At 44.3% G+C, this 144,179-nt stretch overlaps 5 protein-coding genes across 7 annotated transcripts; 2 read left to right on the forward strand and 3 right to left on the reverse strand.

Moving 5' to 3' along the window:
- Nucleotides 1-4,365: 4,365 nt before the first annotated feature.
- LOC310798956 (uncharacterized protein) lies at nt 4,366-23,645 on the forward strand. Of its 3 annotated transcripts, none has more exons than XM_083661512.1 (9): nt 4,366-4,666; nt 7,096-7,322; nt 8,012-8,145; nt 11,172-11,289; nt 14,718-14,788; nt 15,339-15,414; nt 19,539-19,601; nt 20,605-20,674; nt 21,850-23,645. In XM_083661512.1, exons 2-9 carry the CDS (start codon nt 7,191-7,193, stop codon nt 21,930-21,932), a joined length of 747 nt encoding a protein of 248 aa, XP_083517638.1. In that variant the 5' UTR covers nt 4,366-4,666; nt 7,096-7,190; the 3' UTR covers nt 21,933-23,645. The 3 variants fall into 3 exon arrangements, with proteins under 3 accessions (XP_083517638.1, XP_083517640.1, XP_083517639.1); XM_083661514.1 differs by lacking the exon at nt 15,339-15,414 and adding an exon at nt 16,646-16,721; XM_083661513.1 differs by having other exon boundaries at nt 7,146-7,322.
- Nucleotides 23,646-28,909: 5,264 nt separating this feature from the next.
- LOC310798958 (phosphomevalonate kinase-like) lies at nt 28,910-36,260 on the reverse strand (the record flags this gene model as incomplete). Its single annotated transcript, XM_083661516.1, has 6 exons — nt 28,910-29,047; nt 29,632-29,771; nt 29,957-30,086; nt 31,040-31,192; nt 33,284-33,347; nt 36,169-36,260. 5 exons carry the CDS (start codon nt 36,258-36,260, stop codon nt 29,632-29,634), a joined length of 579 nt encoding a protein of 192 aa, XP_083517642.1. The 3' UTR covers nt 28,910-29,047.
- A 947-nt stretch (nt 36,261-37,207) lies between these two features.
- On the forward strand, nt 37,208-59,246 carry decr1 (2,4-dienoyl CoA reductase 1, mitochondrial). Its single transcript, XM_083661508.1, has 10 exons — nt 37,208-37,283; nt 40,706-40,914; nt 41,866-41,923; nt 42,353-42,439; nt 47,964-48,111; nt 48,402-48,501; nt 50,501-50,573; nt 50,939-51,085; nt 54,821-54,883; nt 56,193-59,246. The coding sequence occupies exons 1-10, from the start codon at nt 37,218-37,220 to the stop codon at nt 56,250-56,252; spliced, it is 1,011 nt and encodes a 336-aa protein (XP_083517634.1). The 5' UTR covers nt 37,208-37,217; the 3' UTR covers nt 56,253-59,246.
- Nucleotides 59,247-68,252: 9,006 nt separating this feature from the next.
- calb1 (calbindin 1) lies at nt 68,253-90,041 on the reverse strand (the record flags this gene model as incomplete). Its single annotated transcript, XM_083661496.1, has 13 exons — nt 68,253-68,363; nt 68,979-69,050; nt 70,141-70,194; nt 70,294-70,333; nt 71,251-71,306; nt 72,925-73,002; nt 73,962-74,018; nt 74,167-74,247; nt 77,022-77,096; nt 81,709-81,785; nt 84,161-84,406; nt 86,830-86,875; nt 89,997-90,041. The coding sequence occupies 13 exons, from the start codon at nt 90,039-90,041 to the stop codon at nt 68,253-68,255; spliced, it is 1,038 nt and encodes a 345-aa protein (XP_083517622.1).
- A 6,717-nt stretch (nt 90,042-96,758) lies between these two features.
- On the reverse strand, nt 96,759-113,350 carry pnp4b (purine nucleoside phosphorylase 4b; the record flags this gene model as incomplete). Its single annotated transcript, XM_083661497.1, has 7 exons — nt 96,759-96,899; nt 97,172-97,251; nt 98,639-98,829; nt 99,323-99,498; nt 103,107-103,210; nt 105,635-105,807; nt 113,328-113,350. The coding sequence occupies 7 exons, from the start codon at nt 113,348-113,350 to the stop codon at nt 96,759-96,761; spliced, it is 888 nt and encodes a 295-aa protein (XP_083517623.1).
- Nucleotides 113,351-144,179: the final 30,829 nt, after the last annotated feature.

The raw sequence follows: 144,179 nt of genomic DNA on the forward strand, positions 1-144,179 counted from the left end.
GTAAGGCAAGTACTGTTTTAATGTGATTGTTACATGTATGAACAAGTATGGCCTTTGAGAATGGAGCCTGCAGTGCATATACGGCATGTGGACCTGAGACTCAGAATCAGAACTGAGTCTGGCGTTGAGGCTACCCAAAGGTTAGAGTGTGGAGGGTGGGGTGTTATTAGGGTAGGTATGATGGTTAGGGGGTGTAAACATGGGGGTTGGGGGGTATTACCTTGTCTTCAGTAATTGACCTCTAGAGGCCATGTGGACCAATCACAGCCAAAGTTGTTGAGGTGTGAAAGGTTGAGCAGTGCTGGGATCCTGTTAGTCTCGCAGTAGCCAGCCGTACGTCTGGGGCAAGTGTTTAAGGACCGCCCCCTGAGACCAAAACAAAATGCGTGACAGACATGATGATTCCGTTACAGCCCAGCCAATCAGGCGGGCCACAGGAATTCCTATGGCAAAACCAGGAAATGCTGACTAGTGATTCAGACCTTCTGCTACGGATGGTCTGACCATGTGACGGCTCCTGTTAGCATGCTAGCCCTTTAGCTTATTAGCGCAGACCACAGTAAACCAGATTTTCTTCCAAGGAACCCAGCATGTTTCTACCCAGCACATCCTGCTGATGACATTATAATGTATTCACTGTCCAGTGTTTGTTAGTTTGACGCTAGATGATGTTAGTTGGACGTAGAGGTCTGCACGGGGCTGCAAATGAAGCCCAGCCCGAGCCCGTGACTTTCAGGCCCAAATGTAACGCAAAACACTTAAAGCCCAAAACCGACCCCAACCCCAAAATCAAATCCTTCCTATTTAAAAGTATTTGCCTCGTGGTCCGTGTATTTTTGTTCACTCTATTTTCTTTTCAGAAACACAAGTTCCAGTTCTCAAAATTGAGGCCGATGCACGGGTAGTACCAAAAACTGTAGTTCCTTGAATGGCCACTTGAGAGAAAGACAGCTTCAGGAGCAAGCAAGGAGCTTACGAGCCCGACTCGGCCAATACCCAACATAGCCTACATTCTGGGGTTCTGTTGGGTTTGGCTTAGGCTGTAGACCTCTACGTTACCCAGACTGAACTCAGTGCCAGAACCAGGGTGGTTTTAAGCTGAACTAAAGCTGCATTCAAGACAACTCGGAACTCTGAAAACTTGTAAAATATTAATTGAATGGTTGTCCATGTAGAACAGGAGTATCGGGTATCATTCCAGAGCTCCAGTTTCTCCGACTTGACAACGCGGAGACTTTCGTCGTTAATCGAGAATTAAATTATTATAAGCGTGTTTGTTGACATTTTAACACATCATCCATCCATCCATCCATCCATTTTCAACCGCTTATCCGGGGTCGGGTCACGGAGGTAACAGTTCCAGCAGGGGACCCCAAACTTCCCTTTCCCTGGTCACATTAGCCAGCTCTGACTGGGGGGATCCCGAGGCGTTCCCAGGCCAGCGTGGAGATGTAAACTCTCCTCCTAGCCCTCGTTCTACCCCATGGTCTCCTCCCAGCTGAACGTGCCTGGAACATCTCCCTAGGGAGGCGACCAGGTGGCATGGCATCCTTACCAGATGCCTCAACTAGCTCTTTCCTACGCAAAGGAGCAGCGACTCTACTCTGAGTCCCTCACAGATGACTGAGCTTCTCACCTTGTCCCTAAGGGAGATGCCAGCCACCCTCCTGAGAAAACCCATTTCAGCTGCTTGTATCCACAATCTTGTTCTTTCAGTCATGAGTCATGACCCATCCTTCATGACCATCGGTGAGAGTAGGAACGAAGATCGACTGGTAGATCGAGAGCTTTGCCTTCTGGCTCAGCTCAGTTTTCATCACAACGGTGTGGTAAAACTCCTTCACTTGGGGTAAGGAAACTCATTCCCTACCTGGAGTAGACAATCCACCAGTTTCCTGCTGAGAACCATGGCCTCAGATTTAGAGGTGCTGTTAAATTGAAGAACATTTACTTTCCGAAACAGAATGGACAGAAATATATCCGCCAAGAATTCTGTCCGTTTTGGGACGGATCGGTGTGGCCTTACAGCGGGAACGCAACGATGTGGGAAGTCCCCGGGTTGTTTTGAACGCAGCATAAACCTGAAGTGACTGAAGATGACCAGGCTGGACCCAGAACATTGGTGGCTTCTCTTCTGCTGAATAGAGTACTGCACGGATGACATATTTTTGTAGACTTAACCAGAAGTCCCTGCACTTCCTGGTTCCTATGTGTAAAGTCAATGGGATTTTCGTATGGGAATTTAGGTTAAATGCCTGCAATAAGGTATGTGGTTAACAAAAGTTTATGAAACAGCGAACTTTGTGTTCAGCAAGATAATCTTCACAAATGAGGATGACTTTTATTATTTTTTAAGCATAAATATGATTTTTTTTAAATCAAGATTTTCAGAAAATGATTCAAAATTCATAAAGTGGTCCTCATTTCTGAAGATTATCTTCACAGGTTCCTAAACTTGTGTTGTAAGAAGTGCATGACTTGTGGGTTGGTCTATAAAAAGACATCATCCCTGTGGTACTCTGACCTGAAGTCATGCTCTGTATCAATATGTGATCAGCTGTGGAAAAAGAATGAATCTTTGTCAATGATTTATGTTGTGATTTGATTGTTTTTATTCTTTGACTTACTGTAGCCTACATGTGTGCTCTTTATAAAGCGAAAGAAATATACCGTATGGGTCTGGTGTAGTTCTTGTGTGTGTGTGTGTGTGTGTGCATAGGTAGCGGAACGCATCTGAACTTGGGGGGGCCGGGGGTGTGTGTGTGTGTGTGCGTGCATGCGTGATGCCCATAAGCCAGGCATCACAGTGTTTTTCACCAATGAGGCAGCAGCAGCACCCCCTTCAGGCCAAACAGGCTCACAACACACTGGAAAGCATACGTTTAACCAGAATCCAAATGTATTTTCAATATTCAAAATTATGGATTTCTTGAATGATTTTTTATTTTTTATATCTGAAATTAAAATGATGACTAGTAACAATAGGATTGTAGATTTTTTCCTAGTATACGAGGGATCAGCCGTAAACAAACCGCGTCACTGGGTGGCAACGGCAATGGAGCCCGAGTGCTGCGAGGCTTGAGTGTCAGACTCTAGCCGGCCAACTGTTTACATTTTAAAAACTGCGGCAGTTCACACAACTTTAACACGACATGCATATATTGTAAAATATAATTGATAAGGAATGAGGAGGATGGGTTTGGGTGAGGCAGGAAGCTAAAGACTGCGGCCTAGTTCCAGGTGGGGCCCAACACTGTCGGCCAGGACAGAATACAGCAGAGGCTTGAATCCAACACCAGTTTATTTATTAACCATATGTTGTTGCTGGTTTGCTGGTAATAGAGAAAGAGAAGAACATAAGTCAATCCATAGTGATTCAACAAAAGTAACAATTAAATCCAAACATCCAAACAACTTTCCTGAAAGCTTCAACCAGCCACAGACCAAACTCTAAATTGTCGCCACCTGCTGGTCAAATGCTGTAAAAGCAACTCAACGACAAGTTTGTACACTGCACACTGCACTAGAATATTTTAATAATCGTGGTATCATTGTGTAAGTATCCTATGTATGACAGTATATATTAGTTTACACAATATGTTCTATTTGTAGAATTTATACATACCTTAAAGTCAAGCTGAACCCAAAAATGACTTATTTTATTTTAGTTCAAATACCTAGGTATTCAGTGCACCTATTTAATAATGTATGACAAAAATCTAATTTCTTTAGTTTTTCACACATTTTCACATCAAAAGTTCATTTTTCAAGATTTAATTCATACAGTTTGCTGATGTCACCTAGTAGGCTACTATCAAATTTCTACCCCATTTCAACCAATCGACATGGCAGCTGTCAGCCTGTCAATCAAAGCGTTCTCTTCCAAGGGGGAAATGGCGCCTAGTGCCTGTCATCTGGCAGAATTTCTAGTCCATAAACTAACTATTAACTTGACCAATTATGCAAACTAATGCTAAATCAAACGGTAATGTCTAAGCATGCAAAGAAATGTAACTGGCTTAAAACTCGCATTCCAGGAATATTATTTGCGGCACGCCACAACACGCTGAAACCCACTCGATTTGGAGGCGGAACACGCCAGGATTGGCAAAAGCCCAATCCAGTCCCCAGAATTGTCAAATAAAATCATCGACATGCTACTATGACCCGCCTCTCAACCTGTCATCTCAGACAAGTTATGATTTCAGTCTGAAACGGACTGCGACGCAGGCGACGAACGGGTTAAGTTCGACTTTAATGTTTGTAAGAAATAAACATTTAATCAAATAGAATGGCCCACACCCATCACTCGGGTGCAATGCGTCACTTCCTGTGGAGGGAACGTAGAGCGGAAGAGGGTGGAGTCACCCGGAAGTTGGATGAAATCAGGAAGAAGACGAGCAGTACATAAGATCTGAACTGAACTGAAGAATAAACAAAACAACAACAGCAACAACAACAACACGAACAACAACACTACATAGTAAAGTAGAGCCGCGAGGAGTGTGTGAGATACGCCAAACCTTTAGCCTGCACAGACTGAAGGAAGTTAGCTAGCTAGTTGGCCTGCTAGTTAGCCTATTAGCCTGCTAACGTTAGCCATCGGGAGCTGTCAGCTGTGTTTGGAGCGCAGATCTCCCGTGACTTTCACCTGAAGAAACATCAGGTAGGTAACACGATCTGTCACCCGTTTACTGTCTATTAACCTGTGTGTCCGCCTAACCTGTCTGTCTCTCTCTCTGTCTGCCTGTCCGACACACAGAGAGAGAGAGAGACGGCAGGGCGACAGACAGGCAGCAGGGCGTTGTTCCTCTGAGTTAGCATGTGTTAGCATGCTGCAGGTGTTCTGACCGTGTGTGCTACCCTCTTGAAAAATGCTACTCTACGAGTCTATTATGGTAGAGTAGCATTTTTCAGGGTAGACTACCCTACCTTCTTTACCATACCTTACCACATTAATGCTACGTTATATGTGAAGGCCAGGGGAGACTTTTACCCAGAGAACCCATCTTAATTCACATAATCTAGACGAGAGCTCAAGGGACGCATTTGAAAATGTGCCTAAATTTGGAGCGTTATTGAAATGTTGCCTAACTTTGCACCGTTATTTCAGAACTGGCCCAGTTGCACAAAGCACCTTAGGTTAAGGTTTCCCTTAGGGTCAGAGTTAAGGTGTCCATAAAATAGAATCCGCTGCACAAAACACCCTTAAATCTTCTCCATAAGGTTAAACAATTTAAGGAAAACATAAGCACAAGATTTAAGGGTGTTTTGTGCAGCCGATTCTATTTTATGGACACCTTAACTCTGACTCTAAGGGAAATCTTAACCTAAGGTGCATTGTGCAACTAGGAAATACTTTGGGGAAATTGAGTAGTGCTGCAGTTGCTCACATTCAGGTGGGGGGTGGGGTTATGGAAAAGTTAAATTAGCATGATACCTTAGGTCAGAGGTGTAACATTCAAACTTACTGAGGGCCATGCTGAGGGTTGTGAATACAATCAGGGGCTGGACATGTATTATTATTATTATTATTATTATTATTATTATTATTCAAGATGTAAGTAATGGAGCCGCAGGGATGACGTATTTGTGTAGGCCTACCCCAAAAGTCCCTGCACTTCCGACTTACATGTAAAAGTCAATGGGATTTTTCTATGGGGAAATAATGAAATAAGGTCTGTGGTTAATAACAAAAGTTTATGAAACAGCAAACTTTGTGTTCAGCAAAATAATATTCACAAATGAGACTTTTGAAGCGTAAATGTGTTTTTTTACACGATTTCCAGAAAGCGCTTCAAAAGTCATTTGCATACTAACCGTGATTGAATATTTACTCACGGGGAGGGGTTTTATCCTCCAAACGGGAGCCAACTAGAGCAGGGAGAAAGAGAGAGAGACACCGATGTAAAGTAGGCATGGGCCACATTAAATTGATTGTCAGAATGTATTGGTGGACCTGATTCAAAGTTGTGTAGGGCATGTCTGGGCCTTGATATTGACACATGTGCCTTAGGTTATCTAGCCTCATATGATGCCAGAAACGTACGGTGAAGTACCCTGGTTTCTAAACTGAGATGTGGTACTGCCTTTCCGACACAAAATGGCCCCCATGAAAAAGGTCTATTCGACTAATCGCGACACATGTAAATAAAACCGATGCAGGACAGGTGTCAGATGATTGGAGAAATACTGTCACCTGCCTTTATTTTCCACGAGTTTCCCTTTCTGTTTTGACCAACTTTCCCCAGCTTGAAGTACAGGCAGGTAGGCGGAATTTGAAATTTGATTTTTTAAAGAGAATAGAGTACCTCACAGCCAGCTTAGCTTCCTCCTTACATTGGCCTCCATCAAGTTTAGAGTTCAGTTTAAGGTTGTCGTCAGGCGCGGACTGCATAATCGGGCACGTCGAGCAAATGCCCGGTGGCCTGGCCTGGCCTGCAAAAAAAAAAATATATATATATATATAGCCGCCTACTGGTTTACTAGTGGTTTTATTACTTTATTCAGGGTTAAAGTGGGTGCATCTCATTGTAAAACTGGACTCGGCCCAAGTTGGGCTTCAAACGGCCCAAATCTGGCTTCAAACGGCCCAAATTGGGCTTCAAACGGCCCAAATTGGGCTTCAAACGGCCCAAATCTGGCTTCAAACGGCCCAAATTGGGCTTCAAACGGCCCAAATTTTTCGCCGCCGCCCTTCGGACGCCGGCACGCGCGTCGGCCCGTATCGGCCTGGCCTGCTTGGTATCTAATGCCCGGCCTGAATTATGATCCCAGTCCGCCCCTGGTTGTCGTAATCACATAGAGAGCCCTGCATGGTCATGGAGCCTTTGAGACTGTGGCTCCTAAACTGTGGAGCGGACTTCCACTGGACTGTAGATCTGTGACTCTGTTGACACTTTGGAAAGCTAGACTAGTTTTTCACACTGGTCTTTGTCTAACCTCTGTCTGGATTTCTGTCTGTTTATCTCCTTATTATGTTTACTTTCTTACTGTTTGATGGTCTGATGTTAAATGTCTTACTCCTCCCGGCACCTCCACCACCTCTCTCTGCCTCTCTCCCTCTCTCGCTCTCTCTCTGCCTCTCTCCCTCAGTCTCTCTCTCTCTCCCTCTCTCTCTCTCTCTCTCTGCCTCTCTCCCTCAGTCTCTCTCTCTCTCTCTGCCCCCTCTCTCAGCAGGAAGTGACATCATGTCTGGAGCTAACAGCATTGAGGCAGTGAAGAAGAAGATCAAGGTTCTTCAGCAGCAGGCTGATGATGCAGAGGAGCGAGCCGACCTCCTGCAGAGACAGGTGGAGGAGGAGAAGAGGAGCAGGGAGCAGGTAGCACCCCCCCCACACACACACACACACACACACACACACACACACACACAACAAGCTGAAGTGTCTTATTAACTCATTGGCTGCCATTGACGTCAATTCAAATAGTAACGTAGGCTGCCATTGACGCCTAAAGACGTCAATTGCGTTTTTTGACGGTGGGACGTGGATCAAAGCCTGATGCATCTCCTGTAAAAATATGGGGGATTTTGAAGGTGTATAAGCTATTTTACGGACCCATTAGGTGGCGACAGTGCTCTCCGGATTAGAGAAAGATGAGAAAAAGAGTAGAAGAAGCCATGGGGAAACGCAAACCGATGCATGCTGGAGCTAACGTTAGCTGTGCCTGTGAAGAGCAGCCAATCTGCTCCCACAATTGAGCCTTTCTGTCTCTGTTGCGATAGTTTCTCCATATGATTAGTTGCCAGAAAAGGAGCACCCGACACCAGCGTCTTTCTGAAAAGTTAAATTATTCTCAGCTGGGAGCGCTGGGAGCCGGCGCACAAAAACGGCGGAGCGCTCTGAAAATAGACGCTGGGTGCAGCGCACTTTGAAATGTGCAGCAGAAAGTTCAGAGCAAACGTGCAGCAGAGAGCCACCAGAGACACGCCCACGGAGGAGGAGTTTGCAGTTGAGTAACTAAAGAGCGGAAAATGATACAAATAAACTTTTTTTTACTTACTCTCCAGGCGGAGTCTGAGGTGGCATCTCTAGGGCGGCGGGTCCAGCTGGTGGAAGATGAGCTAGACCGTGCTCAGGAGCGACTGTCCACCGCCCTGCACAAACTGGAGGAGGCCGAGAAGAGCGCTGACGAGAGCGAGAGGTAACCTACTACACCTTAGAACAGTGATCCTCACTATTTCTTCGATGAGAGCCGCACTGGCAGGACAACATCAATAGGAGAGCCACTTTTACCGCAAAACACCAAAAGCCACCCCAACCAAGCACATCTGCCTACCATTCTTTTGTTTTATTGTTTTCCACACACACACACACACACATACACACACACACACACACACACACACACACACACACACACACACACACACACACACACACACATATATATACCAGTTTCCCCTAGAAAATCTTTCAGGCCTGGAGGGATTTCGAAACGTTCCCCGACCGCAACGGTGGGGGCCGTCGCTGGCGACGCTGAAGTTTTAGCTAACCTGTTCACATCTATGTTCGCAATGGCATCCCAAGTATCATCATACTATTATGGGATGCGATGCGAACAGTCGTATTATGGGATGTGTGTTTCCCAGGCAACGACACACGTTGACACGTTTTGGAACAGCGCTGCACGCTGGCACAATACTCCCAAAAGCAAAATGCTTATTGTTTTGAATGATTTGGCAACTTCTATTACTGTCAACACCAGTATTGTTGTATTGTAATAATATGCCATAAAGGTTTATTGAAATTTTGGGGAGAGCAGGGGGGGGGGGGAATCGTATTTTTTTTATTATTATTATTATTTTTTGCAATTTCTTAGAGACGCCAACTAAAGCTTCGAGAGCCGCCATCGTCTCGCGAGCCGCGCAATGAGGAACTAGGCCTTAGAACCTACAGCCTACCCAGCAGTACCCACTGTACATAAGAACAGACAGCCTACCTACTGCACCTTAGAACCTACAACCTATGTTTACCTCACATCTTAGATACATCCTACCTTTACCGCACACCTTAGATTAGGGTTGGCACGATGGACGATGGCATCGACCATCGTGATTCATTATCTGTTCGAATTAAATTTGTGCCGTTTTAATAATAAAACATACCAAGTCCACTTACCGTGACGCGTGGGGGACGCGCCAACAGCATTAAATGAGTGCACCCAGTTCAGACTCAGAAAAGCCTCCCCTCCCCCTCCTCCGCTCTACTGCTTCTCTGCACTGGGTGCGCTTGTTTAATGTCGCCTGGGCGTCCCCCGTGCACGAGAAGTCAGTTCTTTTGTTGTGAAAAACTTTTAAGAGAAAGAAGAAACCTCACGTTCTTTCCTGTTTTCAACCCACAGTGAGTACAAGTCTTCAACTGTGAATTTAACTCGCCTGTTTCCAAAGTGAAAGTTGAAGTTGATTGATACAGCACTAGCAATATTGAACGGCGCAGGCTAACGTTAACGTTACAGTCAGATCCTGACCAACAACGTGTGTGTGTTGAATTTAACTAGCTGGCAGAAAAGTGACAGAATTACTGGCGGATATAACGTTAGATTCGCGTGGGCTTTTGAACCTAATAAGAGAGAGTTGAGGAGACTGGAGAGAGTTGAGAGAGAAATACAGCAGCAGCAGCAGCTAGGCTACTGCTAGCTGTTACAGCAGTACTGCTTGAGTCGCCTGACTCTGTGCAGTAGCGTATGGCCCATTTCCACCGCTCTAAGTAGCCTGCCTGTTAGTCTCATCAAGAGCTCAGCTCACACAGGAGAGATATTTAAAAAAAATATATTTTACAACGAAATACAGGCCCATAAGTTAGGTCTACATATCTTTTCCAAACTCATTCACTGCAAACAACCATTATCTCCGCTGGTCACAACAGAGGGAAACCGCACACTTCAGTTGGACGGCGGTCTGTCATTTCGGCATTTCGGTCAGCGGGGTGCCTCCCCCCTCCTCTCGCTGCCAAATGCTCACAGACAGGCAACCTGCCTGTGATTAACCATGGATTCTGTGGTTACTGCCATTCAAAATTCTCTGTCTGCACTCACTAATTATGTGTGTCGATTAGGCTATGTTCTTATCACCGTTCAATCAAAGAGTATCAAACTTGAAGTGTGAATGTACATTTTTGGCACCTCACTCGCATCGCGTCCGACACCTCTGACATGTTTTTTCGATAGCCTATTGTAGATTGACATGATTATTTTGAAGATAAAGCAGCATCTCCTACTGTAAGTCCAAGAAGACAGGAAAGGTAGGACAAAGCAATATAGCCTATTAATGGTTATTTTCTCTTATGCCTCTTATTGGGTCTATATATTTATATCATAAGCATTTTATCTTTTAATATTTTGTCTCATTGTAGATCATAATTAGGCTTACAACTTTCACCTAATGATTTTCACTTTGATATGCTATATGGCATATCAGTATGTGTTGTCTATTTGGCAAATTTTAAGAATGGCTTTAAATCTGTTTTTGCAAATTAACTATTCATATAGAAATAAATAAATACCGTAACTGACCATTAACAGCCACATGGCCATGACCACATGGATTGAAATAATTAATCACGGAGAGATTGTGTTGGCTGGTAGGTTGATTGTTCCAACATTCTAAACATTTCCAATGACTTGAGGAAAAACAGACTTTATTGATACAGGAGCGATCATTCAAAACAATTTTTTACAATGACATACAGGCCCATTATGATAGGTTAGGCCTACTTTTCCCAAACGCATTCACTGCAAATAAGTTACCAACCATTATCTCCGCTTGTCACAACAAAGGGAGACCGCGCACTTCAATTGGACTGCGCTCCGGTCAGGCATTTCGCCATTGGAAATAATTTGTGTGGGATAAGGTGCGTATATGTTAACCCACATTTGAAAGGGGACTGCATGTCTAGTGTTGGATAAAGTTACAAGTCTGTCTTTGTCTCTGTCTGTCTACCTGTGATTCTGTCTGCTTGTCTGTCTGTCTGCCTATCTCTCTACCTGTCTGTCTCTACCTGTCTGTCTTTCTGTCTGTCTCTCTCCCTGTCTGTCTGCCTCCCTGCATGTCTGCCTCTCTACCTGTCTGTCTACTTGTCTGTCTGTCTGCTTATCTCTCTACCTGTCTGTCTTTCTGTCTCCCTGCATGTCTGTCTCTCTACCTGTCTGTCTACTTGTCTGTCTGTCAGAGGGATGAAGGTGATAGAGAACAGAGCTTTGAAGGACGAGGAGAAGATGGAGATACAGGAGATCCAGCTGAAGGAAGCCAAACACATCGCTGAGGAGGCCGACCGCAAGTATGAGGAGGTGAGAACCCCACACACACACACACAAACATACACACACACACACAAACATACACACACACACACACACAAACATACACACACACACACACAAACATACACACACACACACACAAACATACACACACACACAAACATACACACACACACACACACAAACATACACACACACACACACACACACACACACACACAAACATACACACACACACACACACACACACACACACACACACACAAACATACACACACACACACACACAAACATACACACACACAAACATACACACACACACACGCAAATTGAATTATGATGTTATTGTATTTTCATGCCTCCGCTGACAATAGCCATGGCAAATTGTGACTGACAGACACTACCACCCACCTGTCCACCTAGGCAATTTTATTATAGGATTGGGGGGGGGGGGGTGACCAGCAAATCATTGGTTAGGAGTACTAGCCAGTCAGAAGAAGACAATAGGGCTGGGCGAGTCTCGCCATGTGAACTCCAGCTCCATTGGGATCCATAACATAATACTATCACGAACGTTAAAACGAGAGACGCAAGCAAACGAGAGACGCAAGCAAACGGCGATGCGCATGGAATGAATACGGGTGGAGACGGCCAAACCGTTTGACAATTGATGCGACAAAATGAACCTGTTTGCTCTGCACTGTCACACAACTGCAGAGAGAGAGAGTTTTCTTTCCATGTGAGGTAGGCTGGCTCATCCCAGACACAGCGTCGCTATGCTGCAGCTGTCATTTCTGCCAAAAAGTGATTGTCGCTGGTTATATAATGTTGCATCTAACTTTATTTTTATCTGGTTGAAACAATCAAAACATGCAAACGCACATCACCTTACAGGGAGTTCCCCAAACTTTTGAGTAGCCAGTCAGATTGAAAAAGTAGCCGGATCATGTTCGCAGCGTTTGTTCCGGTGGTCCTTTCCCCCCAATTAACCCATTGATACCTGATGCAGCATTTGCGTAATATATCCCTCATTTGTGTGTGTATCCCTTTAAGACCGCAAACCCCGTGATGCGGTCTTAAAGGGATACACACACAAATGCTGCATCAGGTATCAATGGGTTAATAAACAAACCTCATGTGTATCCATGAGCGTGACAATTGAAATAATACAAATAAACATTCTTATAAAGACCCAATGTTCAATGTAATTATAAATAAAACAATATCCACATTGCAAAACACGAACAGGCAATGTACATTTGTTAGAACAAAGAAAATACTAATAATGTGTTTGTTTCCCACAGGATTTTGAGAGATTGTGGTGGGTGGAACTAGGATCCTTTAGGGGGGAGAAAATTGTGTACATTTGAAACTAAAATGCATGAATCTGGTTGACTTTGAGAGCTAATGTAAGAGGCTAGATGTATGAAGAAAACATCACATTACACAGCCTCTTTACTGTGCTGTGGCTTAACAATGAGGGCTTGAAATTAACTTTTTTGATCACCTGCCAATATGGCTGCTCGATTTTAAAGTTACCAGCCAATTAGAATGTCCACTAGCCAAAATGGTTTTCTTGAAATAAACCAGAATATGAGTGTGACTAGGTTAATTTAAGCATAAGTATCATTAAAAATAAGTTATACCATAATGGATCTATAAATTACAGTATTTCACTGATAAATTGTGTGATTTGAAATTGTGTGAAAATAAAGAGATTTTTATTTATTTATCAATACATTTTTTACATGTAAATTTGTAGCAGGGGAGCACTGCAAAAGACTTAGATTTGAGTTATAAATTAGGCCGATGCCCCCACCATTTCTTGACATTCTGGCAATATGCAAATTGGTAAAGTTAGGGGGGGGAGGCTTCAATGAGTGGAAGAACAACATTCTTTTGCCTAATCCCATTATGTCAATATTATGTTCAATAATTAAGTCATTGACCAGGAGGGCTTTATTAGTGATTGATCTAATATTAATGAACCCAAATTGAATATGTTTATCGTCTGTGATAATAGTTTTAGAGCATTCAACACCAAGAGTAGATTTAATCTCAATTAGGTTCAGGTTGGTGTTTAATGTTTTGAGGGGTGGACGAGAGCGGTGTGAGGGGACGGAGCGACAAAGAGAAACTGTGCTAATTTGAGAGATCGTGGTACAAGACGGAGACGGCGCGGCGGTAGTAACAGTCGGGTTAACCACAACCCAAACCTTGTTATTAACGGTTAATAACAAGGTTTGGGTTGTGGTTAAGATTTTGCAGAGCGCTTATGGGTCGGTTACTAGTGATAGTGCGGCGCGGACGGAGCACAGTCTGTATTGGATAAACTACGTTAATCTGTTAATCTGTGCACTTGGTTTACTAATCCTTAGGCACGGTTAGGAGTAAATTGTAATAAAACGTGCCCACTGATTTACCATATTTGTTTTTGTACCAGGCAACCCCTGGGGGGGCTCCACAGTTCTCCTTATTGCACTATGTGTGTAAGTGTGTATATTGTGTGTTGAATATTCACTCATTCTGCACAGAAATGTGTCAATTGTTTTCTTTCTCAATGGGCTAGTTTTATCAAGAAATAGTGAAATAACTGGTGCGATGGTGCAGTGTGCCGCCTGCCGCGCCTCCCCGCCGCCGCACTTGTTGTTTCACAGTGGCAGAGGCATTTGAGAGCGGAAAGTAGGGGTGATCCAAAAAATCGATTCTGAAAGGATCGCAATTCTTAATGCCACGATTCCTGGATCGATTCCAAACTCCCAAGAATCGATTCTTCTTTGTATTGTAAAAAAAAAAAAAAAAAATTTTTTTACAGTGCACCTGAACGCAACATGCAAGATACCGGCTGAATAAGTGTCCAAATGTTCATGTAATTTGTGTACTGTACTGCCACGGTGCCACCACCTCTTGCACTTAAGAACTCTGGTTAATGTATTCCCCCCAAAATCTATAAATCCTTCTCAAAGTCTACAGATCCCCCCCCAGCCTATAAATCCATCTTATCTGAAGAACATAAGGGGGGAATTCCCCCCTAGTTTGCTAAATGAATTTAGGCCCTGACTGTAATACTTCAGAAGTTGAATTTGAAGTTCAGCATTAATACATTTGTCATTTTTTGTCTTATATTTACCTTTGTGTGTTATTGCAATATAAAACTACATAATTGAGAATCGATTCTAGATTCTGGAATCGAGAATCGTTGGAATCGAGAATCGTTGGAATCGAGAATCGATTCTGGAATCGGATCGTGACTCCAGGAATCGGAATCGGATCGGATCGTGCTTTAGCCGGATCGGAGCACCCCTAGCGGAAAGGGATTTCCCTTCGCTCCAACTGAAATGGTCGGCACCAATGGCAGAGCTTCTCCCTACAGCCTGCTTCCCGTGAGTCACACTTAACAGCTGTGTATCTGTCTGTTTGATTGACAGGTGTGTATCTGTCCGTTTGATTGACAGGTGGCCCGTAAGCTGGTGGTGAATGATGGAGAAATGGAACGAGCCGAAGACAGAGCCGAGCAGGCTGAGAGGTCACACACGCACGCACGCACGCACGCACACACACACACTTGGTAGCGCTGGATCCTGCATGCCTGTAATGCTCCAACAGCATGAATATACATATTATTATAACATTCTTTTACATAACAAAAATGCCTTTTTAACAAATGTATTGTTACCGCTTCCTAACAGACTGCATGTCCTTCCATTCAAACTTGATTAGAGTATCAGCCACTGCCATCGGCGGATTTAATGTTATCGGCTGATGCGCCGATTGTAGTCAAAAATGCAAAAGTCCGCCATTTCTGATATTCAACAGATATATCTGTGCATCACTATTTTGCATTATCTATTGATCGTGTATCGAGTATTGTCTTGGCAGTACTAATATTTGATGCTGTACAGTAGAATGTTAATTCCAAAACGACTAACGTCATTTTAATATATCGATATTTCTCTCCCTGTCTGTTTCCATGGAAACATGTCGGTCGTCCTGCATGTGCTGCAACATCCCTGCTGCCTGTCGGTCTGTCTGCCTGCCTGCCTGTGTGTCTACCTGTCTGTCTGCCCGTCTAACAGTAAGGTTCGGAGGTTGGATGAGCAGTTGAGGAGTTTCGACCAATCACTGAAGAGCTTGCAGGCCTCTGAGGACAAGGTATTGGTCACCTGACCTCCCGCGCCCTCCTGTCAATCAAAGGGTCTGGACCTCCTGCCTCCACCTGACCTCTGACCTCAGCTGCTTCAGCTCCTCCTCCTTCCATCTGCATGACCTTAACCTGCTGCAGTTAGACATGTTGCTCCACACACAACAGACACATAACAGAGACGCTATATATCAGAACCCTGTGACACGTGACAGGAACATGGAATGCCACAGGGAACACAATTCACCTGTCGTTTACACCCGCTTCAGTTGTCTGTTTACGCCATCTAAATAGACAGTGCTATGCATTTTGTTGGCGTGCAACGCACTACACTGGAGTTTCCTGGGCTGAACAAAACAGTGTTACACATCAACAAAACACAGAGCGTGTTACACTTCAAAATACATAACGTGATACACATCAACAAAATACATAACGCGATACATGTCAACAAAATACATAACGCGATACACATCAACAAAATACATAACGCGATACATGTCAACAAAATACGTAGCTTGTTCCAATTCAACAACACGTGTTACACTTCAAAATACATAACGTGATACACATCAACAAAATACATAACGTGATACATGTCAACAAAATACATAGTGTGTTCCAGTTCAACAAAATAAATTGCACGTTACACTTCTACAAAATACATAGCGTGTTTACACTTCAACAAAATACATAGCGTGTTACATGTCAACAAAATACACAGTGTTACACTTCAACAAAATACATAGTGTTACACTTCAACAAAATACAGTGTTACACTTCCAAAAAATACAGTGTGTTACACTTCAACAAAATACATAGTGTTACACTTCCAAAAAATACAGTGTGTTACACCAACAAAATACATAGTGTTACACTTCCAAAAAATACAGTGTGTTACACCAACAAAATACATAGTGTTACACCAACAAAATACATAGTGTTACACTTCCAAAAAATACAGTGTGTTACACTTCAACAAAATAAATAGCGCATTTATACACGTCAACGAAATACATAGCTGTGTAGATGGGAATGATGTGTAGGCGGAATGTGACCCCCGTGGCTTCCGATACAGGAACGCATCACAACTATTCAACATCCCACAGCTGATCAGACTGAAAAGGTTAAAGGTCATTTCTCTTTCGGCTCTCTCCTCTGCCCCTCTCTCCTCTGCCCCTCTCTCCTCCTCCTCTCTCCTTCCTCCTCCCTCCTTCCTGTATATACACCTGTGAACTGCAGAAAATGTGCAGAGTTGGAGGACGAGCTGAAAAATGTCTCCAATAATTTAAAATCACTGGACGCCAAAACTGAGAAGGTAGGAGGAGCAGGGAGAGGGTGGGCATTTAGGCATGCAAACCAGCTTATTGATTACTAATCACTGTGAACAGTAAAGTGAAGGTTATAGTAGTAATGGATGAACCTCCAGTTTAATCCACTGATGTGATGGAGGAGTGTATCAACAGCAGTTTATTTATTTTCACTGTTTAGTGAAATTGCACGACTGATGCCATCAGGCAGTTTTTCCCCAATATTTTATTTTCAACTTTTTTTTGAACAACATACGAACAAGACAAACAAACAGGCTCAGACACAGGAAAAGAAAAGAAAAACATATGAGAGAGAGAAAAAATAATACATTGATATTCAGTATTACGTCGCGTAAGGTGCTTATATGCTTGTAAGAGGTATTGTGCCTGGGATCCCCGGCAAAATCACCCGTCGCCCCCAACCTCAATGAGGTAGGCTAGAAATGGGTCCCAAATAGCAGAGAATTTCTTAAGTGAACTGGTCCTCCTCAGGAACCTAAGTCTCTCCATCCGTATAACAGAGGTCATATCAGTCAGCCACTATTGAAAAGAGGGTGAGGAGGGGCACTTCCATTCCTTCAGGATGAGTTTCTTGGCAACAGTTGTCCCCTGTGTCAGAGACTGTTGCACAGTTGAAGATGGCAAGTTCTGCCTCCGGCTGAAGGGCTATTTTGTAGGCCTCAGAGTACCCAGTCAAATATTTTGGCCCAAAATCTCGTTAGTGAAGGGCAGAACCAAAGGTTATGAGATAGTGTGCCCTCCAACACTTGACACCTTTCACACAGTGGTGAGATAGTAGGGAAGATCTTGTGTAATTTCTGCCTACCAGGCTTGTACAATTGTAAGGGAAACACTGGTGAGCGACTTTAAGTTGGATCAACTGATGTCTCTGCTATTAAAATAAACACCACAATAACGCTCAGCAAAACTTGAAAAGGGTAAGTAAATAAAATTAAAAAGTGCAGTCCAATATATACAATATATACACGTACACACAAAGTAGAAGGTTGTGTCAGTGAGGCATTCTGCAATGTTGTTGAGCCGGCTGTGCCCGGGGGATATTGGGGGGTGGAGTCCTTTAGTAGAGGGGGTTGATGAGGGCGATTTGATTTTTGAAGAAGCTGTTCTTGTGGTGAGAGGTTTTGGTCTTGAGAGTATTTCAAAGAGTTTGTGTCTGGAGTGGGAGGCGGTCGGCCATGATTTGACCAGAAATTGTAATTGTTCCCCCCGTACCCCCCTTGGTTCTCTGAATGGCTGTAGTCTGATGTTTCCAGACTTCTGATTGGCTGTGGTCTGATGTTTCCAGTAGGGCTGCACGATAATTAACAGACCGATATATTATCGGCCGATAGGGCTGTCACTTTTTCCCAAAATAAAGTTTGAACGAACTTTAATTGCCCGAAATTCGTTCGAATATATTCGAAGTTTTTTGGTTAATTAAAAAAAAAAAAAAAAATCAGTCCAGGCCAGCGGGCATCAGCCCGATGTGTTAGCTTGGACGCTCACAGTCACAACACTGCCTCACAAACTTGGCTGCATCCAACTCGAGACAACTTTTCAGACCCTGGAGACAATCTTTCTCAGAAGAGACTAACGCGACAAATCTGGAGACTTTTTCTGACATGGGATTAACATTACCAGCAAGGCAAGCAGCAGTTGGTTCATTTTGGTTCATAAAAAAAAAAAAAAAAAAAATTTGAACAGTCAATTTACATATCGAACACGAACCCCTCCCCCACATTCGAAGTTGCATTCGAATTTCGAATGAAAAGTGACAGCCCTATCGGCCGATAGGGCCATTTTGCGTTATTATTTATTATTCCGATAATGGCCTTTTAACAGCCGATAATCAGGCGTTGTTTTTACCTCGGACCGGAGCTATTGTTGTCGCACGCTCGTGACATCACAGCTGCGACGGCCAAACATGGCTGCTCCCATGCAGTATGTTGCCGTTTTTCACAGTTTAGATGATCACAGCTATTGTAATTTGCAATCCATGTCCCGCACGGGTTCCGAGAGGAGGGCAAACGTCTGTTACGTTAAACCAAAGCTGGCGATGATGCAGCGGATTTGTTTCTTGTTTACGTTAGCTTAGCGAGTGTTAGCGTTAGCTCGTAGCGCGGCCTACATTTCAGGCTCGCCCGCTTGGCAGACACACTGACACTGCTTGTGATCAAACAGCCCCGCAAAAGCACTTCATACACACAGAGCTGGTGTAAACATATAGAAACCAATGGAAACCCCTTTACCCGAAACGAAACATCCAGGGATTGTGTATTTTAAAGTATAACCGCGCTAGCCGGGAGACCCACTATAACAAAGGGACTTTACAGTTGAGCTAGCTGCTGGACACAGCCAATAATAAGGAAGACAAAGTCATTGGCTTCCCCGTTCTATAAAAGCATTTATTTTTGTATTGACTATAATTGAGTGATACACTTTATTAAAACAATCATATTATATCAGAAGTTTTCATTGTTTTGTGTTCACAGTGATGTCAGTTAGATTTGGTTAGGCCAGAGCTATGCTCACTACATCTGCCTTTTTTTTTTTACCCCAGGTGTGCATAAAATACAGGTATTTTCTGTATATATATTTTTTTATTATAATAATTATCGGTTATTGTATCGGTTATCGGCCAGGAGAAGCAGATATTGATCGGTTATCGTATCGGTTGAAAAAATCCATATCGTGCATCCCTAGTTTCCAGACTTCTGATTGGCTGTGGCCTGATGTTTCCAGACTTCTGATTGGCTATTGTCTGATGTTTCCAGACTGCTGGTTCTCTGATTGCTCTCTGTCTGTCTGTCTCTCTCTCTCTGCAGTATTCTCAGAAGGAAGATCGTTACGAGGACGAGATCAAGAAGCTTACTGACAAACTGAAGGAGGTGAGTTTGAATTCTTGTTTTCAGTACAGACCCTGACTGACTTAGTAAGTTAGCTTGTTGGCTAGCTGGTTAGCTGTGTCAGTAAGTTAGCTTGTTGGTTAGGTGGGGCAGTTAATTCAGTAGTTGGTGTTTATTTAATTATTATCCAGCAGTTAGTCAGTTAGCCAACAGTTATCCATTATTAAAGGCGGACTGACCCCCCCCAGATTTCTTGCAAAACGGTATTCTACTTGATTTGAAAACTCTTCTTTACCCTGGCAGAATTCCTAGGCCATAACTAACATAACTTGGCCAATAAGTATGTAACATACCAAATAAAACAAACGGTAATGTCTTCATTTGATGTAGTAGAATGCAGAGGACATGTAACTGTTTAATTAAACTCGCATTCCAGGAATATTGTATTTACCGCGCTGCTCCAGATACCGTAGTTGGCTCAAGCCTGTTTCGTCCTGGAACCTATGCCTGGAACCCACTCGCTTTGCGCCAGAACACAATCGATTTGGGGGTGGAACACGCCCGGATTGGCCAACGCCAGTGCCCAGAACTATCAAATCATCGACAGAGGCGCTATGGTCCACCTCCCAGTATTTTCAGTGTATCAGAGATACAGTAGATAGATACTGTAGCGAACGTTAGAAATATAGCCAGCCACGTTATAAACAACAAACTAACGCTGGTGATCCGTATGGAAACAGTGTTACTCGAAATGGTTAAAAGTTATATCAATTTGGTCATTCAGTGGCGTTTTACTGCCATGTAACATAACTAGCTAGCCGCTAACATTAGCCACAGTAGGCGATTACACATGATGCATTGCTCTTAAAGGGATGTAGCTGTATAATAATAATAACGATAACAACAATAACTTTATTTATACAACACAGCAGTCTTAGATAGATTTCCTGTTTGTACCTGCGGACTTCCTGTTTGCCCTCTGCTGACTTCCTGTTTGCTGTCTGCTGACTTCCTGTTTGCTGTCTGCTGACTTCCTGTCCTCTAGGCTGAGGCGAGAGCAGAGACCGCCGAGCGCTGCGTGGCCAAGCTGGAAAAGACCATCGATGACCTGGAGCGTAAGTCTACAACCAAACACTCGTGTCACAAAGGGGTTAAATAATAATAATAATATAATATCTATATATATATAGATAATATATATATTATATATATATATAATATAGAAATAATCTCTGTCCATACAAACACACCTGAAAATGAGGATCACATGGCCATTCACGTACACTGGGCAAGTGGGCACTAGGGGTTGCATGAACTTGTCGACACATCGACGTCACTTTCACGCGTCGATGCCGGATGTCGAAAAATCGTCATGTGGTTTGAGACTTGCGCTCAAAGCGCTGCTTCAGGGTTCCCGCGCGTCATTAAAATGTCTTAAATCCAAATCATGAAAATGAAGGTCTTAAATTGTCTCAAATTTGCAGCAAATATGCTGTAGGCATTACATTTGCAGATGGTGTTTTCAAGACTGATGAAAAGTGACTCAGTGTTGTACCGTAACACGTCTAAATAGCGCCTATTTGTTGTATTAGACAATGAGAGAATTCAACTTAATATAGGTTTTACGGGAACATGACACCACGCACGTGTTGTCTCCATGGAGACGAGTCCGGAAGCCCACTAACATGGCGCAGACGGCGAAAACTGTCCAACTAAATTCTTAAATTCTATCTAAAGTATGAGGGCACTTTACATTCTGTAAAAGTAAAACGTTGGGGGGGGGGGGGGGGGGTACAGTGGTGCAGTGGTAAGCGCTGTCGCCTCACAGCTCGAAGGTCCTGGGTTCGATTCCCACCTGGGACGCTGTGAACGCTGAAGGAATGCGTGCCCGTCCGCATGTCCTCGAGTGCCCACCGCCCGGGTGGGGTCGTCGAAAAGGGCCTTTCTGTGTGTGTGGAGTTTGCATGTTCTCCCCGTGCCTCCCGGGGCTTTCCTTCATATAGGAATATCTACTTTCTAGATTCTACGTTATTTGGCTTATAACTATATGTGGCTTCGCACGTTGTTTTTCTCGCTACACCTCGCCTCCGTGTCACTTCCTGTTAGCCTCAGTGTCACTTCCTGTTAGCCTCAGTGTGACTTCCTGTTAGACTTTGTGTGACTTCCTGTTAGCCTCAGTGTGACTTCCTGTTAGCCTCCGTGTGACTTCCTGTTAGACTTTGTGTGACTTCCTGTTAGCCTCAGTGTGACTTCCTGTTAGCCTCAGTGTGACTTCCTGTCGTCCCTCCAGATGCCGTGACCTGTGCCAGGCATGCCAACTGTGAGCTGCAGGCCACACTCGACCAGACCATGGACGAGCTCAACTCCTGCTGAGCCTGAGCGCCAGCTGAGCCCTGAGCTCCTGCACCCCCCCAATACCCCGTCACTACCCCGTCTAAACCCCATCTGAGTCGCATTTTACCACATTTTAGCTGCTAGCTAGCTTTGGTGAACATATATTGGAAACAAAGTATCCAATTATGGAATTATATATCACCGCTTTGGCTTGATATGATGTGAAACATGATTGTTTGCTACATCAGTTAGCTAGCCAAATGGCTAACATTAGCGATTAATATGAAATGTGCACATAAAAGCTGTAGCTGGCTATGAGTCCACATCAACCTTTTCTAGTATTCGAGTGTGAGACGATTTACATGTTTCTTTCCAATTGAAGATGCACATTAATCTGTGGTAGTGAGCTAAAGGGAGGTATGTGCCACAAATAGTTTACGCTTGCGCAGCGCCACTCAGATCGGATACTGACCCCCCCCCCCATCCCCCCAACTTTGCTGGGTGTCGAGGAGGTGAAGGTAGAACTTAACGGCCAAAACATTCCTCCACTCGCTTCTCCTCCTCCTCAGCACCTCCTGCTTGCTGGTACCAGAAACTCCTCTCCTCTAGTCTTACAGATTCCTGCTTCCACACATCATCTTAGATGATATTAATATTCAGAGTGTTGCTTTAAAGTCCTCCAGTCGTCTGCCCTCTGCGCCTCTTCACTGATGAAGCCACAAACCCCCCACCACCACCACCACCACAGGGCACATGTATCGGTATTCCATAAACCAGTACCAAGTAATATCCGTACTCCTCCGATTTGAACGATACCTGCATTCCATCCTCTTTGTATACAGATGTAGAAAAAAAGACTATGGTTTTGCTCACAGTCAATTTCTTTGATTTAATGCGTGATGTGTGATTGGCCCACTACCGCAGCAGCTACAACCCATGCAGTCTGTGGTGGTGAAGTCAAGAGCGTGTTGTGTATGTGTATGTGAAGGAGTTGACCGTTCAGAGCGGTGTATGTGAGGGAGTTGACTGTTCAGCTTGCCAAGATGCCACCAATACTTCCAAAAGTATGGCTATACTACACAAAAACCTTTTTAATCAAGTACTGATAATGTCATATTGGTATCGTATCATGTTAAGGGTACTGGTATTGTCATTTTTTAAACGATATCCCCCCCCCAATCTAATCCTCCCTCAGTATTCAGTGTTGATGGAGGACGGACGAGCTGGTTGGATGTTTTCTATAAGGGAGAAGCTTAACTGCATGACTTTATGGGTTAACGACTAACTAATAATTAACGACTAATTAACAAATAGTGTTTGTCTAACGGTTTGTCTGTTGGGAAGATGACATCATTTGATTGACAGGTTTTGTGTGTGGATGAATGTTTTCTCTGCTTCTATATTTAGATTATTAATGAACCAATTATAGCCAATGTTCCTTTGTTGTTAGCCAATTATGTTTTGGGGTGTAGGGGAGGGAGGGGGGGGTGATCAGCCAATCACAATGCATTCCACTGCCATAATGTGAGACCAGGGGCCAATGAGCGGCAGGGGGTGACGCGCCAAATGATTTAAAGTCTATTTTTTATGCAAATGAGTTCCACACAGTCTGTCTTCACATCGACCTGAAGTCAAAATTAACGCCTACATGTATTTAGCGGGAAGCTTGGTCACAGTGATGTCGCCGTTTGTCTCATTGTAATAATCATGACAAGGTTTTATAAAAGAAAATAAAGGACACTTGCATCTACATTCCACAGTTGGTTGTTTGTCTTTTTCATTGTTATATTATCATCTGAACAGAACTTAATTAGGGCCCGACCTATCGACCCTTTTTATGTTTGTAAACGGCGATTATGTATTTTGTGGGCGGAGCCGAACTGGTACCGATATTAGGGAGTAACAAAATTCTGATATCGATATATCGTCCGATATTCTTCACACATACAATATAATAACTTTTTTTGCACAATGATCCCTTAGCTGTCGGTGTGAGCCTAGTCTCTCCCCAGACTCAAATATGTTGAATCGCTGCGCTCTGCATACTACATAATGAGCCTGTGCCACATCACTGCTGGTTTTTGAAGGCGGGTTGAAATTGAATGAGTGACAGGTCGTAGCACCGATGAGAGAGCGGTTCGAAAAATGGGCTGCGCCTCCCGTGTCGTCTGATCGCAAAGTCGTTACTGATTGGAGAGGACTGAATCCACCACTGGCATATCACTGGCCAAGTGAACGGTTCCCTCCCATAACCCAGAGGTTCTCAAATGTTTTTCAGCCAAGGACCCCTTACAAGATAGAAAATATACCGGGGACCCCCTCATTCTGATTTGTGATTTTGGGCTAAGCTTAATTGTTTCCACGGTAACGTGCTTGACTTTTAATTTGATAGGTTTGTTATTAGAATGTAATCCATGAACCATTTTAGATTTAAAGCATAAACTATTTTCATTGAACTATGAAGATTTTGCAAAAAAAAAATGTTATTACATTACATTTACATTACGCCATTTAACAGACACTTTTGTTTTGTCCAAAGCGACTTACAATATCACAATTTGTCAACAGTACCGAAAACCACTATGCAACACAATCAATGACAGCCAAGATATTTTGATAGACTAGCACCATGTAGGAAGAAGTTTGAGAAGGAATAAGTAACATGTAGCATTTTCTTTTTATTTATTTTTTTACCTGAAAACTTTTCGCGGACCCCCTGGCAAAGTGCCACGGACCCCTGGGGGTCCGCGGACCCCCATTTGAGAACCACTGCCATAACCGGCCGGCTGAGGGAAAGTGTCCCAGATCCAGAGAGAGCTCTGCAGCATGCAGTAACGTAGTGCATCAGCGTAAGAACACTCATGGGTCTGGCGTTGAGACTAGTGTGAGCCTGGCTGACTTCCCCACTGTGTTCAGGGGTGACTGTCCTTTGATCAGGGTTTCTGTCTGAGGGTCACAAGGAAGTCCTTCGGTTACAGGCAGATGGAGAAGGGGTCTCTGTGGTCACACTTTAGCCTGCAGTGGGGGAGAAGAGTTGCAGGCACCCCTAATATCATCACATTCAAGTACATTGTCATATGTGAGCTAACAGACATATTTCATATATCGTGTTCTTAAAGGAACACTCCGCACATTTTCAACCAGCTTTGTATCATCATTAGAACATCAGTAGTTTATCAGAAAACTGTAAACGGTTTTGAAGTCTGTCATTTAATTTGACAGTTATTGAGTGTTAAAGTGTGGACCAGTGACATCACTGGTCCACACTAACTCAAATGAATAACTCATTAACTCAAATCAACTCTCAATAACTGTCAAACTATTCATCATTCATCTAGTTTGACAGTTATTGAGAGTTGATTTGAGTTGAGTTATTAATTTGAGTTAGTGTGGACCAGTGATGTCACTGGTCCACACTTTAACACTCAATAACTGTCAAATTAAATGACAGACTTCAAAACCGTTTACAGTTTTCTGATATACTACTGATGTTCTAATGATACAAAGCTGGTTGAAAATGGGCAGTGTTCCTTTAATGGACACTGTGTATATTAGGGGTGGGAATCTCTAGGCACCTCCACCTCACGATTCGATTTCAATTCAGAGGGCTACGATTCGATAAAATTATTATTATTATTATGTAAACGTGTGTTTCTGTGGGCTAACCAGATGAGAAATGTGAAAAACTATGCTCATACTGTACGAACATTTTTCAGCTCTCTACATTTATCCCATCTCGCCAGCACTGATCTAGTTCTCTCAAGAAATGATCTACGGAGTCTTGATCAAGCAGTTGCAGAGGCAGACAAGGAGAAATGGCTCTTGCAGATTAACAGGCCAGACGGAAACAAACTCCGTACTTACTGTTCTTTTAAGAATGTTTTTGAATCAGAACCCTATGTACAATGCATTATGCCCAGGCAGCATAGAAGTGCCCTTGCAAAGTGTAGATGTGGAGTCGCTCCCTTAGCTCTGGAAACCGGCAGATACACCAACACCCCAGTTGAGTCGTTTCTGCACACTGTGCAACATTGGTTCTATTGAATCTGAAGCCCACGTTCTATTACACTGTGAACTTTACAACGACATTCGTGCTGATCTTTTTATTTTTCTATCAAAACACTATGAGAATTTTAATGACCTTGATGACATAAATTGCGTAAAATTTTAGCTGGTAAACACGGTATAAATGAATGTGCCAAGGTCTGCCACCTCATCCTAAAAAGAAGAGTAGCCTTCATGAGCACCGCCCAATAAACTGCCCCTTCCTTTTACATATTGTATTGCCAACTGTATTTTCTGTGTAATAGTACTTGTATGTATGTTTTTATCTTTTATTGTTTTGAATTGTATTGTGTCTCACAACTCCATGTGAGTGGTCCTCAACTTTTTTATGCACTTTTTGCTGTTTTTTATACCATACTTGTTTGTTGAGGAGTGACACAAAAATAATGATATATCTATCTATCTTCAAATAAACAGATGAATTTACTTCCAGTATCTTTTATTAACAAAGTCAATGGAATTGATGTGTCAACTGGAAGGTTACATTTGCCAACATATTTCCCAGCATTGCAAAGAACCAACAGGAAAAGAAACACAAGTGTGCCAGTCAGTGCTGTAGTGGTTTAAAAAAAAAGTGGGTAAACTAGGCAGCTTTCTCACGCGGCACCGGCAGTGTTATAACGGCGGATAAACTATAAGCTTCCGTGACCGATATACAAGAGAAAATATGAGAGTAGAACAACTTAATCTGAATATAGCCCTATACGGTATATCAGAGGGTGCCCCACATTTCTGAGTAGCTAGCCAGATAGGAAAAGTAGCTGGCTAAATATGGGATGGGCCTTGGACCTTCAAGGGGGGTCCGGGGGGATTCTCCCCCAGAAGAAAATGTTGTACATTTTAAAGTAAAATTTGTCAACCTGGTGCATTTGAGAGCAAAATGAAGAGGCTAAATCTATGAAGAACTACACACATCTCTAATGTGTTGTGACTTTACAAATAATTAGGCCTAAACAATCAATATAAAATGTATTTACACATTGTACACAAAGTGCATTCATTGTGACAAATTTACAATACCGTAGTTAATATCCAGCCAGAATCATTGCAAATGGATGTTCAAAGTAACAGTTAGCAATAGCATTCAGTTAATCAATGCCTAATGACAGCCAGAGCAGTGCAAATTAATAACATTAGCTTGATTGAGCTCAGCACATCAAGCTTCAATCATTGCTACTTGACAACAATAATGTCAGGCATAATCCGACTAACTGATTTAACAAGCAATTTACCATTTGCAACCTATATTCTTCGTTTTTTCTGGTTATTTGTGAAAAACTGACGAATCCATTCTGCTTCTTCTGTGTCCGAAATTGTCACGTTGTCCTAATTGCGTGAAGAAGAAAATCACCTGCATGCCGTAGTTCGCCCTCGGCTTTTCGCGAATAATAAAACATTTTGTGAATTTGCCGGCAGCCAGGCCAGGGGTACAAATCTCGGCATAACAAACACCAGTATGTTTCTTGATAGTTTTCAACATGGTCGTATTGGCTTTATACGGTAGCACCTGGACTATTCAAGTCGCACCTAATGTTACAAACTTGACTTGATCAGAGGGAAATCAAGCATGTCTCTTACACCAGTGATTCACTCTTCAGTTGTAAAACGGTAGGCCTACGTGATTTTCCCCACTCCTGACACACATTTTTAACCAACCTACGTTCAGCTCACCATGAGCTGGTCTCCAAATGCGCATTGGGCATCGCTGCTGGCACCGTCAAGTTGTTTGTCTGGGCAGGCAAGCGCAGCTCGAGAAAGGCACCAACGTGACCGGGACCGTGTAGCCTACAGTACCTGTAAAACGCGTGCAATAATAAGTGCATAAACGATTTAAAAATGTGAGTAAACGATCTTAAAAGGTGCCTAAACGCTGCAGAGCATTGAAAAAGGTACCTAAACGGCGTTTATGTGCGTTTAGCCACCACTAAAGCCCTGGTGCCAGTTGTGTCTGTAGCAGCATCCTTGTAGTAAATTCACTTCACTTCAGCATATTCTGAATCACTTCTTCTACATGTTGTAACAGCTCCGTCACATTTGCACCCGTGTGGCTCTCAGTCATCACTCTTGTTCGGAGTCCATGAGACGCTAGCTGCCACTGTCAGTGTTCAGTAGGGGTGCACCGATCACGTTTTTTGCCACCGATCACCGATTGCCGATCGCCTATGGGAAATATCTGCCCAACCGATCATCAACCGATCACCGATTACCGATCACCGATATATAAACTCCTCAAAGAAAGTTTGGAAACGTTATTTTAGGTCGATTATTTCTCCCCTTTAATAATACCAATTGGCATTGTATTTTATATCGTTGGAAAGCCTGATTAGTGATAGGGCTTTTTTTAATTATTATTATTATTATTATTTTTTAATATAAAAAAATTGCCGATCGCCGATCGCATATTTGAGGTCAAAATCGGCCGATACAGATTGCTTGCCGATCGATCGGTGCACCCCTAGTGTTCAGTGATGAAGTGCGCAGTACAATGGTTGTCCACGCATCACAAGTTAGAGATATCCTACCCGCTTTCTTCAGTGAGTCCATAACTTGGGCTTTGGTCTCATTGTACAGTCTGGGGATCAGTGTGTCGGTAAAAAACCAGCGAGATGAGACGCACCTTGGCTCCAAAGTATAGGGCGGAATCCCTGGTTCTCAATGACTGAGTACGGGCGTATATCCATGGCAATAAAAGTAGTAATGGATTTTGTGATTCGTTTCACCCTTTCCGAGTTGGGTGGATGCTTTGATAGCAGTGCTTGTTCGATTTTTGGCTGGTTGGGACGGGAGCAACTACAGCCGGTGTGTCTGATTTCATGTTCTGCCTATCTTCACATGCGTTTGTTGTACTTTCAGCTTTAAGAATCGATTTCCACCCCCCCACAACCCTAGTGTATATTCCCTACACACTTTAAATCCTCTTGGGAAAAAAAAAAAAATCTTCTGTTTAGGCACTGGTACCATTTGAAAAGTATCGTTTTAGCACCGGTATCGGATCAATTTGAAACGGCACCCCATCCCTACTCCCCGAGGAAACAACAGGTCCAGGTTAGAGCCAGTCTGCAACAAGCCGGTCCGTCACGTCGCTGCCCCTGCAGGTGATGTAAAGAAATGGAAGCAAACAAACAATATTTAGAAGATTTAGACATATTTTTTAAATTAAACTCCTCCGCAATATTTGATTACTCAATTGTTCTCTCTGTAATTATTAGGAAGGGAGTAGATGGTCTTTTGGAATCTGTACATATTGCAACAAATGTATATGTATTGTATAATATTGAAGTGTGCCTTTATTACTTTTCAAACTAGTAATAATGTTAAAAGAAGATAATATAAGAGAGGGCTATGACGCTCTGGATCAAAGTTGAAAAATTGAAAAAATTTAATTAGTAATAATGTTAGTATAATTCTGAAGTGTGCCTTTATTACTACTTTTAAACTAGTAATGATGTTGTAATAACCACTACTGCCTGATGGGGCATGTTCTGGGACATGTATTAAAAATGATTGATTGATGATTGATGATTGATTGATATTACATATTATTACATATATACACAACATAATTACTAATGTTTATTTATTTGATGATTAGGGTGAATGACATGTCCTCAGACAGCCTCAGGACTTTCTATGACTTCTGTCTGCAGATAATAATAATGATAATAATAATGACCTAGCTCTGCCGTGCCGTCTCAGCTAACTTCAGGATTGGCTGCAGCTGCTCCTCTAACGAGGGGGCGTCAGCCTCGTTCCTGATGATACAATCATGATGCAAGGTGTCCAATCCACACTCAGACTCAGCATCGTCAATCCCTGAGAGAGAGACAGACAGTTTAACAGACAGAGGGAGACAGACAGACAGGGTTAACAGACAGTGAGAGGCAGACAGACAGGTTAAAAGACACAGAGAGACAGACAAACAGGTTAACAGACAGAGACAGACATGGTTAACAGACACAGAGAGAGGACAGACGGACAGGGTTAACAGATAGACAGACCAGCAGTGAAGGTCCAGCCCCTCTGGGTCCTGGTCTGGTCTGAGGCTTGGACCCGAACGCAGCGTGTCTGACGGGGAAACGCCACCCGGAACCACTGTAGGTCCGACAGCCGCCGCGCGTCACTCACCAGCTGACCAATGACATCAGCAATCATTTCAATGACATTATCAATCAGACCAATCACATCTTATTAGCCAAGAAAGCCAAGATTAATCAACATTGATCAATAACATCAGTCTGGAAGTCTCTGTTCACATGTTTTGTAAATGGAGTTGTAGCAATAAAGATTGATAAAGTCAGAATGAAGTGATAACATGACAACAATAGTGTTGTTAGTACTCCAGTATTATTAGGACTATTGGTAGAATGGCAGTAGTATTGTTAGTAGTGTTAGTAGCCTTGAGATAACTCTTGTTGCGATTTGGTGCTGTATAAATATAAGATTGATTGATTGACATTTAGAGTATGTGTACAAAAGAGTTACTTCTGGACTGTTACATCCTGGACTCAGTTTCCCATAATCCTCCACACCTCACATTTGCTCCTTCCCCTGAAACCCTCCTTAACTTCTCCTTAAACCCTCTGCTCAGTTCATTGTGTGAGTTGATCCTAGCAGCAAGACCTATGTGTGCGTCTATGAAGAACGTAAGTAGTGATTTGTATTGTTTAATGGTAAATCCTGCTCATGCTGTCAGTGTTGGTTATTGGCTATAGTTTAAACACTATCCTTTTGATGATGAATGCTTTAATGCAGAATCCTAAGTTCATGCACTCTGTATAGTTGGTGATATATATATATACGGTATATATAAATATACCGTATATATATATCAAACTGATATATATATATACGGTATATATATATATATATATATATATATATATATATATATATATATATAAGTTTGATTCCTCTGTTTATTTCAGAACCACACAGGACAATAAAAGCAACAGTCACAATAAATATATTCAACCTGACCAGATTGTCTGGAACTCCCTCCTTATATGACCTGACCGTTGTAACATAGTGGTGTTCATTCCCTGAACCTGTTGCACAAAAAACCTTTCTAACAGTATGAGTACCCAGACAGGCTGTGTTGCTCCCCTGGTTGCTAGGCGACAGAAGAAGCCGGGGTCTTGGCGTCTTCGTGTTTCTCCCCAGAGGATCATCTCAGCCCGGAAGTCCTCCTTATACGAGCCAGAGCCCAGGAGCTTCTGCAGGTCCAGACCGTGTTCCTACAGGAACCACAGAGAACATCAGAATCTCAGACAGGAGCTTCTGCAGGTCCAGACCGTGTTCCTACAGGAACCACAGAGAACATCAGAATCTCAGACAGGAGCTTCTGGAGGTCCAGACCGTGTTCCTACAGGAACCACAGAGAACATCAGAATCTCAGACGGGAGCTTCTGCAGGTCCAGACCGTGTTCCTACAGGAACCACAGAGAACATCAGAATCTCAGACAGGAGCTTCTGCAGGTCCAGACCGTGTTCCTACTGGAACCACAGAACATCAGAACCAGGTCCAGCTTGGTCGACAGAGGGGGCAGAACCAACACACAACAAGAGAACATCACACAGCAGACTCCACATTAACCAACGTTGCAACCTGTGGATTAGGGTTTAATATTTTTCCTGAAAATGAGGCATACTGGGAAACAGGAAATGAAGCCCCGGAAATTGATAAAAAAAAGTATGCATCAAGGAGAAATATACCTAGTTCCCAACCTGACCGAACGTATTATTTGGTGGCATTAATATTGATTAATTAAGGCAAAACATCGCAATTTAACGAACTTTTTAGGCTGTATGTATTAGCCTCTATAGTGCCGTTAGGGTTTATATAATTCACCAACCGCCTGGATTGGTGTATAAATAAATCCTGTAGTAGCCTAGGCTAACCATTTTCTTAGAGTTGTGGAAACTGCCGTAAATGCGTCGATCAGCTTGTTTTCACGCTCTTTTACGCACGACATCAATGCTGTCTGATACTTGGCATCGCGTCATTTTGGATATGGGCTGCCGCGCTAGGGCCCCACTCGTCTTCCAGCCGTGCCCAGTCATAATCTCCATACCGCACTGCTTTATCAGATCATCTCCACCCCTCTGTGCACGGACGTCGACTACGACCAGACCATCATGCCCAACCTGGGGCATATGAACCGAGGACGCACGGCTGGGCTGACTGTCGTTTTCACCGCTGGTCAAGTTTGCACGGTGCTCGATCGCCGTCTCGTAGGCTACTGCATTAACGGTCATGGCACAATCAATCCCCTCAAGCAAGTCAGAAGTGTAGAAAAGAAAAGAAACATTGTGGGCTTTGTGTTTATTATTAATTAGGCTATGTGCAATAAGCTTTCAGTGTGTTCCACCGGCGCACAAAGGCGCATAGCCAAAACACGCTGAAATAAAATCAGAAATTAATTCCACTCTGCAAAGGATATCACATTTCAAATTACTGGCTGTAGCATTGTTGTCGGAGAGTATTTAATCTTAAAATCGGCCTTGCAATACCTCGTTGTTTGGCGCTATATAAACATGAAATTGATTGTTGGTTGATTGATTCACTTTGATGTCTCCGAAATGCATATACATCGTGATAATTTAATGACTAGCACTGCTTACAGTAGCCTAATATATTACATATTCTTTTAAAACATAGGCTATATCATTTAAGAAAGTAAACTGTCGGCATATTTCTAAATATAGGCCTATTCCAATATGTTCTGCATGTAAAATATAACATTTTTTCCCGGTTTCCCGTCATTCATTTCCCGGGAAATGGGTAGGATGGCGTTTCCCGGGATGAAACCCTACTGTGGATCTTCTTCTCTGGTTTACTGGTGGAGCACGCAGAAACGTACCGTCACTCTGTTGGATTTTCCCTGAAAACTAAGATCACGTTCACTCATTGGCAAAAAAAACGTTTTAATGTAAATTGCTTCACAATTCTTATGTATATAGGGCCTTTTAGTCAGACTTAACGGAGGCAGGCTGCGGGTATAAGCTCTGCCATTGGCTCCCTGTGTGTCCACTCTCAATTGCCTCCGCCACTGTGAAACAACGTTAGCTAGCAAGCTAGCAACCTACACGCTGAAAGTGAAAATGGCAAGTTTTGACGTCTTGGATTTGACGTTTTGGTTTTGTTGTTTTGGATTGTGCAATAAAGCAGGCCTGCTTGGTACTTTCGGTGGATGGTTGTAAAGATAAGAGCCTTTTTTTCCCAGCTCTGTACTGGTACAGCACGAAACAAAGTGTGGAGATAGTCTAAGGGCCTTTTTAGGTGTGTTAATAATTACTATTAATAATATAATAATGTGTGTACTGACCTGAGCATACTGCTGTTTGAGAGGACCAGACAGACGCAGAACACAGCACACATCAGAACCTAACCTGCAGAACACGGTGAGAGGAACCACAGCGTTACATCATGTGATATTTTTATTGACAATGTGGAGAGCGACAATTTAGTTTTTGAACTGCAATCCACAACCTGATATACGTTTGGACCCCTTTGCCTTTAGATATCGTGTACAGAAAATGCTTTGAGAGGTTATATTCTTTTTGGCCACTGAACATGACAAGCATCCACAGGAAACCGTGTCTTTGTGCCCCAGATTAGGGGTGTTAACGAATTTCTAAACATGTACTCGGGACCTTCTACCAGTGTGTAACCATTTAACTTTTTTTTCTTCTTTTTTTTTACCGCATTTGTGCTATATAAACGCTAGAGGGCACTGTTGCCATTCAAATACCTCCCATAGATTCATAGTTGGTACCAGGTTAGATCAGGGATGGGCAACTTTGATGATGGAGAGGACCACAAAAAATGTCCTCCCTACCAGGAGGCCAGATTTTGCTGAGGGCTGGGGGCCGAACTGCGCCGGCGCGAAAAATGTGGGGCATTTGAAGCCAGGTTTAGAGGAATTGTAGAAAATGCTCCGTAATGGCCCACCAGCAGGCCTGTTCTTGGGGCAATTGACGCCCACGAACCAAGGAGCCCACGACGCAATGATGGTGTCACCGCCGATGTCAGAGTTCACCTTGTGAGGTCATCGGTGATGTCAGTTTCCCCTGTGAGGTCATCAGCGATGTCAGACGGTCTAGGCTGTCTCCAGACTGTGTGATGGCAGACGTGACTTTGTGAGGTCATCGATGATGTCATACCTCCCGGGACGTTGTGACATCACCAATGATGTCATACCTCGAATGCGGCAGGTATAAAAGTGTTGTTCTATCATGTTTAATTAGGTCCTGTTCCCTTTCTGCGATCTGTAAGCTATCTATCTGCTGCTCTGTATATTGCTTCTGCCTGATATCTCCAATAAATTGCCTGATAGACATCTCTGTGGTTCTAACCGATCACTGCCCGTGAGCTCTTACCTAAGATCCAGTAAACTTCACACAAACTTCCTTACAAACTGGTCCTTCGAGCGGATCCGAGGACTTACGACGCTTAATTAATTTTACATTAACAGTTGTGATGTCACTATTCAGTCTTAACCACCAATATTTGATCCTTTTCCTCACTCACTCCTATGTCACCACCTGCTCTCCCTGCAGGGCTTGAAATTAACTTTTTTGAACACCTGCCAATATGGCTGCTAGATTTTAAAGTTACCAGCCAATTAGAATTTCCACTATCCAAAATGTTTTTCTAGAAATAAACCAGAATATGAGTGGGTTAATTTAAGCATAAGTATCAGTAAGTGGCCCGGGATGATCAAAGCCTGTGTTGAGAAGTCGGCTCCCAGACGTTTGGTGAGCTGCACCACCAAACGTCTGGGAATTTCACTGTCAGAAACTGTCTGTCCGAGCCCGGCGAGAACGGCCGGCAGCAGACACGCCTACATTTATTATTAGAATTTTATTTGGTAGCGGCAATGCCATTTATCATAGTCCTAACACAGAGCATGAAGCTGATATGCTCCAAACAAAATTTATAGCTGTTGTTTATTTTACAATAATGTTTCCTACCCGGAAGTGGTCCGCTTGCTACTGTGAGTCATCAGCAGGCTCTGTAACGTTCCTTTATCGCAAAATAACTGGGATGTGGAGGCTAAATGACATCACATCCGTTTTGTTAGCGTTCCATTTGCAGAAAACTTGAGCTGGGAAGTTCACTGTTCATTGGTCAGATCCAGTCGCTAGCCAGGCTAGCCATTGTTAGCAATAACAGTTGATAACAAGGCATTTCACGGCATTTTGCGCATACAAACACTGCAGCCTCATGTCCACACAGATAGAAGTTAGGCCGTGCTGTGTGTACAGCTGATTTAATGAGACACAAACAAAACAGAAGTGCTAAACATTATTACTACGATTACTACTACTGTTGTTGCGCGGCGCAGCCATCTTGGATTTTTTAGGTTGGGGCTGCTGAGGCTCCTACGAGTTTGGAATGGGAAATACCAGCTCTAGTGACGTCACCGCCCAGCTCATGACCTTTGAAGTCGTAAGATTACCAGTCCCCAGTTATAAAGGAATGCACGATTAGCCTCAGGAGTCTGGCTTATCGCTGGGGAAAAGACCTCTAGCCGCCGGGGCCGGATGAAACACGTCCTATTAACAGGTTATGTTTGTTTCTAAGTGATTAATATGTTTCTCCGCAAACGCGGCGATGTTTTGCGAGACACTGGTTCTGCATGAGCGTCACTGCGCCCAGCAAGCAGGCCCGCCCACAACACTCATGATTGGTTCTCCGATGCAAGGCTTCCAACAGCGCCACCTAACGTTATGCAAAGATTTAAATAGTAATATTCTCAGTCTTACAGGAGTGAAACGGATTAAGACTGAGGGCTGAGTTTAGTGCTGGTGATATTATTTTTTCCGGGTTAGAGCTCCCAGCCGTCAGAGCGCTCAACAGCGCCCCACTCTGGTCGAAAGCTCGGTAAAAAAACATAATATCACCAGCACAGACTTTGGATGAAAAGATGCATTTATGAGCAGAGTCGAGCTTTCTAAACACATTGTCAAGAAGCAATGAACCCTTGTTCTCAAGTAGGTGTCTTCGAAATGTTTCTGTGGGACCAGTAAATACGTGCGTATATAGCTGATGTAGACAGCAGCTTGGGAGCGAAAGTCGCATGCTAGTCTATGTAGGCACACGGGACTCTTTCTGACAGGTAGCGGTAGCTAACAGAACGAGTACCAATACGGGGCTAAAGTAACGCTATGTTATATAGAATGACTCGATTTGACATCAATAACATACCTGTTGAGGATGTGGTCGGTCACGTGGTCTTTCCCAGACTTCCTCTTGCCGCTGAACAGCAGGATGAGTTTGGGCTTACAGAGATCCACCATACTGATCATCGACAATAACTGATCACTGATCGATTAGATCAGCTCTATCTCTTCTTCTTCTTCTATGAATTTGATTGGCGGTTGGCAAGCTCTCTCTCTGCTCTCTCTCTGCTCCAGCCCTGCCCCCTCTCTCATCTGCTGCCGTAAAGCACCGTTTAGACGCTCACAAACCGGGCGCCTGTTGTTCCTCTGCGACTATAGGCACTGTACTGCGCATGCGCACTGTTTTTAATGTAGTCTAGCTAATGTTCCCAAATGTCTGATAACATCAAGAGCTTGTTTGTTAGCTACAGGTTAGCGAATCTAAAACTGTCATTTTCCCCACGTTAATCAATGATTGATGATTGATTGATTGATCAATATAGAGGCAAAGTGACCGCCTACTTCCTGCTTCAGCACTGTACCAGAGATTTTCATCCGCCATTTGTTTTCTCATACACATTTCGTAAAATGCGTATAAAAATAGTTGTACTGGTTCAAACCAAACGGTACAGATATATTTAGAAACAGGAGAGATCGCATAACATTTCACTGGGACCAAAACGTAAAAGAAAAATGCGGGTTTAAAGAAAATGTTTCTTCTGGGGTTTTTTTAGTTTTGGTCCAAGTGAAATGTTCTATGGTCTCTCCCGATTATAGCGTTAGCTGAACCGTTAGGTTAAACGAAGTACAACTATTTTATAAGCATTTGACGACATGTCTATGGGAAAATAAATAGCGGATGAAAATCTCTGGTACAGTGCTGAAGCAGGAAGTGACGTTCCACTTTGCCTCTCTATTTACGTTTTGCTGTTTTCACCACGCCCCGCATTCCAGACATTACGGTAACATGTGATCATGGCCAGACTGTGGACTGAACCACTGCAGCACAGAGGCAGGGGCGATACTATTATAGACTTTGAACTCTCTGCTGGGTTGGTATGATCCTGGTCGGAGGGCATGCAGCTTGTGATCAAGATGGCGGCTCGTTGTTTCAGCAGAACCCAACTTTTCTCTCCTCTCAGGACTTTAACACACACACAGGTGAGACAGTCACAGACAGACACACACACAAACCATCCACCCACCCGCGCACGCACGCACGCACGCACACACACACACACACACGTGATGCTCATTCACTGATTTGGGTAACACTTTACAATAACGTACACAAATCCTATAGTAGTTACTGATAAACTAACCATTAACTAATCGCCAGTTAATCATTCGCTAATGAAAAATTTGGCATTAGTTTATCACTAGTTAATCATAGTTAATGAGTAGGTAGTCATTAGTTAATGATTAGTATCTAATTTCCTGAGTAGAGTAGTTAATCAGTACCTAATGATTACTAAATTTCAGCTCGTGAATAGAGTAGTTAATCATTACTTAATGATTCCAAAATGTCAGTGCGTGAATGTATTAGTTAATCATTAGTTAATCATTAGTTAATCTTTTTGTGTACCCTATTGTAAAGTGGTGCATCATACTCAGTAGTTTATGAATACTGAATCATTACCTGTCCATTAGTTACTCTTTTCGCACCCTAATATAAAGTGAAAGATATCCTTATCAAATAAACACTCCCTCCAGGTGAGATTCGAACCCTGAACCCCAAGATTGTTAAATTGTAAGTCTGGTTCTCTACCATCTGAGCTAACCAGCCTGTTGTTTGTTCGAGCCATACTATTGAATGTAGAGCCTGAGACCAAGTATTATAGTTTAAAGGTATATTCCACCCAAATACTACTTTCTGTCCAAGTACTTACAAGCAGTGTTGGGAGTAACTAGTTACTAAGTAACTAGTTACTGTAACTTAACTACCTTTTTCAGTAACTAGTAATCTAACTAATTACTTTTTCAAATTCAGTAACTCAGTTACAGTTACTAAAATAGTAACTGGACTAGTTACTAGTTACTTTAGGACATGAAAATAACGGACAACTTCAGAGGATTACCCAGTTTCTGATCCTCAGACCTAGTCCGGGGAAAGAGCTGCAGCCAGAGCCCCAGAGGCTAAGGACCTTGATAGGCTATAAGCCTCCCCAATAAGCGAATGTTCAATGCCACACTGTGGCACAGCAACACTAACATAATGTGTGCATTAATAACAATCGAAGCGGACTTTTAAAAGTAACGCAAAAGTTACTTTCCCTAGTAACTAATTACTTTGAAGTAACTGGTAACTTTAAAGTAATTAAATTACCTTTTGAGAGAAGTAACTAGTAACTGTAACTAATTACCAATTTTCAGTAACTTTCCCAACACTGCTTACAAGTACTTAGACATAAGTAGTATTTGGCTGAAACATACCTAAGTACTTGGACATGAAGTAGTATTTGGATGGAATATACCTTTAAAACTATAAGTATTTGGAGAGAAGGTAGTATTTGGGTGGAATATATCTTAAAAACTATAAGTACTTGAACAGAAAGTAGTATGTGGATAGGACATAATACTTAGTCTCTGATTCTACAGACCTATAGTATGGCTCTACCAAGTAACAGGCTGGTTAGCTCAGATGGTAGAGAACCAGACTTACAATTTAACAATCTTGGGGTTCAGAGTTCGAATCTCACCTGGAGGGAGTGTTTATTTGATAAGGATATCTTTCACTTTATATTAGGGTGCGAAAAGAGTAACTAATGGACAGGTAATGATTCAGTATTCATAAACTACTGAGTATGATGCACCACTTTACAATAGGGTACACAAAAAGATTAACTAATGATTAACTAATGATTAACTAATACATTCACGCACTGACATTTTGGAATCATTAAGTAATGATTAACTACTCTATTCACGAGCTGAAATTTAGTAATCATTAGGTACTGATTAACTACTCTACTCAGGAAATTAGATACTAATCATTAACTAATGACTACCTACTCATTAACTATGATTAACTAGTGATAAACTAATGCCAAATTTTTCATTAGCGAATGATTAACTGGCGATTAGTTAATGGTTAGTTTATCAGTAACTACTATAGGATTTGTGTACGTTATTGTAAAGTGTTACCCTGATTTGTTTTACAAAACATTTGTATTAACATTTTTAACATGAGGAAATAACTACAGCTTTTGTATTCAAATACAAATAGGCGATAATATCAAAATGCAAAACAAAAATCAAGAATGATCCTTTGTTTTAACAATGGCAATCTAAACAAAATGGAGCTTAATTGCAATAGATACAAAATATAACCAGTATTTAGAGGCAGGGAATTGTACCCAAAATAAAAGCAGTCATTCACTGACCCTTAACAGAATGAAGGCGATGCCCAGTCACTTACAGGCTACAGTCAGTAATGATGTGAGAATAATATTTATAACATAATAAATATAATCTAAATTATAATGACATCAGTCAGTCAAATCAGTCATCAGGACACACACACACACACACACACACACACACACACACACACACACACACACACACACACACACACACACACACACACACACACACACACACACACACACACACACACACACACACACACACACACACACACACAGCTTTGAACCAGTTGAACCAGCTGCTTGTGAAGTGATTCACTGTTTGGAAACAGTGCACTGCTGACACCTGCTGGTCAAATGCATGTATGTCAAAGTTTATTTAAGGTGAGACACTACACCAGGTGAACATGAAACTTCCCCAATTGATTACTTACATTAAGGCAATTATTTTTTATATTACAACTTTTCTCAAATGCTATGTTTTAAAAAGTTTATGAAACTGAGACCTTTGTGTTTAGCAAGATAAACACCACTTTAGGGCTTTTCACACTCACACTACATACTCTTAGCCCGGGGCTATCTAAGCCCTAGGCTAAGAGTAGGGCTAAGATAGACCCGGCTGCACCAACCACCTGCTTTGTGCAGCCACCATTTCATGCAGGATTTGTAGAGCTCAACTGTCAACGTGACATCGTGACGTCACCTTGGATTCCGGTAGAGTATTTCTCCATTAATATTTCTCAATAAGATTTAGAAAAATCCATATCTAAAGAGTTTTAACCCTGGAACCAAGCCAACTGGTCTCAGAGAGAATAAAACATTTGATCCAGAGTTGAAAAAACATCGGAAAAAAAAAAAGAAATGTGCTGGGTACAAGACTGTGTACATAATCGTAAGAGTGAAGAAACTACTCATCCCATAATCCATTCCGGCATTTCCGGCCAATCAGATTAGTGGATGATTGAGCAACAGAGCGTTTCAAAATCATAAAAAAGACCCTAACCCCAAAATTCAAATGAAACTGGAAAAAACTGAATTTGAGAAAAATAGAACTGATTTCATATGGCCCTAATAATGTACTCTACTGTATGTATAATAATGTATGTATAATGTATAATAATAATATATGTATATTATGTATGTATATATTATATGTATGTATAATAATGTACTCTACTGTATGTATCATCAATGCTTGTTGTGTGTTGTGGTCAGTCATGGCTCCACAGCGGTGTGCCTCTGCATCAGAAGGACGCTCCTCCTCTTCCTCAGGCCAGGTTCTTCCCTCCAGCAGAGGGCGCCATGCTGCAGCCTGGGAGCTTCAGGGGGAAGACGGCCCTCGTGACGGGAGGAGGAACTGGCCTGGGCCGCGCCATGACCTCCACCCTGTCACAGCTCGGAGCTCAATGTGTCATCGCCAGCAGGTGTGTGTCAAATTCGCATATGTGGACGCAGCTATAGAGAGCCGCAGGGATGACGTATTTTTGTAGTCAGAACGCGGAAGTTACGCAGAGTTGCTTAGCTAGCCAGCTTGAATAATCCACAAACTAATAATTGACATGGTTAGACCACCTAAATATGTGTTTTTATTTTACTAAACTGAACTTTATTAAACTGAGGGGGGTACGGTGGTGCAGTGGTAAGCGCTGTCGCCTCACAGCTCGAAGGTCCTGGGTTTGATTCCCACCTGGGACGCTGTGAGCGCTGAAGGAATGCGTGCCCGTCCGCATGTCCTCGAGTGCCCACCGCCCGGGTGGGGTCGTCAAAAGGGCCTTTCTGTGTGGAGTTTGCATGTTCTCCCCGTGCCTCCCGGGGGTTTCCTTCATATAGGAACCCCCTTCACCAAAACATGCAATATCCTGGTTGCTAATGTGGTTCCTCCTCTGGTCGTTAAGGGCGCCTGTTCAGAGGGAGGGGAACTGTTTGGAATAGCGTGAACCTCCCACGTGCTATGTCCTACCGGTGAAGCTTCCTCTGTCAGGTGAAAAGAAGCGGCTGGCTACTGCCCATGTCTCGGAGGAAGCATGGAGCCAGTTTCAGCTCTCCCCAGATCGGCAGAGGGTGGAGCAGCAACCAGGATAAATTAATTAATTAGCACTAATGGGGGATAAAAATGGGATAAAAAAAAATCGGGGAAAAAAAAATTAAAAGAACCATGGAATAAACTAAATCAGACCCTAGGAGTTACTTAGCTAGCCAGCTTGAATAATCCACAAACGAATAATTGACTCGGTTAGACCACCTAAATATGTGTTTTTATTTTACTACACGTCCCGGAATATGACGCTAATGGTTTATAGCATTCTCCATTCACATGCATTAAAAACGGTTAGCAGCATTTGCGCTAACGTTACTAACTGTCTGTCTCTCTACAGGAAGTTGGATGTACTGCAGGAAACCGCGGAAGAGATCACCAGAGAGACTGGCAACAAGGTGATCCAGACTGAACTGAACTGAACCTGTCTATCTGTCTGTCTGTCTGTCTGTCTGTCTGTCTGCCTGCCTGTCTGTCTGTCTGTCTGCCTGTCTGTCTGTCTGTCTTTCAGCCTGCCTGCCTGCCTGCCTGTCTGTCTGTCTGCCTGCCTGCCTGCCTGCCTGTCTGTCTGCCTGCCTGTCTGTCTGTCTGTCTGTCTGTCTTTCAGCCTGCCTGCCTGCCGCCCTGTCTGTCTGTCTGTCTGCATGTCTTTTGGTCTGCCTGCCTGTCTGTCTCTGTCTGTCTATCTGTCTCTGTCCCTCTGTCTGTCTGTCTTTCAGCCTGCCTGCCTGTCTGTCTGTCTGTCTGTCTGCCTGTCAGTCTCTCTCTCTGTCTGTCTGTCTGTCTGTTTGTTTGTGCGTGCGTGCTGACTCCTTTCCTGTCTGTAGGTCCATGCAGTCCAGTGTGATGTCAGAGATCCTCAGTCTGTGTCAGCCTGCGTCGACCAGCTGGAGGCACTGACGGGCCTCCCTGATGTAATGTACACACACACACACACACACACGCACGCAAGCACACATGCACGCACCCTTTCACAAATAGAATTTCCACACATCTCCACCTTTTAAATAGCCAGCCTAAGTGAATATTTGTATGATGTGTATTTTATATAACCTACCTTATGCGATGAACAAACAACTGTTACATTTACAATTAGGATGCACACACTCTGACTGAACGTGCTTCAGTCAGCAGCTCTCAACAGGTGGACCGGCTCACCTGCATAACCGACATGCAGAGAAGAGAGAGAGAAAGAGACAAGAGAGGAGACATGAATCAAACCTTCAAAAGTATTTTCTGGAACCAAGCGGGTCTTAACGTTATTGTCAACGACGATGATAATGTTATTAAAAGCAGACTACAGCTTACTGACACGCGGTGCTCCAACTCGCTTTCCCGAATGGACAATAGGCTTATTAAACTTCACAAGCGCTTAAAGTGCTTAAAGGGCCCATATTTTGCTAATATAATGTATTATTATTTTATTGTTGGCCTCCAGTAGAGTAACTTATTGCATCAATGTTCATGTCTATGAAAGGCAGCTGTGCTGCTAGGCTAATAGCAAGTGCTAACGTTACCCAGCCGGCGGGTAAGTAACGTTAGCGCTTCCTAGCTGCTAGGTACAACCGATGCTGGAATGAGACACATATTTTCAGAACTTACCACTTCAGTCCTACATCCTGGCTCACTTCCAAGTCGTCTCCTTGTTTTTGCGGTCTGAAATCCGTTATTCCATGAGACTACTATGTTCTCGCACAAATCCATGTGCTCTCGTCTACGAGACTTCATGTGAGGGAGGGGGGGTTCATGGGGGTAACATTCAAACACTTTCACCTATTTATTTGAAGCTTAGCCCATGTTTAATATGACCATCCAAGATTGTAACAACATATATATGATACAAAATTAAGAAATGCATAATATGGCCCCTTTAAGGGAAGCCACGGATCCATGGTTGGCCTGGTCATAGTGACGTGCCATTGCATAGTCGGGAGTTCTTGGTCCGAATGGCCGTCTTGTGTTCGGCTGTTCTAGCCTTGAGGGCTTGGTTTGTCCCACATACACCAAACCGCACGGACATCTGAGCATATATACTACAACATGGGTACTGCTACAGTTGATAAAAAAGTTTATTTGAAACTTTTTGCCCGTGCGTGGGTGTGTGAACTCCTTAACTCATTCACCGCCAGTTTAGGACTGCCAATATTTAGCACAGGCCAAAGATTTTCATAATTGTTGGTCATCTTTCAAGACCCACAGTAAATTATCTATTAGCACCAGAGTGATTTGCAATACCTCAAAATGAAGATGTACGTCTCTGGGTTCACCAGGAAAAAAAGTGAGCTTTTAGCATGTTCTGTACTCTACTTATAGCCATTTATATACACCCTGTTTTCCCCCAAAATGTCTCTCTGAGAAAAGAAATTGCAGAAAATGGCATTTATGTATTTATGCACACAATCTCATGCAGAACTCGCTCTCAATTCTTTTATTTTGAACTGTATTGACATCAGACATGTAAATATTATTCGTTAGGACACAAATGACAAAAAAAAAATATATATATATATATATATATATACACATGAAGTGCTTTTTTTTTACATTCAACAATACAGTTTACTCGGTGTGAGTGAGTGTGCAGACAGACAGACAGACAGACAGACAGACAGACAGACAGACACACCGACAGACAGACAGACAGACAGACAGAGACACACACACACACCCACACACACACACACACACACACACACACACACACACACACACACGATCCCCCTTTTAGATTTCTAACCCCACATAGGATAAGCAATAACCACGCCCTGTGGCGCTGGGATTGGCCAGGAGCAACACTGGAGGGCACGCAGCCCAGCGATTACATGAACCAACTGAATAGCTCTTGAGAAAGGACAGCGGGCTGCTCTGACTCCCGCTTCTGCCTTGTGCCTTGCTGTTGTGTGTTTATTTTGCACCCGTGCTCGTCCATGTCTCCCTGTTATCTGATCGTTCCCGTTTTCCCCTCGGCTATTCAACACGTCCTCACCGCCCTCGCAAACTGATCGATCATTTCCTCATTCCTCCGATGATCAAACACATCTCTTGATTACTTTCTCCCGGCTGGCACAGAGGAAGGCGACTCAATGGCGTTTATCCTGTCTGCACAAGGAAGCGTTACCAGTTTTCTGCTTTTCCTCCTGCTCAATTTCAAAACAACAGCTGCGGTATGTGTTTGTTCACGTGTTGTCTTAGATGATAGGGACCTGATACCATGTGACAGGCTGGGGAAGTGTTTAAACTACGCCCTGCAGTAATAAAAACAAAAACACGTCAAACACGTCATTGGCGGTGAATGAGTTAAGTGTCCAATGGGCTGAGTGGGGAGCCAGGACAGAGGAGCTGATGTACGGATATCGGAGTGCACTAAGCAGTCTCTGAAATAGGGATGTTCATTTTGAACAATTTCCATAATCGAAAATCGGGAAAAATTAACGATCAATTATCGATTATCGATAGCGTAATAATAATAATAATAATATATATATTTATTTTTTTTACTCTGGTCTGGTAATAACGTTGCGCGTTCTCGGCCAGCTATAATGGCGATGCCGCTGTGTAGTAAGAATATCAGACACTAGCGCTGTGGCCAGGTAAACAAACATGTTACATGTCAGGTTACATGATGTAAGGCAATCGGCGTCTTCCAGCTTAGCTGACAGCACAAGAGTCAAATCAACAGGCCTGAGCCAGACCGCTGGGTGCGTTTGTTTGTGTCCCCGGCGCATGCCGGTGTGAATTCCCCATGTTTAAAACAGTTTTGTTGGCACAAAGGCCCGTGCCCAGCCAGAAAACTAGAGACTATATGAAGCTCCACCTCACGTTAGTCGGCTGTGCAATGGAGTGGGGCGAGGAGGAACGAATTCCACCCAAACCTAGTCCGCAAAAAAAAAAAAAAAACTTTTAATAATAACAATAATTGATCCAAATTCCACATGATCAATTCAATTCCTTAAACGATCAATTATCGATTTTCGATAATTGATGAACATCTCTACTCTGAAATTACGTGCACGTCTGAAAGTAATGAGTGGAGGATCGGCAACAATCTCATTAACCGCCAAAGACGTCTTTGACGTGTTATCAGAAATAGCCATCCACGCCAAAGACGTGTTTGACATGTTTTTGGTTTTATTAGTGCAGCGCGAGGTTCAAACACTTCCCCAGCCTGTGACATAGTATCAGGTCCCTAGCATCTAAGACAACACGTGAACAAACACATACCGCAGCTGTTGTTTTGAAATTGAGCAGGAGGAAAATCAGAAAACGGATAAACGCTTCCTTCTGCAGACAGGAGAAACGCCATTGAAACGCCCCACGGCGCGCTGCACGAGCTGGTCGCCTTCCTCTGTGCCAGCCGGGAGAAAACGGGAGAAAGTAATCCAGAGAGATGTGTTTGATCATCGGAGGAATGAGGAAATGATCGATCAGTTTGATGGGTAATCCAGACTCCAGAGGGCGGTGAGGACGTGTTGAATAGCCGAGGGGAAAACGGGAACGATCAAATAGCAGGGAGGATACTGATAGGACAGGGAGACATGGACACAACAGCTAACAAGGCAGAAGCGGCAGTCACAGCAGCCCGCTGTCCGTTCTCAAGAGCTATTCGGTTGGTTCATGAAATCGCTGGGCTGCGTGCCCTCCAGTGTTGCTCCTGGCCAATCCCGGCGCCACAGGGCGTGGTTATTGCTTATCCTATGTGGGGTTAGAAATCACGCAACGAAGATAAAAGGGCGATCATGTGTGTGTGTGTGTGTGTGTGTGTGTGTGTGTGTGTGTGTGTGTGTCTGTGTGTGTCTGTCTGTCTGTCTGTCTGTCTGTCTGTCTGTCGGTGTGTCTGTCTGTCTTTCTGTCTGTCTGTCTGTCTGCACACTCACACCGAGTAAACTGTATTGTTGAATGTAAAAAAAAAGCACTTCATGTGTATATATATATATATATATATATTTTTTTTTGTCATTTGTCTCATAACGAATAATATTTACATGTCTGATGTCAATACAGTTCAAAATAAAAGAATTGAGAGCGAGTTCTGCCTGAGATTGGGCCCTTTACACAAATTGCCTTTTCTCCTGTTTATTTTCTCAGGGAGACCTTTTGGGTGAAAACAGGGTGTATATAAATGGCTATAAGTAGAGTACAGAACATGCTAAAAGCTCACTTTTTTTTTCCTGGTGAACCCAGAGACGTACATCTTCATTTTGAGGTATTGCAAATCACTTTGGTGCTAATAGATAATTTACTGTGGGTCTTGAAAGATGACCAACAATTATGAAAATCTTTGGCCTGTGCTAAATATTGGCAGTCCTAAACTGGCCATGAATGAGTTAAGAGAAGGATCACTCTTCAGAATCTCCCAGTGTTTGAGGACGATATGTTTAATTTGGTTTGCTCTGGCATTGTATTCTGTGGATATTAGTGGGATTTTTGGCCAGTCTAAAAGGGGCTTAAAGGAGAATTTCGGTTTTTTTGAACCTGGAGCCATTTCCTGGCATTAATTATGAATTGGCCACTCACCTAGCGATGTCTGCAGCGTTTCTGGGCGTCCTAGCGTTGTTTTGAGATCAATATCGTCCAAGTCAGTGTAAAATGGAGTTGATTTGGGGCCAAGTGGTAGCCTGTATTTCCTGCATCTAAATAGCTATTTTTCTTCCCGTTTTCGCGACATATCGCCATAATCAGATCCGTCAACATCCAGCCGAGTGTTATTTCACCCCAGGCTGTTTCCTGGACTGCACACGGATCAAATTACCTCAAACGTGATCTAGGTCACCAAGTCTCGTGAAGTCCCGCGATACTTTCCTGTCGACTGGCCAAATACAGGCAGGACGCTTTGCGGTCGTGGTTTTAGCGTAACCTATGTGGGGTTTGGCGTAACCTATGTGGGGTTTGGCATAACCTTCGTTATTTCGAATCCCACATAGGTTACGCCAAACCCCACATAGGTTACGCTAAAACCACGACCGCAAAGCGTCCTGCCTGTATTTGGCCAGTCGACAGGAAAGTATCGCGGGACTTCACGAGACTTGGTGACCTAGATCACGTTTGAGGTAATTTGATCCGTGTGCAGTCCAGGAAACAGCCTGGGGTGAAATAACACTCGGCTGGATGTTGACGGATCTGATTATGGCGATATGTCGCGAAAACGGGAAGAAAAATAGCTATTTAGATGCAGGAAATACAGGCTACCACTTGGCCCCAAATCAACTCCATTTTACACTGACTTGGACGATATTGATCTCAAAACAACGCTAGGACGCCCAGAAACGCTGCAGACATCGCTAGGTGAGTGGCCAATTCATAATTAATGCCAGGAAATGGCTCCAGGTTAAAAAAAACCGAAATTCTCCTTTAAAAGGGGCTTTAGATGCGTGTTGCTGCTCTGTGATTGGTCCAGGAGGTGATGTTAATTAGATGTGTATTGCTCTGTGATTGGTCCAGGTGATCATCAACAACGCTGCAGGTAACTTTGTGTGTCCGACGGAGCGTCTGTCGGCGAACGCCTGGAGGACGATCACCGACATTGTGCTGAACGGGACCGCCTTCGTCACTCTTGAGCTGGGCAAGAGGCTGATAAAGGCCCAGAAAGGTGAGGGGGGGGGGAGGCTGATACAGGCAGTGGGAGGTGGGGGGGAGGCTGATACAGGCCCCTGTGCTCAGAGGCACAGGGGCAGAGGTGGAGCACAGCAGTGTTCTTCCAATTTCTATTGATGGTGCAATTCGATGTTTCTACAACCAGAGGGCAGCAAAGACACATCACTGTGTGTGTGTGTGTGTGTGTGTGTGTGTGTGTGTGTGTGTGTGTGCGTGCGCGCGCGTGTGTGTGCGCCTGCGTGCGTGCGTGTGTGTGTGTGTGTGCATGCCTTTGTGTGTGTGTAGGTGCTGCGTTCCTGGCCATCACCACCATCTATGCAGAGTCAGGCTCAGGGTTCGTGGTGCCAAGTGCGGCCGCCAAGGCCGGAGTGGAGGCTCTCTGCAAGTCAGTCTGACCTTTGACCTTTGACTCTGGCTTTTATAGTTTGGTTTTCATTATTTTCACCTATTTGTAGCCTATTAGCCTACTACTTCTTTTAGTTTATATCCTTTCCCTGCTGAAGCGAACGTGATCTCAGATTATGACGGATGACAGCCCACATAGTCATCAAAGTAAATGTTGGACCCTTTTCCGCAAGCTACATATCTTCTGAATCTGAACATTCTGACACTAAAATGGCATTTTTCAGACAGACAGATCAGGAGAAAATAAAATTTATTCAAGACCTCTCTGTTTTATCAGATTTTGCTGAGAGCTGGGGGTCGAATGGCGCTGGCGCAAAAAAATGTGGGGCATTTGAAGTCAGGTTTAGAGGAATAACTCATTTTAAATTAACAGCTGTGATGTCATTATTCAGTCTTAACCACCAATATTTGATCCTTTTCTCACTCACTCCTATGTCACCACCTGCTTTCTCTGCAGGGCTTGAAATTAACACCTGCCAATATGGCTGCTAGATTTTAAAGTTACTAGCCAATTAGAATTTCCACTAGCCAAAATGTTTTTCTTGAAATAAATCAGAATATGAGTGGGTTAATTTAAGCATAAGTATCAGTAAGTGGCCCGGGATTCTCAAAGCCTGTGTTGAGGGTCACACGAACAAAAATGCAGTCTTGAAGCTAAATAAATCCAAAACCAACTAGTTAATTATTTACATTTTTACTTCAATGTAGAACAGTCATTTCTTACACATGAGATTACTTTTAGCCTTTTATCCATAAAGATTATTGAAAGATATTCCATATTCCAGACTGAACTGCTATAACAGAAGTAGAGTATTGGCCAGAATGACATGAACATTTGGACACTTCAGCGGGTATCTTGCATGTTGCGTTCAGGTGCACTGGAAAAAAAAAGAAAAAAGAAATTGCAATTGCAGGCCAGACAGGGGGCGCTGGCCCGCAGGCCACCAGTTCCCCATCCCTGCTTTAGATGTTCAGTAATCTTCAGACTTTAGATTCTAAAGTCTATCGTGCATTTATGGCTGACTGCCCCTCTCCTGGTCGAGTGCACTGAGTGCCAGCGCTCTCATATCTCGTTACAGAGCAGCAGTTATCTTCCTTCTAATGCCTCAATAATGCCATACTATAACCAACAACCTTATCATGCTCATAATTTACGATTTAATAATTTACCACTATCAGAGACAATTTCAGCCAATAACAATAATTTGTCAAATGTCCTATTGGCGCTAGGGCAGGGCGATATGACGATATATTTATATATATAGATGACGCTGTGCTTGCTTCATTCTGTTTTCTTTTTTACTCACGTCCACAGTCCACACACGCACCAGACTCTGTGTCAACAAGCCCCTTGCATCCCTTTATAGGGATGCGAGTAGGCTAAAGAGCAGGGAGATGTTACCTCCACTCCGTCTGCCTAGTCTACCCAGGCATTTGCGCTGTGTTAAGTCCGCGTTTGATCCATATTTGCGTGTGTCCTCCTAACGTTAAACCTGGCAAAACATCTCCTCCCATCCTCTCATCATCCCAAGGAAATCCATTGAGGAGCCGACAACAAAACGTCTATCGTTAGCTTTAGCTTATAGCTTTCCCTGGGTGAGTTGTGTTGGATAACCGTGAAATCCCAGAGTGGAGTACCTTTGTTGAGTGAACTGAACTGGTAACATGGAAATCCCGAAGTGGAGCATTTTTGTTCCTTTTATAAACGAACCTCTTGACTTTCGGCTACGGCTAGTGTGGCTCTCATGGAGAAAATAGTGAGGATTACTGGCTTATCTGGATTGGCTATCTCAAACATATCCTGACTTTGTTGACTTTTCCTTGGATGTGCAGTCCATAGCTAACGTGTGTGTGTGTGTGTGTGTGTGTGTGTGTGTGTGTGTGTGTGTGTGTGTGTGTGTGTGTGTGTGTGTGTGTGTGTGTGTGTGTGTGTGTGTGTGTGTGTGTGTGTGTGTGTGTGTGCGTGCGTGCGTGCGTAGGTCTCTAGCTGCTGAGTGGGGGCGATACGGCCTGAGGTTCAACATCATCCAGCCTGGACCAATCAGAACCAAGGTACAGTACTGCTACACGCGCACACACACACACACACATAGTGCTGTAACCATAGTAACCTGAGGCTCAGTTTCAAAAGCCTCTTCTAAATTTAAACTGTGGATCATAGCCATAGAGTCAGCAGTTACTCTGCTGAGACAGATAATTGAGAGATGCAATACTGGGAGAGTGTGTCAGAAATTACACATCTACCAGTTTATACAGGAGTAGTACCATATTTTTCCTCCATTTCCAGCCAAGGGGGATGTCTGTCTTTTATCAACCAATTCTGCAGGAATCGTTAACGCCAAAAAGTACAGTTTAAGATCAGGTCGAGCTAAACCTCCTGCATTTGTTGTTGTTGTTTATCTGTTGTTGTTTGTCAGGGTGCTTTCAGCCGTCTGGACCCTACAGGGATGTTTGAGAAGGGAATGATCGGGCGGATCCCAGCCGGTCGGCTCGGAGTTCCAGCAGAGATCGCCAACCTGGCTGCTTACCTAAGCAGTGACTACGCCAGCTGGCTGTCTGGAGCGGTGAGGGGGGAGGGGGGCATGGCTGATTACCAGCTATATTTAGAATCAGGAGATAAAAAATAATAATAATAATAAATAATAAAAATAAAAAAATAAAAACTTCCTTATTTATTTTTATTATTTATTTTATTTAAAAAAATCCCCCTCCTGATTCTATGTGGTCTGCAAAACCCCTTCACATGGTGGGAATTTGACATTTTGACATTTCCATAAATTAGAAACTCTCCCCTATATATACCTTTTTGAATGACTGAGATGGCTCTCTCAGATCAAAAGTTCTGAGTATTTTAATCTGGTGTGTGTCTGAGTATTTTAATCTGGTGTGTGTCTAAAAGTAAAACTGGTTGCCATGCATCACCCAGGTGGGTGCTACACATCGGTGGTAGATCAGTTGAGTTCCCTCCCCTGATATGTGAAGCACTTTGAGTATCTAGAAAGGCGCTATATAAATCCAATCAATTATTAAAACGTGAGAAAAATGTCTTTAAACATTCCACAACGTTGTACTTTCTAGTGGCATTCCATCAAAACCATAAAAATAAATACTTTCCCCTTTGTTTTATGAAAATAATTATTCACCCTGATGTACTACGGAGATGACAGTAACCAAATCACTCAAAATACCTGCAAAACTCTTTTTCAACCTTTCTGCAGGCCACCACACATATACACACTTACATTTCCTCAGGCCAGGGAGGGGGCATGGCTGCTTACCTGAGCAGCTATTTAGAATCAGGAGACAAAAATGTAATTAAAAAACGTTTTTATTTATTTGTTTATTTACCCCCATCCATTAGATCGAATGCCGAACCCAGCAGAGGGCATGACTTTGGCTCTCTAGGTCTAGTTTGTGGTTGTAAAGTTTCATGAGGCTGTGATTATCCCAGAGGTCACAATAAAAGTCATTTTATACAGTGAGGTCAAGTTTCAAAAAATTGTCTCACTACAATGAAATACCTACTATGGGGTACTAACATCTTTACACATGAACACCATTTAGCTAATTGAATCCACAAGAGTCTCAGCTTTCCAGGTATACCTAATTTATGCAACTCCAATACTGTTTCGGGACCCCAGTATGCAGAAATATTTAAATAGCACAGGCAAAAATAACACATTTATACTGCATGCAAAAAACTACACGTTTTGGCACACATATGCCAAAAACTGCATGGGATTAGTGTAAAGTGGGTATGTCTGTAAAAGGGAGACTCCTGGGTACCCATAGAACCCATTCTCATTCAGATATCTTGAGGTGAGAGGTCAAGGGACCCCTTTGAAAATGCCCCAGCCAGTTTTTGCCTTGGCGTGTTATTTAGTCCCTTTCCCGACAAGCTAGCATGCCATAGTTGGTGCCAGTGGATGCATTATGTCTTCTAGTTTTATATGATACACTTTACTCTGGCTTCAAAAATGAGCTCTGAAAGACAGTATTACATGTAGAAATGTCAATGTTTTCATTTGACCACTAGGGGGTGCAATTTCACCCCCTGCCCCCCTGGTAAAATCGCCAGTGGAAAGGTGTGCAACGCCTTTAAAGGCTTTAAAGGTGCTGTTCTGTCACCCTTATGTGCCCTGCATAAGCCAACAGGCAGATAACTCCTCCCCCCATCACCACATTGAAGATGACATGCAGGTCAACTTCGTTTAATGATGAAGTAAAGGTAAAAAGGTAAAGTCCCATTGATTGTCACACACCTGAGTGTGCGAAATTTGTTCTCCGCATTTGACCCATCCCCTGGGGGAGCGGTGAGCGGCAGCAGCGCCGCGCTCGGGAATCATATGGTGATCTAACCCTCCAATTCTGACCCTTTGATGCTGAGTGCCAAGCAGGGAGGCAAATGGGTCCCATTTTTATAGTCTTTGGTATGACTCGGCCGGGGATCGAACTCACAACCTCCCAGTCTCAGGCCGGGCACTCAAACCACAAGGCCACTGAACTGCATGTCGTCTTCAACGTGGTGATTGGGGGAGGAGTTATCTGCCTGTTGGCTTATGCAGGGCGCATAAGGGTGACGGAACAGTCAAACGACAATACTCTCAAAGGGCTGAAATGTAGCAGATGTCGGTGAACACCGAAGGCATGAAAAGATTCAAGATCAAGATTCAAGATTCAAGTTTATTATTTGTCCCAGAAGGGCAATTTGTGTGCAAGCAGATATAAAAAGCATAGCGAATACATGAAAAAACAAAACATGAACAAATTAAAACAAACATGGAGCATGGCAGCAGTTTTTCAGCAGAAAATGGATCAAGTAAACACAGGATAAAAGTAAAGTAAAAACACACCTCAAGGGATCTGTACAATGTACTTAAAAGTAGTAAAGACACGTACAATGTACGGTACTTAAAAGTAGTAAAAGACACGTACATGAACTTAAAAGTAATAAGAGTCCAGGACTATTTGAGCTCGCATAAATAGGTAGGTAAAAAATAAATAAAGATATATCTCGAATATAAAATATATAAAGAATATTTGTAGCAGCAACATTACCTACCTAAGAAGAGAGACAGAGAGAGAGAGTGCATCATCTCCTCCGCCCAGCAGCATTTAAGCTGCATGAGAGAGACAGAGAAAAGGGAGCGAGACAGAGAGAGAGAGAGAGAGTGCACTATCTCCTCCTCTCAGCAGCATTTAAAGCTGTGATGGAAACAGGAACGAAAGACAATTTATATCTGTTTTTCGTAGCCCTCGGAACCTTTAGCCGAAGGCCCGAAGGGAGCAGCACATACTCTGGGCAGAGAGGATGAGTATCGTCCATGCGAATGGACATGGCCTTTTTAAGCACCTGTTTGTTAAAAATGTGGTCCAGGCTACTAAAATTTACTCCGGCTATTTTAGATGCCGCTCTCACAATCCTCCCGAGAGAGTTCCTCCCTTGAATACCAAGGTTTCCATACCAACAGATAATAGAAAATGAGATTACAGACTCGATATAGGCACAATAAAACAGTTTCATCAGAGTCCTGTCAACCTGGAAGATGAGGCTCAGCCATGCTCATGCTCCTAGAAACTTCTCCCTCTCGCCTCAAGTCTCGCGAGACTACGTTGTGTGAGATCAGTGAGTGAGACTAGGCCTCTTAAAGAGACGGTACACATGAAATAAATCCAGCTACAAACATCTTGTTCTCAACTACTGACAGGACAGGTGCAAAAAAATAAACGCCACAATATCGCTCAGCGAAACTTCGCCGTTAAAGGAACACTCCGCCCATTTTCCAGTAGTATATCAGAAAACTGTCAACTGTTTTGAAGTCTGTCATTTAATTTGACAGTTATTGAGTGTTAAAGTGTGGACCAGTGACATCACTGGTCCACACTAACTCAAATTAATAACTCATTAACTCAAATCAACTCAATAACTGTCAAACTAGATGACGGTTTTGAAGTCATTCATCTAGTTTGACAGTTATTGAGAGTTGATTTGAGTGAATGAGTTATTAATTTGAGTTAGTGTGGACCACTGGTCCACACTTTAACACTCAATAACTGTCAAATTAAATGACAGACTTCAAAACCGTTTACAGTTTTCTGATATACTACTGATGTTCTAATGATACAAAACTGGTTGAAAATGGGCAGAGTGTTCCTTTAACATGCACGGCTGCATGCACTGGATATAGGTTCAAACAATATTATTCATTATTTATGTGAGTTAATGGGAAAAAAACTCCCAGTGTGTAAAGCCTCGCAGTGTGATGTGGGGGTGTGTAACAGATCTCCCCCCTTCCCAGGTGATCCGGATGGACGGAGGAGAGTACGTCTCCATGGCCGGAGAGTTCAACGAGCTGCGCAGCGTGAGTAACCTCCCCGAAATGTTTCCCCCAGGCAGAGAAACAGCTAGGAATACTTATTATTGTACCAATAAGCTCTATGTACGCTACACTTCTGTGTTTGACACAAGGTCGCTCTCCCCACTTCCTATAGTCCTATAGTAATGCTGGTCATATCGTGGTTAAAAATAAACAAACAAAAAACTGCCTAAATGACATTATTTTTGCCTATTCTGTTTTGTGTGTCGAGGGTTAGGCCATGTGCTCAAAACGCCTCTAAGATCATCAATGTAATGTCAATGAAGATCTTGACAATGAGACTAAAACGTTTTGAGCTCATGGTATAATGCAATTGACCTTCAACACACAAATTGGAACACCAGACAAAAATAATGTATTTTTCCCCCGTTTTTGTTTTAATCCATGATATGACCAGCATTACTATAGGACTATTGGGCGGGGTTGGGGAACACGGAAGTGTAGCCTGCATCTTTTTTTCTTTTCTTTTTTACCTTTATTTATACAGGGGGAGTCTCACTGAGAGCAATGCTCTCTTTTTCAGGAGTGCCCTGTTCACATTCACACACACACATTCATACCTGGAAGCTGACCAGTACAACCACAGTCTGATCTGTTGGCCACTGAGCAGCTCCACTGGAGCAGTTGGGGTTAAGGGCCTTGCTCAAGGACACGTCAGTGGTGGTAATGAGGGAGGGGCAAGCACTGCCTTTTCACTTTCCCCACCCAGATTTATCCTGCCGGTCCCGGGGATTGAACAGACGACCTTCCGGTCACAAGCTCGCTTCTCAAATCTGTCACAACAACAACAATATTTCAATAATAATAAGAGTAATAACATCAATAACACATTTTATTTATAACTTTTTATAGGGATGCACTGATCCACATTTTTTCACTTCCGATCCGATTCCGATACCTGAATTTGGATATCTGCCGATACCGATATTATGCCGATACCAATATTTTTCTTTGTATAGGCAAAGATTTGGCCAATTAAAGATTTTTCTTAAAATATACCTTGCAAAAAGCAGACAAAATTAAGAAAATATACAAGACAAAGAAGGATACTATTATACATGGGCGAATTACGGCCAGCGCCCCCTGTGCGGCCCCGCGCTAGAATTGTAAAAATAATAATTAAAAAAAATCTTTTTTTCCCCCGATTGTGATCCGATCGGTGAATTAGTGCCAATATTGGATCGGGTCGGCCCCATCCCTAACTTTTTATGCTTTTTTGAATGCTACAGATTTCTTTTTTTTTTAATCAAAAGGATGTAAGACTGAAGTGTGTGTGTGTGTGTGTGTTTTCCAGGTGACACCAGAGCAGTGGGCTATGATGGAGGCCATGATCAGAAGCACCAAGGGTTCCTAAAGACAACATGGACACACACATGCGTGCGTACACGCACGCACACACGCACGCACAAACACACACCTTCCAGGTGTTTCAACTCAAACCAGAACGGCCGATCAGCTGTTTTGCCCTGCCCACTTCCTAACAGCTGTAATCTGATTGTTATCAAATCTGAATACAGTACAGCAGGTATGACGTATTTTTGTAGGCCAACCGGGAGGTTAGCATCGCCTCATCTGGAAGTCAATGCGATTTTTGTATGGGGATTTTGGTTAAATGCCTGAAATAAGGCCTGTGGTTAACAAAAGCTTGAAACTTGAACGTTGTGTTCAGCAAGAATGCTCACAAAAGAGGACCACTTTTATGATTTTTTTAAGCGTAAAAGTGATCACCAGAAAATGTAAAAAAAATCATAAAAGTAGTCCTCATTTGTGAAGATTATCTTGCCGAACACAACGGTCTCAGTTTCATCATCTTTTGTTAACCACAGACCTGATTTCAGGCATTGAACCAAAGAGGCCATTTACACCTGGCATTAACATGCGTTTTCTGTCATCAGATTGCAATCAGATTGTGCTTGACCACTTGAAAGTACAGGTGTAAACGCCCCCAAGACACATTGAAGACGGATTGCAATCTGATCGGACAAACCACCTCCGGAGGTGGTCAGGGATGCATTGTGTACACCAGTGATTCCCAAACTGTGGGCCGCGGAGGTACTGCAGGTGGGCCTGTTGGCAAGTGGTCTGCCAACACTCCTGATTTTCGCGGGCAATCAAATGGCTGTAGCAGGGTAATTTTTAAAGCTACAGTGGAGATCCTGTTATCAGAAGAAACTAGCATAATATGCTAACTTGTTGGGAAGGGGGATAAATATTGCTCCAAACATAGGTAAAATTTTGGCGAGGGAAAACTATTTCAAAGGGGTCCCTTGACCTCTCAGCTCAATTTATCTGAATGAAATTTGGTTCAATGGGTACCCACCAGTCTCCCCTTTACAGATAAGGTAGCATTTTTCACAGCCTAAATAGCATTAATAGCTGTGTGGATTGATTTATTGCTGTTGCTCATCACATTTTGTCTCAACAAATGTGTTATGCATGCAAATACTTCTGATGAGTAAGGGGGGGTGGAATGTTGGCAATCTGCTTTTGGGTATTATGCCCAAGTTCACATGCTCTGTTATTGAAATAAAAAATATATCATATAAAAAACAGGGAAATACATCTTCATCTTAGTCTCGTGTGTTGATTAAAGGGTTGGGTGGGCCCCGGAAGATTTTCAGATTTCAAATTGGGCTGCGGCATTCTTAAGTTTGGGAACCCCTGGTGTACACATTGAACCAAAGTGTAAATGCAATGTGTCCTCTCAATCTGCATACAGCAACTGTATGCGGATTGAGAGGACACCCCTTTTTGGGTGATCAAATCAGATTGCAATCTGATCACCCAAAACGCATGTTAACGCCAGGTGTAAATGAAATCAAGCTAATGTGGTCAAGCACTATCGGATGGCAGAAAATAACACATGTTAATGCCAAGGGTAAATGGCCTCAAAGTAGTGTTAATTTCGTCGAAGAAAACTATGACGAAAAATGTTAGTCGGCTACCTTTTTCCCCAAGACTAAGACGAGACTAAAATGTTCAGACTTTTAGTTTCATTGACTAAGACGAGACTAAAATACTCAAACTTTTAGTCGACTAAAACTTGACTAAACAAAAAGAGGATGGAGTTGACTAAATATGATAAAAACTAACAAGGACATTTGACACAGGACTAAGACCACGACAAAATTTTAAAATAGACGACAAAATTAACACTAATTATAGACTGTTTCCCCCCCTCAATGCAGCAGTTCAGGTGTGCAGCATCATAGATGTAGCTGACATGTAGCTGTCTTAAAAACATTTACAGTAGTTACAACAGAACCCACCCAGTCTTAGCTAAGGGTCTTATCTCTATGTGTATGAGGCATTGTGTTCCCAAAATGTACAGCTACTTGCTTGTCTACATTATATCTAGAGAAGTCTGAGTGCTTTCCGCACAGCCATTCTCCCCTCAGCTGCGGGCTGAGCAGGGACTGTAAATACGGTCCACTTGTCATTGCTACCGCCGCACGCCGACACTGGCCCGGGTGGGCAGAGTCACCATTAGCTACTTTCTCTGGGAAAGAGTTGCCAACACTGCTTCGAATTACAATTACTAGTGCAAGCGCATCAGCAGATTCAACAGTTTTCATTGACTAAAACTAGACTAAAATGTAAACAGTTTTCGTTGACTAAAACTACACTTAAGGTTTTATTTGACTAAGCTGAGACTAAAATGCTCAAACTTTTAGTCGACTAAAACTTGACTAAATAAAAACAGGATGAGGTTGACTAAATATGATACAGACTAACAAGGACATTTAACACGGGACTAAGACTGACTACGGTAAATAAAAAAATAGCCGACAAAATGAACACTACCTCAAAGTCCCTAAACAAAAATCCCATTGACTTTTAGATGAGAGAACCAGGCGATGGTAACTTCCACTCATTCCTGCGGTGATCTATACACTTTTTTTAATGAAACTTCTGAGTGGGTCATGTGACTTCCTGTTCAGAAGACAGAGCGCGGACCTTCCTCACTGCTCATTGGTACAGTGCTCTCAGTGTCCTTGTCACTTATTGGTGGACTGACTGCCTGTTTTCTGTAATGCAGAAACTATGCAGCTTGTTAGCTTGTAGCTAAACTCAAAAAAAGTTCGGAAACGTTATTTTGGTTGATTATTTCTCCCCTTTAATAATACCAATTGGTATTTCCAAACTTTTTTTGAGTTGTTTCGTTTAACTGACTGTTTTGAATGAGACATGCTAACCGTTAACAAGCCACAATCCCAATTTCCCCCCGGGGATCATTAAAGTCTTTCTGATTCTGATTCTGATTCTGATTTGTTTAAACTTTGTTCCTGTGATGTGAAACTGCTTCCTCACTCTTCACTGTGTTGTGTTGTCAGTTAATAAAGGGTTAACACATGATTTGGCTCAGGATGTTTAATAAGACATGCAATTTCACATGATCTCTCTTTCCTCCCAACTGACTAACCTAACATGCTAACTGACCAGTTACCACCCAGCGAGCACAAAACGTTTTTTCAACGTTGATTCTTAGTTTAAATCTGGGTGATATTGGGTTTAAACGTCTAAGACCTAATTTCACCCTCTTTTCAACCGGCTAAAATGCGGTTACAACGTCAACGTGTCAAAAAACACAATTTGGTTAATCATATTGTTAAAACATTATTGTAGCTTGATATAGAGGCAATATTGATAGTGTGTGATTTGGCATTTGTCCAATTTATTGTGTAACAGAGTTGAAATCTGGTCTACACGAAAACTACATTTCAACGCATTTTATGTCACTTGAAATATCATAAATATGGGACTATATTGGCTATGTGGTGCCAGCAAAAAGCTTCCAGGACACAACTATGGTTAATAGTTTAGCGCAATACTATAAAATAATGAATTGAGTTCCTGCAGCAATGTGCATGCGCAAGTAGGCTACTTAGTCGCTATAGCTCAGGGGTGGGCAACTATTTTTCATGGGGGGCCACATGAGAAATCCAGATTGTTGCCGGGGGCCGAACAAATATTGTCATGCCGTAATGGATGGGTAACTTTGATGATAGAGAGGGCCACAAAAAAAGTCTTTGCTACCAGATTTTGCTGAGGGCTGAACGGCGCCAGCGCGGGCATTTGAAGCCAGGTTTAGAGGAATAACTAATTTTAAATTAACAGTTGTGATGTCATTATTCAGTCTTAACCACCAATATTTGATCCTTTTCTCACTCACTCCTATGTCACCACACTCTCCCTGCAGGGCTTGAAATTAACTTTTTTCACCACCTGCCAATATGGCTGCTAGATTTTAAAGTTACCAGCCAATTAGAATTTCCACTATCCGAAATGTTTTTCTTGAAATAAACCAGAATATGAGTGGGTTAATTTAAGCATAAGTATCAGTAAGTGGCCGGGATTCTCAAAGCCTGTGTTGAGGGTCACACGAACAAAAATGCACTCTTGAAGCTAAATAAATCCAAAACCAACAAGTTAATTATTTAAATTTCTACCTCAATGTAGAACAGCCATTTCTTACACATGAGATTACTTTTGGCCTTTTAGTCATAAAGATTATTGAAAGATATTCCATATTCCAGACTGAAATGCTATAACAGAAGAATATTGGCCAGAATGACATGAACATTTGGACACTTATTCAGCGGGTATCTTGCATGTTGAGTTCAGGTGCACTGTAAAAAAAAAAAAAAAATCCATCGCGGGCCACACAGGGGGCCGTATGTTGCCCATGTGTGCTTTATAGTAACGTTCAGTCAGAACTCATTTATAATTAAGCCCATAGTTAATGAACTAATCATGTACAAAACACACACACAGTCACATATTTTATATACTGTATATGTTGTAAGCCTAATTTTTGCCATCACAGCTGCTTTTTACATGTATGGGATAATACAGGCTAATATACAAGGTGTCCCAAGCTCTGAGTCATTATAAACTCAATTAGCTACAGAAGCTAATGTTCACATTCAGTCCTTGTATATTTCTCTCATGTGTTCATCATTCCTTTCCTCCTCTGTGTGTGTGTGATTGAGAAATGAGATGCAGGTGGTGTTCATCCTAATTGGCCTGGTCAGGTGTCAGATTGCTGCTGGCTGATTGGCTGGTGGAGAGCATTTAAGCCAGCTGATGCCATCCTGTCGCTCCTTGCTCTCCTCATTCCCAACGATGATGGCTGCTGTGCTGACTGCTGTGTTCTGTCAGGTAGGAACTGTGTAGACCTACTTTAGTAGTTATGCAGAACTTTATTAAGATGTGTCTTTATCTTGGTAGACCTGTGCAGTCTAAACTGTAAATAGTTACCTTCCAGATCTACACTTTTGTACACTGTAAATAACACTTACCCAAGTAGGGGGAGAAGCCCTTTAGTTTTTTGTAACATTTTCTCATGTTTATTTTGTAGGAGCTTATAGGTAAGAGCTGTGTCTTATTTAATCCATCATTTTCTTTTCTTAGGTAAATTTAAGGTTGGGGATTAGTTTGATTGGTTAGTTGTGTTGGGGCCATGCTGTGCTCTGAAACTAAACCTGCTACTTGTGAACTTGTGATGGTGGTTTGGCTGATCATCCTTGGGAGTGGGAAGAGTGGGGGCACTTTTGTGTTGCGGTCCGGTTCCCCGAGGCCGGTTCCTAACATAATTGGGTGCTCATCTGCTTTTCTCATTCGTCAGCACGTCGTGAGTGTGTGTGTATATATATATTTTATGTTTGTCTGGTGGGCAGTCTTTGTGCAGGTGGTAAATGGTGTGCATGGAGCTGAGGAAGCTCATGGTGGTAAAGCTGGTGGAGATGTTTGTTGGAGGAGGAGCCGGTCAGAGGGGACCAGTAAGACTGAGGAGGGGCGTGACAAGGCAGGGCCGTCAGTAGCACCATTTCTCCTTTCTGTGTAGACTGCTACCCTACAAGAGTCTCCGTACATAGACTTGCCTGTGACTCTGACTCCCAAGCCGTCTAAATCAGCGATACAGACGTATTTACAAGTGTCACAGAAACATTTCAAAGCCACATATTGAGAAGAAGAGTTCATAGCTTCTCGACATCGGGGTTAGAAAGCTCGTCGCTGCTCATAAATGCCTCTTTTAATCTGAAGTCTGTGCTGGTGATATTTTTTACCGAGCTTTCGGCCAGAGTGGCGCTGTTGAGCGCTCTGACGGCTGGGAGCTCTAACCTGGAAAAAATATCACCAGCAGACTTCAGATGAAAAGAGGCATTTATGAGCAGCGTCGAGCTTTCTAACTCCGACGTCGAGAAGCGATGAACCCTTCTCAATATGTGGCTTTGAAATGTTTCTGTGACACTTGTAAATACGTCTGTATCACTGATTTAGACGGCTTGGGAGTCAGAGTCACAGGCAAGTCTATATACGGAGACGGGACTCTTGTAGGGTAGCATAGTCTACACAGAAAGAGGAGAAACGGTGCTACTGACGGCCCTGCCTTGTCACGCCCCTCCTCAGTCTTACTGGTCCCCTCTGACCGGCTCCTCCTCCACAAACATCTCTCTCCACCAGCTGTACCACCATGAGCTTCCTCAGCTCCATGCACACCATTTACCACCTGCACAAAGACTGCCCACCAGACAAACATATAAAATATATATATATACTCAGACGACGTGCTGACGAATGAGGAAAGCGGACGAGCCCCCAATTATGTTAGGAACCGGCCTCGGGGAACCGGACCGCAACACAAAAGTGGCCCCACTCTTCCCACTCCCAAGGATGATCAGCCAAACCACCATCACAAGTTCACAAGTAGCAGGTTTAGTTTCAGAGCACAGCATGGCCCCAACAACAAACTAATCCCCAACCTTAAACTTACCTAAGAAAAGGATGGATTAAATAAAAGACAGCTCTCACCTATAAGCTCCTACAAAATAAACATGAGAAAATGTTACAAAAAACTAAAGGGCTTCTCCCTCCTACTTTACTTGGGTAAGATGTTAGTGTACAAAAGTGTAGTGTAGAGCTGGAAGTAGCTATTTACAGTTTAAACTGCACAGGTCCACCAAGATAACACATCTTAAAGTTCTGAAGAACTATGTAGGCCTACACAGTTCCTACCTGACAGACCACACAAAGAGCCATCATAGTTGGGAGTACAGTGAGTGGACTCTTTCCTCAATTACACACTAAGGCAAGGAATGATGTGGACACAAACGTTTAAATGCTTTGACTAATAAGTTTTGAATGATAGCCCAAACTTTTATTCACAACTTCCTGTATTGTTGAATGGGTTTGGGGAGGTTTGGGGATGCCATCCCTTGCAGTCATTGCCACCGATGATGGCTGCTCTGCTGACTCTTTGTTCTGTCAGGTGAGGTAGGAACTGTGTGGGCCTACTTTCGTAGTTCTTTAGAACTTTTAAGATCTGTCCTTGTCTAGGGAGACTTGTGCAGTCCAAACTGTAAATAGCTACCTTCCAAATCTATACTTTTTTACACTAAATAACTCTTACCCAAGTAGTAGGAGGGAGAAGCCCTTTGGTTTTGTAACATTTTCTCATGTTTATCTTGTAGGAGCTTATAGGTGAGAGCTGTGTCTATTTTTTTTTTAATCCATCCTTTTCTTAAGTAAGTTTAAGGTTGGCGATTAGTTTGATTTGTTGATGTTGGGGCCATGCTGTGCTCTGAAACTAAACCTGCTACTTGTGAACTTGTGATGGTGGTTTGGCTGATCATCTTTGGGAGTGGGAAGAGTGGGGGCACTTTTGTGTTGCCGTCCCCTTCCCCGAGGCCGGTTCCTAACATAATTAGGGGGTCGCCCGCTTTTCTCGTTCTTCAGCACGTCGTCTGAGTATATATATATTTTATATGTTTGTCTGGTGGGCAGTCTTTGTGCAGGTGGTAAATGGTGTTAGTCAAGGTGGCTTTGCATGGAGCTGAGGAAGCTCATGGTGGTAAAGCTGGTGGAGATGTTTGTTGGAGGAGGAGCCGGTCAGAGGGGACCAGTAAGACTGAGGAGGGGCGTGACAAGGCAGGGCCGTCAGTAGCACCGTTTCTCCTCTTTCTGTGTAGACTGCTACCCTACAAGAGTCTCCGTACATAGACTTGCCTGTGACTCTGACTCCCAAGCCGTCTAAATCAGTGATACAGACGTATTTACAAGTGTCACAGAAACATTTCAAAGCCACATATTGAGAAGAAGGGTTCATCGCTTCGACGTCGGAGTTAGAAAGCTCATCGCTGCTCATAAATGCCTCTTTTCATCTTAAGTCTGTGCTGGTGATATTTTTTCCAGGTTAGAGCTCCCAGCCGTCAGAGCGCTCAACAGCGCCACTCTGGCCGAAAGCTCGGTAAAAAATATCACCAGCACAGACTTCAGATGAAAAGAGGCATTTATGAGCAGCGTCGAGCTTTCTAACCCCGATGTCGAGAAGCTATGAACTCTTCTTCTCAATATGTGGCTTTGAAATGTTTCTGTGACACTTGTAAATACATCTGTATCACTGATTTAGACGGCTTGGGAGTCAGAGTGACAGGCAAGTCTATGTACGGAGACTCTTGTAGGGTAGCAGTCTACACAGAAAGAGGAGAAACGGTGCTACTGACGGCCCTGCCTTGTCACGCCCCCCCCTCAGTCTTACTGGTCCCCTCTGACCGGCTCCTCCTCCAACAAACATCTCCACCAGCTTTACCACCATGAGCTTCCTCAGCTCCATACAAAGCCACCTTGACTAACACCATTTACCACCTGCACAAAGACTGCCCACCAGACAAACATAAAATATATATATACACACACACACTCACAGACGACGTGCTGACGAATGAGAAAAGCAGACGAGCACCCAATTATGTTAGGAACCGGCCTCAGGGAACGGGACCGCAACACAAAAGTACCCACTCTTCCCACTCCCAAGGATGATCAGCCAACCACCATCACAAGTTCACAAGTAGCAGGCTTAGTTTCAGAGCACAGCATGGCCCCAACACAACTAACCAATCAAACCAATCCCCAACCTTAAATTTACCAAAGAAAATGATGGATTAAATAAGAGACACAGCTCTTACCTATAAGCTCCTACAAAATAAACATCAGAAAATGTTACAAAAAACTAAAGGGCTTCTCCCCCTACTTTCTGCTACTTGGGTAAGTGTTATTTACAGTGTACAAAAGTGTAGATCTGGAAGGTAACTATTTACAGTTTAGACTGCACAGGTCTACCAAGATAAAGACACATCTTAATAAAGTTCTGCAGAACTACTAAAGTAGGTCTACACACAGTTCCTACCTGACAGAACACAGCAGTCAGCACAGCAGCCATCATCGTTGGGAATGAGGAGAGCAAGGGGCGACAGGATGGCATCAGCTGGCTTAAATGCTCTCCACCAGCCAATCAGCCAGCAGCAATCTGACACCTGACCAGGCCAATTAGGATGAACACCACCTGCATCTCATTTCTCAATCACACACACACAGAGGAGGAAAGGAATGATGAACACATGAGAGAAATATACAAGGACTGAATGTGAACATTAGCTTCTGTAGCTAATTGAGTTTATAATGACTCAGAGCTTGGGACACCTTGTATATTAGCCTGTATTATCCCATACATGTAAAAAGCAGCTGTGATGGCAAAAATTAGGCTTACAACATATACAGTATATAAAATATGTGACTGTGTGTGTGTTTTGTACATGATTAGTTCATTAACTATGGGCTTAATTATAAATGAGTTCTGACTGAACGTTACTATAAAGCACACATGGGCAACATACTGTGTGGCGGGTATGTGTTAGAGGGTACACACAGGAAAATACTGTCACAGAGGACTAAGAGATCATTTACCATCTAGCTACTGACTGACTTGCTGGTGTTAAATTAAGTTAACCTCTGAAGCCATACAGCCTAGAGACTAGATGCACACAAACAACATAATTTTAGTCTGTTACATAATAATAATAAGTACAGACAGTTTTATAATACACAGTGTTTTATTGACCTGTTTACAGTCCAAAAGAAAAGACTGACAGCATTGTTCTGCTCATGGGGTCGAGGCTCAGGAGATCTGGTTCTCTGCTGGCAGAACCGAACCGTTAACTGAGAACACAGTAAGCTACACAGAACTGTCACATGTCTGCGAGACAGAAGAGAAGAACATTCAGAGCTGCTCAGATATTGAATCTCATCACTAAAAATATTTACTTACAAAGATTACAGTGAAACAGGTTGGAACGTTAAATTCACACAATTGATACAGAACCGTCCTTCACCATGCCAAAGCTAGATCAGTATAGAACAGACCCAGCAGAATCGAGAGCCTCCAGAACCTCGGCATACAGAACCTATAGCCTCTGCAGCACAGAAGATCTGGAAAGTGTGGAGGGAATGATACAATTTTTCATTATTATTATGCTATTCTATGTCTTGAATATGTGTTGTGTTTTCTTGTTTTATAATGTAAGCTCATGATCTGCAGTTCTCTTATGACCCTGAGATTAAGTGGCCAGTTTAATTGGACTTAAACTTTGTATCTCTGGAACCTGGCAAATGTGCTAAACTCCAGAAAAAGTGGCGTATCCATTTAAACAAATGGACATTTCTCAACTCTCTGGTCTCAGATACTTACAATAATTTCTACCACAGAAAGTAGATCCTACAACCCGACCTTACAGAAACTAGACCTTATAGAGTGCCAAAGCAAGGGATTTCATCCGCCATTCATTTTTCGATAGACATTTTGTAAAATGGAGGATGAAATTGTTCGGTTCCTATGCCTAAGCCAGAAGAGGGTGTGACTTTGGCACGCTATAGAACACCACCTAACGGAGACTAGACCTTATAGAACATCAGCGTACAGAACATAGTCCTGAAGAAACCTTACACCTTACAAAAGCTGGACTTACACAACGTCACTATACAAAACCTAGGACCACTCAGAACTTGTACCTTAGAGCAGTAGTGGTTCTCAAAGTGGGGTCACCAGCAAAAAGAGGGCTAATTTATTTTCACTAATTCCATTCTTAAGTAACAATGACAGAATCTATGACATGGGGTTTCATATACACTTTCTGTAATATAACATCTAAAAGCAAAAAACTTAACAGATGGGGGACCCTGGGACAAAATCTTATCAGATGGGGGGGGTCTGTGGTCTAATTTGTGTCAGTTGAGGGGTGCTTGATGTGAAAAAGTTTGAGAACCACTGCCTTAGAGAAGCTAGAATCAGAACAGAACCTCAATGTAAAGAACACAGCACCTAGAAACACAGACACACTGTGGCCTTCACAACTAGTTACTGGATCTTTAGACGCTTCGACGGGAGCAGAAGCGGGAGGGGCCAGAGCCACGTGAGATAGTAAGAGTCGCGTCATCTCCATCCACTCCAATAGACCTTTTTATTTGTTTCTTTTTTTTAACCTCGTGATAGTTCCCGGAAGTATGCTTCTGGATTAAGCAGCGCTATCCACAGCAGCGTGCGCATTTCCTCGTTAATAACGAGGGAATGCGCACGCTGCAACAATCCTCGTTAATAACGAGGGAATGCGCAAGCTGCAACGATCAAGTCACGTTAAGCCGGACCTTGTACCCATAATTATTTGACAGCGAGGCATTCAAAAATAAGGTGGATAGAGTTGCAGCAGAATGCACCGTTTGTGATTGAAAGGGTTAAGACATTTAAAGAATCAAATTGTATATTATCAGCATTATTATAGCATTATTTTATGCATTCAAATGGCCCGACATGTTACTGTACTTCCTGGAACTATCCTTGAAGATCCACTATTCACCTTATGTAGAAGAAGAGAGTGGCGTGAGAGACTAACAGGAAGTGTAAACACAATGGGAAGTTCTGATTGTGTTTACACTTCCTGTGACTCTGACTCATAATGTGAGTCAAGCTAGGTTTTGACCAGGTGAGTCGGACTAGTTTGAGCAGGTAAAGCAGCCAGCGTTTTGAACAAGAAGTTGTGACACAATGGGTCAAGTGGGTGGGGCTACATAAGGTGAATAGGTTGAGCTAGTGTCCTCTAGTAAGAGAGTGGCGTCAGCGGAGGACCAAAATGCAAGAATCATTAGCCAATGAACAGCCAGGAATAGGTCTCGCGCTACTTTTGCATGCTAAAATAAAGCCGATAATGTACAATTTGATTCATTTCAAGGGATGAAAAACCCTTTCAAAGTACAACACAAACTGTCTATTTTGATGCAACTCGACAGTGCTGCTTTTTTTACTGAAGAGTTCCACTTTCTACTTCCTGGAAAAAAACTGGTCCATTGGAGTGAATGGAGATGTCGGAACTCTTCTATTATACGGCTCTGGGTTGAGCCTATAATGGAGCTATGCGAGTCACGTGACGATCAAACATTGTGGACTTCCATTGGCCGCCACTCTCTTCAATCACTCTGGACTGGGAGGGAGGGGGCGGGGCATGTCCCTGTGAGCAGCAGCCTGTCAATCATCAGCACAGAGGACCAGAGCCAGCTCCGCCCGGTAGAGCCTCCCCCCATCTGACAACGCCATGATGGATGACCTGTAGTGAGGAAGCTCCACCTCTTCCAGGGCCTGGACACACACGCGCACGCGCACGCACGCACGCACGCACACACACACACACACACACACACACGCACACACACACACACACATTATATGTCACTTCAAAGGACTTTTACTTTGCACGTTTGCACATTATAATTTATAATTTAAGATTGTTTTCTGTGTGCTCCATCTTCTGCTATTGATGTGATGGATGCGCTGCATACTGCACCAAGTCAAATTCCTCATGTGTAAATTATCATTACTCACTGTCATATTGTTTACTGGTACAATAATAAACCTAGGAGGCTCTAGCAGACACGACACAGCACGTTCATTCAGTTCACAGTGTGTTGCTCTGTTTATTGGCCCCCCATGCAACAACACTTAGTGATGGTTCCTAGCTGACGTATGTGAACCCATCACTACACTCACTATGGCTATTAAAATGAATCTTGAAAAAAAAAATCAATAGAAAGACAACCTTTTCTCTTGATTTGTGGGATTTAACGGGTGCCGACTTGTTACTACCCCTTTCATCAGTTAAAGAATTTCAGTCATGTTGAGCGTCACCCGCTCACAAAGATCATCTATATCAGAAAGATGTCCATCTCCACTTCCTCTACTTGTGCGTTTACAGACCTTCTTGTTCTTCCCACAGAGATCTTTCAGGAGAGCGTCGAGCTCCGTCTCATCCATGTATCCACTGTCATCCTGAAAATACACACACACACACACACACACACACACACACACACACACACACACGCATGCACGCGCGCACACACACACACACACACACACACACACACACACACACACACACACGCACACACACACACACACATTTTTATAATCCTAGATATAGTCAGGTTCCTTGTGTAGTTTTTTTCAGGTTTTTGATTGACAAACAAGGCGTTTGCACACCAAGTCAGTATTTCTCGTCCAAAATGGTCACACGTTGGTCGCACGACCTCATGTTGTGTCACTCATGTTTACACACTGACTCCGAAACTTTCGTCCCTCATTAAAGTTTTCGGAACAGGTTTGATTTGATGCGTTTTCCGCATCACTCAATAGGCTTTTGTGAGCTGTTTGACCCGTCTGTGTTTTCAGGTCAGGTGACGGATTAAAAAAGCATAAGAGAAAAACGGACTGTGTGCAAAGACTTTAAAGAGCACGGTGCAGGTTGGAGACCACATTGCATTAATATGTGGAAGGGGTATATAGCAATGGGATTTGGGGGAAAAAAACTTTTTTTCAATCACACATACGTAGCTGCGTTTAGACTAGTTTTTGTAACCAGCAGGGGGCACTGGTCCATCTGATGGAACTACATTTTGTGATGTCACAGGGATGCAAAATAGTCACCTTTAGGTGACAGTCACATTTTTCAGCCCAAAATATGAGGATTTCTGAGTGGTTTTATGTCTCTGCCCTGCTATCTGTCACCTGTTTTCACTCTCCATGACTTTGCATCCCTGTGTCAGCCCCAGCAGGACATTCTCCTCTTGTGATGTCACTCCTGTTGTTATGTCACACGCCCATTTATAAAATGCCACCTTTTCCTCCATATTTATACCCTGGGGGCCTGTGGGGGGGGGGGGGGATCTTTGTCTTTTTGGAGTGTTTTCACTGTAATCATGAGCCCAAAATGTCAATTCAGATTATTTTTTTTACCTGCACCATGCTCTTTAAATATAATTGTAGACAGACAGACAGACAGACAGACAGACAGACAGACAGACAGACAGACAGACAGACAGACAGACAGACAGGTAAGAAGTTTAGAGATAAATCTTACCTGGTCATACAGCTCAAACACTTTGTTAAACTCTTTCCTTGGCATCTTCACTCCCTGAGGGGGGGGGGGGGTGGAGAGATGGAGAGAGAGAGGAATTGAGTGTCATGCCAATGAAGTGGATGTAGTTTCTGTGGATCTCTCTCTCTCTCTCACCTGAAACCTGAGCAGGAAGTTCTGTTCGTCTGGCAGCAACCTGAAGGAGAGACCCAGTTTATTATACCAGCAGACCAGTTTAGACCAGCACAGATCAGTTTAAACCAGTAAAGACCAGTTTAGTAATCCGTTACGTTACTGTGTTACCTACCAGGAAGAGTAACTCGTTCGAGTAGCCTACTCTTAGAGTATTTTTGACGGTGTATTAACTATAATGCTGAAAGGTTGTTCAGATGTAAATAAAACGGCTCGTTCTGAGTTCTTATTGTATTGGGCAAGCACATGGGAGACAAAGGTAACAGATTACTTATTTGAAAAAGTAACTAACAATGGATTACTTGAATTGTAAAACTAACATGTTAGGTTGCTCATTACCTTAACAAAGTTATCTGACTACTCTTACCCCCAACACTGGTAGAGACCAGTACAGACCCGTTTAGACCAGTTTAGACCAGCAGACCAGTTTAGACCAACTAGACAGTTACACAGGTAGGCTACAGAAAGGCACAGACAGATACACAGGTAGGCTACAGAAAGGCACAGACAGTTACACAGGTAGGCTACAGAAAGGCACAGACAGATACACAGGTAGGCTACAGAAAGGCACAGACAGTTACACAGGTAGGCTACAGAAAGGCACAGACAGATACACAGGTAGGCTACAGAAAGGCACAGACAGTTACACAGGTAGGCTACAGAAAGGCACAGACAGTTACACAGGTAGGCTACAGAAAGGCACAGACAGTTACACAGGTAGGCTACAGAAAGGCACAGACAGATACACAGGTAGGCTACAGAAAGGCACAGACAGTTACACAGGTAGGCTACAGAAAGGCACAGACAGATATACACAGGTAGGCTACAGAAAGGCACAGACAGATACACAGGTAGGCTACAGAAAGGTACAGACAGTTACACAGGGAGGCTACAGAAAGGCACAGACAGATACAGACCCACCTGGCCATTTCTGCCAAACAGAGCTTGCCATCACCGTCTGAGTCAAACATCTTTAACTGGAAGACAAATAAACACATTTAGCTCACATTCTTAGTAACAACAGATTATATTACTACAGTAGCCTACCATGTACCCGTCTATATTATTAGAGTATTATTATTTAAAAAAACAGAGAGCTCCGGTTCTTGATTGTGATTGGCTGGGAGCCGTTGTAAAATACTCTATAACCACACACCTGTGACCGCATCACAGTATTACTCCGCCAAACTGTTTTATAAGCCCCAATATTGATCGCTGTATCACACACATTTGCGCCAAATAACTTAAATTGATAAGAACCGAAGCTAATAGCTTGTTCCACTCATTATTATTGAGTGCTCTTCTCTCTATACTGTAACTGTTCTCTCTTTGTCTGCGCCCAGAGCGGAAATACCGGAAACAGTTATGCCGCCATCTCTGAAAAAACAACTAAACAACAGATATCATAGCTGGTGGGCTTTATGGAAAGAGCGCGACTAACAGTTTGTCATTCAGTTACCCATGTAAGTAATAGCTAATAGCTAACTAACGTCAGAGGCTAATGGCTGGGACACACCAGAAGCATATCCGACGCAAGTCGGGGTAGCGTAGCATAGATCCCTGCCTACCAACACGAGGGTCACAGGTTCGTGCCCCCCCGCGTGTTACCTTTGGCTTGGTCGGGCGTCCATACAGTCATGATTGGCTGTGTCTGCGGGTGGGAAGCTGGATTGAGGGTATGTGTCCTGGTCGCTGCACTAACGCCTCCTCTGGTCGGTCGGGGCGCCTGTTCGGGGCGGAAGGGAACTGGTGGGAATAGTGTGATCCTCCGACATGCTACGTCCTGCTGGTGAAGCTTCCCGCTGTCAGGTGAAAAGAAGCGGCTGGCAACTGCGCATGTGTCGGAGGAAGCATGGTGCTATTCTCCGGCTCTCCCCAGGTCAGCAGAGGGGGTGGAGCAGCGACCGGGGCAGCAGGGGGAAATTGGCCAAGTACAAATGGGGGGGAAATCATAGCCGACACAGAAGCCTCGCCTCGCGGAGGCAGTTTGATCTCAGCGTCCTTGTTAACAGGGGAGACCGATCACATTGTTCGCGGCGCATCACCTCCCCTCACGACGCATCTCGTGTCCTGCAGCGAGAGTTTTGACGTCGTCGGGTCTATTTTTTGACGTGAGCCACGAGCGGCCGCGTGCTGCTTAGGCACGAAGTCAGCACATTGGAGCCATCGCGGAGCATCGCAGTGCTTCTGGTGTGAATGGCCAGGCTCCTGCTCGACGCTTCCGTGATGCGCTGCTCCGGGGGCGCTTCTGGTGTGTCCCAGGTGTAACGCTAGCTACAACTAAATTAGCTGAGGAAGGATTTGGCATTTTGCTATCAATAAATTATTGAAATGTTTGTTGCTGTGTGTTTATTTTATGAAATCTCACCAGCTATATATGTAATAACCATTTTGTAAAAGCAATAAACCCAGTGAGGCCGTGGTTTACTCCACCCCGCGTTGTAACTTAGAACAGCCATTAGCCGTTGTAAAATCAGTGTAAACGACGGCCTCACAGGGTTTATTGCTTAATTACGGTATGACTGCAGTACTCACGGTTGCTGTGTACTCGTCTATATTACTACAGTATGGTTACAGTATGACTGCAGTACTCACCGTAGCTGCTGTGTACTCGTCCAGCTTCTTGTCATCATACGTCATCTGAGCCTTCAGCAGCAGATCCTTCAAGAAGCTCTGTAGAACAACAAACTGTCTCACTCTCCTGCATAGCTGTCTCACTCTCCTTCACACCTGCCTCACTCTCCTTCACACCTGCCTCACTCTCCTTCACACCTGTCTCACTCTCCTTTATACCTGTCTCACTCTCATATGTACCTGTCTCACTCTCATGCACACCTGCCTCACTCTCCTTCATACCTGTCTCACTCTCCTTTATAGCTGTCTCACTCTCATGCACACCTGTCTCACTCTCCTTTATACCTGTCTCACTCTCCTATGTACCTGTCTCACTCTCATGCACACCTGTCTCACTCTCCTTCATACCTGTCTCACTCTCCTTCACACCTGCCTCACTCTCCTTCATACCTGTCTCACTCTCCTTTATAGCTGTCTCACTCTCCTGCACACCTGTCTCACTCTCCTTTATAGCTGTCTCACTCATACCTGTCTCACACTTATGATTTGACCCCAGTCAATGATAGGAAGGCAAAGGAGCCATCTGTCCCACTGGTTTTCTGTAGGCTGGTTCTCTCTCTCTAGTCTCTCAAGTCTCTCTCTTCCACAATCTTCGAATGCTCCGCAGACAGTCTGTACTTCAGCTCATTAAAATCTGGACAGAGGAAGTTGTCACCTTCCAAAGAAGAAAACGTCCAACTTCCAAAGAAGAAAAGGCTTCAGACCGGAAGGAATTTCGATGGTATTCGACCAATCAAGAATCTCAGAAACATAACAGATGATTGGGGAAATGAACGGATATCCCGCCTTATTTTGACTAGACATCCTGCCTCATTTTCTGACCAACTCTGAGAGCTGTGAACTACAGCGGGGTAGGCTGAAGTACAGACATGTAGGCTGAAGAAGCCTTGAGAGACTAGTCTCTATACTGGTTGATATACTGTTTCAACCCTCGACTACATACTGGATCGTAGCATTGTGTAGTAGTGTCCCAGTATCCCAGCATGCACCTCTCTCACCTTCAGCTCGTCTGCCTCGATGTAGCCGCTGTGGTCGGCATCATAACGCCTCCATGCCTGTAGAGAGACACTGTTAGTCCACCAGCTGCTTTCAAGGTCCATTTTCAACCAGCTTTGTATCATTACAGTGTGGGCAGGCCAGCGGTTCCCGACCTTTTCAGTTCGATCAGAATGGCTGCGATTGGTTGGATCAGTGGAGGCCTACCTGCATGAACTCTGTGCAGGACCTCAGCTGCTGCCTGAAGACCAACAGGAAGTTCTCCTCAGGGGGAAAGATCTGGACCAGCTGCGTGAAGCAAGAGTTCAAAAGTCAAAACTTTATCGTCCCTCAGAGCAAACAACACAAACCACCGTTCGTCAGTTTATCAGTTTATTAGGATCTGTGCTCCTCAGACTGCCGTTGTTGTTTGTTTGTTTGTTTGTTTGTGTGTGTGTGTGTGTGTGTGTGTGTGTGTGTGTGTGTGTGTGTGTGTGTGTGTGTGTGTGTGTGTGTTGTGTGTGTGATTCACAAAGAGACTGGAAGTCTGAAAATCTCAGTTATATGCTCAATTGTTTTATGGTCGTTTATGATTGGAGAAACGTGTGTGTCCCCAGACTTCGGTTGTTTAGCCGTAAACACCCCTCACACAGAGGTCAGAGGTCAAGCCCAGTGGCTGAGTGGCAGTCTTTTGGATGACCTCACCCCTCTGCAGTACATTGCTTCAGGCTGCTACTTTTTTCACAAAGGCTTCCTCTCTGGTGGACAGTTCTATTGACCTGTTAGGGCAGCACAATGCAATTATCTACTGCTCATCCCCTTCATCACTTCAAACCTCTGATTTCCTGCAGTCTGCCTTTGATGTAGTCCAGTCCTATCTCACTCAAATTAAAAGAGAATTCCGTTTTTTTACACCACGGACCTTATTTCCAGCTTAAACGTCCCAATTCGTGCAGCTGTAACCTCTTAAAAACGTGTGTCTCTGGTCCATAAAACATGATTCTGGATTAATTTGTCGAAAATATAGCAACCCCGTTTGTTGTGACGGAGTTGTCCCTTCCTCATCTCGTTGCGTCCCAAGAATGGTCTGTTTCTACAATATATTCAGAACTAACAGTTCCCATTGGCTGCTGAGGGAGAGCCCGCCCCAGGCCAATCAGATTAGCGTCTGTGGACCAGCACGCTAGGTTGTGTCCACAACTAACGTTAGCAACGAGCTATCGCTAACTTAACGGTTGCTACGCTAAAGAGGACATCTCAAAATGCCTAGACTTACCGAATGCACCTCCGCAGTTGCTGGATCACGTACAGTTGGCGTCACTCCAGCTAGAAGTGTTAATTTTGTGGCTATAGACAAAATGGTGCAGGTAGCTTGTGTGAGAGAGACGCGCGCAGTATGTTTAAGGACCATCGTGACGTCCCAATACCCCGTCTGGGGAACAGAGTGTTAGGGGGCGTGGCTTGAAGGAGACTGCAGGGGGAAGCTGGATAGGGACAAATCCAACTGTGGCAGTTCTGAGCTTGTGACCACTCATTACAGAGAGGGATGACAGCAGTAGGATATGCATTTACAAGTAAAAACAGCTTTTTGCACAGAATGGGACCTTTAAGATATGATGTTTTACTCACCCAGAGAACTTTGGTTTCATTCTGATCGCCATAGAAGATATTCTATATCCGAGTAGAGTCCGAACTGGCCAAAACGGGGCATAGCGCGATTCATATCCTCATAATATCTCCTTCATAAATGAACGTGAATCCGTCTAGTCTCCTCCGGGCTGCCTCGGGCAGCCTCGGTTTCCTCATCCGGGGTCGGTGAATCCAACTCTCGCCCCAAGTCCCGCTGAAGTCTTGTGAGTTTCCTGCTGACTCCTTTGTCTACCTGGCTATTGTCTACCAGGAATCACCGCGCACTGGGGCCATTTTCGAGCGACTAGTGACGGATAACACTACAAATTTAGGTTACATTTTGGTGAGGGAAAAAAACATTGTCAAAGGGGTCCTATTTTCACAGTCTAATGTTGGCAGGTGTGTGCGTGTGTGTCCCCGTTTTGAACCAGCTAGTAGCCTTATATTGTCATTTAGCCTTTCTGCTGCTATTGCATGGTTAAATCAGCTAGTTTTATTTTAGGGGGGGGAATTTGGTTTGGTATATAGTAGGGATGTTCATCAGTTATCGAAAATCGATAATTGATCGTTAAGGAATGGAATCGATCATGTGGAATTTTTATTGATTATTGTTATTATTAAAAATAAATAAATAAATATATATATATATATATATATATATATTAGGGGTGTCACAATATATCGTCCCACGAAATTTCGCGATAGTAAAACGTCACGATATGTATCGTTGAGATGAAATCTCATATCGTGAAAAAAAAAAAAAAAAAAAAAAAAAAAAAAATTCAAAAGTAGACAAAGAAACGTCTTTGTTTGTTGAAGTTCAATGTGTGGAAAGTAGTTCAGTTGAACAAGTCTCTGAAGAGACACATGAGAAGTATCGTATCGTATCGTGAACTGAGTGTATCGTGACACCCCTAATATATATATATATATATATATATTTTTTTTTTTTTTTTTTTTTTTGCGGACTAGGTTTGGGTGGAATTCGTTCCTCCTCGCCCCACTCCATTGCACAGCCGACTAACGTGAGGTGGAGCTTCATATAGTCTCTAGTGTTCTGGCTGGGCACGGGCCTTTGTGCCAACAAAACTGTTTTAAACATGGGGAATTCACACCGGCATGCGCCGGGGACAGCAGAGTGTTGGAGAGGAGACACATTGAAATAAAGAGTTCATTGAGGAGAACACGTTGTCTTTCGTATTTTCTGCCATAGGCATTCATTTTGTAAAAAAAATATATATATATTATTATTAATATGATCGATAATCGATAATTGATCGTTAATTTTCCCCGATTTTCGATTATGGAAATTTTTCAAAATGAACATCCCTAGTATATAGTGGTACTTGGATGGAAAAGTTTGGGAACCCCTGATTTAGATGAACCAGTAACTGTGGCTGATGGATTTAGATGAACCAGTAACTGTGGCTGGTGGACCAAAACAAAAGTCTTACCTCAGCAAGTCCTATCTTCCTATCTGCATTCTTCTCACATTCCTGTAGAAAAGCTTTCATTTGATCAGTCAGCTCCTGAAAGAAAGAACGACAGGGTTATAAGATCTCTGGAAGCTCTCTTTTCCATCTTCACATGAAGGCATCACACTATTGTCCATCGGTCATCAACAAAAAAGAAAACAATCTAATCAAATAGCTTTGTGTAATTATGAATTTTTTCTACTTTCCATCATATTCTAACTGTTGCATCGGCCTAAGTAGAGCGAGGACATATTACATATACATATACATATTCATATGCACGTATGCACGGACAACCTGAAAACATAATGGCTGTTTATGAAACGCAAGGAAGCTGTCTATCAATAATAATTGGTTTCAGAAATTCAGACGTGCCATGCCATGTTGCATTTAGAAAATTCCCCCGAAATGGGGAGTGGCAGTGGCAACTCCGTGTGTGTGTGTGTGTGTGTGTGTGTGTGTGTGTGTGTGTGTGTGTGTGTGAGAGAGAGGGAGAGAGAGAGAGAGAGAGAGAGAGAGACAACATTCATCAGACTTTCAAACACCGTCACCTCTAATCAATTAAGTCCTCTGCTTTGGTACATGTCTTTGAAATGTCTCTATGACACTTGTACGACGAGTGTACGCATCTCTTAACGTATGTATAAAAGGACTGTTGTACGAGCTGCTTAGCAAGCAGTGAGGAGACAGTTCTGAAAAGGGCTATTGCCGCCAGAGGCATAAAAATGAAATGCAGAAACTTGGATTCAGAGTGGTCTCAGACGGTGGAAACAGAAGGGAACAGGGCGGGAGAAACAGTCGCTGTTGAACAGAAGTGGAACCAAACGTTTTCCATCGTGACGCTCATTCAAGGAAGGATTCGAGGAAGAAAAGATCCAGAAGAAAAGATCCAGAAGAAAAGATCCAGAAGAAAAGATCCAGAAGAAAAGATCCAGAAGAAAAGATCCAGAAGAAAAGATCCAGAAGAAAAGATCCAGAAGAAAGCATCGTGTGGAACCGCATGAATTAGGGGCCCCAAAATTCAAGGTTCGGTTTGATACGGACACAGAGGTGTCACGGTTCCGTACATTTTCGATACAGCAAAGAAGTAGAAATGGCAGAGAAATTTCCTTGATTTAATTTTGTTTTAATTTCTGTTCATTATTTATTTTATTTTCACAGTCTAGTTTAAGTTTTCATTTCAATGTACAGCACGGCAATGCTTTTTTAAACACCTTTCGCCTTTTTTGTCTCAGTTTTAGTTTTCCATGATATCCTTGTAGAAGACTTGCACTGGATGTGCACTTGGTTTGCAATGCATATTGCACCTAACACCTTGTAGCTCCAGGGTTCAATACGAATATGCATATTGTTGTGACAGAAGCCCCTCTGGCTTATCTCCCAATTCAAATTGTTTTTGTCTCAGCTTTAAGAGGAGTGTATTTATTTGACCACCCAAGATGATGCAGTTGTATTCATACTTTAGCTTCAGTATCATATTATAATCTTGTGAAGATTTTTGAGACCTGGTATGTCGCTTCAAGGGCGGGGAGAGCATTTTCAATCTCCAGTAGTCGCCTCCGTTTCCCCTTTCTGTCCGCTGCTTCATATGAGATTATATCCCCACGGATAACAACCTTTAATGTTTCCCATAATGTGGAGTTTGAAACTTCACCGTTATCATTGAATTCAATAAAATGTTTTAATTTAGTGGTAATATATTCTATAAATGTTCCTTCACTGAGTAAAGAGGGGTTGAAACGCCACGAGTAGGTTTTGGTCGGGGGAGAGAGAGACGTAAGGACAATGTCAAGGGGCTATGGTCAGAAATCAGTATGTTATGGTATTTTGTATCGGTGACGTGGGATATCAATTGAGAATCTATTAAAAAGTAATCTATTCCTCCAGAGAAGCCCTCCTACTGCTGGACTTTTCGTAGGAATCGTCAACCGATCGTTACATCTTATGGAAAAGATGACATTCACTCTCCACCTCCAGAAAGACAAGGGGGAAAACCTAATTCTTTCCTCTCTCTTCCATACTTGAAATAACAAAGTTACTAATATAAGAAGATCTGCACCTGGAATACCTCTCTCTAACAAGACCTCATGTTCGCTGCCCCATTTGTACTTGCATTATTGTTTTGTTTCTATTTGTGTATACCTGTCTGTCTTTGTCTATTTTGGAAAATTGACAAAATAAAGAGTAAAAAAAAAAAAAAGTAATTTATTCTGCTGTATGATTTGTGGGCACCAGAGTAAAATGAATAGGTTTTATCAATGGGGTGATGAACCCTCCAGGCGTCGACTAGGTTCCTGGATTTAATCAGATTGTTTAGGACATGTACTGATGAGATATGTGGGGGCGGGTGAGGGGATAGTCTGTCTAAATACGGGTCTAAGTAACAGTTCAGGTCACCTCCGACTATTATATTTGAATCGATGGTGTCAGGGAGTAGGTCGAAAACTTAAAAAAAAAAAGAATTGGCTCGTCTGAATTTGGACCATAAATGTTGAGTATTGTTAAAGGAACACTCCGCCCATTTTCAACCAGCTTTGTATCATTAGAACATCAGTAGTATATCAGAAAACTGTAAACGGTTTTGAAGTCTGTCATTTAATTTGACAGTTATTGAGTGTTAAAGTGTGCACCAGTGACATCACTGGTCCACACTAACTCAAATTAATAACTCATTAACTCAAATCAACTCAATAACTGTCAAACTAGATGAATGATGAATAGTTTGACAGTTATTGAGAGTTGATTTGAGTTAATGAGTTATTCATTTGAGTTAGGGTGGACCAGTGATGTCACTGGTCCACACTTTAACACTCAATAACTGTCAAATTAAATGACAGACTTCAAATACGGATGAAAACTAGCCTTTTTGGTTAATTCTGGCATGTTTCTCTGATATGCATTGTCTCTATCAAATAAACGAATAAAATAAAAAAATAAAAAATAAAAACAATTTACAGTTTTCTGATATACTACTGATGTTCTAATGATACAAAGCTGGTTGAAAATGGGCGGAGTGTTCCTTTAACGGAAATTAATTGATGGTTCCAGAAACTAAGATGTATCTTCCAAAAGGGTCTGCAGTGACGGAGGTGAGCTGAAATGGGATATTTTCATCTCTCTCTCTCTCGTCTTTCTCGCTCCAGCCGCTAACGCTGGCTTTTAAAGGGGATGGGATAGGCGACTTTGATTGGTTTATTGATATGAGCCCAGCTGGCACATGGCCACACCTGTGAATAATTGTTCCTTTAAGCATGGCCATGTATTGCTTTAGCGCAGAGCACACAGGCATTTTGCGGTGCACGGAGAATAGAATAGAGCACTTGGCCACACCTCCAAATTGCGCTGCGCCGCGCATAAAAACGCTGCGCGCGCACTAATTAGCGCGTTTGGGAAGATAGGGCCCATTGTCTCTCAACTCCAACTCTATTCTCTCATGGGACTATAAACAATGATTGGTGCATGGAAGAGGAAGTTTTTGCCCGGATGTCTTCTGGCTACACTGGAAACCCCCAAATATTGACCGTTGCCCCCAGAGTCTAATTGCCGTCAGACTGATAGACGATGGGCTCTCAGAGTCAGTTCAGTTACTGTACATCAGGGGTGGCCAAACATTTTTGGTTGTGGGCCGCATACAGAAAAATATAAGGAGTCGCGGGCCAAACAATATTAAGCGCGACAGTTTTCGCGGCAAAAAAATTGGACCAGAAAACCCTTGTGCCATCAAAAATTGAATTTCTACCTAAATAAATATATGACACATAGTTTATTGATGCGCTCACCTATTACAATGGGTATTTCTGTATGTTATCAAATTTTCTTTTCCTGTGCCAACAGATTAAGACAGGGATAATTTAACATAACATTAGTATTAAACATGAATTCATTTTTTTTTTTTTTTTTTTTTAATAAATAGACCATGTCAGGGTGCCCAAGTATAACCCATTTTCAATGGTTTTAAATTGAAAAAACGAAATGGGGGAATCCATTTTTTTGTTTTTGTTTTTCAGTTTATCTTTCTTAATGTTTTTGTTTTTCCGTTTTTTCCCCCGTTTTCGTTTTCGTTTTCCGTTTTAAACTTTGAAACAGAAAAACGGAAAAACGTTTTTAGCAATTTTCTTTTTCTTTTTCTTTTTCTTTTTTTTTTTTAAATCAAAATTCATGGCGGGCCACTTAAAAACGGGCAGCGGGCCGCAGTTGGCCCGCGGGCCGTAGTTTGGCCACTCCTGCTGTACATGACACCGTTTCACAGTTTGGTGATGAAGTCCTTATTCGTGGGGCGCTTTCGGGTCTCATTGAAGAGGCAGATGGCAGCTTAAAAGAAGCTGTCTTTGTGATGAGAGGTTCTGGGTTCTGCCAGCCCTTAGTCTTTTGCCAAGGGGGAGTGCCATAAAGAGTTTATGGCTTGGGTGGGAGGGGTCGGCCATGATCTTCCGAGACTGCTTCAGCATCCTGGCCGGTGTGCAATTCCTGAAGGGATGGAAGGCTGCATCTGATCACCTTTTCAGCACGGCGGATGATGCACTATAATCTGGAGATGTCCTTGAGGGCAGCAGCAGCAGCAGCATACCAGACAGTGATGGAGGAGGTGAGGATGGACTCGATGGTGGAAGGGTGTGTGTGTGTGTGTGTGTGTGTGTGTGTGTGTGTGTGTGTGTGTGTGCCTCACCTGTCCAGCCTGTCTGCGGGCCTGCTGCAGCTCTGTGAGGAAACTCTGCAGCTCTGCTCCTTTGAGAAACCCGTCTCCTGCAACACACACACACACACACACACACACACACACACACACACACACACGCGCACACACACACACACACACACACACACACACACACACAGCTTCACTCACTGGGCTTTCACATAGAGAGCATAGGTGTGGCGTTGCGTAGGTAAGGGTTAATGCACGACGAGGTGTCCATTATCACTTTTTAAGGGACGACGTGGAGGCGTGAACCGTCCGAGGCGAAGCCCTTAAAAAGTGATAATGTACACGTCGAAGTGCATTAACCCGCTTATACCATGGTCACTTGCCAAAGAAACAAAACAAGACCATTCATTTATATTTTCATGCATTTTGCAATCAAAATCTAGTTTTCATAACCTTGAATATGAGTTGAGAACCGGCGAGACAATAGTTCCCTCGAGATTAGGCTATCATTGGATAAAATGGCTGCTTAGTTTCTACACCTGGCACAATTCTAGAATCAAGCTAACTAATAATTTCGCCAATCGTAGCCTATGTAACAACATACAAAATAAAACGGCAATGTCTAAGAATGCAATGCCATGTAACTGGGTCATTTAAACTCGCATTCCAGGGAATTGCGTTAAGTCTGCGGGGTCTTATAAGACGTAAATGGCGCGAGGCAGAGTGAAAACTATCTGCTTTCAGTATGTTGGAGTCCAGGTATGTTTTGTACAAGGACGTCTCTCAGTGTGTTGCTGTTAACTCCCCATTTTGTTGTTTTCTTTTTGTTGATCTCGCCTTTGTCCTCTTTGACTTGATTTGTATCAGTGATAAGAGGCAGCGCGCGCTCTCCCAGAGCGCCTGGCTGCTGGTTGCTGCAAGTTGTAAACAGAGGGTTTGACAGTTGACAGCTGAGAGCCCGGCTTCTGTCAGCTGACCAGAACAGAGCCGGCTTCTCTCAGGAGAGGGAATCAGGAGAGGGAATGTCCGAAACGAAAATCAAAATTGTAAATAAGAGTTATTTTTGATAAACTGAGCACACAGGGGTGATTTAAATAGTTACTTTGACCGACTCAATTTTTTTCTCAACTTCCAAAAGTGTCATATTAACCCTTAACGGGGGTATAGAGCTCAAACAGCTCTCTTGATACCACTGTTGAAACTATGGCGCATTGATATGAATGGTGAACAGACCATTTGGCTGAATGACTTTACCAACTGTACATTATCACTTTTTAATGGACACCCTGCAGCCAATCAGAATCGAGTATTCACCCAGACCATGGTATAAAGTAAGGTAATTGTTTTCAATGAGGGGCACGGCCGCACTCTGAAACAGCTGCAAAGCCAAAAAATATTTCGCCATTAGGCTATTACAGATTATGAAGAAAGAAGTAGGGCGCGCACATCTCATGACCAAGAATATGTAAGCAGAACAGAGTATTGATCACCAGACAAGCACCAGACTGAATTTGAGCCACTATTAGTGGGTAAAAAGGGGGGAGCCCACAAAATAGACCATGACCATAATTACCTGCACTTCTATTTCAGCTTCAAAGGATCTCTCCTATTTATCTTTTCTCTAGTTTTCTAGTTTAATCAAGTGTTAGAGTGTTCAAACTCTCTGCACAAGAGCTAATGGCTGGAGCTACTATAGACCCTTCTCACGGGGGCCATTTTGTGTCGAAAAGGCAGGGTAAACACAGGTGCAAGCAAAACACTAATGAGGCTTTCCAAATTCCAATCATGGAAGTTGGAAAGCCTCATTAGTGTTTTGCTTGCACCTGTGTTTACCCTGCCTTTTCGACACAAAATGGCCCCCGTGAGAAGGGCCTATTGTGCGTGCGTGTCTCATGTCTGTCTGAATTGGAAAAGAAAGAATGCTGGGAAAACCACGTCACTCATGCCCACTTCCTTCTCTAAATTACGCCACCAGAGGGCGCAAATGGACAATAACTGAGAGGCGTAGTTATTCTAATCACAGTCACACCTGTCTGAATGACTTTCTTTCTTTCTTTAATTGTGTTAAAATCTGCTGGATCCATAATTTGTAAAGTACAAATCCCACCACAAAATTACTGACCACATCTCACCAAACACAGAGGCGATATGGTTATAAATATAAATAATATAAATATATAATAAATATATAAAATAAGTATATGGTGATATCAGTCCCGTTCGAATCGGCATCTCTGTGATTTGGGGAGAAAGCGAGAAAACATTCTGCTGCTTTCCCACGCATGAAAAAACAAGCCCAACACCCTGGCCAACACCCCACATAGCTTCAGTTTGGTCCCAGCGTCCTCCTCTATCCTCTCCTCACTCTCCTCACTCTCTCTCCTTCTCCAACTCTCTCTCTCTCCGTCTCCCTCAGTCTCTCCTCTCTCTCTCTCTCTCTCACTCTCTCTCTCTCTCTCTCTCTCAGTCTTACCATCCTTGTCGTAGTGTTGGAAGATGTGGAGGAACTGTGTGGCGGAGATCTCCACTCCGTGCACGGAGGAGCTGGCCATGCTTCCTGGTGCACAGTGAGCAGGTTCTGGGACGTCTGGTCTGATTGCTCTGGAGCTCTGGGTGTTCCGGAGGTCTGGATCAGGGTCAGGCTGTCTGCACAGGTCCTGGATGTTCAGGATGTCCTGGAGGTCTGGATGTCCTGGAGGTCTGGATGTTTTCCGGAGGTCTGGAGGTTGAGTCAGGGTTAGACGGTTTCCAGACAGGTTGGCTGTCTGCTCTGGTCTGAGCCGCTACTCTGCTGCCCGCGGGGGAATAAATGCTCCCGGCACCATGCTGATCATCACACTACCTGCTGCCAGGAGAGAGAGAGACAGAGACAGAGAGACAGAGAGAGGGAGGCAGAGAGAAAGGCAGAAAGAGAGAGATAAAGAGACAGACAGACAGACAGACAGACAGACAGACCGATGAAGCCAATCTTGTGTGGTCTTTCGGTTACCTCTCTTTTAACCAAATCCCATTCAAAAAACATGCAGTTTCATGTTGCCTTGTTATGAATTGGCTTGTCAAGGCTTGTTATGAATAGGTAGGCTAGGATGCACTCCACATGATGTCGGCATCAATAAATACACTTGTCGTAAGGTCAATAAGGAATGCATTAGGCACAATTAGAAGGTTTAGACCGCCCGCCACTGTGTGTTTTAAAATTTAACAGAAGAAGATCTTACATTTTATTCACTTACAGTAACTGCTCCGTGGAGCGGCGACCAGTTCACCAGCTCCAACATCATGGCGCTGAAAAAAGCAGTTGGCTACGAGCTGGACACCATCTCCCTGTCTCAGGTGTGTGAGCTGCTAGAGCAGCAAAAACAATACAGACCTTTCTAGGGCCAGTCTTGTTCTAGCTGTTTGTTTTAGCATAGACGGAGGAACTATTTTCTTTTGACCGAACTACACCCGCTAGCTGCTAGCTAGTTCCTACATGAGACTGCAAAAGAAAATAGTTCCTACATGAAACTGCTCACAACAAAGTCTGTGGATTATTTAGAGTAACCGGGTTATAGCTTTTGTATAGAGTTTGGAATCTAGTGGTCAAAATGACTACTGACGGCCATTCTAGTAGTTATGGAATTCTGGCACTTCTTTAAACATGTTAAAATGCATATTTTGATGTTATTTCATCTTTTCAAAAGATATCTTAACACAATTAATGCATTAATCTCTCAATTGGAGAGTTTGGAATCTAGTGGTCAAAATGACCACTTACGGTCGTTCTAGTAGTTATGGAATTCTGGTCCTTCTAATGTTAAACAGCAGTTCATGGTGAAACCATGCCCTCTTTGAACTGTAACTGCTCCTTCATACTTTAAGCTAGACACTCCATTTAAACTTTAAACGAGTCACTACTTTTAGGACTCCTTATCACCTTAATTCAGCTTTAATTGATCTTTTGTACTGTTGGAGAAATCACAGTTTATGTTTTATATTTTATACTTTTTTCAAGCTTTAGAATGGGACCGCATGGAGCAGGAACTCATTCTAGCAGGCAACCTTTTACTAAATTCACACATTTTAAAACTGCAGCAGTTCACACAACTTTAACATACTGTACATAAATTATACATGAGACCCTTTAGCTACGCACTGACAATGTCAAAATATAAGCAATGTGATGTATAGTTTTTATATATTAACGTTTGTTTGGCACAGCTTTTTAGCTCTAAACAACAAAGTTTGTCACGCTGATTCATCCTGGGATTGTGTTGTGTGTCTACACAGTAACCTATGTATACTGTATGCTACAACATGTATGCTATGTTTGTATTTTGTGTATATTTTTGGAAGAATTGCTGCCTGGGTAGCAACTAATGGGGATCAAATTCAACAAACAAACAAACAAACAAACAAACAAATTAGGGTAGTATAAATACATGCTGGTACTACAGTATGTGTTTATAAATACTACAGTACTGCTCTTGTTTTCCAGCAGTCAGGTTACAACACGTTGTTGTTTAGTGACACAGCGCTCCATCTGCTGCTGATCACACCTACACACACACACACACACACACACACACACACACACACACACACACACACACACACACACACACACTGTCCGGTGTGTGTGTGTGTGTGTGTGTGTGTGTGTGTGTGTGTGTGTGTGTGTGTGTGTGTGTGTGTGTGTGTGTGTGTGTGTGTGTGTGTCTGTGTGTGTGTGTGTGTGTGTGTGTGTGTGTGTGTGTGTTCTCACGTGCGTTTCCAGTTCGGTGCGCTTTGACTTGACACAATTCTCTCTCTCTCTGTCTCCCCTGTCTCTCTCTCTGTCTCCCCTATTTCTCTGTGTCTCCCCTATGTCTCTCTCTCTCCCCTGTCTCTCTCTGTCTCCCCTATTTTTCTCTCTCTCTCTCTTTCTCCGTGCCTCTCTCTCTCTCTGTCTCCCCTATGTCTCTCTCTCTCCCTGTCTCCTTTATGTCTCTCCCTCCCTCTGTCTCCCATGTCTCTCTCTCTCCCTCTCTCTCTCTCCCTATGTCTCTACCCCTCTGTCTCCCCCTATATCTATCACTGTCTCTCCGTCTGTCTCACCCTATGTCTCTCTCTGTCTCCTCATGTATCTCACTCTCTCTCCCACTCTCTCCCTCTGTCTCTCACTCTCCTCTCTGCTCTCCAGGCCTGAGGCCAGGAGCTGTCCATGGTGCTGAAACAGCGCCAAACATCAACAGAACATGGCTTTGCCTTTGTTGTTCATTTGATTTGAGGGAATTGTTAAAGCTGTTTTGATGTCAACTGATACCTAACACTAGGCCTAGTGCTATTCAGCTGGTACCTAACATTAGGCCTAGGGCTATTCAGCTGGTACCTAACATTAGGCCTAGAGCTATTCAGCTGATACCTAACATTAGGCCTAGTGCTATTCAGCTGATATCTAACATTAGGCCTAGTGCTATTCAGCTGATATCTAACATTAGGCCTAGTGCTATTCAGCTGATATCTAACACTAGGCCTAGTGCTATTCAGCTGATATCTAACATTAGGCCTAGTGCTATTCAGCTGATATCTAACATTAGGCCTAGTGCTATTCAGCTGATATCTAACATTAGGCCTAGTGCTATTCAGCTGATACCTAACATTAGGCCTAGTGCTATTCAGCTGATACCTAACATTAGGCCTAGTGCTATTCAGCTGATATCTAACATTAGGCCTAGTGCTATTCAGCTGATATCTAACATTAGGCCTAGTGCTATTCAGCTGATATCTAACATTAGGCCTAGTGCTATTCAGCTGATATCTAACACTAGGCCTAGTGCTATTCAGCTGATACCTAACATTAGGCCTAATGCTATTCAGCTGATATCTAACATTAGGCCTAGTGCTATTCAGCTGATATCTAACATTAGGCCTAGTGCTATTCAGCTGATATCTAACATTAGGCCTAGTGCTATTCAGCTGATATCTAACATTAGGCCTAGTGCTATTCAGCTGATACCTAACATTAGGCCTAGTGCTATCCAGCTGATATCTAACATTAGGCCTAGTGCTATTCAGCTGATATCTAACATTAGGCCTAGTGCTATTCAGCTGATATCTAACATTAGGCCTAGTGCTATTCAGCTGATATCTAACATTAGGCCTAGTGCTATTCAGCTGATATCTAACATTAGGCCTAGTGCTATTCAGCTGATATCTAACATTAGGCCTAGTGCTATTCAGCTGATATCTAACACTAGGCCTAGTGCTATTCAGCTGATACCTAACATTAGGCCTAGTGCTATTCAGCTGATATCTAACATTAGGCCTAGTGCTATTCAGCTGATACCTAACACTAGGCCTAGTGCTATTCAGCTGATATCTAACATTAGGCCTAGTGCTATTCAGCTGATACCTAACATTAGGCCTAGTGCTATTCAGCTGATACCTAACACTAGGCCTAGTGCTATTCAGCTGATATCTAACACTAGGCCTAGTGCTATTCAGCTGATATCTAACATTAGGCCTAGTGCTATTCAGCTGATATCTAACATTAGGCCTAGTGCTATTCAGCTGATATCTAACATTAGGCCTAGTGCTATTCAGCTGATATCTAACATTAGGCCTAGTGCTATTCAGCTGATATCTAACATTAGGCCTAGTGCTATTCAGCTGATATCTAACATTAGGCCTAGTGCTATTCAGCTGATACCTAACACTAGGCCTAGTGCTATTCAGCTGATATCTAACATTAGGCCTAGTGCTATTCAGCTGATACCTAACATTAGGCCTAGTGCTATTCAGCTGATACCTAACACTAGGCCTAGTGCTATTCAGCTGATATCTAACATTAGGCCTAGTGCTATTCAGCTGATATCTAACATTAGGCCTAGTGCTATTCAGCTGATATCTAACATTAGGCCTAGTGCTATTCAGCTGATATCTAACATTAGGCCTAGTGCTATTCAGCTGATATCTAACATTAGGCCTAGTGCTATTCAGCTGATATCTAACATTAGGCCTAGTGCTATTCAGCTGATACCTAACATTAGGCCTAGTGCTATTCAGCTGATACCTAACACTAGGCCTAGTGCTATTCAGCTGATACCTAACATTAGGCCTAGTGCTATTCAGCTGATACCTAACATTAGGCCTAGTGCTATTCAGCTGATACCTAACATTAGGCCTAGTGCTATTCAGCTGATACCTAACACTAGGCCTAGTGCTATTCAGCTGATATCTAACATTAGGCCTAGTGCTATTCAGCTGATATCTAACACTAGGCCTAGTGCTATTCAGCTGATATCTAACACTAGGCCTAGTGCTATTCAGCTGATATCTAACATTAGGCCTAGTGCTATTCAGCTGATATCTAACATTAGGCCTAGTGCTATTCAGCTGATACCTAACATTAGGCCTAGTGCTATTCAGCTGATATCTAACATTAGGCCTAGTGCTATTCAGCTGATATCTAACACTAGGCCTAGTGCTATTCAGCTGATATCTAACATTAGGCCTAGTGCTATTCAGCTGATATCTAACACTAGGCCTAGTGCTATTCAGCTGATACCTAACACATAGGCCTATTGCTATTCAGCTGATACCTAGTCTCGGTTTCCAGACGTTTGGTGAGCGGCGCCAACAGCGCCACCTAACCACCAAACGTCTAGGAATTTACTGTTCCAAATCTGGTTCAGAGCCCGGCGAGAACGGCCGGCAGCAGACACGCCTACATTTATTATTAGAATTTTATTTGGTAGCGGCAATGCAATGTTTCATAGTTCCAATATAGAGCAAGACACTGATGTGCTGCAAAGAGAGTTTATACCTGTTGTTTATTTTACAATTATTTGTCCTACCCGGAAGTGGTCCGCTTGCTACTGTGTGAAGTAATCAGCAGGCTCTGTAACGTTAGCCTCGGGAGTCGGGCTTATCGCTGGGGGAAAGACCTCTAGCCGCCGTGGCCGGATGAAACACGTCCTATTAACAGGTTATGTTTGTTTCGAAGTGATTCATATGTTTCTCCGCAAACGCGGCGATGTTTTGCGAGACACCGGTTCTGCATGAGCGTCACTGCCCCCAGAAAGCAGGCCCGCCCACAACACTCATGATTGGTTCTCCGATGCAAGGCTTCCAACAGCACCACCTAACATTATGAAAAGATTTAAATAGTAATATTCTCAGTCTTACAGTAGTGAAACGGATTAAGAGTGAGAGCTGAGTCTAGCTGATACCTAACACACAGGCCTAGTGCTATTCAAGCCCAGAAGGGCCAGGCTTCTTCTCATTCCAAAGCAAATTGTTTCGATTATTATTGAGCTGTCTGATCGACTTCAAACTTGGGGGGGTACACTCATAGGTGTAGTGCCCGTGGAACGTGGGGGCACGGCGTTCATACTTCTCCAAGGGGTGTTTTGTGTTTGTCAGTGTGTGTGTGCATGTGGAGCCAATAAAAGGAGTGAAACTGGGCAAAGTTGCCGTTTGTCCTATATTTAAAGCCCCATTCAGTAAGTTTTCCAAGTTTTGCGAAACTGAAGAAACTGCGCCCTCTGGGTCCAATAGTATCGATAACGATATCGCCGTTCAAAGTCAACAAAACACAGCGCCAGAAAGCTCTATGTACATGTTGTGACATACGACCTGATGAAATAATAATCCATAGTTCCGTGAAACATCATTTTCGTAGCAAATCCGAATCGAGTTACTTCCTTGTTTTCCTGAAGACAGTGCTTCCGCTGTACAGCGCATGCGCGCATCCTTTTCTTTTTTCTTTTTTCTTGCCACGGGACGTGGCAGACAACTTGCTTAGTCCCAGGGCTGGCCAATGGAGGGCGGTGTGGGATAAATAAAGTCGAGGGTCTCCCTATTACAAGTCAATCTACCATGTCCTGTGACTAAAAAGCTCTTATATTACAGTAAAAAATGTCAAAAATCTTACTGATTGGGGCTTTAAGGTGGGCTGAATGATTCACACAGCATCAACTCGTGGCTTGAAGGAAGAAGGAAACATTCCACCTTAACTAGCTACTTTTTTTCTCTCCCAGTACCTCACTATAACAAGTAAAGATGAAAAGCAGCCAAACATCCTTTCATTTTTCAGACCATGCAGCTGCTAAAAAGGTACGTTTACAATCATGAAGAAACAATGTTAAAAGCGTGTTTCTTTTCAACGCGGTTGAATCAAAAGTTAGCGTTACTCACCCCATTGCAATTTGCATTGCCAGAATTCGCCACAAAATGGTAAGTTACTTACTAAAAATGCCGGCCGCCGTGCCAAATGATGATCAATACATTGTACAACTTGTGTGATGCTTGAGACTCGTTGAGAGATTGTTTAGCTGTTTGTGTTGATAACTGACTCTCCTGAGTCTGCTCTGCTCTGCCTATGTACGTCTGTTTTAGTTTCAGAGCTACAAAATGTCATGGGCTACTTCTGCAGTGTTGATAGAGGACACAATATAGTCAGGTTCCCAATGTTCTGATTTCAACCTTCGTTCAAAATTTTTGGGGAGTTTGTAAACTATACATTTTTGGAAAGAGTGTGACGAACCCCAAAACCAATGTTAACTTTTTTTCCAAAGTCTCTATGGTGGCTGTAGAAACTGCTAAGGGTGTAGGTTACAGGTGTAGCCTCAGCAAGTGGGACATCGATCAGAATGAGGAGGACTCAGAGGAACATTCAAGGGTTTTATTTAAACAGATGCCTTGGTGCTTGTGGATGTTGGTGGCAGATGTACTCAGCATATGCTTTTTCTTCACATAATGCATCTGGAAACATCAAGGGAATGAGACAAAAGCAGCCTCCTCTACTGCAGTCCAGGACACAAGTGTAGAGGCTGATTAGCCTCTTAAATGCAGGTGCGGTGATCAGTCCAGAATTAGGTGCAGGTGTGGTAGGTGAGGGAAAATGGCTGGAGGTTAGGGAGTGATGGGTTATGGGAATTTGAGTCAGAGAGTCACTTTTGTACAGCCGCCCCATAGTCACTGGTGAATATGTATTATAGGAAAAGTGACTGCAGGCAGAGGAATTGAAGGTAAGGCAAGTAAATGAAAGGCTAACGGTTCTGGTGTCATGGCCGCCCCATAGCAGGGTGAAATGGGGCAAGCTGCATGGGCGGTGGAAAAAGGGCCAAGATGGCTGGAGGTAGGGCCGAAGGGGCCATCATAGGTCTGGAGGGCATCCAGGAGGTAGAGTGACCCTGTTTTACCGACCAACTAAGTGGCGACAGTGCTCTCCCGACAGAGAGAATGGCAACCAAAAACAGCCGCGGGAGCAAGCCATTCTCAAGGAAATGGCTTGGCGATTTTACAGTCATCAGTCACCAGACTCGCCTGAGAGCGGCCGCGCCAGCAGCAGCACACAGAGAGCGGAGAGCGGTGCTGGCGTGGGGGATTGCAAATTTGCATAATAGATTACCGTATGGGTGAAACACACTTTGAAACACCCGCAGAAAGGCCAGAATCGCACGCATTCCGAAAACCCAGAAACGAACGAGCCTCATTCTAATACTGTAGGCGAAAACGCTTTCACGCTGCTGCACACCGGCGCACAACGGTGTGGGGTTCCAAAAATAGACTGGGTGGGCACCATAAAGCCTAGAATCGCACAAAGCTTCATCAAAGCTCTCAACCGAAAATCCAAGAAACGATTGAGTCCCATCCACAGTCCACACTCGCCACACTCGCCGACGAGGGGCCGCCAGAGAGGGAGGCTGCTCACTGCTCAGACAGGCAGGAGAAACTGGCTTGTGACAAACGCCACCAGACACGCCCACGGAGGGAGGAGTTTAAAGGAGAGGGTGTTCAGAACTATATTGTTCAGATGTCTGATCTCTCACTGATGCCAAAAATAAATGGTTAAAGTGACTGTTCTGCCTGTTTGATTGAATTTCACAAAACTGCGATTATCTCAGCTTCCTGTCTCACACGCTGAAACCATGCTGTACTCAACGGCTAATATCTACATAACTACTAACTCTACAAACTAACTCTTTTAGACAGAGAAAGCACACATTCTATTAGTACTTTTGTGAACTTCGTGTTCACAAAGTCCAAGCAGAAAATTATCCTCGGCTCTTGTAAAATGAGCCAGAATCCTCAAAAAACGGCTTGGCAGAAGCTACCTACAGTAAAAAAAAATGGCTGGCAGTGAATGTGTTAATATGGGCATAAACACGCCTATCGGGGTTTGTGCTGAGATGACGTGAAGCGCAGCGGGCCAACACGCCCACAATTAGGTCTTTGCGCGGCACTATTCCAGCGCAAAACGGGCGCTAATGCAAAATTACCGCCATTGGGAAGATAGGGCCCTAATTCTCATCAAATGGGCTCTGTGGATCTAATGTGGACTGAATTAGGGTCCTTTATATGAAAAAGGTTGAGAATCGCAGATCTAAACTACGGTACATAGAAATGAATCTTTGGAATATGTTTGCAGCTTTGTTACAGCCTTGTTTGCAGACTTGTTACAGGATCACTTCCAGATGTGTCATGGCCTCAAAAACCAAAAGGGGAAAACACAATACACATGAAGACCAACAGGAAGTGCTTAAAGGATGGGTTTTCTGTGGGGAATATGAATATATATTAAATCTCACGCCCCTAAGGTTTTCGAATCCGTTGAAATTTTTGAAATTGGAGGTTTACTCACAGAGATATCAACCGAAATCCACTCTGTGTGTGGGGGGGGGGGGGGGGTGGTGGGGGGGAGGTGCGGGTGCGGGGACTCGAAATACTACATTTCCCACAATGCACTGGGCTCGCGTGGCCTTCGTTTTCATGCCCACCCCTCAGGCATTTGGCTGATATCAAACTCCAGTAGGTGGCGGTAATGCACATATATGTTTGCCAACCGCCATAAAACTCAAAGAAGAAGAAGAAGAAGGCTTCAACAATAAAACATATCAAGAAGAAGAAATAAATCGAAAATAAAATTGCCTCCAAATTGCACCAAATTTAAACCGAAGTATATATGTCGGGAGATGTCTTCATAAAAAAAATTTCATGCATTTTAACACATTCACTGCCAACAACGTGTAAACACGTTTTCAGAATCCAGCTGTTGACTGCCAACAACGTGTAAACACGTCCTTGGCATCGATTTTTTTTTTTTAACGGGAGGTTGTGCATCTAACCCTTTTACATATCTTATATAAGTATTGGACGTGTACAACGTGTACAACCCATTCCACCGACCCACTAAGTGGCGACAAGGAAGTAGGAAGGCAAGCAAAAAGCAGTGTGATCCATTTCCATTCTCATGAATATGGATTGGCGGAGGCGCTTTCGTTTTCGCGTTGATTGCTGGCGGTGCGGGATTGCAAACTTGCATCGTGGATTGCGGATGGAGCACACTTTGAGGCACGCAGCGTAAATATGACCAGAGTCGCAGGGGCTTCATCGGAGCTCTCGGCCAGGGCTCCGGGAGGCGGGCGACTCCAGCCGGGCTTCCTCGGGGAGCGGCCACGCAGACAGGCACAGCCAGGCACAGCGGCAGCGGGGCAGTGAGGCTGGTGACAAGCAGCAGGCCATTTTGCCTTGCAAAATAGCACCAAATTGGAAACAGCCATAAAAGGCTTTTAGAATGGGATTTTCAACCCATTCTTTTTTGTTTCTTTTTCGCTCTAATTTAGAGTAATTTAATTTCTATTCAGAAATTTATTTGAGAGGTCGAGAGTATGAGAAAGTGAATTTGCACAGGTAGGAAAGTGCTTGTTACACGGCGCTGCAGCCAAGAAGAACGCCCACGGAGGGAGGAGTTGAAGCAACTCTCCCTCTCGCTCTCTCCCTCTCTCTCTCTCGCTCTCTCTCTCCCTCCCTCCCTCTCTCTCTCTCTCTCTCTCCCTCTCCCCCTCTCACTAGGATTAAACCTAGTGCGTCTCCCTCCCGAGAGGGAGGGAGAGAGAGAGAGAGAGAGAGAGGGAGGGAGAGCGAGAGGGAGGGAGAGAGAGAGAGAGAGCGAGAGGGGGAGGGAGAGAGAGAGAGAGAGAGCCAAAAATGAATGGTTAAAGTGACTGTTCTATCCAATTTCACAAAAAGCCGTTTATCTCTGAATATTTTTTCTGACGCTAAAACCATGCTGTATTCAACTGCTAATGCTTACATAACTACTAACTCTACAAACTAACTCTTTTAGACAGAGAAAGTACACATTCTATTAGTACTTTTGAGATATTGTATGTTCACAAAGTCCAAGCTGAAACGAATCCTCGGCTCTTGTAAAATGAGCCAGAATCCTCAAAAAACGGCTTGGCAGAAGCTACCTACAGCAAAAAAAAACGGCTGGCAGTCAATGTGTTAAGGCATTTTCGTAGGAGTTACGCACATCTGATGTTGTAACTATTTTCTGTAAAAATGTGTAAAAATGTGTACATTGCTCAGCGTTGATTTCGTTACTTCAACCCACCTACTACTAGATGTAAAATTTGACGAGCTTTCCAATGCCGCCAGTCCCATGTCGGTACGTGCTTCCGTTCCCGAGATTGGTCTCTTTGCAAGGAACTATGGAAAGCTAATATTAGCTACAGCAGGCTAGGCGGTTGAAAAAGATGGCTGCCTTTTTGTTTTTGTCAAGGCCTCTGAAGGGGCGTGGAGGACCTCTAGAGGCGGGACCATGGCCAACAACAGTTGTAGTTCATAGGTGCCCGACTTCCGCAAGGCGGGGATTGTCGCTCTGACGCGTTTTGTGTCAGAGCGACATGGAAATAATGTGATAGATGCTTGATAGGCATGGCAGTGAATAACCAATTTAAAAAATTTCAACGGATTCGAAAACCTTAGGGGCGTGAGATTTAATATATATTCATATTCCCCACGGAAAACCCTTCCTTTAAGCTCGTTACGGAAGAAACTGAATCAAGAGGAAGTGCTTCAGCTCGTTACAGAAGCAATTTCAGCTCGTTACAGAAGAAACTGAATCAAGAGGAAGTGTTTCAGCTTGTTACAGAAGCAATTTCAGCTCGTTACAGAAGAAACTGAATCAAGAGGAAGTGTTTCAGCTTGTTACAGAAGCAATTTGAGCTTGTTACAGAAGAAACTGAATCAACCATGTTTCAGTTTGTTACAGAACAAAGTCAATCAACAGGAAGTGTTTCAGCTCATTACAGAAGAAAATTAATCAACATAAAATATTTCAGCTTGTTAACAGAAGAAACTGTATCGACAACGATGGAAACGAGAGTTCAAGTAAATGTGGGAGGAGCTTTATTTGGCTTTTGGAGATCAGAGACATGACAGGGTGAAGAGGTCTGGGCAGATTTGAGGGCCATATGATTTCCGCAATGTAGAAAAAACGGACGGAATCATGGAATTCTATAACAAATATTGAATCAACTGTAAAGGATGGAATTTTGCATAATTTGTCTGAAATTGAAAAAAGTGGGCCTAATTATCCAAATCAAAAGTAGACCTAATTATTGTAGTAACCGTAATGATTTCATAATTGTAAAATTATTCCGTTTTGGATTGGGGTGGAGGGGACGGTCTTGCGTGGGACCCTTACGTCACCTCACAACTTGGTTCTTACTTCGAGAAACATGTCGAAGAGGCTGTCAGAGAGAGCAAAGTAATCAAAAAGATCCTAACCCTTAAATGAAAATAAAAAACAACAACAGCAGCAACAACAAAAAACAGAACTGGGGGGTGGGGGTTCGGGGTTGAAATAAATAAATAAAGCTGATTTCATATGGCCCTATGATTCTACACAAGTAACTCCAGAACATGAAAATACATCACTGCATCAAAATGGGGCTCTACTGGGAGGTTCTCAACGGTCAGTTACTGTTGATCTGGTTGTGCTGGGTTAGGGTTAGGTGTTGACCTGGGTTAGGGTTAAGGTTGGATATGGGTTAGGGTTAGGTGTTGACCTGGGTTAGGGTTAAGGTTGGATCTGGTTTAGATTTAAGGTTGGATCTGGGTTAGGGTTAAGGTTGGATCCTGGTTAGGTTTAGGTGTTGACCTGGGTTAGGGTTAAGGTTGGATCTGGGTTATAGGGTTAAGGTTGGATCTGGGTTAGGGTTAAGGTTGGATCTGGGTTAGGGTTAGGTGTTGACCTGGGTTAGGGTTAAGGTTGGAGCTGGGTTATGGTTAGGGTTGGATCTGGGCTATGGTTAGGTTTAGCTGTTGATCTGGTCTTGTTGGTGGCAGCGGGAGATGAACGTTGTGAAGATCTTCTGCAGCATCTCTGCCCTCATCTTCCCGATCTCCAGAACCTCCTCATGGTTCACCTTCTCCTCCCGGCTGTAGTCCAGAGAAACCTGCAGAACGCCATGACCCGTTAAGTTAAGTTAAGTTATCCTTTATTGTACCCGTGGGTATGGCGAAGAAACGTAACCACTGGCATCGACAAAGGATGAAAAAACTTAGAAGTAATACCAAAGGTCCTGACAAATAGCTTGCATCATAACTTGCATCACCAAGTGCAAAACTGCAACCATTGGGGGCGGGCTCTGAGTAGGTTCCACCCCCTCTCACTGACAGATGCTGACTGCTGAAGGAAGGTTAAGATACAGTTTGCTTAATAACAAACCTTGTTGGTGATGAGAGAAAGACCGAAGACTCTGAGACCACAATGCTTTGCTACTGTCACTTCAGGAACTGTACTCATACCTGGAGAGAGGAGATGAGATGAGAGGAGATGAGAAGAGGAGGGTCATTGGGCATTATGGATCAATATCAATATGAGAGTATATTGATCTGCAGGGCTTTCTTCCGACAGGACAGAGCCTGCTCTGATGTTTCCATGTGCCATTTTCTTTTTCCACTCTTCCCTTAATTTACAAAGTAAAATAGATATATATATAGAAGTATATTGGACTACCCTGTTGAAAAAATGAAAAAGGGGTACCCAGTGTGTTAAAAAGTGACTCCAAGGGGTCCTGACCAAACGTCATTATTTGTTGAGTCAGGAGTGAGTTGGCAGCGTTAGCGCCTTGCTCCAGGGATTTGTCCTCGTTAGTCTGCCCTAACACCTGAGTTCTCCCCACCAATCAGTTCTCCCGATTTGCCCTCTGTGTTCCTGCCTTCCCCAGCTGTCCCTCGTGTTTCATTAGTTACCTGTGTCTATATATTGTCTCAGTCTGTGTGTAGTCCTTGTCTACTATTGGACTACCCTGCACGTTGTGGGAGTTCTATATAAGTCTATTGGACTACCCTGCACGTTGTGGGAGTTCTATATAAGTCTATTGGACTACCCTGCACGTTGTGGGAGTTATATAGAAGTATATTGGACTACCCTGCATGTTGTGGGAGTTCTATAGAAGTCTATTGGACTACCCTGCACGTTGTGGGAGTTCTATAGAAGTATATTGGACTACCCTGCATGTTGTGGCAGTTCTATAGAAGTCTATTGGACTACCCTGCACGTTGTGGGAGTTCTATAGAAGTATATTGGACTACCCTGCATGTTGTGGGAGTTCTATAGAAGTATATTGGACTACCCTGCATGTGTTGTGGGAGTTCTATAGAAGTCTATTGGACTACCGTGCAATTTGTGGGAGTTCTATAGAAGTATATTGGACTACCCTGCATGTTGTGGGAGTTCTATAGAAGTCTATTGGACTACCCTGCATGTTGTGGGAGTTCTATAGAAGTATATTGGACTACCCTGCATGTTGTGGGAGTTCTATAGAAGTCTATTGGACTACCCTGCACGTTGTGGAAGTTCAATAGAAGTATATTAGACTACCCTGCATGTCGTGGGAGTTCTATAGAAGTATATTGGACTACCATGCAATTTGTGGGAGTTCTATAGAAGTATATTGGACTACCCTGCACGTTGTGGGAGTTCTATAGAAGTATATTGGACTACCGTGCAATTTCTGGAAGTTCTATAGAAGTCTATTGGACTACCCTGTTGAAAAAATGAAAAAGGGGTACCCAGTGTGTTAAAAAGTGACTCCAAGGGGTCCTGACCAAACGCCATTATTTGTTGAGTCAGGAGTGAGTTGGCAGCGTTAGTGCCTTGCTCCAGGGATTTGAACCGTCACCCACTCACCCACGGAGTCACTGCCCAGGATCATGAGCATTCGGGCCTCGGCGATGGTCTCGAAGTTGGGTCCGCTCACCATGCAGTACACCCCCTCTCTGACGAAGTCCATCCAGCCAAGTTCACTGCTGATGTCCAGAGCCAGGCGACGCAGATCCTTACTGTATGCATCGGACATGCATGGGAAGCGGATACCAAAGCTGAGAGACAGACACAGACAGGCCAGGGGAGGGGAGGGGGGGGGGGGGGTTGAATACAGACAGACAGAAGTTATTAACTTCTTCACTTGAGCTTTTTAAACCAGCTCCAGTCTGATGATTTGCCTTATTACGATAATGCTTCTTGTTCCTGTGATGACAGAAAAAAAACTCATTGTTTGACTTCTATACAATCAGACTTCTTTTTGCAGCCAGTGGCATGCCCCTGCTGGCCATTAGAAAGAATGCAGACACTGACGCTGATTGGCTTTACTTTTCAGACCCGGAGCTACCCGCTTGTTCTGGACTTGGGTTTGAGTCCCAGTATGTTCTATTTTTATGAATGAACCCAAACACTGCCTTCATATCTGAGAACTGCTTCAACAGTGTTTTGGAAAACCTTCAGCTAAATCATCTAGAGGAGTTTAATTTGGATAGATGCTTTCCTTACGCTGTAACTGACTGACTTTCAGTGTGTGTGTGGGTGTCTCTCTACCGCTCGTCGTTGGGTCCACACAGTGGGTGTTGTCCTGCAAAGCCCGGCAGGTTGATGTGGTCTTTGATGATCATGATGTCACCGACCTTGAAGTCGGGACAAATGCCTCCAGACGCGTTCGTCACCATGAGAGTCTCCACCCCCATCAGCTTGAAGATCCTCACCGGCAACGTCACCTGCACACAGACAGGCAGGTGAACAGGCAGGCAGACAGACAGAGAAGACAGATAGGCAGGCAGGCAGGGGGCAGACAGACAGACAGGCCGGGTGCAGAACTGCAGATAGACAGGGGGCATACATACAGGCAGGCAGGCAGGCAGGGAGCAGACAGACAGGTAGGGTGCAGACAGGCCGACAGGCAGGGTGCAGACAGACACTCAGACTCTTTTTTCTTTTACCGTATTTCCTCTAATATTGGCGCAGGCCTTTATTTAGCTGAGCTGCAGAAGGTACAGCCCTTTATTATATTAGAGACAGTTTATTTCTAATTGCCTCCGTTTGATAATCATATTTGCTCATATTTTAGTACCAAGCCTCCCTTGTCTTCTGATCTGCTTCTGTTGGGGTTCATTAGGTAGCCATTGTTTTGTTACTGCACATTACGATAAGCGGGCCAACTTCGGCTTATAGCCCTCTGCTCTACTCTAATGGGGATAAAATAATTGAATAGTTGTCCCATATGGTACTTCAAATGTAGCTGAAGATACACATTAATCTAAAGCAGGTCTGTCCCGTAAACTGCGACTCACATGTACAGGCCTGCTGGTCTTACCTGACACATAGAGACAGACCTGCTGGTCTTACCTGACACAGAGAGACAGGCCTACTGGTCTTACCTGACACAGAGAGACAGGCCTACTGGTCTTACCTGACACAGAGAGACAGACCTGCTGGTCTTACCTGACACAGAGAGACAGGCCTACTGGTCTTACCTGACACAGAGAGACAGACCTGCTGGTCTTACCTGACACATAGAGACAGACCTGCTGGTCTTACCTGACACAGAGAGACAGGCCTACTGGTCTTACCTGACACAGAGAGACAGGCCTACTGGTCTTACCTGACACAGAGAGACAGGCCTACTGGTCTTACCTGACACAGAGAGACAGACCTGCTGGTCTTACCTGACACAGAGAGACAGGCCTACTGGTCTTACCTGACACAGAGAGACAGGCCTACTGGTCTTACCTGAGATAGAGAGACAGGCCTACTGGTCTTACCTGACACAGAGAGACAGGCCTACTGGTCTTACCTGACACAGAGAGACAGGCCTACTGGTCTTACCTGACACAGAGAGACAGGCCTACTGGTCTTACCTGACACAGAGAGACAGGCCTACTGGTCTTACCTGACACAGAGAGACAGGCCTGCTGGTCTTACCTGACACAGAGAGACAGGCCTACTGGTCTTACCTGACACAGAGAGACAGACCTGCTGGTCTTACCTGACACAGAGAGACAGGCCTGCTGGTCTTACCTGACACAGAGAGACAGGCCTACTGGTCTTACCTGACACAGAGAGACAGGCCTGCTGGTCTTATCTGACACAGAGAGACAAACCTGCTGGTCTTACCTGACACATAGAGACAGACCTGCTGGTCTTACCTGACACAGAGGGACATGCCTGCTGGTCTTACCTGACACAGAGAAACAGGCCTACACTGGTCTTACCTGACACAGAGAAACAGGCCTACACTGGTCTTACCTGACACAGAGAAACAGGCCTACACTGGTCTTACCTGACACAGAGAGACAGGCCTACTGGTCTTACCTGACACAGAGAGACAGGCCTACTGGTCTTACCTGACACAGAGAGACAGGCCTACTGGTCTTACCTGACACAGAGAGACAGGCCTACTGGTCTTACCTGACACAGAGAGACAGACCTGCTGGTCTTACCTGACACAGAGAGACAGGTCTACTGGTCTTACCTGACACAGAGAGACAGGCCTGCTGGTCTTACCTGACACAGAGAGACAGGCCTACTGGTCTTACCTGACACAGAGAGACAGGCCTACTGGTCTTACCTGACACAGAGAGACAGGCCTGCTGGTCTTACCTGACACAGAGAGACAGGCCTACTGGTCTTACCTGACACAGAGAGACAGACCTGCTGGTCTTACCTGACACAGAGGGACAAACCTGCTGGTCTTACCTGACACATAGAGACAGACCTGCTGGTCTTACCTGACACAGAGGGACATGCCTGCTGGTCTTACCTGACACAGAGAGACAGACCTGCTGGTCTTACCTGACACAGAGAGACAGGCCTACTGGTCTTACCTGACACAGAGAGACAGACCTGCTGGTCTTACCTGACACAGAGGGACATGCCTGCTGGTCTTACCTGACACAGAGAGACAGGCCTACTGGTCTTACCTGACACAGAGAGACAGACCTGCTGGTCTTACCTGACACAGAGAGACAGGCCTGCTGGTCTTACCTGACACAGAGAGACAGGCCTACTGGTCTTACCTGACACAGAGAGACAGGCCTGCTGGTCTTATCTGACACAGAGAGACAAACCTGCTGGTCTTACCTGACACATAGAGACAGACCTGCTGGTCTTACCTGACACAGAGAGACAGGCCTGCTGGTCTTATCTGACACAGAGAGACAAACCTGCTGGTCTTACCTGACACATAGAGACAGACCTGCTGGTCTTACCTGACACAGAGAGACAGGCCTGCTGGTCTTATCTGACACAGAGAGACAAACCTGCTGGTCTTACCTGACACAGAGAAACAGGCCTGCTGGTCTTACCTGACACAGAGAAACAGGCCTACACTGGTCTTACCTGACACAGAGAAACAGGCCTACACTGGTCTTACCTGACACAGACAGGCCTACTGGTCTTACCTGACACAGACAGGCCTACTGGTCTTACCTGACACAGAGAGACAGGCCTACTGGTCTTACCTGACACAGAGAGACAGGCCTACTGGTCTTACCTGACACAGAGAGACAGACCTGCTGGTCTTACCTGACACAGAGAGACAGGCCTGCTGGTCTTACCTGACACAGAGAGACAGGCCTACTGGTCTTACCTGACACAGAGAGACAGGCCTGCTGGTCTTACCTGACACAGAGAGACAGGCCTACTGGTTTTACCTGACACAGAGAGACAGGCCTGCTGGTCTTACCTGACACAGAGAAACAGGCCTACTGGTCTTACCTGACACAGAGAAACAGGCCTGCTGGTCTTACCTGACACAGAGAGACAGACCTGCTGGTCTTACCTGACACAAAGAGACAGACCTGCTGGTCTTACCTGACACAGAGAGACAGGCCTGCTGGTCTTACCTGACACAGAGAGACAGGCCTACTGGTCTTACCTGACACAGAGAGACAGGCCTACTGGTCTTACCTGACACAGAGAGACAGACCTGCTGGTCTTACCTGACACAGAGAGACAGACCTGCTGGTCTTACCTGACACAGAGAGACAGGCCTGCTGGTCTTACCTGACACAGAGAGACAGGCCTACTGGTCTTACCTGAGATAGAGAGACAGGCCTACTGGTCTTACCTGACACAGAGAGACAGGCCTATACTGGACTTATCTGACACAGAGAGACAGACCTGCTGGTCTTACCTGACACAGAGAGACAGGCCTACTGGTCTTACCTGACACAGAGAGACAGGCCTACTGGTCTTACCTGACACAGAGAGACAGGCCTACTGGTCTTACCTGACACAGAGAGACAGGCCTACTGGTCTTACCTGACACAGAGAGACAGACCTGCTGGTCTTACCTGAGATAGAGAGACAGGCCTACTGGTCTTACCTGACACAGAGAGTATCCTTCATACAGGTGAAAGTGACCCTGCATGAAGACGCAGGACTTTCCCTCGATCGTCCCAAACACCAGACATCCTTCATGTCCTGCCACTGGGACACAGCAGGTGACAGAGGGTTAGACTCCATTCATATCAACAGCCAATCACCAGGATTTCCTTCACACAGGAAGTGACATCATGTCTTTGTTCATACACAGAATGAGACTAAATGTATTTTGACCTCAGAATTAAATCTAAACTTGACTAAACTCTATTAACTAATGTGGGAGTACCACAAGGTCCAACCTTGGGTGCTGTACCCTTTTAATCAATATCAATATAGAGAGCCTTATGGCCTATGTCCAATGCCTTCGTCCGGCTACCTGAACAGACCCACACCCATGTAATCTGTCAGACGCATGTGGGAGCCAACAGCCAAAAATTGAACAGGTATATATTTTTTCCATACCACATTTATTGCCCATCTATTAAAGAATAGTTCCATGTTTGTACAACCTGGACATTATTTCCAGCTTTACTTATGATTTTTAACTCACCCTGATAAGTTTGGTTTGATATCCAGGCACTGAAACGATATTATGCTTTGAGCTGCGACCTGGAAACGAGCAATATGGTCATGTGTAATGCGTGTATTTATGTCCTGTAAATAGCTTATTTTCTGACACATCGCGGCTCATATCCTTATTATATCATAGAGACAATGAGAAATTGAATGGTCTATTTACCTTGGTGCAGCGTGCTCAATGCTCAGTCTGCTCTGTTTGCTGTCCGTCACATTAGAGATAGCAGCTCCTGTTCCCCCCGCTCCTCAGTTTGTAATCCATATTATATTATTCCAGCTCAAATAAATACGGGCAGCCATCGAATTCAAATGAATCATCCATAATCTCCAAATCAGATAGCTTAAATCAGATCAGCCTAAATATCAGCGGTGTTTACCATGCTATGCTAGCTACAAATCCTGCTCTGAGCGCTCAAGTCGCCCTGCAAGTTTCCAGATGTGTCTCTGAACACAGTGAACAGGGCGAGTTGAAAGTACATGTGTTTTAACCCATTGATACCTGATGCAGCATTTGTGTGTGTATCCCTTTAAGACCGCGAACTGCGTTAACGCGGTTCGCGGTCTTAAAGGGATACACACACAAATGAGGGATATACACGCAAATGCTGCATCAGGTATCAATGGGTTAATCATAATTAAAGCTGGAAATAAGGTCCAGGTTGTAAAAAAAACGGAATTCTCCTTTAACATGGAGATCTTTAACATCTCCATCTAACCCTAACCCTTTAACATGGGCGAGGATCTGGTGTACATTGGGTTTAAGTTCCTCCCCAATTCTGTTGGACCACCATGCAACCTGATTTTGTAAAGAAAAAACATGTACAGTAGTCACTGACGAGAGAGAATGGCGAGTTTGATTTGATTCCATCAAATCACATTTACACACAATTACACTCCCTGGAAGACACACACACACGCACGCACGCACGCACGCACACATGCACGCACGCACACGCACGCACGCACACACACACACACACACACACACACACACACACACACACACACACACACAGGCAGATTAATATTTCAGATGTCTTCATGGTATTCTATTTTTATCCACATTGTCAGAATGTTTTATTCATGGAATATTCTCCCTGCTTCATTTTCACACAGACAGACAGACAGACAGACAGACAGACATGCAGACATGCAGACATGCAGAAAGACAGGAGAATGTAAGCTTGCATGATGTAACCATGGTTCACTGAGTGGAGGGGTTAACCCTCCAATACAGAAATATGAATATATCTTGTATGGGAAACCTGATTATTGGAATCAGCTGACGTGAATAATTACTTTAAGACAATCCACCTGTGGACGTGGTTCCAGCCGAGCTGATATAACCACCTGTTGTTAACCAACTCGACTAAAGTTTTGATTGAACGAATCCCCGAGCGGCCTGGAGCTGGAGGGTAAACCCCTCTACTCAGAGAACCATGGTTACATCATGTAACCTTACGTTATCTATCGTCTATCGGGGTTTACCCTCCAGTACAGAGATATGAATATATCTTGTATAAGCGCTGTAAGTCACACCGCGAGGGAATAGAGCAGCACCAGCCCCCCTTATATCTTTAAGTCCACTACTGAGCAGGTGTAAGACCTGTTCTACTTGTGAAGGATATTGTACACGATTGTACACAATTGTAACTGTGCTTGCTGCCAACTTCACATGCATGCACGCAGTCCACCAAACCTCGCGATAGGCCCCGCCCTTGCGAGATTACAATACGGAAGAGCTCTAAAAGTTTAAGCCCCAGTATTTGTTTATTGTGTGTTTGTGTAACGTTGTTAATAACCGGGCTAATGTCGCCAGACAGATGAACTCATCAGTGCTGACAGGGTAGTTGTGGATGTCCTGGGGTGCGGTGCTAACTCACCAGTGCTGACAGGGAAGTTTGGGGATGTCCTGAGGGCGGGGCTACCTCTGGGTGGGCGGGGCTAACTCACCGGTGCTCACGGGGAAGTTGGGGATGTCCTGGTAGCGGAAGCTCTGCTTGTCGGTGGCTCCATCAGCCAGCAGGCCGAGCCCCGAGCCACAGATCACAGCGATCTTGGGCCTGTGGCTCGTCTGGTTCAGAAGCCACTCTGTGGTCAGCTTGTAGTCTTCAAACGAGCAGCAGCTGCAGAGACACACAGCCATTCCGGGTCTGGGGTTACACACACAGCCATTCAGGGGCCGTTTCTCAATACCAAGAATGCATTCTTGTTCTTGGGTTCTTGGGGAGAACGTTCTTGCTAGTCGTTCTTGGAAGAACGAACTTGCTAGGTCACAAGCACACATGACGCTGTTGGCAGTTTGAGACAATGCATTCTTGAGGGTATTGCGCAATACCAGCGCAGAGGCCGCCTGCAGTACTACACAAATAAAAAGCTCAGCTGATGCAGATGCAGCCAATTGTGCTCTGGAACTTTTTGCCATTTTTCGCCATAAATGTTCGTAAAGTGGCACTTATTGAAACCTACTACCCTGCTTGTAGGCATCAAAAGTCATCAGAAATTAATTTAGTGATGAAATAAAACTTTAAATTGTAAAAAAAACTTTCCGGAGCTCATGGCGTCTTCTCTGCTGCGTTCTGCCTCTGCTTATGCCGAAATGCATGCTGGGATATCTGCCTTGCCAAGTTGACACAAGTCACCAACCAGAGCATCCTCGGTAAAGTGGGCGTGTCGAGAACACATCCGGGAATTTTAAGCGTTCTTGGCGAAATGTGCACTTTGTATTGGAACAGTACTTGGGCTGCGACTGATGACGTTTCACAGGGACACAAGAATGCACAAGAACACACAAGAATGCTTATTGAGAAATGGCCAGGGTCCAGGGTTACACACAGCCATTCAGGGTCCGGGGTTAGACTTTGTTCACACCATAGGCAGAACATAGGCAGAACTGAAGCTTGAGGCAGGCTCAAGCTGAACTGACGCTTACCCGGTCACACCAGGTCTCTTTTCCCCAGCTTCTAGCTCGGCGCGCCTTGAACCCCGCCCACAACTCCCATTGTATTCATACCTGGCAGCTTCAAGTTTCACGCGTCACGCCTGGAAAATAGGACTCAATCCTGAACGATCGCTTCAGCGCGGCTTCGGCGTGGCGCGGCGTGCGACTGGTGTGAACGCTCTCACCTGTCAACAAGGACGCCGAAATGAAACTGCGTGGCTTCAGCGTATGGTGTGAATGGCCAGTTACACACACAGCCATTCATGATCTGGGGTTATACACACAGCCATTCATGGTCCGGGATTATACACACAGCCATTCATGGTCTGGGGTTATACACACAGCCATTCATGGTCTGGGGTTATACACACAGCCACATGGTCTGGGGTTATACACACAGCCATTCATGGTCTGGGGTTATACACACAGCCATTCATGGTCTGGGGTTATACACACAGCCACATGATCTGGGGTTATACACACAGCCATTCATGGTCTGGGGTTATACACACAGCCACATGGTCTGGGGTTATACACACAGCCATTCATGGTCTGGGATTATACACACAGCCATTCATGGTCTGGGGTTATACACACAGCCACATGGTCTGGGGTTATACACACAGCCATTCATGGTCTGGGGTTATACACACAGCCATTCATGGTCTGGGGTTATACACACAGCCATTCATGGTCTGGGGTTATACACACAGCCACATGATCTGGGGTTATACACACAGCCACATGATCTGGGGTTATACACACAGCCATTCATGGTCCGGGATTATACACACAGCCATTCATGGTCTGGGGTTATACACACAGCCATTCATGGTCCGGGATTATACACACAGCCATTCATGGTCTGGGGTTATACACACAGCCATTCATGGTCCGGGATTATACACACAGCCATTCATGGTCTGGGGTTATACACACAGCCACATGATCTGGGGTTATACACACAGCCATTCATGGTCTGGGGTTATACACACAGCCATTCATGGTCTGGGGTTATACACACAGCCACATGATCTGGGGTTATACACACAGCCATTCATGGTCCGGGATTATACACACAGCCATTCATGGTCTGGGGTTATACACACAGCCATTCATGATCTGGGGTTATACACACAGCCATTCATGGTCCGGGATTATACACACAGCCATTCATGGTCTGGGGTTATACACACAGCCATTCATGGTCTGGGGTTATACACACAGCCACATGGTCTGGGGTTATACACACAGCCATTCATGATCTGGGGTTACACCAAGCCCCCAGGAATAGCGCTGGGCTTTGAAGCCATTTGAACATGGTGGCGAAGCTCTGTATTGCAAGTCACGTGACACCATGCAGCCCAGAAAGGAAAATTCCCATCCACTTGCATGGGGACTCCGGCAGCTGTTAAACCCAGGGGAAATTTTTCCGGGTGTCACTCAAAGTCTAAAACGACTCTTTTAATGATCAAATATTTTTTATGGGGCATTTTTTCTTCAGAAGCCACTAAGAGCCGTATACGGGTGTATTTCCTTCGTCTACATCTACATCCATGGGTGGGAGGGGTGGGAGACGTCATGGAATATACGTCATGGCACACATGCGCACTTCGCCTTGGGCCGCATGGTCAGGAAGTAAAACCAGGAAGAAAAACCCCCCATGATGGCTTCATGCGCCAGTGAGCAGCCTCCGTCCGAATGCATGGGTGGGCGTGGCTCATCCCCTATCCAGTTCTTTTAATACGTCCATGGGTTACACACACAGCCATTCAGGGGTGCTGGCATCTGTGGCTAACATTACTGTCTTTCAGAGGCTGTAGTGGGCTCACTTTTAAAGCGCTAGAGTGAAGATACTGGCATCATATTAAACTACAAGACCTAAGGCATTTATTGCTACCATGTCATGCTAGCTGGTTGGGAAGGAGGGCTAAATCATCCTCCAAATTTAGGCTATATTTAGGCACACCTTTCCACATCCTTCCTAAATGCCGCAATCGGTGCCACACTGCCACCCTTGCTTGAGTCTGTGCCCCACCTGGGCCACTCAGTCAAAATGCCCTGGACACACCCCTGGGTTACACACAGCCATTCGGGGTCTGGGGTTACATACACAGCCATTCAGGGTTCGGGGCTCAAAGTCCTGATTTTGGGGTCTTTCAGGTCTCATTGAAGAGGTGGATAGCAGTTGAGTAGAAACAGAGTAACAGGCGGATGGAAAGGTAGCCAGAATAGGTCAGATAAGAAAATGACTTTGGTTTAATAACAGAATGTAAATTGCTCTGATATTCTGCTTAAACAATTACCTGGATTGATTAAATGGTATGTTGCTGCTTTGATGTAATTTGACAAAGTTTCAATTGAATCATTTTTAAGTAGCCTATAGGCTAAATAAGTTTAAGTGAATAAAAAGCATTTACAGATTAATCCTATATGAATACAGGTGTGCCTTGAGATTTTGGCTTGCCCTTTGGCGTGCCTTGGGCACACAAAGTTTGAAACCCAGTGGTATGTATGCTGCGTTTGTGTATGGTCAGAGGTGCATTCGAGCTTCAAGGCTTCAAGTCGCAAAACCATGGATGCTAATACTAATAGCATTGTCTATTAGCAGCTAACAGCTTAATTTAGTTTAATTATATGGGTTACTGTATGTTGATTGGTCTGAAAGGTTACTATTGTTGAAAAGAAAAGACAAATGTGCCAAAAATGTGTTTTAAATTCTCACAATCGTTGGCACCATGTTGAAATGACATCAAATGACGTGCAGGTTGAGGGGGTTGAGAAATCATACCCGAGTTTGCGAGTAGGAACTCCGAGTTAACGCAGCGTTTTATTAGATTTTTGCTAGCGAGTGAGTGGCAATTTGTGACCTCCAAGTTATAAACAAACACAGCGGTGGCGGTGGGCGACAGCTTTCCCGGCTGATTCCTTGTGGACACTTTGCGTGGGACATACGCAAGAACATAGGCAGCCTATTGGCCCATTTCCACCGCTGGTATCAGCACGGCCCCGCCCAGCTCGTCTCGCTTTTTTGTCTCATTCCACTGATCAAAAACCTGGCCAGCCCGGGTCGAGTCGGGGTTGAGTCGTGCTAGTTTTGGTCCCTGCTTTGTTGAGGTTCTAGCGCTGTGGACCCGGTACCATACGGTGACGTGAAAACACTGCAGACGACTGATTGGTCAGGCAGAATTGTGTTTACTGTATCTACTGACTGTCAATGCTGGATACCAGTTTAGTGGAGCTTACCGTCTCTTCTGTTAATGTTATTTCCATGTCTTTTGTGTTGCTGCCTTCGGCTCTGGTGAAATAAAATCGATCTCCTTGCTCAGCTTAAATTTAACATGACGGTGGTTTTCAATTGTTTTGAGAGAGAAAAAGTCCGCTCCTCGGGAAGCCCTTTGTGTGTAACGTCGGCTCCGCTAGGCCGGAGGCGGGGGTTTAGCAAAGCCGCGGTCTTGCCTGGTGAGAGGCCGCCGGGGTAGAGGCTTCCCTTCTCCCTGTAGCTCCCGTCCCCCGCACAGCGCATGCGAGTTTGAGTAACAACAAAGTGATATCCATTCTCCTAGCCGATTGTCACATTCGCCCATGTACACTGTAGGTCATTTAGAGGCACCCGTATTTCATAAACAGTTTAAAAGTTCTGTGTATGGATTTAATTGTACCGTTATAAGTTATAGCCTATAGTTGGCTATGGGCGGAGGGCAGATATGCGTTCGCTATGACGACCAGGTGTGGGGCGGAGGCGAGTAAACTTGCTATGGAAACAAAGTCTATATCAAGTAGAGACGAGTAAGACCAGGTCGAGTAGAGCTGTACTGTGCTGTTATATGTGGTGGAAATGAGCCATATGTGGCTGGTAGCACCACATCGTGATAATTCCCAATTTATGTATGTTTTTTGTTTTTGTCCCTTTCCTGTGTCTGAGCCTGTTTGTTTGTTTGTTCTGTTTGTGTGTTCGGGTTAAAATTGGAAAGGGGGAAAAACTAGTCAAAGCCAAACTTTGTGTTCAGCAAGATCATTTTGTCAAATGAGGATCATGAAAATCATAAAAGTCTCACTTTCATAATCTTTTGTTAGCCACAAACCTTATTTCAGACGTCGAACCAAAATCCTATTATGGACTTTGAGACGAGGGAACCGGAAGTGCTGCCTTTTTCACAGCGGCCATTTATTTTGTGTCTAAAAGGCAGGAAGTAACACAGGCGCACGCAGAAGAACATTAATGAGGGTTTTCCAACTCCCCGACGTTTCAGTGCCGGGGCCCTCGTTAATGTTTTGCTTGCACCTGTGTTACATCCTGCCGTTTAGACACAACATGGCTGCTGTGAAAAAAAGGCAGATTGCTGTGGTACTCTGCTCAGGGTCCGGGGTGCGTCTAGAACCTTGTCCCAACCCGGTTTAGATGAAACCACGCCCACTTCCATATATGACACAAGCCTCAGATTGCAAACGGGGGGAAAACATGGTGCATGGCTCATTTGGAAAGTTTCTCTTATCGCTGACACAGCAGAGAAATTAGGAGCAAACTGTCATAAATGCCATATCATAAAGCAGATTAGACGCAGCCGCCTCTGAGCAGGACATGAGAGGGGGGGGTGTGGGGGTGGGGGGGATGGGGTGGCAGTAAAACAGTAAAAACAACCTTCAGACAAAGTTCATGAAACAGACTTTTCCAGATAAAACTGTCTGGTCACATGACACATGAACAGACGCCTCCCTCCCTCTTTACTCGGCCGAAATAAACACGTTTACGGAAAGAGTTCTCAACGTTAACAAACGCTATCACAGTGGTTAAACCTATATCAGAAACAATTTCTACTGTTTAGGTTTGACATACATCTCTATACTCTGGCCCATGGGCTAGCCTGCAATAACAGGCCAGTCTTCAAAATGACACATCTGTAGCGTCATGTGAGAGCCACAGTTCAGTGCCCAATAACTTTCTTTTTTCAACATGAAAGTGCACATTTTAGAATGGGCAGTCTTAAGGCACACCTGGTCAATAATCCCACCGTTTTCATCAGCATGTTGCTATCCCACACCTGTCAGGTGAAGTGCTCACTTACACATGAATCAACCAGTGAGAGCAATAAGCCTTTTGTGTGCATAGAAACGTATATTTTATTTCAACCCACTTTCAATGAAAAATGGGAGCAAATACAAATGTTTTATTATCTATCTGCCTAATTCAGAATCAGAAGCACTTTTATTGCCACAATATGTAAAAGATTAGCCTACATGAGGATTTTGACCAAGTGTAGGTATGCAGCGTAGCAGTCATATCAATATTCCAGATGACAAAAGGATTATAAATAAAAACAAAATCACAAAAATGTCAGTCCAAGTGGGTGCACGATGTAGAGTAAAACAAGAGTAATATATTGTAATAGAGTAAACAGTTCTGTAGGAGAAGCAGCTATAATACTTTAATGCAACAAATGTAGTCTAGCTGCTTCTACTGTAAAGTCACTTATGATGGGGGGATGGGGGTCATGTCAGTGGGGGGGAGTCATCACTCTACCAAAATTAATGTGTAATAATATATAAAGATAACGTTTTAATCAAGCTAACAGCTGACCTGATTGTATATTATTGATGGCTTTGTAGATTTGCAGTTTTTCTCAGAATGACTTCAGTAAACTGAATCTGGAGCATTTTGGTTCTACTTACAGCCAATCTCCAGATCAAACCCAGCATGTTCTACTTAGGACCAGCCTCCAAACCCAGCATGTTCTACTTAGAACCACCCTACTTAGAACTAGCCTACAAAGCCAGCACATTCTATTTAGAAATAGTCTACTTAAAACCAGCCTCCTACTTTAAACCGGCATCCTAAAATCCCGTGGGACTATTGGATCAGCACTCTTGGTTGTCTACTGTTATGCTTCAGAGTGGACAACCAAGAGCGCTGATCCAATGGTCCCATGGGATTTTAGAATGCATACAACTTACCTACAAGCCCAGCACATTCTACTTAGAACTAGTCTACTTACAGTAAAACCAGCCTCCAAACCCAGCACATACTTAGAAACAGCCTGCAAACCTGGCATGTTCTACTTAGAACCAATCTACTTAGAACCAGCCTCCAAACCCAACATGTTTTACTTAGAACCAACATCCAAACCCAGCATGTTCTACTTAGAACCAGCCTACAAACCCAGCACATTGCACATTGTTGGGTTTGGCCTCCAGGCCAAACCCAACATGTTTTACTTAGAACCAGCCTCCAGGCCAAACACAGCATGCGCTACTCAGAACAAGCCTCCAGGCCAAACCCAGTATGTTCTACTCAGAACCAGCCTCAAGGACCAAACCCAGCATGTTCTACTCAGAACCAGCCTCAAGGACCAAACCCAGCATGTTCTACTCAGAACCAGCATCCAGGCCAAACCCAGCATGTTCTACTTAGAACCAGCCTCCAGGCCAAACCCAACATGGTCTACTTAGAACCAGCCTCCTGGCTGAGTCAGCAACCTGAGAACAAACTGCTGCTCTCCCTTGGTTCTCTCCCTCAGTCCACAGAACCTCAACTCTACTGTCAGCTGCTGCTGTGACCTCGGACCTGGCGGCTGACTGGGAGGTTTGGGATGTTCTGAAGCTGGTTCTGAATGTTTTGGAGCCGGTTCTGAAGGTTCTGAAGCCGCTTCTCTCTGGATCAGACAGATGATGGAACACAGACGAAGTTAAAGAAGCGAAAGTTTTTACCAGGAGTCTCCTTTGGTGTGCATCGTTCCGCAGAGGAAAGGAGCAATGAGAATAAGACTGATGAGACAGAGAGAGTAAGAGAGACAGACAGACAGACAAAGAGAGAGAGAGAGAGTGTGAGAGAGAGAGAGAGAGAGAAAGCGAGAGACAGAGAGAGACAGAGCGAGAGACAGAGAGAGAGATAGGGATAGGGTTGGCTGATAAAATCAGAGCTGGTAAATATACAGTTACTGATTGACCACAGCAGAGGATCGATAAAGGACCAGGGGCCGTATGACAGAAACGGATCATATCTTAAATGTTTGACCTGATTGAGGAAAGTAGCCATTACAGATTAACAGTTCTTAAGTCAATGTCCCTACTGTGGCCTATGCTCCTAGCCTATTATGTTGCTTAAAGGAACACTCTGCCCATTTTCAACCAGCTTTGTATCATTAGAACATCAGTAGTATATCAGAAAACTGTAAACGGTTTTGAAGTCTGTCATTTAATTTGACAGTTATTGAGTGTTAAAGTGTGGACCACTGACATCACTGGTCCACACTAACTCAAATGAATAACTCATTAACTCAAATCAACTCTCAATAACTGTCAAACTAGACGAATGATGAATAGTTTGACAGTGAACTTCACTATTTGCATGACCCTAAAGCCCTACAGTCAGACCTTGTTGTCTGACTGTACTGATATGATGTGACCTTGTTGTCTGACTGTACTGATATGATGTGACCTTGTTGTCTGACTGTACTGATATGATGTGACCTTGTTGTCTGACTGTACTGATATGATGTGACCTTGTTGTCTGTACTGATATGATGTGACCTTGTTGTCTGACTGTACTGATATGATGTGACCTTGTTGTCTGTACTGATATGATGTGACCTTGTTGTCTGACTGTACTGATATGATGTGACCTTGTTGTCTGACTGTACTGATATGATGTGACCTTGTTGTCTGACTGTACTGATATGATGTGACCTTGTTGTCTGTACTGATATGATGTGACCTTGTTGTCTGACTGTACTGATATGATGTGACCTTGTTGTCTGTACTGATATGATGTGACCTTGTTGTCTGACTGTACTGATATGATGTGACCTTGTTGTCTGACTGTACTGATATGATGTGACCTTGTTGTCTGACTGTACTGATATGATGTGACCTTGTTGTCTGTACTGATATGATGTGACCTTGTTGTCTGACTGTACTGATATGATGTGACCTTGTTGTCTGACTGTACTGATATGATGTGACCTTGTTGTCTGACTGTACTGATATGATGTGACCTTGTTGTCTGTACTGATATGATGTGACCTTGTTGTCTGACTGTACTGATATGATGTGACCTTGTTGTCTGTACTGATATGATGTGACCTTGTTGTCTGACTGTACTGATATGATGTGACCTTGTTGTCTGTACTGATATGATGTGACCTTGTTGTCTGACTGTACTGATATGATGTGACCTTGTTGTCTGACTGTACTGATATGATGTGACCTTGTTGTCTGACTGTACTGATATGATGTGACCTTGTTGTCTGTGCTGATATGATGTGACCTTGTTGTCTGTGCTGATATGATGTGACCTTGTTGTCTGTGCTGATATGATGTGACCTTGTTGTCTGTGCTGATATGATGTGACCTTGTTGTCTGACTGTATTGATATGATGTGACCTTGTTGTCTGACTGTATTGATATGATGTGACCTTGTTGTCTGACTGTACTGATATGATGTGACCTTGTTGTCTGACTGTACTGATATGATGTGACCTTGTTGTCTGACTGTACTGATATGATGTGACCTTGTTGTCTGACTCTACTGATATGTGACCTTGTTGTCTGACTGTACTGATATGATGTGACCTTGTTGTCTGACTGTACTGATATGATGTGACCTTGTTGTCTGACTGTACTGATATGATGTGACCTTGTTGTCTCTACTGATATGATGTGACCTTGTTGTCTGACTGTACTGATATGATGTGACCTTGTTGTCTGACTGTACTGATATGATGTGACCTTGTTGTCTGACTGTACTGATATGATGTGACCTTGTTGTCTGACTGTGCTGATATGATGTGACCTTGTTGTCTGTGCTGATATGATGTGACCTTGTTGTCTGACTGTATTGATATGATGTGACCTTGTTGTCTGACTGTACTGATATGATGTGACCTTGTTGTCTGACTGTACTGATATGATGTGACCTTGTTGTCTGCCTGTACTGATATGATGTGACCTTGTTGTCTGACTGTGCTGATATGATGTGACCTTGTTGTCTGTGCTGATATGATGTGACCTTGTTGTCTGTGCTGATATGATGTGACCTTGTTGTCTGACTGTATTGATATGATGTGACCTTGTTGTCTGACTGTACTGATATGATGTGACCTTGTTGTCTGACTGTACTGATATGATGTGACCTTGTTGTCTGACTGTACTGATATTGTCAAGACCCGGTGTAACAGTTTTAGGACTTAAAGGCAGAGAGGCACGGGAGGCAATTGGCAAGGAGAACAGGTGTTTATTTATAGTACGGCTGGTGGCAGGTCCGTAGGTTCGGCAGGAGTCCAGAGGTTCCAGCAGGCAGACAGGTAGGCAGACAGGCAGGCAGACAGGCAGGTAGGAGATCCTGGGCAAAAGAGAGTTTAGGAGAAGTTAGTATCTGGAACGGAGCAGAGAGCAAACAATCTGCTATGGAGCTGGAGAGACGCGACTGACGTGAAGACAATCTATAATCCGGCGTGGACTGGGTGTTGGGCTGGAGCTTAAGTAGGCGGCTGATTCTGATGGCAGGCAGCTGTGGCGCTGAGGCTCCGACTCCCACACACCAGGCTCCAATCTGCTGTAGTCATGCCAATCACACTCATACACACCACACATAGAGAGAAGAGGGGAAAAGACTAGGGGGTAGATGAGGTTGAGGGCGTGACAGTACCCCCCCCCCTACGGGCGCCTCCTGGCGCCCTCTGGAACCGGTCAGGGTGGAGACGGCGGAAGTCACTGATGAGTGAAGGGTCCAGGATATCCCGCCGGGGGACCCAACAGCGCTCCTCGGGACCATAGCCCTCCCAGTCGACCAGGTAACGGAAGCCACGCCCCTGGCGGCGAATGTCCAGTATACACCGTACCGTGTAGACGGGGCCACCATCAACCATGCGGGGGGGAGGGGGGGCAGGGTCGGGGGGAGAGAGGGGACTGGACCGAACCGGCTTCAACTGAGACACATGAAACGTTGGATGAATCCTCCGAAAAGAGGCAGGGAGCTTTAGCCGGACCGCACACGGGTTAATAATAGTCTCGATTTCAAATGGCCCCACATACCGGGGGGCGAGCTTCCTGGACTCAACTTGGAGGGGCAGATCCTTCGAGAGTAGCCACACCTTTTGACCCGGGACATACTTGGGCGCCGGAGCACGGCGGCGGTTGGCCTGGGCCTGGGTCTTTGAGGAAGCACGGAGCAGAGCCGCACGGGCACGCCTCCACGTGCCACGGCATCGATGTACCTGGGCCTGGACTGACGGAACCGCTACCTCCACCTCCTGATCTGGGAACAGAGGGGGTTCATATCCAAGAGAACAGAGGAACGGGGACATACCAGATGAGGCGTTGGGGAGCGTGTTGTGAGCGTACTCCACCCAGGGTAGCCGAGAACTCCAGGACGCTGGCTCCGCAGCAGAGACGCAGCGGAGTGCAGCCTCCATCTCTTGGTTCGCCCGCTCGGTCTGGCCGTTAGACTGAGGGTGGTACCCGGAGGACAGGCTGACGGTTGCCCCCATGGCCATGCAGAACGCCTTCCACACCCGAGATGTAAATTGTGGACCTCTGTCGGAAACAACATCTGAAGGCAGACCATGAATACGGAATACATTTTGTACCAACAGATCAGCTGTCTCCCGCGCAGAGGGCAGTTTGGGCAGTGCGATGAAATGTGCAGCCTTTGAGAAACGGTCAATTACAGTGAGAACAACAGTGTTATCTTGAGATGGAGGAAGACCAGTCACAAAGTCGAGGGCGATGTGTGACCATGGGCGGCTGGGAACTGGCAGAGGACGGAGCAGACCCGCACTAGGCTTAGTGGTGGTCTTATTTCGTGCACAGACAGAGCATGCTGCCACAAACAAGCGAGTGTCTGCATCCATGGTTGGCCACCAGAAGCGCCGTTTGAGGAAAGCGATTGTTCGATGGATCCCCGGATGACATGTAAGGCGAGAGGAATGTGCCCACAGCAGAACCTGAGACCGGACAGAGTCTGGAACATAGAGACAATTAGGGGGACCGGTACCTGGGTCGGGCTGGGTGGTCTGAGCTCTGCGGACCCTGGCCTCAATCTCCCAGGTGAGAGTGGCAATGATACGGGAAGGAGGTATGATGGTTTCAGGTTTGGCAGGAACCTCCTCAGCCGTAAACTGGCGGGACAGGGCATCTGGCTTCACATTTTTGGACCCCGGACGGTACGTCAATGTGAAGTTGAATCTTCCCAAAAACAGGGCCCACCTTGCCTGACGGGAGTTCAGTCGCTTAGCCGTCTGGATGTATGAGAGGTTTCTGTGGTCCGTCCATACGATGAAGGGATGCTCGGCGCCCTCCAACCAGTGTCGCCACTCATTCAACGCCAGCACCACGGCCAGCAGCTCTCGGTTGCCAACGTCATAGTTCCTCTCTGGTGGGTCAAGTTTATGAGAGAGAAAAGCACAGGGGTGCAGTTTATTGTCTTGTGGCGAGAGTTGAGAGAGGATAGCACCTACCCCAGTGTCTGACGCGTCCACCTCCACAACAAACTGCAGTGACCGGTCAGGATGAATGAGGATGGGCCCCGAGATGAATTGGCGTTTGAGCTCCGAAAAGGCCACTTCAGCCTCTGGCGTCCACCGGAACGGAACAGACAGAGAGGTTAGTGCAGATAGAGGAGCAGTTATGGTGCTGTAATTTTTGACAAACCTCCTGTAGAAGTTGGCAAAGCCATTGAAGCGCTGTAGTTGCTTTCGGTTGATGGGCGTGGGCCAGTCAGCGACAGCAGATACCTTAGCTGGGTCCATCTGGAGCCCCCCCTGAGAGACAATAAAGCCCAGAAAGGAGGTAGTGGAGGCATGGAATTCACATTTCTCAGCTTTGACGAAAAGTTTGTTCTCTAGGAGGCGCTGCAGTACTGTGCGAACATGCTCCTTATGTTCCTGGAGAGAGTATGAATATATAAGAATGTCATCCAAATACACGAACACGAACCGACCGAGCATGTCTCGGAGCACATCATTAACAAGAGCCTGGAAGACAGCTGGAGCATTAGACAGTCCGAACGGCATCACTAAGTATTCGAAATGGCCTAATGGTGTGTTGAAAGCAGTTTTCCATTCGTCCCCCTTCCTGATGCGTACCAGGTGGTAGGCATTGCGCAGGTCCAGGGTGGTGAAGACGGTGGCTCCTTGGAGAGGGACAAAGGCAGAATCGATGAGAGGCAGGGGATACTTATTTTTAACAGTTATGTCATTCAACCCCCTGTAGTCAATGCAAGGCCTTAATGAGCCATCCTTCTTCCCGACATAGAAATATCCAGCACCTACCGGAGAAGATGAAGGGCGGATAATCCCAGCAGCCAGGGATTCCTGAATGTATTTCTCCATGGCCTGTTGTTCTGGGCGGGAGAGATTGTAGAGCCTGCTACTGGGAAGTGAGGCCCCTGGCAGAAGCTCAATCGCACAATCATATGGGCGATGTGGAGGAAGGGACATCGCTTGCTCTTTACTGAAGACCGGCGCCAGGTCATGGTAAGTGTCAGGAACGGAAGACAGATCGGGTGGCTCCACCACCGCTGGAGGCTCAGACGTGGGTCTTTGGCCAGACCGGAGACAGTGGGAATGACAATATGGGCTCCAGGAACGGATACTCCCAGTCGGCCAATCCAGCTGAGGATTGTGGAGTTTGAGCCAGGGAAACCCCAGGAGCAGAGGGACATGATGACATTTAAATACATACAAACTGATTTTCTCTTGGTGATTTCCAGACAGGTGTAGGTCTACAGGGACTGTTCTGTGGTCTATTCTGGCCAGTAGCATCCCGTTAAGGGCTTTGGTTTCCAGCGGGACATCGAGGGGCTCAGTCTCGATGCCCAGCTGCTGGCACACTGTCTGGTCAATAAAGCTCTCGTCCGCCCCGGAGTCAATGAGAGCCGTGAAGGAGAAAGAACGACCTCGCCACACGAGGGAGACGTTGAGCTGTGGACGGTCTGGTGGAGAGGGGCTGACAACACGGCTCGACAGTATTTCTCCTATTACTGCCGAGCCGGGCCTTTTGGTGGACGGACAGGGCAGTTGGCAATGAAATGGCCCGTTTGGCCGCAATACAAACATGACTGGGTCTTTATTCTATGGGCTTTTTCCTCTGGGGACAGGTGAATGCCGTCAATTTGCATGGGCTCGGGCTCGGGAATGTTCGGCATATTCCGGCGGGGCTCGTGATAGCCCTGCATCTCACGGCGGGACCCAAGTGGGTTTGGCTGCTCAAAGCGAAAAGCAGGGGAAAGGACAGAATCAGCACGCCATAGAGTGAGTTGGTCGCCGACCTTAATGGCTATTTTAATGGCCTCATCCAATGTGAGAAACTCTCCACGCAGTGCCATCTCTCTCCCGATGTCTCGGTTTAATCCCCCTTGAAATGCCGTGATGAGTGCTGCATCGTTCCAGCCAGACTCCACCGCTAAATTTTGAAATTGAGTTATGAACTCCCGGATTGACAGTCTTCCCTGACGGATCTTTGAGAGCCGCTGCCCGGCTTGTTGGCCCCGTATGGGGTGGTCGAAAACACGCTTCAGTTCTGTAGCAAATGCTCCCGCGGAATTTGCGAGAGGGGAGCCCTGCTCAAAGAGCGCATTGTACAGGCTGAGTGGAGGACCCTCCAGCAAATTCACAAGGTAAGCCACTTGTGCTGCTTGACTGGCATACCGGATAGGCTGGGCATTAAAGGATAGCTGGCACTGTGTGAGAAAATGGCGACATGTGTTTGGGTCACCAGAGTATTTAGCGGGTGGGGGGATATGGGGTTCAAGCGAAGCCGAAACAGATACCTGAGCGGGTTGGGCAGCTGAGTCTGGTGCAGCGGCAGCAGCTGGCTGAACCACCGGAGCTGGAGCAGCATTGATCCTTGTGTTGAGATTAGACAGAGCAACAGTGATTTGTTGCAGCTGGTCCGAGATGCCCCGCAGGGTATCATCGTGGTGGCCCAAGTGTGTTCCTTGTAGAGCCTGTGTCTGTCTAATTGCCTCTGCCTGCTCCGCAAAGTCCATTATGGCCGGATTATACTGTCAAGACCCGGTGTAACAGTTTTAGGACTTAAAGGCAGAGAGGCACGGGAGGCAATTGGCAAGGAGAACAGGTGTTTATTTATAGTACGGCTGGTGGCAGGTCCGTAGGTTCGGCAGGAGTCCAGAGGTTCCAGCAGGCAGACAGGTAGGCAGACAGGCAGGCAGACAGGCAGGTAGGAGATCCTGGGCAAAAGAGAGTTTAGGAGAAGTTAGTATCTGGAACGGAGCAGAGAGCAAACAATCTGCTATGGAGCTGGAGAGACGCGACTGACGTGAAGACAATCTATAATCCGGCGTGGACTGGGTGTTGGGCTGGAGCTTAAGTAGGCGGCTGATTCTGATGGCAGGCAGCTGTGGCGCTGAGGCTCCGACTCCCACACACCAGGCTCCAATCTGCTGTAGTCATGCCAATCACACTCATACACACCACACATAGAGAGAAGAGGGGAAAAGACTAGGGGGTAGATGAGGTTGAGGGCATGACAGATATGATGTGACCTTGTTGTCTGACTGTACTGATATGATGTGACCTTGTTGTCTGACTGTACTGATATGATGTGACCTTGTTGTCTGACTGTACTGGTATGATGTGACCTTGTTGTCTGACTGTACTGATATGATGTGACCTTGTTGTCTGACTGTACTGATATGATGTGACCTTGTTGTCTGACTGTACTGATATGATGTGACCTTGTTGTCTGACTGTACTGATATGATGTGACCTTGTTGTCTGTACTGATATGATGTGACCTTGTTGTCTGACTGTACTGATATGATGTGACCTTGTTGTCTGTACTGATATGATGTGACCTTGTTGTCTGACTGTACTGATATGATGTGACCTTGTTGTCTGTACTGATATGATGTGACCTTGTTGTCTGACTGTACTGATATGATGTGACCTTGTTGTCTGACTGTACTGATATGATGTGACCTTATTGTCTGACTGTACTGATATGATGTGACCTTGTTGTCTGTGCTGATATGATGTGACCTTGTTGTCTGACTGTACTGATATGATGTGACCTTATTGTCTGACTGTACTGATATGATGTGACCTTGTTGTCTGACTGTACTGATATGATGTGACCTTATTGTCTGTCTGTGCTGATATGATGTGACCTTATTGTCTGACTGTACTGATATGATGTGACCTTGTTGTCTGACTGTACTGATATGATGTGACCTTATTGTCTGACTGTACTGATATGATGTGACCTTATTGTCTGACTGTACTGATATGATGTGACCTTGTTGTCTGACTGTGCTGATATGATGTGACCTTATTGTCTGTCTGTGCTGATATGATGTGACCTTGTTGTCTGACTGTACTGATATGATGTGACCTTGTTGTCTGACTGTGCTGATATGATGTGACCTTGTTGTCTGACTGTGCTGATATGATGTGACCTTGTTGTCTGACTGTGCTGATATGATGTGACCTTGTTGTCTGACTGTACTGATATGATGTGACCTTGTTGTCTGACTGTACTGATATGATGTGACCTTATTGTCTGTCTGTGCTGATATGATGTGACCTTGTTGTCTGACTGTGCTGATATGATGTGACCTTGTTGTCTGACTGTACTTATATGATGTGACCTTATTGTCTGACTGTACTGATATGATGTGACCTTGTTGTCTGACTGTACTTATATGATGTGACCTTATTGTCTGTGCTGATATGATGTGACCTTGTTGTCTGACTGTACTTATATGATGTGACCTTGTTGTCTGACTGTACTGATATGATGTGACCTTGTTGTCTGTGCTGATATGATGTGACCTTGTTGTCTGACTGTACTGATATGATGTGACCTTGTTGTCTGACTGTACTGATATGATGTGACCTTGTTGTCTGACTGTACTGATATGATGTGACCTTGTTGTCTGACTGTACTGATATGATGTGACCTTGTTGTCTGACTGTACTGATATGATGTGACCTTGTTGTCTGTGCTGATATGATGTGACCTTGTTGTCTGACTGTGCTGATATGATGTGACCTTGTTGTCTGTGCTGATATGATGTGACCTTGTTGTCTGTGCTGATATGATGTGACCTTGTTGTCTGACTGTACTGATATGATGTGACCTTGTTGTCTGTGCTGATATGATGTGACCTTGTTGTCTGACTGTACTGATATGATGTGACCTTGTTGTCTGACTGTACTGATATGATGTGACCTTGTTGTCTGACTGTACTGATATGATGTGACCTTATTGTCTGACTGTGCTGATACGATGTGACCTTGTTCACGCTGACAGACTGTGGGCCAAAAACAAATGACTGGGCGAGAAGTGAGTCAGCTGACGTGTCTGTTATCCTGTTGAGAGGAAGCCTGGCTGCTGCACAGTGTAAACAATCCCTGCAGACTAAAGGCTTGGACATACTCCAGCAAGCCAGCGCGAGGCAGAGCAGACCAGGCGCACACCGCCCGCTGGGATGGAGGACATCATGATCAGAGCGCTGCTCAGAGCACCGCTGTTTGCATAGCACAGTGAACGGCCCATGACAAGTCAATGAAATGCCATTATGTTCAGTAGACTGCGGTTTCACTCAAAACGATCGTATCAGCACATTCATTTAAAAAAAACTCTCTCGTAACGGACAAGCCCGTCTTTTATTGTCACACGAACACCACAATACATGCATGCGGCCACAACACACTCATGCTGACGGTGGCTGGTGAAAAGTGTCCTCTGCAGACAGTCTGCAACAGTCTGTTCTCCCTGCTACCCTCAGGAGATACAGGGTCCCAAGAGCACACACAAATCGCTTGAGGGACAGTTTCTTCTCGCAGGCCACGAGACTCCTTAACATATACAAATAGTTAGTAGCCGTACTGTACCGCACTGTAGATGCTACCATTATGTATGACTAATGTTCAATAGTATGTTTAATTAGGTATACGCTATTTGCACCTAACAGAATGTTATTATGTTTAATTATGTTTAAAGTATGTTCATGCCATTTGCACTATGGGCAGTGAATACGCCACTGTCTGTGGCGTGTCTTACTGCTCTATTGCCCGTTGCCTCTTGTTTTTTATTTATATATCTTCTATTTTATTTTTTGCACTATGTTGTAATGGAGCTACCACTGTGCCACCGTGCCCCTTAGAATAGAATCACCAATCTTGTTTTTATTGAATGTAAATAGGCCTAGATCTCTCTCTCTCAACACAGCACATTACTTGAAATGACTAAGTTTACCACATGGGTCAAGCAATGTGGTCAAAACATGGCTCAGTGTACTTACTTCTTCGTTTCATTTCTCTTCCTGTCTCTCCCTGCAAAGTGCACCGCTCCCAGAGGAGCTGCGCAGCTCCCCCCCTAACTCAGCCCCCCCCCTAACTCATTAACTCAAATCAACTCTCAATAACTGTCAAACATTCTGTCATTCATCTAGTTTGACAGTTATTGAGAGTTGATTTGAGTTATTAATTTGAGTTAGTGTGGACCAGTGATGTCACTGGTCCACATTTTAACACTCAATAACTGTCAAATTAAATGACAGACTTCAAAACAGTTTACAGTTTTCTGATATACTACTGATGTTCTAATGATACAAAGCTGGTTGGAAATGGGCGGAGTGTTCCTTTAATGGTTTGGGAGTGGTTAATGTAAATTAAGAGCTATTGTCCACTCCCCCATTACCTGGCTGCCTCAGGTGTGAAAAACTTCTCCTTTGAGGGCCGATTTCTCAGCTTCTTACTTTTCAGAGTGTGAACAATCAAATAAGCATATCTCCTTCAATGTTTTTCAGATTACAATGTGTGACACATCATTTGAAAGCTTACAGTCTGCCATTTCAGAATCTGTAAAAAACTGAAAAATGACCTCGGCCTACTTGTGGGTCAAAACGCCAGCAGCTGTCACCTATATAAATGCAGACTATTTAACTTCCACCAATTAACATCAACACTAATGGAAATATAAACCGCAGTTTGTCTGGTCAGCTGTCATGTCCAGCCTTCACAATGTGACACACACACACACACACACACACACACACACGCACGCACGCACGCACGCACACACACACACACACACACACACACACACACACACACAGAGCGTGATACACGAGAGGACACGAGCCAATCAGAGACAGGGAGAAACGTGCATGTGTGTGTGTGTGAACATGCAACATGCTGGGAGTCAAATGAAACACACCATCAGTCAGTTCACACTTCTCTGTCCTTCCTCACTCCTCTTCCTCGTCTCCATGGTAACGTCAGTGAAGAGTATTTCTTCCGGTTTGGTTGAACCGTGCCTTTATTTGCCTGCTCTATGCTGTGCTTTCTGCTCTTATTGATAGCCCATGTGCTCTGGACCAGGGTAGGAAACTGTGAAATATGTTTCGGGGGCATTTTGTATAATTTCCAGGGCAATTTGATCTTCTTCTTCTTTCGTGTATCGTCATTCATATATCCAGCTTTGTGTCGTGTAGCCATGCCCTCGTCTCAGGTCCCACTCGGAAGAGGCCCTCCTCTGAAGGTGGTCTATGCAGGGGACAGGTGGTGATCACGTGGTTGGCAGTCTGCTCAGGCTCCCCGCACTCACACGCTGCACTGTCGGTTAGGCCCCACTTCTTCATGGACGCCTTGAAGCAGCCAACCCCTGTGCGAAGGCGGTTCAGGAGGGTCCATTGCCGGCGAGGTAGGTCTTCTCCTTCAACGCCACCTCCAGGATCCTGGATGTAATGGTGTAGGCGTGTCTGTCCTGTCGACTCCCACTCCTGCTTCCATGCCGCCGCCAGCCAGGCTTTGGTTGGCAGATCCTCCGGGATGGAATTAAGCATCTCTTGCGCGGCCTGGTTGTATGAGTGGCGGGACTTGAGTCTGCTTGGAGGTATTGCCATGGTGGTGGTTTCATGGAGGAGGTGCCAGCTGTGTTCCTTGGCTTTCCTTGCCAGGGCGAGGGTAGCGGCCTCTCGCCGTAGGCCGGCTGGCGCTATTCCTGCTAGGGCTGGCAGGTAGAACACGGGGGTGGGTTTCAGGCAGCCAGTGATGATCCGGAGTGCATTATTGATGGCCGTGTCGACCTTCTTGGCATGTGGGCTTCTGCTCCAGGTTGGGGCACAGTACTCAGCTGCAGAGAAAACGAGGGCAATTTGATCAAATGTTGAGAAATACATTAGTTCTTTTATTTTGCAGATATTCAATGACTTTTATCCAAGCATATTTTATTTCTGATTGTCTGGCATATTATGTAATACTTGGCAAAAAAATCTTTTAAAATAACATGACCTATGGTAAAAGACGAAATAACATAACATCAATCAAACAAAAAAGGATTTCTTTTTTTAAGCTTTTTCGCACATATACCTTTTAGAAGCATTTTTGATTGGTCAACAACACCATTCAAACACTCCAAATGAAATGCAAATTGCAAATTGTTGTGATGGAGCCTGGGAAGAATTCAAGCCAAGGTGTTACAACTGTTCCTTGTTACAATTGTCCCTGCTATCTACTTATGTGTTGGGGGTAACACATTACAAAAGTAATATATTACATGTAATATATTACTTTTAGCAGTAACTCAGTAATATAACTTATTACTTATAGGATTTCAGTAATATTATACCAGTTACTTTGTCAAGTAACTCAAGTTACAAATTTAGTTACATTTTATTAAATCAAAGCACATATTTAAAAAGATACAATAATTTCCTAATCAAACTGTTTGTTTTTATGCAAATAACCATTATAGATGACAATAACAAAGGAAAAGATTAATATTTAGAATTTTGGATTGTTTACACTGCTTCTAGGCGGTTGAAATATTTTTTCGGGATGGTTGCGGGGGCAGCGATGTCATTCTGCTGCTGCTGTTGTTTTGGAAAAAGTAATGCAAAAGTAGCGTAATAAGTAACGAGTTACTCTACACAGAAAGTAATATTGTAAAGTAACTTATTACTTTCAAATGAAAGTAACTAGTAATATGTAGTATATTACATTTTGAAAGTAACTTGCCCAACACTGGTTGTGTGAAACGGGGTAACAGGAGTGCAGTTTAGGCATGCTGTGTTTGTAAACAAGGGACACATCATCACACGTTTTAATTTGTTTTTTAATTTGTTTTTAATTTGTTTTTTAATTTGTTTTTAATTTGTTTTTTAATTTGTTTTTATACTGTCTTATCGGCCGTATCAGCCGCTGGCTCATCCCGTTCTTAAGTTATTAGTGTTGTTTTATTTTATTTATCAGCTGCACCAGACGTATGCTCTTTTATATTGGCTCATCGTATGTCTAAATGTTGTTACATCCTGATTATTTATGACATTGTATGTATGGTCTGCACTTTATGTTTTTATGTTTCAAGCCTCTACGCCTTGCTGTAATCCAATTTGCCCTTTGGGACATGAATAAACTACTTGAACTTGAACTTGAACGTGGGCTAATCTATTTGTTGTTTTATCTATTGTTTTATTTGGTGTTTTCAAGGAAGATTTGGACTTTTGGGATTAATTAGAAGGAGTAAAACATCAGCAGGAGAGGACAACTAACTTTATCGCTGCTGAGGCAAGTCGATGGCAATGTCGAGGAAATATTGGCTCATATTTGTGTCTGCAAATGCAAATAGGAGCGTGCGTGTTGTCTGTGTTTATGCATCCCAAGCTTGCCCAGAGTGACGTGCCGAATAAATAGGCTATACAGTATTTCCCGCATGCAAAGTCGATCTCTGAGAAGAATACTAGAGGAATAAATGCATTCAAAACATATCATTTGATTCAGAGCAGTTTAGCAATTAGCATTAGATAAATTACCAAATAAATAAATGCCCACAGGGGTAATGTTTTTGTACCTACCCCCTGCAGGCCGGGCCAGACTCCTGTCTGCATGGAGCTCTCCTTTCCATCAGTGCCCTACAGGTCACTGTTGTTGAAGCATTTTAAGAATATAATGAATGAAAAAAGTGAGCGTCAGAAAAAACACATTTGATTGATATTTTATTATGAAAAATATAAAAAATGATAAAAAAAAATATATAAAATCCCCAATCTCTTCTAGAAAATAGAGGAGGACCATCCTCCTATGCCTCACTGGAAAAACCTCCACTGAGTAACAGAAGACAACAGATCAACCATCATACAATGGAGAAGAAGCAAGTTACAATACATCTAATCCAAAAACACATCTTATCTTATGAAAGGGAGCTACACAAATCAAGACAATCTAAGATAAATACCCAACGTTGGAGGGCACTTCTAGTGGCCCGGGGGGGAAGACAGAGAGAGTGTGCCAGACAGAATATAGACTCATGCGTTGCTGCTGACAACCAGCAGAGGGTGCTCACAGCTAACACACTCATTCAGCAGACTTTGGAGTCACATTATGTGATGATAACACTACTGCAAAGTCTGCAAGGTTCTCAAGAGAGAGGCTGTACCCACTAGTTAAATAATAAGCATGTGAGCATTCAAAGCATCATCAGTGATGTCATACATCCCACTGTGACATCATCAGTGATGTCATAAATCTGACATCATCAGTGATGCTGGTCTCATTGGCCACACAGCAGCTGAGCTGCAGGCAAGGCCGCGCAGCGGGCGAGCTACGAATGCGAGCTGCAGGGCCAGCTTGGCGAGCTGCAGGGCCAGTTCGGTGAGCCTAGGAATCGAGCGCGCGTAGCGTCAATTACTTGACGAAGTAACTGGTATAATTTTACTGAAATCCTGTAAGTAATAAGTTATATTACTGAGTTACTGCTAAAGTAATATTGTAACGTGTTTGGGTAATCCAAGTATTACCTGTAATGTGATGTGCAACCTAAGTGTCTGGATTGTAGCTAGGAACTAATGTGTGTGGGGTGTTCCTAGGGGAAACGGGGTATATAGGACCAGCGGCCGCTGTGCCGCGGGGAGTCAAGATACGGAGTGAGCGAGACCGGTTGTTATGTGCAGAGCTAGCTGTGTGAAGCTAGCTGCTAGGAGCTAACGAAGCCTGTGAATAAAGACCCTGTACCAACTACAACTCTCCGTTCCTTGGTGTATCAGCGATACGCTACATTGGTGTCAGCAAGTGAAGCGGTAGCGCCTCTGTTTTCGGTCGAGAGGAGAGAGTGAGGAGGAACAGCGGAGAAAAGTTGGAGATCAAAGGCTCGAGCGACCTAGCTGTAGCGAGCTAGCTGTGTGAGCTAGCTGCTACGAGCGCCACGTGTGATGGCGCGTCTAGAAGAAAGCCTGTCGGTGAACGGGAGAGAAGAAGGGCTGACGACAGAGATCAGCTCGAGGCTGGCGGGCATGGAGGGCCGTGTGTTGAAAGAAGTCAGACGGCTGGTGGAAGGAACTCCTGCCTGGGCAGTGGAGGTATTGCGGACGCTACGGGAGGTCGCGCAGCACGGAGAGAAGCGGACGGAGGAGACACAAAATAGACTGTGTTGGAACTGTGGAGAACCGGGCCACGTGGCGAGGTGGTGCCGAGGCGAGCCCGGGATACGGACCGGGTATGTGGGACAACGACATGGACAGCAGGGAGCCTGCTGGGCATGCGGCGCGATGGGACATTTAGCCAGAGAATGTCAAGAAGCTGTCGGGGGTTTGGAGGACAGCGAGAGAGGAGAGACAGGTGAGGCTTTGTTGGGCTTGCCAGTCGCCTGGACATTTGGCTGGAGACTGCATTAAGAGTGTGAACGCTGGAGGAGACACACAGCCGGGGGAGCAGCCCGAGCAACAAGCAGTGGAGCAGCCTGAGCAACAAGCGGCGGAACAGCGGGGCAGTATAGAGCCGATTGTTCTGGGCAGGAAAGGGACTGTTGAGCCGGCCCAGGCTAGCTGCTCTGTATGCCAGCCAGTGGTGGGGGAGATCGCCATCAGCGACGAGACCATCAAGATAATGGGAATCGTTTTGAACAGCCAGAGGGAAGTGAGCGACATCACCTGCAATGCTGTTACAGTGGGGGGAGCGGCACTCGTGTCCCCGGGGGAGCGAGAGGGGTCAACGCTGGAGGAGCCGGCCCAGCCAGGCCGCTACACAACCCCCACGGCTGCGCTGCAGAAAGTCGAGGTGGAGATCGACGCCGATGGTGTCCGCCCTGCTGTCCTCAACACGCCGCCCCCTGAGGGAGCGGGACGGGAGGACGAGCGAGTGCAAGCGGTGGAGCCGACAGACGAGGAGAGGCACATCACGCATGTCAACGGGGGTGAGTGGAGACGCAGACAGATGGAGGATGCGGATATCGGTCCGGTGTATGCGTGGGTGGCGGCCGGACGCCGGCCCCCTGTGGAAGAGATTCACACATGTTCCGGGCCCACAAGGGGACTGTGGAACATGTTTTCGGACCTGCATCTGGGTGGAGATGGGGTTTTAGAGAGAAAGGGACACGGGAAAAGCGGGACTCAGTGGGTTGTACCCGGTTGCCTGCGAGAATTGGCACTGAAGGGGGCGCACGATGGCCCATACGGTGATCGGGGGCCCGAAGAGACACTCAGCCTCCTCCGTAGACATTTCTACTGGGGCAAACAAAAGGAGGACGTGCGGAGATACTGCAGTGCATGTGTGGACTGTGGAACACGGGGGGAAGACCGAGGAGAGTCACCCTGCGGAGGGCTAACCCCACTGGGGTTTGAGCAGGACTGATGTGCTTCAGATGGGACAGAAGCTGTAAAAAGAGGGGATGGAAATAGTGGTTGATGTGAAGATGAGTGTAAAGAGAAAAGAGGGAATGTAAATATTGGGGCTTGTGATAATTGAAATGTGGGTTGAATTTAAGGAATGGGAAAAGAAATGGAAATGGTGGTGGTGGAACGGAAATTGAAAGTGTGCTGAAAAATAAGAGGCAAATTGGGGGAATGCAAAATGTTGTGGGGTGGTGTGTTTTGGTACAGGGGGATATGTTGGGTTGTGGGTGTTAACGTGGGCGTTAACCTTATTGTTGGGTGAGGAGTATGTAACGTGTTTGGGTAATCCAAGTATTACCTGTAATGTGATGTGCAACCTAAGTGTCTGGATTGTAGCTAGGAACTAATGTGTGTGGGGTGTTCCTAGGGGAAACGGGGTATATAGGACCAGCGGCCGCTGTGCCGCGGGGAGTCAAGATACGGAGTGAGCGAGACCGGTTGTTATGTGCAGAGCTAGCTGTGTGAAGCTAGCTGCTAGGAGCTAACGAAGCCTGTGAATAAAGACCCTGTACCAACTACAACTCTCCGTTCCTTGGTGTATCAGCGATACGCTACAATATATTACATGTAATATATAACTTTGTAATGAGTTACCCCCAACGCTGCTGGGAATCATGCAAGGACTGTGCTAGTGTAACAGAAAATAAAACAACAATCTTATTCCCCTATTATATTTATTTTCATTTATTTCCAAAGTACGTTTTTCTGTTTGTATGTATTTATTTTACCAAAATCCCTCACCTTGGTTCGTTATGAATTAATGAGTTGTTTTGATCTGGCGCTGTTCTGGGGACGTTGCGCTGTCGCTCTGGTGCCACCCTGTGGTGTCGCAGGGTTTTACACAACTTCCTAGTCTGCACATGGCCTGCAGAGAGGAGTGAGCAAACCAGTGTGTGTCGCTGACCCAAGACGTTTTGCTCTGTTGATTGAATTGCAGGAAATAAAAGAACATCAGTCGTGGTACGCCGTAGTCATTGTGCACAGAACACAACGCAGTGTGGCCGCATAGGACCGGCTACACTGGCAGTTCTTGAATTCTTGTGGAATTAGGAACACCATAAACAGTAATATTTCCGACCAGTGAGAGGCAGCAATGTGCCGTAAGGCATCTACCCTGCCGGAAAGCTATTATGAAGAAGAAGGCTGCCCTGCAGCGTCGTCGGTCGGCGTGATGACGTCATCCGGGATCGCTGCAGTGTTGCCGGAAGCGCCATGAGAATCGCACGTTAGCAGTGGGTGCTGGATGATGACGTGCCCAATGGCCAAAGTTTGGTTGTAACCTTTGCAATGATGAGTGCGATGAAAGGATACTTTGTTTTCACAGAGGGAAACTGTCCCGTTGTTGACGTTTGTCGTCGGCATAATGTGTGTGTGTGGATTGAGATGGGACTGGATTACCGTTTGGCCGCGTCGGCCAAATGGCAATTTTCGTTGGCACTGCTGTGGGTTTGAGCATACCGTTGAGAAGGAATGTGAATCTCAGAGCGAAGACGAGGCGGCAGGTGGGAACAACGGACCAGAGGCTCGTCGGCAGCATCGAACAAGAGAGATGAAACCGCGAACCTGTGTGGGTCCTCACCAAGGCAGTCGTTGCTGACGGAGACTGGCGCTGGAACGTGGATTCCATGGCCGTCAGGTAAGAGCTGAAGTTTCCTGTTGTTAGAGTGAAACTCAGAATGAGTTTGGCCTCAGACGAGAGCGAGAAAGGATCTTGGTAGGTGGAGCGAATAGTTGAATCCAGGTGGGACGAGGGATTGAATGATTGAATTAGTGTTTGGTTGTGGCGTTTGCCTTGTTCCCGAACTTTAGTTATATCATAACTTCATATAGTCAAAGCTAAAACAGCCATCCAGGTACGTATGGTGTAAACAGCTCCATGCTCTCCCTGCCACTCTTTACATGAGTAGCCCAAGTTCATTATTCAAATCAGTTCAGTGCATTCATAACTGGTAAATGGACTGCATTTATATAGCGCTTTTATCCAAAGAGCTTTACAATGTGCCTACATTCACCCATTCACACACCGAAGGCGGCCAGCTGCCACGCAGGGTGCTGGCACAGCCATCGGGAGCAATTTGGGCTTCAGTGTCTTGCCCGAGGACACTTCGACATGCGGACTGGAGGAGCCGGGGATCGAACCACCGACCTTCTGATTAGTGGACGACCCGCTCTACCTCCTGAGCCACAGCCGCCCCTAACGTGTGTTGCTCTCATAATGAAGTATCAGGGCAGACTCGGAGAGGACAGAGAGAGACCACAGCTACAGGTAATGGAGAGATATCTCTCTCCCTCTCTCAATTCAATTCAAAGAGCATTATTGGCATGATCATAGCGGAGCATACACCGGGGCAGAGGGTGCGCCCGCCCCGGACCCACTCGTCAGTGGGCCCCCATCAAAGACATTTTCTTTTTCTTTCTTTTTTGCATGCCAGGCCAGGCCAGGCCTGAGTGTGAGAGCAATTCAATCAATAGACAATAACATTGGTGTGTTTAAAATGAGATATTCCACTAAATATGGCTAAAACATATTTAGCTAAAACATGCAAAAAAGACAAATTTTTCTCCGCCGCCGGCCTTAATTGATTTTTTTTTGGGGGGGGATGGGGGGCCCCCCTAAGAGCTTCGCCCCCCCCCCCCCCCCCCCCCCCCCCCCCTGGGCTGATAGGGTCGCTCTGCCCCTGGGCATGATGAACATGTGCACATGTTGCCAAATACAAACATAAATGACCCCCCTCTGTGTGTGTGTGTGTGTCTCTCTCTCTCTCTCTCTCTCTCTCTCTCTCTCTCTCTCTGCAATTCGTCTTGACAAACGACACAACATGATATCTGTCACTCACCACCGAAAACATAATAAATGTTTGGTCCATGACCCCTTATATTCTGTGGCCCATCAGCACGTTTCTCCTCTGCCTCAAAGCAACCTTCATGAGGGTAACGTACGCAGGAATGAGTCCGGAAGACCTGGATGCTAACAGTTCCAGTTGCTTCGTCTAAAAGTCAATGGGATTTTTTTGTATGGGGATTATGCATTAAATAAGGTTGGGGGGTAACTTGCAGCCATGGATATTCTAACGGTAATAAAGCTGTGTAGACTAGTCTTATATGGATGATCTTGGTGTCAAATTGAAAAAGCATATTTCATTCACTGTGCTGCTCAAAGGCTACCGGCAGCTTTGACGGTGGAATGTTTTCTTGCATGTTCTCATGCATAAGTTGAGGCCATGAATCAATCAACACAAATGTCAATATGACAACTTTGACCATTCCATTTGTTTTGATTGGCTCTCTTCCATGACACACGCTCTATAGTGATGATTGGATCTTCACTCTAATATGGCTCTCACTGAATAATCTCACTAATCTCACTAATCTAAGAATCTCACTAATGGCTCTCACTGTAATAAAAATGTGTCTGAATTTCAATTGACCATGTGACCTGTGAATATTCTATTTCCTTACTTGGAGAGAAAAGTGTTGCGCTGGTGCTCTTCGGCATCACTCAGCATCTCAACATTTCTAGATATATCAAAGACCCCTAGTGGTCGTGTACTGTAAAGAACGACAGTCTGCTATTGAAATAGCATGGTGGGACGTAAGGGTGTCGTGGTCTGGGGTGGCGGAGGGTGTAAACCAGGCATGTCCAAAGTCCGACCCTGGGGCCAATTGCGGCCCCCGGCTTGCTCCTCAAATGATACTATATGGGGCCCTCCATAGAGCAAGCAAGCATATCAAGCAAGTTCACTTTGCATTTTTTCCCATTCACCTAACGATGACAGCACTATCATACAGTGTGTAGACAAACACCAAGTGGGAAGTATGCAGGCTTATGTTTTGTAATGGAAAAATAGCGGAAATGCCTCAATCAATAATTTTACTATAACAGTTTTCAGATGGTAAACAAAATTGTCTACAATTGTATGTGATTTTTTTTAAATAACCCAAATGATGCGAGAAGCATTTTATCATTATCTCATCTGGGCGCCATTCAAAACAGTTGGGACACCCATGGTGTAAAGTTTAAACATTAGTCTTCGATTCCCAGTGTTTCCAAAGTCTACTGTACATGTTTTATTTATTTATTTATTTGTAGAGGGTATGCACGGACATCACTTTCCCACTGGAACATGCCCCCTCAATCGGGACTGAGTGGTAAAACCTTGTTTGGAGCAGCAGGTGTCATTAAAGCCCTAGTCTCGCTAGCCAGCCTCTCTTCCTTTCCGTCAGAGAGTCTGGCGCTGTGGAAACAGGCAACAGGGATCAGCCCGCCCCTACTCTAAAGCTGCTCTCCCATTCGAGCGGCTGTTTCGGTGGCAGCAGGATATCCGCTCCCCCGCTTGCAAGCTCTGTCACGCTCTGTTCATTGGTTCCGACCATATGTCAATCAGAGCGGCTTCCGCTCCCATGTGTGTCGCTGTAATGCTCCCGCCGAACGCTAACTAGCTAGCGTAGAAAGCTAACGGCAGAAACCTACAGGCTAACTCGTTGCTACACGCTGAAAATGGCAAGTTTTGAAGAAAATTTGGATTGTGCAATAAAGAAGGCCTGCTCGGCGCAAGTTCCACCCCGAAACTATTTTCCAAGGGCACTAACGCTAAGCACCGCCCAAGACGAGGCTGATTGGTTAACCCAAACAGAGCATTTTTTCCGCAATCCCACAATGGAAACCTGCGACGCCAGACTCTCTGATGGAAAGGAAGAGAGGCTGGCTAGCGAGACTATTAAAGCCCCAATCAGTAAGATTTTTGACATTTTTTACTGTAATATAAGAGCTTTTTAGTCATAGGACATGGTAGATTGACTTGTAATAGGGAGACTCTCAACTTTATTTATCCCACACCGCCCTCCATTGGCCAGCCCTGGGACTAAGCAAGTTGTCTGCCACGTCCTGTGGCAATAAAAAAGAAAAAGAAAAGGATGCGCGCATGCGCTGTCCAGCGCAAGCGCTGTCTTCATGAAAACAAGGAAGTAACTCGATTCGGATTTGCTACGAAAATGATGTTTCACGGAACTATGGATTATTATTTCATCACGTGGTGAGTACCCGATGTCACAACATGTACATAGAGCTTTCTGGCGCTGTGTTTTGTTGACTTTGAACGGCGATATCGTTATCGATACTATTGCACCCAGAGGGCGCAGTTTCTCCAATATCAAAACTTGGAAAACTTGCTGAATGGGGCTTTAATCTAGGCCAGGGGTGCCCAAATTCTTTCCCATGAAGGGCCAAAACTCAATCTGGGTGGAGGGCCGAGGGCCAAAAATAAACGTAGTGGAATTACATTAAAATGTATTGTGTTTTATAGAAAATTAACATTCTAAATCTAAAATAACATTTCAATATAATAATCGACTTTTTATGTTTGGTAATTGTAATAAGTTGCAATTGGTTATATATATTTAAAAAAACATCTGCATTTGTGGGGAGCTTAAACATTTAATCAGTAAACACCCAGTTAAAAACAGTTGTATTTTCCACCTTTGTAATCAAGAGAGAAATTTGATTGAATTCACAACTTGAAAACTTGAAAATCCGTGGGCCAAAACAGAGCTTGGCCCGCGGGCCCCAAATTGGTCACCACTGATCTAGGCTGATTACTGCATTCAAAATCAGTCTTGCTGCCACTCAGTGGGCGTAACCATGCAGTGACTTCTGCCTCTGTGACGTCACGTGCATACCCTCTATTTATGTATTTATTTATGTATTTATTCATTTATTTATTTATTTACTTATTCATTCATTTTTAACCCTAACCCAAACCATAACCATAAACTTAACCAAGTTGGTTTATTTGGGTAACATTTTCAAATGAATGTTGGAAACATTGAAGTACTTACTTCTTCTTCTTTCCACCTCTGCACACACCATGGGCTGCTGCCAGTCATCAGTCTCAGTTAACCATACGCATATGGTTAGAATATGAATATATCCTGCATAATGCATAATACAAAACTTCTAGTTTCTGTCTGTCTGTGTGTGTGTGTGTGTGTGTGTGTGTGTGTGTGTGTGTGTGTGTGTGTGTGTGTGTCTCGCTCTCTCTTTCTCTCCCTCCCTGCCCTTTGGGTTAATCAGATTCAGTCTATTACCGCCCTCCCCCCCCTGGTCTTGACCCCCTCCCCCCCCTCCCCCCCTCTCAGCCTCCGGTCAGTCCGCTCCTCTCCTTTTCAGTTCAGTTGAATCTTGGCTCGAGGAACCAGAGGCACCGCAGCCAACATGCTTTCAGAGATTTTCTGGAATTTTCCTGCGGTAGGGTTTTAGTTTGGCTGAAGATCCTGAAGGGAGACGTTTATTTGTTTCCGAAGCAGCTCAGAGTAGCTGCTGGTTCCATCTGATCTGGATTTAAACTGATCTGAGACATGAAGCAGTTTCTGCTGCTGCTGCTGCTGCCTGGACTCGTCTGCTCAGGTAAGCACTGCAAACACTCAAAGCAAGCCTGCTCAATCACTGCCTGAATGACCTTCTGAAATTATACATGTATCCATCCTGCGCTTTCACACATTCCAAGAAAATGGAATATTAAGGTGAAAAGGGTAAAAAGGTTGTTTTTTCTTTACTCGAACTCTGCTTCAGAAATGTCCACTTCAGTAGCACTTAGACTATAGGACTAAACTTTCCAGTTTTATTTCTAACTATAGACAGTATATTCTGAAGGTTCTTACACAGGGGTTTGTCCATATTCTTATTTGTACATAAAATGGCTTTTTCATGACTGTTGACAGTATTTTCTGATTTATGGAGTGATAAAAACGAGATGTCCAAAATTACTTAAAAAATCTTTGCCTTTCATATGTCAACAAATGAAACGGTTTCATGAAATGTTCAGATTTCTGTTCTGGAAATGTATGCAAATTAGCACATACAGTATTTAAGTAGATAATGCCTGATTTGCATTTAAACATTTCTGAAAAATTGTAATACAAAAACAAAATATTGTCTTAATGTTAGTAATCAACTGGGGAGGTTTCATGGCGATATATTTAAAAATGTTACCCTATTCACCTGGGCTGTCTCACCTTATATAATTGTCTGAATGGCCTTCTTAAATATGTATCCATCCTGGCTCTAATCATGACAGGTTTCTGTATAACAATTGTTTTCACTTTAGGTAGTAAACCTTCCTTCTGTTGCATCTCATGTTTGATAATCATGTTGAGCAAACTGAGAGAATAACCTATAAACTCATACAATACTTTTTGTCTCAGTAATTCTGGTACTTTTTAATATTGTTAGTGGAAAACATCTGATGATGATTATTAATAACACTAACACTAATAGTAATAATAGTAATAATAATAACAACAATAATAATAATAATAATAATCTGTTTTGCCTTCATTGATTTTGCACAATATGTTTTCTAATCATTTTTCATATCATGAAGTCTCTCTCTCTCTCTCTCTCTCTCACACACACACACACACACACACACACACACACACACACACAATGAGGTGTTAATGGGGGTGTCGCACAGTTACAAAGGTCTGTCTGCTGTATGGCAATGAGGCTGGAGAATATGGAGAGAGAGTGAGTGTGTGAGTGTGTGTGTGTGTGTGTGTGTGTAGGTGTGTGTGTGTGTGTGAGAGAGTGTGTGTGTGTGTGCGTGTGTGCACGCATGGTCACATGGTCCTCTTCAGATGGACAGGCTGCCTATAGGTTGAGACTGACTGAGACATGTTTGATTGGTGTGCCATGGCATGTCCTGTCCTGTCCGTCTCTGATGCCGTGTGATGCCTGAGGTCCACCAGGTGCTCCTGCCTGCCTCTGTGTGAGGCCTGAGGTCCACCAGGTGCTCCTGCCTGCCTCTGTGTGAGGCCTGAGGTCCACCAGGTGCTCCTGCCTGCCTCTGTGTGAGGCCTGAGGTCCACCAGGTGCTCCTGCCTGCCTCTGTAGAGTGCTGCAGGAATGAGTCCTAAAACCTGGAAGTTGGCATCGTCTGGTTCCCTCATCTCAAAGTCAACGGGATTTTGGTTAGATGCCTGTCTGTGTTTAACAACAGTTTATGAAACTGAGACCTTTGTGTTCAGCAATCTTCACAAATGAGGACCACTTTTATGACTTTTGAAGCGTAAATCGCTGTGGCAAGAAAACGCTTCTGCAATCATAAAATGGTCATTTGTGAAGACCTTATTTCTCAATTTGACGCAAATCCGAGTCCTGGACTCATTTTCACGACTCCTGACTCGACTTGAGCACTGATGACTTGGACTTAAACTCGAGCATTCATGCATTGAGACTCGGAAGTTGGAGACGAGGACTCGGACTTGTTAATTGATAAAGATTTTTTTTTGTTCGATTTTCTTTTGTATTAGGCCCTAATAATTTGCCATAAGATATTGATAGCTATATTAATACTGTGACATTATTCAGTTTTGTACAAGGGCAGACACCCACCTATATGTGGATATGTGGACTCGGACTCAGGTGGATCGACCTGTACTCTTCTTTGGTGACTTTGACTCGGACTTGGACACTGGGGACTCGAGACTGACTTGGACTTAAGATATGGACCATATCTTTGATAATCTTTGATAGTTTCTAGCACTAAAACACTCTGTTTTTCTTTTAATTACCACTAGGTCAGTACATCATAGGATGTGTTTCAGCCACCCAGTGCTAATTAAAATAATAATAATTAATAATAAATAATTTTGAGTGCTAGAAACTTTTTTTGCAATGGCTCAATTTCTGAAAATGTACAGGGCCCCAAACTATAAGCGTGCCAAGTTTCATGCTTTTATGAAAAAGTGAACATCATTTTCACATCTCATCTGGACTAATACACTTAATTCATTTATATGGGGCTAGGTTTGTTTACAGAGTGATAACTATCCGTAAGCTACCAAATCGGCAGGGTTATCATACCAAAATATAAACTAGAGACATGTAGGAAGACAAAAATAACAAAATCGTGCGGTCACCTCAGGTGGTACCGATTTCTGCATTGGCCCATGGACTATAGCAAAGATAATGCTTTCCTTTGGACTGGGCATAAGATATGGCCCATAGTCCCTTGACTACAACACTGGCTCCAGCCATTCAGAATATGTGCGATTGTCTCTTGGTGCCATGGGGTAGGGTGTAGGATGGGTGGGGTAGGGTGTAGGATGCAGCATGTGTGTGTGTGTGTGTGTGTGTGTGTGTGTGTGTGTGTGTGTGGGATGAAGCAGTCTGGTTCCCAGGGTTGGAGCGTGAAGTTCACGGTCGAGTCTGAAGACCACAAAACAGTGCCAGAGAGCAGGGGGAGGAGTCTGGGGGGAGGGGGTCACCCCAGGTCACCGGCTGGGTGCTGGGTGCTGGAGGTTTGGGGGACTTGGAGGGTCGGCCGGGTGTGGATGGGTGTGTGTTGGGGGGGGAGGGAGGGGGGGGAGGGTCTGTCTGTCCCAGTGTTTTATAAAGATACCTCCCGTCCATAATGAGTACCCAGATGGGTGACGAATTAATCCCTGAAGTTCAGTCTGAAGCACAGAGAGGTCACAGAGGGCAGTGTGTGTGTGTGTGTGTGTGTGTGTGTGTGTTTGGGGGGGGGGGGCGGGCGGGCGGGGGAGTTCATGTTCGGAGAAACCGAGACATCATAGTATCTTCTCTCAGCTTCTGTATCAGCTGTTTCTCTCCCTGACCATGAAATCACTCAAATCAAGATACACTTTTTTTTTCATATTACACAAGCTTATGTTGAAGAACGCAATCAATATAACACACAACAGTTTTAGGATCACTAAATACTTACAATTTAGTGATCAAACTAAGCTTGTTCAGGTCAAACCAAGCTCACTCACCAACTTTGAGGGCTATTTTCTCTAAATGTTGCTTTTAGGAGTACGAACATTCAAATAAGCATAATCTTCTTCAGATTTCAATTCAGCTTCAGATTCAGATACTTTTATTGCCACGCAACCAGGTTGGTGGTATTTAGTTTCAGTACATGATGTTGTAGCTCTGACAAAATATGGAAACAGGACATTGATACATTTAGACAATTAGACAGTTACACCATTCCCACTTCCAACAATAAATACATAAATATAGGATACAAGACCAACAGACGTATAGTTAGGGTGAGGGGGGAGGGGGAAAGGGGTGCTGAGGGAGTTCAGAGAATGACACAACATCTGAAAGCTTACAATCGCACTTAATAATAATAACAATAATAATAACAATGATAATAATCATAATCATCATCATCATCATCATCATCATAATAAACCTGAAAATGACCTACTTGTTACCCAAAACACCAGTCCCTATCATATACAGTATGGGCGAGACCAGAGATTTGTAGATCATTCCTAACATACTTTGCTTGTATTTTTGCTTGTATTACAAGCAGAGTCTGGCAGATGGACCGCAAAATATTGCCCAATACACTGGGAAGCAGCGTGACCCATTCGGTCCAGTGTTGTTGTTTTTCCCCATGAATTTATTTTTCAAATTTTCCAACTTTCAGAACATGAAAAACAAAACGAAAGACAAAAGGCAAGCAAAAACCCTAACCCTAACCCAAACAAAAAGGAAAACAAACTCAGACACAAAGAAAGACAGAGAAAACAACAACAACAACAACACCATTACAACATGGTGCTACCAGCCACGTAAGATGTTTATGTGCTTGCAAAATATGTTATACATACAATCTGGTGCATGAGAAATCAACTGGGCAAGTCACTCGTCGTTTCTAACCTCGTCCGAGTAGGCCAGAAAAGGGTCCCATATAGTTGAGAACTTCCTGAGTGAGTTAGTCCTCACAAACCTGAGTCTCTCCATACGCACAACCGAAACCATGTACGCCAGCCACAGCTGAAAAGAAGGCGGGGAGGGGGACTTCCACTCCTTCAGAATGAGTCTTCAGTCTTCTGGCGACAGTCGTCCCCTGCGTCAGAGACTGCTGCACAGCCGTGGGGAGGAGCAGAGAGGAATCCGAGCAGCCGAAGATGGCGAGTCCTTAAGAGTACCAGTCAAATATCCTGCCCCAGACATTGGGTCCAGTGTTGGAGGTGGAGTTCTCGCTCAGGCTGTTGGTTGAAGCATGGAGCAGGTTGGAACAGCATCGTTTTGGAAAAACGGAAACTATCTGATGTTTGCTCTCTGTCTTTCTCTCACACACCGCGTCCAGTTAGGAATCGCTGTTAGAAGGATTTTGAAGTGTATTATCCTGAGGTGGGAGCCAGTGTAAGGATGCAAGGAAAGGGTTATGTGGTCTGGTTTAAAGGAGAATTTCGTTTTTTTTTAACCTGGACCCCTCTCCTCACATTAATTATGATCTGACGAATCACCCAGTGATCTCCGCAGCGTTTCTGGCCGTCCTACGCGTTGTTTTGAGATCAATACTCTCCAATCCAGTCGTAAAATGGAGCTCCGTTGGGGCCAAGTGGCAGCCTGTCTTTCCTGCATCTAAATAGCCAGTTTTATTCCCGTTTTCGCCACATATCATCATAATCTCATCCCTCAACAACCACCAGACTGATATTTTCCCCCGGGGCTGTTTCCTGGAGTCTCCCAGGGATCAAATTACCTCATTCGTGATCTCGGTCACCAAGTCTCGTCAAGTCCCGCGATACTTTCCTGCCGGCTGGCCAACTACCTGTAGTTTGCTTCCTATCTCTCTAACCGCCCGGGTCTTATGGAGAGGATCTCTCTCCAGATCCTGCCCTCTTACCACCGGTGTCCCCCACGGCTCTGTCCTGGGCCCCTTGCTTTTCCTTCTCTATATCAGATCTCTCGGTCATGTCATGCCATCTCATGGCTTTTCCTATCACTGCTACGCCGATGACACTCAGCTTTACCTTTCCTTCCCCCCCTCAGACACCCAAATCGAGGCACGCATCTCTGCATGCCTCAAAGACATGCAGGCTGTGTTTGTCTGGTGAACAGCTCTGTTGTCTTCTCCATGTTCACATGGAGGCAGTTGTCCATGCAGCAATATGTGTGCTGAGAGCTGGAGCTGGAGCTGATGGAGTTATTGTCATTGCGTAGTCGCAGTATGGTAGGGGCAGGTGATGGCTGAAGGGCTGATGCCGTCTTTAGAGTAGTGGTTCTCAACATGGGGTCTGGGGACCACCAGGAGTCCTCGAGAGTGTTCCAGAATTGTCAAACTTTGTTCCAGAATTGTTAAACTTTGTTCCAGAATTGTTAAACTTTGTTCCAGAAGTGTTAAACTTCACCATTATTTCAGTAGGAGTAGATGTAGCCTAATCATGGAATTCATGGACTAAATCAAATCTTAACAATGCAAATATTCTCAGACTTGGGTCAGAGAGACAAAATGGCATCCAATGGGGTCTGTGGCTGTAATGTGGGCTAGCTTTGGGACCTTGATATGGGAAAGGTCGAGGATCACTGGTTTCGAGAGTGTAGAAAGAGGGGCCGAGGACATGGCCCTGAGGGACTCCGGAGGAGAGGAAGAGGAGAGGATGAAGAGGAGATAGACCCAGACGCTCGGTCAGCAGCAGCTGCTCTTCGCTCTGCAGAGGATTTGGTGTTTTGGTGTGTGTGTGTGTGTGTGTGTGTGGGGGGGTTGTGTCTGAGTCCAGACTATTGTTGTCATTCATACTGTTGGGGGGGGGGGGGGGGGCGGGGGGGAGGGGTCAAGTTTAGATGACTTCTATTGAGTCTGTGTGGAGGACTGGACTGGAGGGTGCACATCCACATGCTAATAACACACTAGTCGGGTTGTTGTCATTCATACTGTGGGGGTTGATACGGAGTTTGAACTTCACCGTCCTCAGCATCAGATCAGCTGAATGGGGGCGACCGGCAAACAGCTGGGTCGGCGACCGGTTCACACGGGAGGCGTGATCAGTGTGACATCACTGATGTCTGGGGAGGGGGGGGGGGGGGGGGGCATGGGAAAATCACCTCCAAGTTCAAGTTGAAAGGGGGCGGAGTGGTCTGATAGAGTCTAATAGGGGATGTGCAGTATATACTTGTTAGTTATTTTTTATAATTTTATTTTATTTAACCTTTATTTAACCAGATAAGACATTTGAGATACAAGATCTCTTTTGTGAATGTGATCTGGCCAAGAAGGCAGCAATTACAAGCCAAGTTACAATCAACATAAATTACAGTACATATAAAGGAAACATATAAACAGGGCTATAGAGCTGAAACATTTCAAAAAACCAGGACAACCAAGTACATCATAAAATACCACATCCAAGGGTAATAAATAAATAACACAGGATCAAGAACGTAAAAACATATGGCCTAAAAACAAAATTTACAGGTCAAAAAGGGCAAAGTAAAACTAGACATTACTGCAGGAGCAGCTTGCAGTAAGAACTTCAGATAAAGCATGTTTAAAACTGGACAGAGGAATGGAAGAGACCAGTTTTAAATGGGACTGCAGGTCGTTCCACGACCAGGGACCAAAGTAGGAGAGACTCTTTTTTCCAGATTCTGTTCTGGGAAAAAAATCATGATTATTGGTTTACAGTTAGAAGCGTCCTTTTCTTTTGATCAATGTCTGACTGGACTGTGTGTCTTTCTGGCGGCTGCTATAGATTACTTTCAGATGATTGTGGTCTCAGTCTATTGATTGTTGTTTTCATACTTTCAGGTATTGATTATGGACTTTAAATATGCCTGGACTGTGATGGTATGATGAAATGATACAGATGATTTGTCTCCATTTGTTTCATGTGATTTTAATGTGTCTACATGTACTGTGTTGCCTCCTCGGAGGACATTAAAGTTTTATACTACTACTACTACTCTACTACTACTACTACTACTACTACTCTACTACTACTACTACTACTACCACCACTACTACTATTTCAATAATGAGAGACTAGAAGGAAGGTATAACAAACTTTAATGAGGGGACAAACAACATTTAGATTTGGCGTATGACTCCATGATGTGATGCCGCTGACGTAGGAGCACAATCAATCAAAGCCTACAACTGAGATATGAACAATACCCCACT

This window comes from Poromitra crassiceps (genome assembly GCF_964638095.1).
Source record: "Poromitra crassiceps genome assembly, chromosome: 26".
NCBI classification, from domain to species: Eukaryota; Metazoa; Chordata; class Actinopteri; order Beryciformes; family Melamphaidae; genus Poromitra; species Poromitra crassiceps.

Coding starts and splice junctions, on each gene's coding strand:
- LOC310798956 (XM_083661512.1), top strand. CDS start 7,191: ATGTCTGGAGCTAACAGCATTGAGGCAGTGAAGAAGAAGATCAAGGTT. Junction 7,323..8,011: donor AGAAGAGGAGCAGGGAGCAG/GTAGCACCCCCC, acceptor CTTACTCTCCAG/GCGGAGTCTGAGGTGGCATC. Junction 19,602..20,604: donor TTACTGACAAACTGAAGGAG/GTGAGTTTGAAT, acceptor CCTGTCCTCTAG/GCTGAGGCGAGAGCAGAGAC.
- decr1 (XM_083661508.1), top strand. CDS start 37,218: ATGGCGGCTCGTTGTTTCAGCAGAACCCAACTTTTCTCTCCTCTCAGG. Junction 41,924..42,352: donor CCAGAGAGACTGGCAACAAG/GTGATCCAGACT, acceptor TCCTGTCTGTAG/GTCCATGCAGTCCAGTGTGA. Junction 42,440..47,963: donor CACTGACGGGCCTCCCTGAT/GTAATGTACACA, acceptor TGATTGGTCCAG/GTGATCATCAACAACGCTGC.